This window comes from Marmota monax, unplaced genomic scaffold, assembly GCF_021218885.2.
Source record: "Marmota monax isolate L192 unplaced genomic scaffold, Marmota_monax_Labrador192_F-V1.1 WCK01_AAM20220418_F8-fsc00149, whole genome shotgun sequence".
NCBI classification, from domain to species: domain Eukaryota; kingdom Metazoa; phylum Chordata; class Mammalia; order Rodentia; family Sciuridae; genus Marmota; species Marmota monax.
The window spans coordinates 166,260-288,155 of NW_026693170.1; the positions used below are offsets into that span (position 1 = coordinate 166,260).

The 121,896-nt window shown below is 53.5% G+C and overlaps 5 protein-coding genes and 1 non-coding gene across 8 annotated transcripts; 1 reads left to right on the top strand and 5 right to left on the bottom strand.

Moving 5' to 3' along the window:
- Positions 1-18,320: 18,320 nt before the first annotated feature.
- Positions 18,321-21,412, top strand: LOC124100324 (cone-rod homeobox protein). The gene is made up of 3 exons (XM_046455837.1): positions 18,321-18,420; positions 19,548-19,699; positions 20,765-21,412. The coding sequence occupies exons 1-3, from the start codon at positions 18,321-18,323 to the stop codon at positions 21,410-21,412; spliced, it is 900 nt and encodes a 299-aa protein (XP_046311793.1).
- A 23,362-nt stretch (positions 21,413-44,774) lies between these two features.
- LOC124100134 (bile salt sulfotransferase 2) lies at positions 44,775-53,982 on the bottom strand. The gene is made up of 3 exons (XM_058583014.1): positions 53,659-53,982; positions 50,427-50,811; positions 44,775-45,483 (listed from the first exon to the last, which is right to left on the bottom strand). Exons 1-3 carry the CDS (start codon positions 53,965-53,967, stop codon positions 45,350-45,352), a joined length of 828 nt encoding a protein of 275 aa, XP_058438997.1. The 5' UTR covers positions 53,968-53,982; the 3' UTR covers positions 44,775-45,349.
- Positions 53,983-71,097: 17,115 nt separating this feature from the next.
- On the bottom strand, positions 71,098-76,021 carry Selenow (selenoprotein W). Its single transcript, XM_046455475.2, has 6 exons — positions 75,879-76,021; positions 74,574-74,598; positions 74,429-74,482; positions 74,183-74,257; positions 73,984-74,082; positions 71,098-71,462 (listed from the first exon to the last, which is right to left on the bottom strand). The coding sequence occupies exons 1-5, from the start codon at positions 75,905-75,907 to the stop codon at positions 74,002-74,004; spliced, it is 264 nt and encodes an 87-aa protein (XP_046311431.1). The 5' UTR covers positions 75,908-76,021; the 3' UTR covers positions 71,098-71,462; positions 73,984-74,001.
- Positions 76,022-92,668: 16,647 nt separating this feature from the next.
- Nop53 (NOP53 ribosome biogenesis factor) lies at positions 92,669-101,616 on the bottom strand. Of its 3 annotated transcripts, none has more exons than XM_046455477.2 (13): positions 101,365-101,616; positions 100,934-100,998; positions 98,855-98,963; positions 98,190-98,389; positions 97,770-97,840; positions 95,969-96,064; positions 94,990-95,094; positions 94,730-94,912; positions 94,216-94,391; positions 93,972-94,038; positions 93,343-93,419; positions 93,192-93,248; positions 92,669-92,925 (listed from the first exon to the last, which is right to left on the bottom strand). In XM_046455477.2, the coding sequence occupies exons 1-13, from the start codon at positions 101,586-101,588 to the stop codon at positions 92,877-92,879; spliced, it is 1,479 nt and encodes a 492-aa protein (XP_046311433.1). In that variant the 5' UTR covers positions 101,589-101,616; the 3' UTR covers positions 92,669-92,876. The 3 variants fall into 3 exon arrangements, with proteins under 3 accessions (XP_046311433.1, XP_046311434.1, XP_046311435.1); XM_046455478.2 differs by having other exon boundaries at positions 92,669-92,945; XM_046455479.2 differs by lacking the exon at positions 92,669-92,925 and having other exon boundaries at positions 93,188-93,248.
- On the bottom strand, positions 93,826-93,934 carry LOC124100348 (small nucleolar RNA SNORD23). Its single transcript, XR_006854229.1, has one exon. It is a non-coding gene; the product is annotated as a small nucleolar RNA SNORD23 (small nucleolar RNA).
- Positions 101,617-104,414: 2,798 nt separating the features above from the next.
- Ehd2 (EH domain containing 2) lies at positions 104,415-121,036 on the bottom strand. Its single transcript, XM_046455476.2, has 6 exons — positions 120,912-121,036; positions 118,978-119,459; positions 118,413-118,510; positions 113,942-114,354; positions 109,538-109,702; positions 104,415-106,015 (listed from the first exon to the last, which is right to left on the bottom strand). The coding sequence occupies exons 2-6, from the start codon at positions 119,379-119,381 to the stop codon at positions 105,464-105,466; spliced, it is 1,632 nt and encodes a 543-aa protein (XP_046311432.1). The 5' UTR covers positions 119,382-119,459; positions 120,912-121,036; the 3' UTR covers positions 104,415-105,463.
- Between the last annotated feature and the right edge of the window lie 860 nt (positions 121,037-121,896).

Below are 121,896 nucleotides of genomic sequence, written 5' to 3' on the forward strand. Positions count from 1 at the left end.
TGGAATGGAGCCTTTGAGTCACCTCTTTAAAAGCCCCCTGTTCCTGCGGATGGGCAGAATCCCAGCCTCTGGGCCAGGAGTGTCCCCTGTGTTTCTTTGCTCCCAAAGCAATAAACCTTCTTTTCCCTTTTTCTCCAAACTGTCCTCGTTATTGGATTGACATGGGACAAGGACTGGCCCTCAGCAACACAGAGAGTCAGAGACCATTTGGAATAAGTGGTGGGGGAGGCATTCCTTCAAATCCTTCCTCCTGGCATGATTTCCAGATGCCAGTGGATGGAGGGAGGTCCTCTGTGTTAGGAAAAGTATAAACGGCAGCCGCACCCCAGAGAAAAACCGAAACATGGAGCCTAAGGACCTCTTCTTCCTACCTTCCTCTTTTCTGCAGTGGTGCGAAGAAAAGTTCCCGCCACTGTGAACTAATTTCAAACCTAGCTGATGGGGAACTAATTCCTGGGCTCCAGATCTGATATCTGGAAGAACTTGCCTGCCGCAGCCTGTCTGGCTGCAGCAAAATAACCAGGGGTGACGAACAACTTGTGTACATTGATACAGCAGGAGTGGGAGCCATTTATTGCAGGACAGGAGCAGTATTTATACATTCCACACAGCTTATCTAATTAGCATAAACTAGATACATCAGTCAACCAATAAGGAATCTCCACACTTAATGGCTCGCTGGTGTTACTTCACAAACCACTCCCTCTGGCATTTTGCCAGGCACCATCCAGACTTGTTTACAGACTCTAATACTTGCCAATAAACGGGTGGCCTGCCATTTATCTAAGCCCTACCATCTCCCCCTTAGTTCTATATAAGCACGCAGCCTTTTGCAATAAAATTGGAATTCTCCTGGCGAAGTGTCTTTGCGTGGGGAAGTCTTTCACTCTGGCTGGAATGTGCCCTGAACCCAGGGGTGCTTTACCACTGAGCCACATCCTCAGCCCTTCCTGTTTTTTACTTTCAGACAGGGTCTCTCTAAATTGCTTAGGGCCTTGCTAAATTGCTGAGCTTGGCCTGCACTTGAACCCCAGAGCCCCCTGCATTGCTGGATTACAGTGTGTGTCAAACAGCTTTGGTCACTGAGTTTTGAGCCCAAGGAGACAGGGATTTGGGATACCCAGAGAGCTGATGCATCTTAAAGGAAACACCCCAAAGACACTGAAATGCAGGAAGCACCCAGGAGCCATTATAGCTCCTGAGTTACCAGGCCTCCCCACCCCCCAACCTGAGGGCAGGTGAAACTCAGGGAAACCAGTATAAAATTGTGCAGCGCCACCCCGCCTCCACCTGGGTCCAGCCCCTCACACTGGCCTCTGCAAATATGAACACCCACACCACAGGCTGCCCTCTCTCCCTGGAGGTGGCCATTCTCCCCTGAGAGCCCATTCCTGTCTTCTCCAAAGGCGACCCTCTTGAGAATGCCCCCATCCTCCTTTGAATGAACCTGAACTTCCCAGATAAACCTCCCTCTCTGCCTTTGCCTGGTGTGTGCTGAGATTCTGTTCTACCTTCCCTGCCAAGAACCCCTCTGGGCCTAGCTCTCTGCAGGATCCCCAGGACCCTTTGGAGACAGTCTTGGGTGACTGGGGGGTGGGGGTGGGGGGATGCTGGGTTCTCTTTCAGAGCCAAGGGCAAGATCCGCACTGATTGATCAGTGAAAGGTGTTTGTTTCTTGGCTAAGAAGAGAGTGGGAGATGAACATGTCATCAGCCCTCACCCTGGGAAGGGGGGAAGGATGTAGCCAAAGGGGGAGGGAAAGCAATAAAGGGGAGGAATATCTGCATTTTATTTTAATGAGGTTGGAGGTCACCTGGGGTCACTGGCCAGGCACAGATAGGACTGGTTTCAGTCTGCACACCTGAACAGGGACTCCTGGCCCAGGTAGCCTGACCTCAAAGACAAGCCAGGTGCAGGTGGGGTAAAAATGCCGCTGGGCCATCCAGGCAGCTTCTGTGTTTCCCAGACTGGGATCCCAATTAGCCCTCAGTGAATGCAATTTCCATTCTTTTAGACTTCTCTGATTTTATTCTTGGTTGACATCACCAAAGTTCTGTGTGCACAAGTGATGCCTGTGCCTTCTCCCCAGCAGTTCAGGTGACTTCTTTTTTTTCTCTCTCTTTGGTACTGGGGATTGAACCCAGGGGCACTCGCCCACTGAGCCCACCCCCAGCCCTGGTTTGTGTTTTATTTAGAGATGGGGTCTCACTGAGTTGCTTAGTGCCTTGCTTTTGCTGAGGCTGCCTTTGAACTCCAAAATCCTCCTGCCTCAGCCTCCAGAGCTGCTGGGGTTACAGGCCTGAGCCACTGGGCAGGGCAGCCCAGGTCAAGTCTATTCCACACCCTCCCCCAGAACTTTTTTGTTGGCACTGGGGATGGAGCTCAGGGCCCTGGACCTGCCAGGAAAGTGCTCTACCACTGAGCCACTCCAGAACCCCCATTCATCTCTGGATGAACACCGGGGTTTCCCTACCCTTTGGTCTTATGCATAATGCTGCTATGAACCCAGTGTGGTTGCACACACCTGAAATCCCAGAGGTTTGGGAGGCTGGAGCAGGAGGATCGCAGGTTTGAAACCAGCCTCAGCAACTTAGTGAGGTCCTAAGCAACTCCATAAGACCCTGTCTCTAAATCAAATTTTAAAAAAGGAGGGGGCTCTGGGGACGTGTCCTGTTATTAAGTGCCCCTGGGTTCAATCCCAATAGAAGAAAAGATGCTTTTGTGAGCATAGGAGTAATGTGATTGCTTTTGAGATAAGTGGGAAAAACAGGTAGACAGGAAGGACAAGAAAATGTCATTTTAATCTGAGGTGCTGCCTGCCTTAGGCCTGTCACGGGCCAATTTCTGGGAACTCTGTAAACCTTCGAGTTACTGTAAAATCACCCACTTATAAAAATTACCCTGGGCGATGTCCTCGAGCCCAAAAATAAATAGATCAAGTAAAGAGACATAAGCCATTTAGAGTGACCTACCATTTAAGGGACTTCCCAGGATCTCTGCTGGGTTAGACAGTGGAGACCATATCAGCCCAAGGATCCTGAGGAACCAGACCTTTTTCTTTTGAGACAGGATCTTGCTAAATTGCAGAGGTGGCCTCGAACTTGTGATCCTCTTGCCTCAGCCTCCCAAGCTGCTAGAATTACAGGCGTGTGCCACTGTACCTGGCTCGCTCTCTCTCTCTCTCTCTCTCTCTCTCTCTCTCTCTCTCTATGGCCCACATTCTCCCCTGAACGTGTGTTCCTTGCTTTCCTAAGTAGATGTCTGCCTCTGCTGAGGAGGACCCAACTCACTCCCTGTTGTTGAAAAACCAGCTTCGGGGCTGGGGATGTGGCTCAAGGGGTAGCGCGCTCACCTGGCATGCTTGCGGCCCGGGTTCGATCCTCAGCACCACATACAAACAAAGATGTTGTGTCCGCCGAAAACTGAAAAATAAATATTAAAAAAATCTCTCTCTCACTCTCTCTTTAAAAAAAAAACAAACCAGCCTCCACCTCAGAGCAAAGCCTGACCAAGGAAGGAGCATGACTTTGTCCTTGGAAAGACCCACAGAGCACTCCTAGGCACATACCCACCCTGCTGAGTTGTTCATCTACAAATAACAGGAGAGATCTGTGGCACCAGGTGTCCCTGACTCAGTCAGGCTAGGTGGGGATCCATAGCCACCCCCTAGCAGCCACCAATCAGCATGAGACAGGGAAATACCTGGGATGCCAGATGAGCCTCCCAGTAGTTTATGGTGGTTGATACCATGTTGGGAAACCCCATAGTTCAGCACTACCCACCTTGTGGTTTAAACCAATCAGTTCAAATCACCAGTTGCTGTGTGTGCATGAAGGACTGAGCCAGCTCGCAATAAACACCTCTTTGCTGCTTACAACGATCTCAGTCTCTGGTGGTCTTTTGGGGGTCCTGAATTCCACTTAACAGTGGCGCCTACTGTTTGCAAGTGTGAAACCGTGAGGTGCTGGGAGCTGGGAGTCTGGGTCCTTCCTTCCTGGCTCTGTGCTACTGCTGCTGGCTGTGAGTGCCAAGGACAGAACCCATGGATGTAGGACAGAGGGCTCTTTACCCAGGAACTTAGAGACCCAGGCAATGTGTTGATTTACTTTTGGTTTTTTTTTTTTTTGGTACAGGGACTTGAACCCAGGGACACCCTACCATGGTGCTATATTCCCAGTCACTTTTAATTCTGAGGCAAGGCCTGGTTAAATGGCTGAGGCTGGCTTCCAGTTTGCCATCCTCCTGCCTCAGCCTCCCCAGCTGCTAGGATCACAGGCTCACTCTGTTGATGATTGACCATGCATTTCCCCAGGAGCAGAGGCTCAGTGAGGTCCAACCAGATAGTAAACAGCAGCGCCTTCCTCATAGAGCTTAAGGTCAAGGAGGAAGGTGAGCAGTGCTCAAACAATCACACAGGGCTGGGGATGTGGCTCAAGCGGTAGCATGCTCGCCTGGTATACTTGCGGCCCCGGGTTCGATCCTCAGCACCACATGCAAAACAAAGATGTTGTGTCCGCCGAAAACTAAAAAATAAATATTAAAAAATTCTCTCTCTCTCTCTCTCTTAAAAAAAAAAGATTAAAAAAAGAATCACACAATCACTGCACAAGAGGGTAAAATCATCTGTCCTGCCAGCTGCTGTGGCTGGGCTGCACAAAATTTTTAGCCTCTGATCTAATCTGGGCGCCCCTGGGGCTCAGAGGTGACCTACAAGGTCTGCTCAGAACAGAAGTCCCACCCAGTGATGGTTCTCTGAACAGCTTTCCCCCTTTAAGTCTGAGCCACATCCCCAGCCCTATTTTCAATATTTTATTTGGAGACAGGGTCTCACTAAGTTGCTTAGGATCCTCCTAAATTGTTGAGGCTGGCTCTGAATTTGCGATCCTCCTGCCTCAGCCTCCCAAGCCGCTGGGATTATGGGTGTGCTCCATGGCTCCCAGTTTTCCTGCCTATGTGAGTATTTGGAGCAACTGATGAAGCCTGTTCTCTCGCCCTGAGGCGCCTTAACCATAAGTTCTGGGAAGCTTGAGGTTCCCGGAATCTGGGAGGTCCCAGGGCTTCCAGTGCATCCAGTCTTGAGGGAGAGGCCCAGAGCTGAGCCTGGGGGTGGGGAGCAGGGGACAAGGTCAACCTGGAGGAGGGAGCCAGTTTGTGCAAACTTCTCAGACCCAGGAGGGTCTCTCTGCCCCCCCAGCCCCCACCCCCATCCCTTGTCTGCTCCCTTGTCCCATCCCTTCTGAGTCAGAGGCTCCCATGCTTTCTACCCCTTGGGGGCCTTGGGGTGTGAGTTGTTCTGTGCACACCCCCTTCAGGGTCAGTGACCAGCAGGAAGATTCCCAGCACCAGGGAGCCGCCCCTCCCATCTGCAGCTGGTCAGGACTCTTCCCCTCCCCCTCCCCTCCCCCTCCCCCTCCCCCCCACCTCCCTGCAAATCTGATGGCCTTTTGCCCTGCCAGGGCTGGCCTGGCCTAAGATGATTGGAGCATTTGCTAAATGGGACCATGACAGGGTCAGAGAATAGGCTCTGGGGAGAACTGCAGCCACTTGGGGATGCAGAGGAAGGGAGCCTGCTGGAGGCAGTGGGGATGGGGAAGCAGCAGGGAAGCAACACTGTCCCCAGGGCTTGGGAGGATTTAAAGGCGAGGAAGGTGCCAGCACATCAATTATTTTTTGGAACTGGGGAAAAGGTTATTGGGAGGGTGTCTGACCTGAGCCCTTGGAGGAGATGATCCGGGCGTTCCCCAGAACTTTCTGGAAGGGGTTTACTACCAGGAATCTATGCAGAACCCTGGCATCTGCCTGTGGCAGGAAGGATCTTGCAGCTTTGGGCTGTCCAAAGTAACACAAAATTCATGGCGGGCAGGGGGCGGTGGCACACACTTGTAATCCCAGCAGCTCAAGAGGCTGAGGCAGGAGGATCACAAGTTCAGAGCCAGTCTCAGCAATTTAGTGAGACCGACTCCAAATAAAATATACAAAGGGCTGAGGATGTGGTCCAGAAGGTAAGTGCACCTGGGTTCAATCCTTGGTACCCTTCCCCACCCACCAAAACAATTAGGGGCTGGTATAGTGCCACCTGCCTATAATCCCAGTGACTCAGGATGAAAAACCAGCCTCTATCTCAGAGCAAAGCCTGTCCAAGGAAGGGACATGACCTTTGTCCTTGGAAAGACCCACAGAGCACTCCTAGGAACATTCCCACCCTGCTAAGTTGTTTATCTACAAATAACAGGAGAGATCTGCTGTGCCACATGTCCCTGACTCAGTCAGGCTAGGTGGGGATCCATAGCAACCACCTAGCAGCCACCAATCAGCATGAGACAGGGAAATACCTGGGATGCCAGATGACCCTCCCAGTAGTTTATGGTGTTGAGAAACCATGTAGTTCAGCATGAACACCCCCTTGGCTTAAACCAATCAGTTCAAATGAATACCCCTTTTGTACTGACCAATCACCCTTACCCAACTTGTTCCCGCCAGTGAATGTGCTAATCATGTTTTAGAGTTGTTATTTGATTTTCCCGTGGTGTGTGATGATTTGCTAAGAGATGCTATGATGTATGTGAAGTCCCTGCCTTCTCCAAAAAATGTATAAAACTGCTGCAAACCCTGGGCTCGGGGCCTCTCAGCGTCACCAGTTGTTGTGCGTGCATGCAGAGGACCAAGCTAGCTTGCAATAAACACCTCTTTGCTGCTAACATCGATCTTAGTCTCTGGTGGTCTTTTTAACAAGGAGGCTGTGGCAGGAGGATTGCAAATTCAAGGTCAACCTCAACAATTTAGCGAAGCCCTAAGCAATTTAGCGAGACCCTGTTTCAAAATATTTCAAAATAAAAAATGAAAAGGGCTGGGGATGTGTCTCAACCCCTCCGTCTCGAAAGTTAACACAGAACTAAAACCACATTTTAAGTACATTTTTAAATATTTATTTATTTTTAGTTATACGTGGACACAATCTCTTTATTTTGCCTATTTATTTATTTACTTTTATGTGGTGCTGAGGAGCGAACCCAGGGTCTCACAGGTGCGAGCTGAGTGCTCTACAGCAGAGCCACAACCCCAGCCCTTAAAATATTTTTAAAAACTTAGTTCCTCAGTTTTAATTTCTTTCTCTTTCTGGGCTGGGGGTTGAACACAGGGTGGACACATGCTGGGCAACCACTAACCATCCAGCTGCACCCCTGCCCCTGGATGTGGGTGTTGGAGACTGAATCCAGGGGCTCCTGCCACAGCCCTGGTTCTTTTTATTTTGTTTGATTTTTTAATTTATTTTTGAGATGGGGTCTTGCTCCGTTGCTGAGGCTGGCTTTGAACTTGCGATCCCTCAGCGTCCTGAGTAGCTGGGATCACAGGTAAACAGCGGTAGATATAACTGATGTCCACTAAGGCTCTTTAGTTTCTCATTGGCTTCATTTTAGGACCTGGGGAGGAGGGGCGGTCCTGGTGGCCAGCCTAGATCTCAGTGGCTCTGGGAGGCTGAATGGGAGGGTTGGCAGCCAGGCTCAGCAAGTTAGAAAGGCCCTAAGCAGTTCAGAGAGACCGGCTTATCTCACAATAAAAAAGGCTGGGGATGTGGCTTGGTGGTTAAGCAACCCTGGGTTCCATCTCCAGTGCAAAAAAGGACAAAAAAATAACAATAATGCTAAAAGAATATACTTCCCTTTGGCTTCATTCCATCCCAAGTCACAGTGGAATTTTCCAGAGGCTGTGAGAGAGGACCTCAACAGAGCCAGCACCACATGGAAGGGGTGGGCAAGACTATGAGCAATGCCAGGCCCCTCACCAACCCACTTCATCTGGAAAACACATGTTTAATTTCATTAAAAAATATGCCATGGGGCTGAGGTTGTGGCTCAGAGGTAGAGCACTCGCCCAGCATGCGTGAGGCACTGGGTTCGATCCTCAGCACCACATAAAGTAAAATAAAGACATTGTGTCCACCTATAATGGAAAAATAAAATAGTAAACAAAAACACGCCATGTAGGTAGGCATGGTGGCTCCCGTCTGTAATCCCAGCCACCTGAGAGGCTGAGGCAGGAGGATTGTGAGTTCAAGGTTAGCCTCAGCAATTTAGTGAGACACTGCCTCAAAATAAAAAGGGTGGGAATGAAATTCAATGATAGAATGAATGCCACAGGGTTCAATCCCAAGGAAAAGAACATTATTGTTCTCATCTTTTCTAAAAAAAGAAATATATATATATATATATATTAGATGTGGTGCTGAGGATCAAACCTAGGGCCTTGCATGTACTAGGCAAGCACTCTACTGCTGAGCCCTAGCCCCAGCCCCTGTTCTCATCTTTGTGGTTGGGTGTGTGTTTCTGTGAGTGTGTCCTGAGGAATGGAAGCAATGGGTGGTGCAGTAGGCATCCAGCCTTTGAAAATACTGGTAACCCAGTTTCTGTGGAATCTAGAGTGAAGGAATCGAGTCCTGTGCACTACCCGGCAGTGTGAGAGTTCTGTTGCCCACGTCCCTGTCAACACATGGTATTGTCAGTCTTTCTTTTAGCCATCCAGGGAGAACATGAACACATTGTGAGCTTTCTTGAATTTTTACTTTTGGGTGCTGAGGATCAAGCTTGCTAAAAACGTGACCTACCTTGGAGCTACACCTCCAGCACCTCAAGGTGACATTTTAGTTTTCCTGGTGAGGAAAACAGTTGATAGACTGCTTGCAATTGTCACTTTGGCTATTTTTTTGGCTCTGTGGACTGAACCCCAAGGAGCTTAACCTCTGAGCCCCATCCCCAGCCCTTTGTTATATTTTAGTTAGAGACAGGTTCTCACTGAGTTGCTTAGGGCCTCGCTAAGTAGCTGAGGCTGTCTTTGAATCTGTGATCTCCTGCCTCAGCCTCCAGAGCTGCTGGGTTGACAGGTGTGCACCGCCGCAGCCAGCTATAATCACTTTTGAAATGCCTTCTTAGGTTTTCTGCAACCTGGTTGAAAGTCAAGGCAACGATGTTTCACGTTTCCCAAGGGTGGAGCAAGGGGCATCTGAGTCCCTGCCCAGGACACCGACCTGTGAGGTCTGGGGCTGGTTCCCTGAGCTCCTGGTGCTCCCTGCTCCCCGGCCTCAGTTCCCACTTGGGCAGCTGCTCTCCTGCCCTCCTTCTCTGCTCTTCCACCTGGGGATGGAGGGAGCTGTGTCTGAAGATGAACCCATTCTTTTTTTTTAATTTTTAAAATTAATCAATTAATTAGTTCTAATTTGTTATACCTGACAGGAGAATGCAGTTCAGTTCATAGTACACACATAGATCACAATTCTCACTTCTCTGGTTGTACACAATGTAGAGCCACACCATTCGTGTCTTCATAAGTGTACTTGGGGTCAGGATGTCCATCTCATTCCACCATCTTTCCTACCCCCTTCCCGTGGCTCTCTCCCTCCCCTTTGCTCTATCCAAAGTGCCTCCATTCCTCCCATGCTCCCCCCACCCCTATTACAGATCAGCATCCATGTATCAGAGAGAACATTTGGCCTTTGGTTTTTTGGGATTGGCTTACTTTACTTGGTATGGTATTCTCCAATTCCATCCATTTACCTGCAGATGCCATGATTTTATTCTCTTTTAATGATGAGTAATATTCCATTGTGTATAAGTGCCACAGCGTCTTTATCTATTCATCTAGTGAAGGGCATCTAGGTTGCTTCCACAGTTTAGCTATTGTGAATTGTGCTGCTGTAAACATTGATGTGGCTGTGTCCTGTAGTATGCTGTTTTTAAGTCCTTTGGATATGAACCCAGGAGTGGGATAGCTGGGTCAAATGGTGGTTCCATTCCAGGTTTTTATTTATTTATGTGTTTATTTATTTATTTATTAAAGAAAGGTACTTGAGAGAGAGAGAGAGAGAGACTTTCTTAATATTTTATTTATTTTTTAGTTTTAGGCAGACACAACATCTTTGTTTGTATGTGGTGCTGAGGATCGAACTCGGGCAGAACGCATGCCAGGCGAGCGTGCTACTGCTTGAGCCACATCCCCAGCCCCATTCCACGTTTTTTAAGGAATCTCCACACCACTCTCCAGATTGGCTGCACCAATTTGCAGTCCCCCCAGCAATATATGAGTGTGCCTTTTCCCCACATCCTCGCCAAAATTTAGTGTTGTCTGGATTCTTGATAACTGTCATTCTGACTGGAGTGAGATGAAATCTTAGAGTAGTTTTGATTTGCATTTCTCTATTGCTAGAGATGTTGAGCACTTTTTCATGTACTTGTTGATTGATTGTATATCTTCTTCTAAGAAGTGTCTGATCAGCTCCTTAGCCCATTTATTGATTGGGCTACTTTTTTTGTTTGTTTTTTATTTTTCTAGTTGTAGATGGTCAGAATGCCTTTATTTTATTTGTTAATTTTTATGTGATGCTGAGGATCGAACCTAGTGCAAAGTAGGCAAGGTAGGCAAGCGCTCTGCCACTGAGCTACAGCCAGAGCCCAGGTTATTTAATATTTTGGTGTTTAGTTTTTTGAGTTCATTACATATATATCCTAGAGATGAGTGCTCTGTCTGATGTGCATGTGGTAAAAATTTTCTCCCATTCCGTAGGCTCTCTGTTCACCTCATTGATTGTTTCTTTTGCTGAGAAGAAGCTTTTCAATTTGAGTCTATCCCATTTATTGAGTCTCAATTTCATTTCTTGTGCTTTAGGGGTCTTGTTAAGGAAGTTGGGGCCTGTTCCAGTATGATGTAGATTAGGGCCTACTTTTTCTTCTGTGAGTTGCAGGGTCTCTGGTTTAATTCCTAGGTCCTTGATCCACTTTGAGTAGAGTTTTGTGTGAGGCGAGAGATGGGGGTTTAGTTTCATTTTGCTGCATATGGATTTCCAGCTCTCCCAGCACCAATTGTTGAAGAGCCTATCTTTTCTCCAATAGATGTTTTTGGTGCCTTTGCTGGGTAAGGGGTAGGAGATAACTGTATTTAACTGTATTTATGTGGTTTTGAAGATGATGTCATTTTTAAAAAATTTTTTCATTCTGAGACAATGTCTTGCAAAGTTTCTCAGGGCCTCTCTAATTTGCTGAGGCTGACTTTGAATTTGTGTTCCTCCTGCCTCAGGCTCCAGAGTTGCTAGATGACAGGTGTGCATCAGGGCACCTGGTTTGCTGAGACTTTGACTAAGAATTGGCATCTTAACAACAGTGAGTCTCCCAATCCATGAACATGGTATATTTCACCAGTGATTTAGATCTTCTTTAATTCCTTCCAGCAAAGTGTCAAACTTTTCAGGGCTGGGGATTTAGCTCAGTTGGTAGAGGGCTTGCCTCACATGCACAAGGCCCTGGGTTCAATCCCCAGCACCCCCCACACAAACACACACAAAATAAATTAATAAAATAAAATATTTTGTAGCATAATTATCTGAAGAAGCATGACAGGACTTATGGATGGCTTAGACATGGCTGGGGGAGGGGAGAATGAGGAAAAAGTGGGTGGGAGTAAGGCTGAATGTCCAGAATTCTGCTTGAACCCCAGGGTGTAGGTGAGAAAGAAAGCCCCTTGTCCCAGGAGATCTAACTTAAAAGAGGAAGTACCTGGGTTTGTATTCAGCTTAACTGACCGTGAGCCATGACCAGGAGCATCAGGTGCAATGGTGCACACCTGTGATCACAGTGACTGGGGAGGCTGAGGCAGGAGGATGGCATGTTCCAGGCCAGCCTCAGCAACTTAATGAGATCCTAAGAACTTAGTGGCCACCTCCCACACTCCCCATCTCAGGCAGAGGTGGACCCCAAAGCCAACAGTACCAGCAATCCCAGGAGAGGTGACTGAGAGCAGCTGAGACCTGTCTCCTCCCCGCTCCCCTGAACAGCCAAACTTCCTCCCCTTCCTACTCCAGAGGTTCCCGAGGATCCGCTCTGGGGCTGCATTCTCCCATCTGGAGGACCCCCCTCTGGCTGTCACTGGGGTCAGGAGCCCCTCCTCTGTTGCTGTCAGCTGGGGCTCTTCAAGCTAATGAGACCTGCCTGATCCTCCTGGCAGGCAGCAGCTTTAATCTCCCCAGCAGAGCTTGGGGCAGGGCCAGGGGAAGAAAGGGCCCTTATGGTGAGACACAGTGACCCAGCCCCAAGGAGGGGTTACGGGTGCGGGGTGCCTGCTGGGGTGTGCAGGGACAGGGTGTGCAGAGACGGGAGCAGACCGAGTGAGCACTGGGAGAAATGACATCCAGAAATGGAGAGGGCAGAGAGGAGGAATCCTAGAGGGAGACGGACAGGAGGATGGGGGTGTGTGTGGAGTGAGAGGCAGAGAGGAGGGGCAGACGGGGTGGAGTGAGGCTCAGTGCATGGAGGAGGACAGGGCCCTGGAACCAGGCTAGAGTCACGGCTTAGGGGGACAAACCAAATGACCAAGTGGGGGACTGACAGAGACGGGAGGAGGAGGGGAGAGACAGAGAGAGACACTGAGGTCAGAGAGGAAAAGGGAAACCGAGGCAGGAGAAGAACAATGAGGCAGCAAAGAGATGCTGGCAGACAGACTGCTGGGGAGACAAGAGGGACCCAGGAGAAGAATCCAGAAAGCCCTGTTTTTTCCCCTGTTTTTCAAACAACCTCTCAGGAACACCCACCATTTCTCTCTTTTTTGATAAATCTCTCTTGTGACAACATCCAAAGCTGGCTGGATACCAGTTAGACCTAATCAAGGACTTCCCTGAGTGGTGGGGTCTCCTGGTCACAGACAAGAGCTGGGGCCTCCTTTCTCTGTCAGCCCTAATGGCCAAGATGTCACGGGGGGGGGGGGGAGGAGGGGATTAAGCACACTGGTGGCCCTCCTCCTCCCAGCCAATGTCACCTCCTGGTGCCCAGTCAGTCCCCCACCTTGGCCAGGATTACCCTCGAGATCCAGGCCACTGCAGATGACATCACTCCCGGCCCAGGCTTAAAATCTCCCCATGTGAGGGGACCTGTTTCCTTTAGCCTCTGATGTCTGGTGACTCTTTCCAGGACCTGGGCCACCCCACCAAGAGAGCCCTGTCCCTGCTTCCTGAAGGTGAGTGTCCCCAGGAGAGACTGAAGGGACAGAGGAAGGGAGTGGGAGGGGGAAGAGGCAGGAGCGGGGAGCCGGCCCAGCTGTTCCCAGGGCCGGTTGGGTCTGCTCTGGAGGTCCCAGGCTGTGGGGTTAGCTCAATAATCTACCTGGGACAGAGGTTCTGTCCCCTGTGTGGGGACCCGGGCCAGGCTGTGCCCCGCAGGAGGCAGTGAGGGGCCTAGGGGTGCTGAAGGACCGGCGGCCTCTGGGGGTTGATCCCACTGTTTTCTTGTCTTTGCCGGGAATTTCTCCTTATCTGTGGGTTATCTGCGCACCCACCTCCCTCCCGCACCCCAGTTTCTTCCTGGCGTCTGGCTCGGGTTGGGATTTGTCTAAATACTACTTGAAGAGGTGGATGAGGGACAGACATGGAAAGGAAGATGGGAACGCGGGGGAGGTGGGCGCAGGGACCCAGGTGGCCAGGAATGGCTGACGTGGGGATCCCTAAGGGTGACCTGATTAGGCGGGGACCTTGGTGCATGGGGCTTTGACTTTCCCACATCCCATCTCAATTGGTGGCCACACGGCCGGCTCCTGTCTCTCCAACAGAGGAAGCTGCACAGCAGCAGGTGCAGAGAGAGGCTCCACAGGGTCCCTGTCACACACTGGGTGGGACCCAGGGTCTTGCTCATGCTAGGAAATGCCACGGCCCTTTTTATTTTTTTTTTTTTTATTTTTCAGTTTTGAGATAGGGTCTCACTAAGTTGCCCAGGCTGGCCTCAAACCTGCCATCCTCCTGCCTCAGCCTCCCACGACACTCTGATTATAGGAGTGTGTCCCCATGCTCTGCTCCAAGAGGGGTTTCATTCTTTTTTTTTTTTTTTTGGTACCATGATTGAACCCAGGGGTGCTTAAGCACTGAGCCACGTCCCCAGCCCTTTTTACTTTTTATTTTTTGAGACAGGGCCCCGCTAGGTTGCTTAGGGCCCCGCTAGTTTGCTGAGGCTGGCTTTGAACTCGCCATCCTCCTGCCTCAGCCTGGAGTCCCACGGCTCGAGGGTCCTGAATCCGAGTGGGCGGGGAAGCCTTGCCCAGGGCTGACGAGGAGCCACCCAGTCTGGGTTCCAACCCTGCCCTTCTCTCTGTGTGACCTTGGTCCTTCCTGTGGCCTCTCCGGGCCTCCATTTCTCCATTTGTAAAGTGAGGACAGTGGCGAGCCCCAGGACTGTTGGGTCAGGTGAGTCTGGGAAGCCCAGGGCACGGGCCTGGCAGATTTCAGGTGAGGGGCCGGGATCCAGGTCTCAGAAGACTGGGCTCTGTGCCTGGTTGAGGTCACTCACGAGACCTCAGGGTTGACAGGGCCTCTCTTGGTCTGGTCTCCTCCTCTGAGGAGTGCACCTCTGGGCTCCAGGGAGAGCATCCTCTGGCCTTGTGGCTCAGTGGTCAGGAGGGCACAGCCTGGGCCTGACTTTGTCCTAACAGGGGCCCAGGATCTATCCTCTCTGAGCGTCAGTTTCCTCCTCTGGAGGGCGATACAGAAGCTCCTCAGGGACGTTCCCCTGGATTCTTGTTCCCTGGCTCCGAGACCCTTGGTGCAGAGTCTGAGCGGCTGGGAGTCCCTGGCAGCTCCTGCCGTCCTCAGCTGCCTAAGTCTCCCTCCGTGGCAGGTCTGGCCTTGCACCTGTAGAACGGGGTCACCTGCGTGCCTGTCCCCAAGGTGGGTGTGCGCCTGCAGCCCACCTGTGAGGAGGACTGCTAGGTGGGGACCTGGCACCCAGTGGACGCTGAACAGCAGGGGCCCCGAGGACCAGCCTCCGGCTTCACAGGTTGCTGGCCAGGGCAGGGACCCGGAAGTCCCTTACTCAGGGGCCTCCAGAAGATTGTGAATCATCCCTGTTTAAAATTCAATGGGGCTGGTGCATTGGCGCACACCTGTGATCCCAGCACCTCAGAGGCTGAGGCAGGAGGATTGACCGATTGAGGCCACCCTGGGCAATTTAGTGAGACCCCATCTAGGAGAAAAAAGAAAAAGAAAAATTAAAATAATGGAGCAGTGCAGGAATTGCTGCTGGGCACAGTGTCAGCTCCCGAGGAATGGTGGGAATTATTGAATGTGCGTCCCTAGAGATTTTGCACAGAAGGCTGCGGATGGATGTCTGCAAATGATCTCTGGAAGTCCTTAGGTCAGAAACTGCCGAACCCAGAGAAAGGGCTCAGGAGAGGATCTGCGTCACTTTTTTTGTTTTTTGGTGGGGGTTCTGGGAATCCCTAGCACTTAAATTTTTTTTTTTAACTGGGGATTGAACCCAGGGGCATTTACCCACTGAGCCACCTCCCCAGTCCTTTTTATTTTGAGTCAAGGTCTCCCTAAGCTTCGGAGGCTGGCCTTGAACTTCCAATCCTCCTGCCTCTGCCTCCCGAGTCATGGGCCAAGGCACGGGCTCACATTGTTTTTATCATTACTGTTTCTTGCTGTTGTCTGGTCTGTGAGGCTCACTGGGTGCCTGACGGGGGGGATGAGCCTTGAGCTCCTGGTGGCCATGCTCATCAGCAGCCCTTGACCTTGGGCAAGTACTGTCCCCCCTTGGCCTTTAGATTCTCCACCTGCAGGATGGACGGTCCCAGGTGAGAACCCCAGGTTTTCCGGAGTGTCGGCTGCTCAGCCTGGTGACCCAGTGCAGATTCAGTGGTGGAGACGGGAAGTCTAGGCCCTGCCAATGGTCCCCATCGGGGAAAGTGCACGGTTCCCCCTGGTCCCACCCATTATTGCTCCTTGGGGAAGTGGGAGAGGACAGAGGGAGCCTGGGACGGGGGCTGAGAGGAAGGGTTGGAAACCTGGGCCTGGAGGAATTCTCCTCTCTAAACTGGGAGCCTCCCAGTAACCCAGTCTCAGTCTGTGCCTCCCAAGGTCGTGCTGGGGACTTAATGACATGCTGGAGAATTAGCCATCTAGTGCTATGTAAAAAATTTCCCCCAATCAGCAGCAAGTCAGCAGCTTGGAACCATAAACAATGACCTTATGTAGTTTCTGGGGGCCAAGAATCCAGGAGCAGTTTATTGGGTGTCTCATGACATTGGAGTCAGATAGGGACCAGGACTGAAGTCACTTGACCGCTTGTCCCGGGGCTGAGGAAACAGTATTTTTTTTTTTCTTTTAAGTATTTTTTTAGTTGTGGATGAAAACACAGTATATTTATTTTTACGTGGTGCTGAGGATGGAACCCAGTTCTTCAGATGCGAGGCAGATGCTCCACCACTGAGCCCCAGCCCCAGCCCCAGGGGAAACAGTTTTGCTGGTAGCTCATTCAGGAGGCTGTGGGCAGGAGGCCAACAGGCCCCACAGATGTCCTGCAGGACTGTGTAAGTGTCCTGAGGACACTGGCAACTGGTTTTCCTCAGGGCGAGAGGTAGCCTTGTGATGGGATTGAGACCAGGTCTTTGAGCAGCTAAGCCTGTGCTCTGGCGCTATGCTACCCCGGGTCTTCTGCAATATTTTCTGGGTTACACAGTCAGCCCTGCTCACTGTAGAAACCACGCAAGGATGTGAATGTCAAGGGGTCAGGATTATTGCGCCTCCTTGCAGGAAATTTGATGCTTAGGATCTAACACGATTGTTTTGGGCTGGGTACAGTGGTGCACACCTGTAATCTCGGCAACTGTGGAGGCTGAGGCAGGAGGATTGCAAGTTGGAGGACACCCTGGGCAATTTAGCAAAAACCCTTAGGAACTAAGTCTCAAAAGTTTAAAAAAGGGACTGGGAATGGAGCTCTGTAGTATAGCTCCCCTGGGTTCAAAAAAAAAAAAATCTGGGCTGGGGATATAGCTCAGCTGGTAGAATGCTTGCCTCGCATGCATAAGGCCCTGTGTTCCATTCCCAGCACCACAAAAAAGAAAAAAAAAAAAAGGAAAAAAATTCTGTTTTTGTGTTATTGCTGGTCTCTCTGAGCGGAACGCAGAACTTCAGCCTCACGAGGACAGAGCTGCTTGGTTGCTGGCTTCTTCCCTGTGCTCGGGAGGGAACTCAGGGCCACAAGCATGTCAGGCCAGCGCTGTACCTCAGAGCTGTGTCCCCAGCCTCTAGTGTCCTATTTCCTGCCACATCCCTAGTTCTTAGAGCAGGCTTAGAAAACATTTATTGAGCTGGTCGCAGTGGCACAGGACTATAATTCCAGCCGCTCAGGAGCTGAGGCAGGAGGATCCCAAGTTCAAAGCCAGCCTCTGCAATTCAGTGAGGCTCTAAGCAATTTAAGAAGATGCTGTCTCAAAATATAAAATAAAAGGAACTGCGGAGGTAGCTCAGGGGTAGAGTGCCCCTGGGTTCAATACGCAGTCCTGAAGGGAGTGTGCGGAGTTGTCTTTGGAGTTTTTAGATGGTTGTGTTAGACAAGGCTCCAGAATGATGTGGGTGGGACACTGTCTTCTTAATTAAGCCTAGCACAATTTTTCTCATATGCTAGTGATCTTCTAGATTTGTTCACATGGGCTGGGGAGGTAACCAAAAAAAGAAAAAAAATTCACAGAGAGTAGTTTATTTATTTATTTATTTTTTCCTTTTGGTACTCAGGATTGAAGCCAGGGGTGCTTACCACTGAACCATCCCCAGTCCTTGTATTTTGTATTTTGAGACAGAATCTTACTAAGTTGCTTAGGGCCTTGCTACATTGCTGAGGCTGGCCTCGAACTTGCAATCCTCCTGCCTCAGCCTCCTGAGTTGCTGGGATTACAGGCTTGAGCCACTGTGCCTGGTTGGCAATGTAAATGTGTCCATACTGAAGGCATATTGCTGGGACAAAGGAAAGATGGCATTTTATTTATCTATTTACTTATTTTTATGCTGGGGAATCAAACTTAGGGCCTTGCGCATGCTGGGTATTTTATTCGGATCAATGTTCCTAGTTTGTTCCACTCTGTGATGGAACCCAGGGCCTCCCGCATGCTGCAACCCTAGCATCACTGCCATTTTAGTGTGACAAAGTGACAGCCAACCCTGTTTGTCTGGGACTCTTCCCGTTTTTGAACTGAAAGTTCTAGATCCCAAGAAACCCTCCACCCTGGAGATGCTGGGACAATTGGTCACCTGCTCTCCCTGGTCGGGCACAGAGAGCAAAGATGTGGGGAGCAGAGTGTGCTGAGATCAGGCCTCGGGGACGGAGGGGGACGGGAGTTTCCATTGAGGAGCCCCCTGGCTCCCGTGGTCTGCTCTGCCGCCCGCTCAACTCGGCCGGCCTCATGCAGAGGGCCACTGTACAGTGGAGCAGACTGAGGCCCAGGATGAACGGCCCAAGGTCACATCTCAATGTCCCCTTCTCTTGCAGGTCCCTGACCTGGGCCTTACACCCCCGAAGATCATGATGGCATATATGAACCCGGGGCCCCACTACTCCGTCAACGCCTTGGCCCTGAGTGGCTCCAGTGTGGACTTGATGCACCAGGCTGTGCCCTACCCCAGTGAGTGGGCCTCCCTCCTGTCCTCCCTGGCTGCCCCACTCTGGGGGAGGTCCTCCGGGATCCCTTGCCCTGGGAGGAAGGTGCTTATCAGGGTGACTCAGAGGCCATACCCCAGGTCCATGTGCAAAACACTGTGACACTGACAAGTCACTTAGGGACAAGAGCATAGGGCATTTCTAGAAAGTTAAGGTGGAGTTTCCCTCAGGGAATAGGGAGTGGAAGGTGATCTGGAAAGGGAACCCAGAAGACGTTCCATCTGATCGCAAAGTTGGCGAGCTGCCTTTCTTCTTAGATACTGAGGATTGCACCCAGGGCCGCTTGAGCACTGAGCTATATCCCTGGCCCTTTGGGCTTTTTATTTTGAGGCTGGGTCCGGCTAAGTTGCTCAGACTAGCCTCCAACTTGCAATCCTCCTGCCTCAGCCTCCAGGATTGTTGGGATTACAGGTGTGCACCACCACGCCCAGGCAAAGCTTTATTTCTAAGAGAAATGGGCATTCAATGTTTCACGGCATTGTTCTTTATAGACATTTTTTTTTTCTTTTGCAGTTGAACTATACCCATTTGCCACTTTTATAGGCTAGGAATGGTTGAAGTTCAGCCATAAGGAGTCAGCTATCTCTTAGAGAAGGAGTTCAGCGTTAGCCCTGGCAATGCAGTGAGGTTCCACTGCTGAGGCTGAGGCCAGAGTTCAAGGCCAGCCTCAGCAAGTTAGCGAGACCCTGACTCAAAATGAAAATTAACAAGGGCTGGGAATGTGGCCAGTGCCCCTGGGTTCAATCCTCACACCAAAAAACAAACAAAAAAGAAAGTTCAGAAAGTGGGAAAAACCTCGTCTACACCTCCTGTTTAATAATAGTAATAATAATGAGGATGACTAATCACCACCCAGGGCTTCATTTTTGGGTGCTCAGGGCCCCAGGCGCTGGGCGAGTGGCAGCCCCGCCCTCACGCCTCCCCCAGGGAGCCCCGCTGCAGGGGACAGAACAAGGTCAAAAAGGAGAGAAGAGACTCCACCTTCCCGTAGGCACCTGGACACCCACGAGGGACTTCCTGGGGTCCCGCCCGTCCTCAGGGCGCCCCACCGACACCCCTAGAAACCCGAGGTCCCTGGTTGCACCCCATCAGGTGCCCCGAGGAAGCAGCGGCGGGAGCGGACCACCTTCACCCGCAGCCAGCTGGAGGAGCTGGAGGCGCTGTTCGCCAAGACGCAGTACCCGGACGTGTACGCCCGCGAGGAGGTGGCGCTCAAGATCAACCTGCCCGAGTCCAGGGTCCAGGTGGGGGTTCTGGTCCCTCCCACCCTGTGGTCTTCCTGGGCCCCTCCTCAGACCCCAAGTGAAAGGAGGAGGGAGGCGCCACAGAGGGACAGCCAAAGTTACAAAGTGGCCCAAGCCTCCCTGACTCCCGTTCTGTCACTGTCACCGCCCCTCCCATTGCTCTCACCCCACTGTCTACCAAGCGCACTCCCATCTCAGGACCTTTGCACTCGCTGTGTCCTGCACCTGCAGTGTTCGGTCCTCAGATAACCAAAGGGCGTGTCCAATCACTGCACCAGCCTTTGCTTATCAATCAGTCCATCAGAAGTCCTCTGTCCGTCAAGGAGACTCTACTCACCAGAGCATTTTAAATCGCAGTCTTTCCCGCTCCCTCAGCTCTACAGCTCCCCTTTATCCAGCTCAATTATTTCTCCCAAGTATTTATCATCTCCCCAAATACGATGATTGACTTGTGCGCAGTTGGACGGGGGAAGAATGAATGAACATGTGCATGTGTGATGTGTGTATATGTATGCCTGCATGTATAATTGGACAAATGTATTTTTGTACCTGTATATATGTATGTGTATATATGTGTACATGCACGTATTTGTATATGCACGCATGTACGTGTATGTATGTGCACGTAAGTATAAATGCATGCAAAGATTTGCATGTATGCTCACGTGCGTGCCCGTATGTGTGCGTGTGCACATACACAGCATGTATGTGCATTTATGTGTATATACACACATGTGAGTGTATGTCGGAGGATGGAGGAACATATGCACGCATGATAGGGTGGGTAAACGTGCATTTGTATGTGGGAGGCTGTGGGTGGGTATGCATGATTTCTGTGTGCACGATTGTGTGTTCACATGCGTGGTCAGTGAGTGGGTGTATGCAGGAGTGCCCTGTGTGCGCATGCTCGGTGGCAGGATGGCCGGCATCAGGGAGGAACAGATGCCACGTAACTGGACGCCGAGTGACTTTGGCACCTGTCGCCTGTGAGCCTGCTCACTCCTGGCCCCTGGAGGGCTCTGGATCCCCCTCCACTCACTGAGCCCAGCCCCCTCCTCCCCCCAGGTCTGGTTCAAGAACCGCAGGGCCAAGTGCAGGCAGCAGCGGCAGCAGCAGAAGCAGCAGCAGCAGCCTCCTGGGGGACAGGCCAAGGCCCGTCCTGCCAAGAGGAAGGCGGGCACCTCCCCAAGGCCCTCCCCGGATGTGTGTCCCGACCCGTTGGGCGTCTCCGACTCCTACAGCCCTCCTCTGCCGGGCCCCTCTGGCTCCCCGACCACGGCAGTGGCCACTGTGTCCATCTGGAGTCCAGCATCAGAGTCCCCTCTGCCTGAAGCCCAGCGGGCTGGGCTGGTGGCCTCGGGGCCCTCTCTGACCTCAGCCCCGTACGCCATGACCTACGCCCCAGCCTCGGCCTTCTGCTCCTCGCCGTCAGCCTACGGCTCTCCCAGCTCCTACTTCAGTGGGCTGGACCCCTACCTGTCCCCCATGGTGCCCCAGCTGGGAGGCCCAGCGCTCAGCCCCCTCTCGGGCCCTTCCATGGGGCCCTCCCTGGCCCAGTCCCCCACCTCCCTGTCCGGCCAGAGCTACGGTGCCTACAGCCCCGTGGACAGCTTGGAATTTAAGGACCCCACCGGCACCTGGAAGTTCACCTACAACCCCATGGACCCTCTAGACTACAAGGATCAGAGTGCCTGGAAGTTTCAGATCTTGTAGAAGATGCTCCCTCAGCCTCACCTGGCCTCCGGTCCCCTCTGAATCTGCCTCCTGGCAGCTTAGGTTTCAGGGACGGCAAAGCAACCAGAACTGAGGACAGCCAGGCTTCCTCAGGCACCATCTTGAGACTCAGAAGCAGCTGGCCCCAGGCAGCCCCCCCACTCCAGCCGCCCCACAGCCGGGGACTGGCACTCAGAGCCTCGGCCACAGACTTCAGAGACCTGTGCTGGGACCTGTCCAAGGAGAAAGCAAACCCACCGTGCAGTTGACGGGGGTCACCATCGGGTCAGAATCACTGCACCCTTGAACAACAGGGGAGCCTCTGTCCCTTACCTGTCCATGAGGACACTTCCTCAGCACATGGGTAGGATCCCCAGAGATTCCAAGGGCGGATTCTAAGAGGCTCCACCGGGAACCTTAGGTTAATTACACAGCTATGTGAAAAAATTCGCTCGGAGACTTTACAGACTTCACAAATGTCAGGCTTACATGGTAGATTTAAGAGGCCCTTTCCTATAAATGCATGACTATGAGATCCGTGGATGTGTGATGTTTATGGGTAAACAAATGTCTGATATGTCTGTGGGTATGTTTTTTCTTTTTTTTTTTCTGCACTGGGGATTAACGATTGAACCCGGGAGGGCTGTACCTTGGGCTACATCTCCAGCCCTCTTTATTTCTTGAAATACAGTTTTACCCACCGACAAGCACTGTGAGAACTTGAGGGATCCAGGTATTTTGATGCTCTGCGAGTTGGGTGCTGGGCTGGAGAGTGGCTCTGGGGTGGAGCTCTGGCCTGGCAGGCAGGAGGCCCTGGGTTCCATCCCCAGCACTGAAAAAAAAAAGAGAGAGAGAGAGAAAAGCTTGAAAGTGTGGTGCTCTGGCCCACCTCCTGGCTGTGGTTTGGGGTGGGGGAGGCGGAGCCAAGAGCCTTTAAAGAGTGGCTTTTGCAGGCCGAATGGGAAGGGAGGACAGGCAGGGGTGGTGTGTTGGTGGTGGCTCCGCAGGCTCTCCCCACAGAGCCCTGGCTTGGAGCGTCTGCCAGTTACTATGCTATAAATGCTCCCTGGGTAGCTGCTCCCAAGTTGTCCATCTGAGGTCACCAGGCTTGGAGTTTGGCATGGATGTGCCCAATCTCTGTCCTCTGGGGTCAGAAGGAGAAAGCCTGGTGGGAATGGAGGCTGGGAGGGGTCAGATGGCTTTTCCAGCTTTACACCAGGAGAGGGACACACCTCGGCACGACCTGGGGGCAGGCTCGCTCCCTGGGGCCCTGGAACAGCCCGGCCACTTCTGCAGCCTGAGTCATCCTGGGCTTTGGGACCTGAACCTCAGGAGTGGCCCAGGGTCCAGTGTGGCAAGTACAACAGATGACCCATGTTGGGGTGCAGACTAAGAACCTGGTCGGAATCCACAGGGAAAGGATGGGAACGAGATGGCCTTGGGCTGGGTCTGTGCAAAGAGTTCAGGACTGGACTCTGCCCACTCACTGGGAGGTCTGTGTCTTGTGCAGATAATTCAGAGGGTGCTTGTGTGAAGATATGGGGAGGGGAGGGAACACAACACAACACAATGTCCCAGAGGCCCAGGGTCAACAGGGTGAGCTTCAAGAGACCCTGGTGCTGGGGAACCTTCCAGAACTTTCTGAGCTGCACAGAGCAAGGACTTGAACCTCAGGAGGCCCGTGTCCCTCTTCCGGGGCTCATTTCCCCATCTGTGCACCACGGATGTCAAATGTCCTGCTTCCTAAGACACAGAAGCTGACAGGGCAAGTGGGGACAGAAGAACTAGGCAGGTCCCTCCCTGGTTCCACCTCTGTCCTCCCTTTCCCCACTCTCGGGCACTCCAGGTCCCCTCCTGGCCAGCCAGAGTAAGAATAAATGAATGCTGAATCCGGTTAAGTCTGGGTGATTTTGTGATTGTTCACCTTTTTCCTGGAAGGGCAGAATCCCTGGGGCAGAGACACCCTCTGTCCTTCCAGGACACGGTCCCAGCCACTCAAGGGAGAACATGGGCAGGGAGGTTGGGGTGGCATAGCCCCTAGTCCCAGCAACTCGGGAGGCTGCAGGCAGATCACAGTGCGACTTAGTGAGACCCTGTCTCAAGGGAAAAAGAAAAAAGAAAAAACACAGGCGGAGGTCTGGAATCCTCTGCAATTTGGGGGGTACTAGGAATTGAACCCAGGAGTGCTTAGCCACTGAGCCACGTCCTTTTTTTTCTCCCTTTTAGTTTTTATTCTGGCATAGGGTCTCCCTAAGGTGTCCAGGGCCTTGCTTTGTTACTGTGGCTAGCCTCCATCTTGCAGGCCTGCCTCAGCCTCCACCTGTGCCACGGCTTCTGGCTCTCTTTAAATTTTACAACAACCCCTCAAACAGATTATTGTTATTATCCCTGTTTCAGAGATGGGGAGACTGAGGCAGAGTGGGGTTGGGCATTGCCCAAGGTCCCTCATGTGGGAAGGAGTAGAACTGGGCTTTGAGGTTGTCTTGTTGAGATGATGCCCTCCCTGTCCCAGTCCTGCCTTTCACTCTTGCTCGCTCTGCTGCTTCCTTTCTGGGTCTTTCTGAATGTGAACAATTCTCTCCTTTCTCTCTTTCCATCCCTCCCATCTGTCTCTGTCCCTCCAGACCCTCCCCCTGTCCCTGGATGTTGCCTGTGTCCCTGGACAGGACTAATTTAGCAAATGCTCCAATCCTCTTAGGAGAAGGGTCCAGCCTCAGCAGAATGGCCGGGGAATTAGGGAGGATTAGGTTGGGACTCATGACGTGGGGGAGGGGACCCGGGGAAACCACGGCGTCTTAATGAAAAGACGCCCCTCCCCCAGCTCCCGCCCGGGAACCCGACGGCGCCGCACGCAGCGCAGCCCTCTGCACCGGGCGGTGGGCTCGCCATGCGGGTGCCCCGCGCTCAGCGAACCTTCGCCGCGATCTCTCGTCTTAAGGGTCAGGGGAGCCGAGGGACTTTCCCAAGGCCAGTAGGACCCCAGGCCACCTAGCCTGGGAGCAGGAACTGAAGGGCCACGCGGCCAGCGAGCGCAGTCCCTGTCGGCGGGGGACTTCAGAGAGGATGGATTCAGCCCCCACGGAGCGGGAGGGGAGGGGAGGAAGGGAGAGACCGAGAGAGATCCAGAGGGTGGAGATGAGAGAAGGCATTTCAGAGAAGGGGGAATGGAAAACCGAGCTAGGGCACGCGATTAGGAAGGGGGAGAAAAGGCTGCGGGATGGGACCAATGGCCACAAATCAACATGTGAACCGCGAATTCCAAAGGCTCTGGAGGCCGAGGCAGGAGGATTGCAAATTCGAGCCCAGCCTCTGCAACTTAAATTCTCAGCAACTTAGCGAGGCTTTATCTCAAAACAAAAAAAGAAAAAGGGCTGGGGATGTGGCTCCATGGTGAAGCACCCTTGAGTTCAATATCTGGTATCAAATGGAAAAAAACCCAAGAACAACAACAAAAAATTATATACACGCATATTTACCGTGTGCAATGAGGCGATTTGGTATATTTCTACATTATGAGTGATCATCACAATTGATGAACTTGATTAATCAACACCCACCACCTCACCTGGGCATGTGGGATGAGAGCGCTGAAGAGCTACTCTCAGCAATTTTCAAATACACCATTTAACTCTGGTCACCGTGCTGGGCCTCAGATCTTGTTTATTTATTCACAGAAGGGGTTTTTTTGGCACTGCATACCAAACCTGCCCCCCCCCCATCCTAGCAAACCCTCTATCTTGGAGCCCTATCCCTAGTCCATCCCACATGGACTTGACCTGGACCAGGTCTCTTCATTTCCCTCCCTTGACCAGCGTCTCTTCATTTCCATCCCTGAGGATGGAACCCAGGGTCTCGCTTGTGCAAGGCGAGCCTGCCTAGTTTTACTCTCTGCTTTGGGAGCTGACTCCAGCATCCACAAAGTTGGGTATCCTCCAACGCCCTAGAGCAATGGCGGCTATATAGAGAAGGTGAAGGGACCACTGTTCCTGGGTGGAGGGGTGGGCAGATTATTTTAAAAACCATATTGAAATTTGGCAGCTGGATAACCTGGGGACAGGAGGGCACAGAGGTAGAGTATTCCCTGGACAGTAGTGATGGGGCTGCAGGAATCATGGGTGACAACTGTGTCCTGCTAGCTGGGTTCCTGGGTACAGACTCAGGGATGCAGCCACCTGGGGTCCAGTTAATAATCAAAAAGCACTCGCAGCCGGGCCTGGTGGCTCACACCTGTAATTCTCAGCGGCTCTGGAGGCTGAGACAGGAGGATATCGAGTTCAAAATCTAGCCTCAGCAAAATCGAGACCCTAAGCAACGCAGTGAGTCCCTGTCTCTAAATAAAATACCAAATAGGGCTGAGGATGTGGCTGAGTGAGTTTGAAAATCAGCACCTGCCCACCCAGGGGTGATCTTCCCATTAGTCTCACCCTGAAAGAGTCCCTGACTACGGAAACCGCAGGAGCAGACGGCTTATTATTTCTTATAATATTTATTTTTTAGTTGTAGATGGACACAAGACCTTTATTTTATTCATATATTTTTATGTGGTGCTGAGGATGGAACCCAGGGTCTCGCTTGTGCAAGGCGAGCCTCTACCACGGAGCCCCGAGCCCGCCCAGACGGGTTATTTTTTAACTACTCCATGTGCGTGAGGACAAGAGTTTTCCCCAGCAGCTGCGATCCCGGAGCCTCTCTGCGACACCTACACTCACCAGTTCAATCCGGGTACCCTCCCCACCCTCCCCGCAACCGAAGCCCTGTGGGCGCCTCCCGGTGCCTCGTCCTGCGCCCGGGCAGGTATCTTGAGCCGCGCTTTCTCCCCGGTGCCTCGGTGTTTCCTCCCTCGGGTTCCTGGAAATGGCCTCCGGCCCCGGGTCAAGCCTCCGTGGTCTCTAAGGGTGGGGGCGGGGGGGTCTGAGCTTTGTCCTGAGGCCGCTGGACCTGGAGAGGCGCGAGGTGGCGGGAGGTTAATCCCGGTGAGCTCTAGCTCTGTAGGGTGGAGCCCGGGCAGGGCCAAACCCCTGAGCAGATGTCACTCTGAGAGACGCCGGAATGCTCCAGGACACCTTTAGGGACAGTCCTTGAGCTAGTCCTACCCCAAAGGTGGGAAACAGCCCTGGGGAAGGGGAGGAAGACCTCTGCTGCCCCTGGCAGCTGCGGAGGAAGAGGCCTTGGGGTCCCAGCTGACCTCAGCGCAGGACCCTGGAGGTCAGGGCAGTTTACTCAGCTCCGGAGAGAAGCAGCCACCAATAGCAAGTTGCACAGAAACAATTTCACAAAACACACTGTCCAAGGGACGGGAGAGAGCAGTGCCCCCTTACCCTGCTCACATCCGTGGCTCTGCTTCTACACAAAGGCCCAGCCTGTCACCTTCCAGATGGGCTGATCAGAGGGGCCCGCTGCCTGACAGCCTCGGGCTCAGAGTAAAGCCGCCTTTTATTTTTAATATTCTTTTCCGTTGTCAATGGAGCTGGATTTTATTTATTGACATGCGGTGCTGAAGTCGAACCCAGTGCCTCCCACATGCCAGGCGATCGCTCTACCTCGGAGCCCCAGCCCAGTCCTGCTTTTTGTTTTTTTCTTCTACTGGGATTTGAACCCAGGGGCGCTCTGCCACTGAGCTACATCAGTCCTTTTACATTTTTTATCTTGAGATGGGAGGATTGCAAGTTGGAGGCCAGCCTCAACAACTCAGAGAGACCCTGTCTCAAAATAAAAAAGGACTTGGGCTGGGGATGGGGCTGGATGGTTAAGTGCTCCTGGGTTCAATCTCTGGTACTGAAGAAAAAGAAAAAGAAAAAGTATTGCTAAACCTCGCCTGCAATCGTCTGAGGTGCCAGTGAGTTCATAATCTCCATCTTTTCGTTTGTGAAGGGTCTGGCCTTGATGTGGAGGCTGCCTACTGATCAGGCGGGTTGTTGCTGGAGGCTGGGGCGGTTGTGGCAATTTCTTTCATTTTGTTGTTTTCTTTTTTGTTACTGGCGATTGAGCCGTATCCCCAGCTGTTTTTTATATTTAATTTAGAAACTGGGGCTTGCTGAGTTGCTAAATGCCTTGGTAAATTGCTGAGGCTGGTTTTGAACTCATGATCCCCCTGCCTCAGCCTCCCTAGCTGCTGGGATTAGAGGTGTGCGCCACTGCACCTGGCTTCCCTTTTTAGTTTTCATCTTGACAGGGTTTCACTAAATTACTGAGGCTGGCCTCTAACTTATGATCCTCCTGTCTCAGCCTCCCCAAATTGCTGGGATTACAGGCATGTGCCATTGTGTCTGTGCCCAGTTGAGTGTTTTCCAATTAATTTTTTTAAATTGGAGCAGTTCATGATGCCCTAACACAACTGCACAAGTAACATTCCACACCGTTAGAGACAGATAATTGGGGCTGGGATTGTGGCTCAGTGGTAGAGCACTCACCTAGCACGTGTGAGGCCCTGGGTTCCATCGATCCTCAGCACCACATAAAAAATAAATAGAATAAAGGTATTGTGATCAACTACAATTAAAAAAATAATAAATATTAAAAAAGAGAGATAGGATAATGACAATTTGAACTCTCAAGAGTGACCGAAATGTGAAAGGGACATGAATGACAACAAGCCGCCGGGCTGGAAAGATGGGACCCATCAACTTTCTCCATATACAGCTGCCACAGGCCTTCCGTTTGCAAAAAGCCAAACCCTTACAGCCTCTGCAAAGTGCTGGCAGTGACTACACAGAGCACATCTGTCCCCTGTGGAGTTATCCCCCACTGGCCCATGGGCCTGGCCTTTGGCCTGTTGTGCAGAGGCTGCGGGGAACACTTGGCATACAGCAGTCACAGTTGCTATTTCCATTCCTTTTGGAATTTTGAGACCCTAGATTCGATTATTTTGGATCAAAGTCACTCTGAGGGCTGGGGATGTAGCTCAGCGGTAAAGCACTTGCCTACTACACATAAGGCCCTGGGGTTAAACCCCGACACCACAAAGAACAACAACAGCAGCAGCAGTAGTTTCAGAGTAAGGTAAACTCAGTCAAGAGATCTAGCTGGGTGTGCTGGCGCATGATGTCATCCTGGTGACTCAGGAGGCTGGACAGGAGGATTGAGAGTTGAGGCCAGCCTCAGCAATTTAGGGAGACCCTAAGAAATTTAGTGAGACCCCACCTCAAAATAAAACATGAAAAGGGCCGTAGCACAGTGATTAAGGGCTCCTGAGTTCAATTCCTGGTACAAAAAAAAAAAAAAAAATTCTTAACTATTTTCTGGGGACTGAACTTAGAAAATCTGATTCTCCCCTGACCCAAGAGTCAGTCCTCAAGGGTCCCAGGTACAAACAAGAGTTCAGTCTAATGTTTACATGCAGATTAGGCAGGTCAGAGAGGCTGAACTCAATGAGCCAAATCCAGGGGTCCGTGTATAAAGCAGAAGTCAGTGTGTTCCCTCACCAGGAGAAATCAGCCCCCAGACCTCCACCCAGAGGCAGATGAGACCTTTGTCACACTAATGTGTACCAAGCAGTCTCTCCCCTTCTCCAGGCATCTGGGGGGCAACTTTGAGAGTGGACCACAGGAGGGACCAGGGGGACAGTTTCCTTGGGGAGCGGGGAGGACCTACGGGCTCATCCAGGCTGCTGGCTGGAGTGGGGGGGCCAATTCCCTGGTATCAGAGAGGAGGGGCTCCCAGCCCTGGAGGATCCATTTCGGTAGACACAACACCTATTTTTGTATGTGGTGCTGAGGATCGAACCCGGGCCGCACGCCTGCCAGGCGGGCGAGCGCGCTACCGCTTGAGCCACATCCCCAGCCCCAAGCTCCTTACTTTTGAGACAGGATCTCAGTAAATTGCTGAAGGCCTTCCTTGTTAATTTGCTGAGGCTGGCCTCCAATTTGCAATCTTCCTGGCTCTGCTTCCCAAATCGCTGGGATTATAGGCTTGCACCACCATGCCCAGCTGGAGGTGCATTTCTTGAGCTGGGTACCCCACATGGAAAGCCATCTGCCCCTAGGCTGGAGCCCTGTGAGGGAGGGACCAAGGATGTGAGGGCCTTTGAGGTCTCCCAGGTCCCAGCAAGCAGTAGTTGCTCAGTAATGACAGGAAAAAATAGACATGGCAGGTAGGGTGAGGCCGGCAGGGTGGGGTAGGAAGGGGAGGGAGGGGCTGGGTGGGCACAGTTTACAGGTGGTATTTAAGCCCCGGGTCTTGTTGGAGAATCACCTGTGTGGGAACAGAACCAGATCCAGGATGCAAGAGCCTGGTGATCTACTGGGTGAGTTGGGGCGGGGGCCAAGAGGGTCAGCAGGGCCTGTGCTGACGGGGGTGCAGGGCAGGGGCTGGGGCTGGGGCTGCGGAGGCCTATCTGGTTGTCCAGAGAAGGTCTGAGCTCGTCTGGGATGGTTCTGCAAAATCAGGAGGACTTGGTAGAATTTGGAAATGAAATGAGGGTCTTTTGTGGTCCTGAGTGCAGGACAAGGCACAAGGTCCTTCTTCAAGAATCAGTGCAGAGGCTGGGGAGGGCAGAGCAGGCTGGAGGCCAGGGCTCAGTGCTCTGGGGTGAGGGCCCTTCCTGGCCTGGCCCCCTGGGCCGAGGGTCCCGAGAGCACAGCAGCCGTTTCCAGGCCCATGTCAAAGCTGGCTAGGGGCAGGGCTGGGCTGGAAGGCGGAAGCCAGGTCTGACCCTGGGGCTGGTCCAGGTGTCACTTCCTGTCCACTGTGCTGCCGCCCACCTTGCCAGCTGAGTCCCTGTGGCCCAGTGTCATTGTGGTGTGGCGGGGGATGGTCTGTGGGGCTTCTCTAACTTATTTAATTCTCTTGATCTCTCCACTTCCCTCAGGCCCCACACTTCCCCCAGACTCTCCGTGTCCTCCAGGGGCCTCTGGCATATCAGTGTCCCAAGACCTCCAAGTGTACCCAGCTCCCCCACTGCCCTCAGGCTCCCCACCACCCCCATGTTCTCCAGTATCCCTGCATTCCCCAGGCCTCCCAGGACCTAAAGTGTCCCCAGGTTCTCCGGGCTTCCCAGTATCTCCAGGTCTCTCGGAGCCTGAGGTGCCTCCGGGTACTCCACTGCCCCCAGGTTCCCCAGGCCTCTCAGAGCCTGCAGCGCCCCCAGATACCCCAAGTCCTCCAGGTCCCTCTGGGCTTCTAGTGTCCCCAGGGACCCCAGTGGTATCGTACCCTGTACGGCAGCGGCAGGAGCGCACCTTCTACAATTCCGATCAAGTGGGCCTACTGGAGAAGGTGTTCCAGAGGACCAAGTACCCCAGCTACCAGGAACGCGTGGCCCTGGCGGAAAAGATCAACGTGCAGGACCACCAAGTCCAGGTCTGGACCCCCTCGCCTTCCCTCCCCCATCCAAGAACTACTGGCCACTGTTGGTGCTCACTGACCAGGCCCTGGCCCCACGTCCCCCGCCTGCTCTCGCAAGGTAGAGGCTCCAGGTGCACGGGGCCCAGGCCTCCCGTGACACCACTAGCTTTCAAGGTGCTTGGCAGGCGCTTACCCAGGGCCAACCCCAGGGACCCAGACTACCGCCCCAGGGGGTATTCTCTGCATCCAGGGACTCCTTCCAGCAGACCCCGTGGGGGGGTGGAGTTTGGGTGCCAGGTCCTGGCCCTCTCCCCCTCCTGTCCCTCTTGCCCTCTGGTCCTCCAGAGCCCCCAGGGACCTTTCTAATTGGATCTGTGGGTGGACATCTCCTCTCTGTCCCTTGTCCCTCCAGGTCTGGTTCAAGAACCGCCGAGCCAAATTGTCTCGACAGAAACTTCAGCAATCAGCGCAGCCCTTGCCCAGGCCGCAGGGCTACCGGGCCCTCGCTGCGCCCAGCCGCCGGGTGCCCCCTGGCCGGGTGCGCGGCCCAGTGCACGGCCTGGCTTGCAGCCCCGGGTTCCTTGCTCTGCCCAGCCGGGCGGGTGTCTTCTTAGCAAACCGCCACCTCTCCAGCTATAGCCAGGCCTTGGCAGACCCGGTGTGGGACACCCAGGAGTGCACAATGGCAGGCAGCGCCGCAGGCTGGCCTCAGGTCCCCGACGCCCCGGACATCAAATCGGAACCCGAGTTGTTGCCTTGCTTCAATGAGGTCCTCGCACCCCGGGACCCCTTCAGGGAACCCTTGGGCCCTGCCAAGACACCCGAGTACCCTTCCTGGGATGACTTTGAAGACAAGGACAAACTATGGCCACGACATTACTGAATGTGCGTGGGTTCTGTGACTGCCAGTCCTTCAGGTATCCGTCCCTGCGCTGCCCACCCCAACCTGCTGAGCTCCAGGTCTCTGCAGCCGGCTGGCCGAGGTGGGCATCTGCTCGGAAGGTCCCCAGCTGGGCATTCAGGCTGTAGGTTTCCAGTCCAGGCTTGCTGCCCCTGAGTCCTTGAGCCAGGTGACCCTAGCTGTTCTGAGTCTTTGAAAGAATCCATATCTGAGGGGTGAGCCCTAGCTACAGGTCTAGTCTCCCTTTCCTGATGTTTGAGAGGCTAGACATTAGCGATTCTTTATTGCCCCTAAAATGTAGATTTTATAGAGCTTTTATTTATTATGACATTATTTTGGCAATTAATCTACTATAAGTATTTCCTATCTTATTGTGCTTTTACTGAATAAAATTTTGTGGGCAAATTTTGATGTCTATTTTACTGCTTTATCCTGCATAACATTAAAAATATTCACTGGTGGACTGAACTGAAACCCAAAAAAACTACCCATGACTTTCCCAGTGCACTTTTAAAAAAAAATTATATATAATATTAGCTACACGTGGACCCAATATCTATTTTGTTGATACATTTTTATGTGGTGCTGAGGCAAGGGCTCTGCTGCTGAGCCACAACCCCAGTCTCTCCCAGTGCACTTTTAAAAACTAGATTTAAACTGGGCCTGATGGCATAGCAGGTTATCCCAGAGACTCAGCAAGCTGGGGCAGGAGGATCACAAGTTCAAAGCCAGCCTCAGCAACTTAGAGAGGCTCTAGAAGGTTAGGAAGATCCTGTTTCAAGTAAAAGGGTGAGGGATGTGGTCTCTGTGGGTAACCGTCCCATGGGTTCAGTTCCCCAGGACCAAAAAACTAAAGCAAAACTAGATTTAAATTAACTTTTTTTTTTTTATTTTTTTTTTTTGTGTGTGTGGTACTGGAGACTGAACCAAGGGTGCCCTACCATTGAGCTTCATCCCCAGTCCTTTTTGTTTTTAAAAATGTTTAGTGGGCTAGGGTTGAGGCTCAGAGGTTTTTACCTGGTGCTGAGGATAGAACCCCGTATCTCTCTTGCTAGGCAAGTGCTCTACCACTGAGCTACAAACCCAGCCCCCTCACCTCCAGGCATTTTGATTTTATTTTTTAATTTTGAGACAGGCTCTGGCCTTGTCCAGGTTGGCCTTGAACTTGCAACCCTCCTGCCTTGGCCTCCTGAGTTGCTGGAATGAAAGGAACTGACTACTAAGCCCAGCTTCATGAAAATTGCTTAATGTTGCAGTCTGGTGATAAAAAGTGCACATTGGAATAATTCCAAAAAACATAATGGTCTATATTTTCTCTTATTTACTAGTGGTTTTGTTGTTGTGTGTGTGTGTATGTGTGGGGGATACCAGGAATTGAGCTTGAACTCAGGGGCACTTGACTACTGAGCTACATCCCCAGCCCTATTTGTATTTTATTTGGAGACAGCATCTCACTGAGTTGTTTAGTGCCTCATTTTTTTTTTCTTTTTTGGTACCAGGGATTGGACCCAGGGGCACTGAGCCACATCCCAGCCCAAGGGCCTCACTTTTGCTGAGGCTGGCTTTGAACCTGCTCTTCTGCTTCAGCCTCCTGAGCCACTGGGATTACAGGCGGGCGCCATCATGCCCAGCACCTTCCTATAAAGTTCTAAATGAGTTTTCAAGTCTCCCTTGGGATTTTCATTGGAATTACATTTAATTGTGAAATGTTTGGGGGAGGAATAGACGTCTCTGGCATACTGAGCCTTCCTGGTACTTTCAGGATTTATCAATGTCCATTCCCATGGTCTCTGAAGTCTCCCCAGGAAGGTTGTTACTTCACCACGAGGTCTCACCCGCATCTTTCTGCAAAGGGGACTCATCCTCAATTCTTTTTACATTCTAATAACGAATCTGCACATTATGGCTCGTGGGAACCTCACCGTGGTCCGCCTCCTCTCCGGTTCTGCACCCCGCGCCCCGTGCCCCTCCATGGGGCAGGAGCAGGGGTCTCTGTCTCCAGGCTTTTTTTTTCTGCTGTCCCCTTGTGGCCATCCTGGTCCCCACATCTCCCCACAGCAGGTTCCCTGACCCTGCCCTGGTCCCATTTAGCAAATGCTGCAATCCTCTTAGGCCAGGCCAGCCTCAGCAGAACAGAGAGAATCAGATCAGATGTGAGGGGAAGAGGGGCCATGTGACAGGCCGTGTTGGGTGTGGGAGGACGGACTCCATCCCAGGATGGACGGAAAGCTCTCCCTTCTCACCTAACAGACCCTGGTGGGGGGACACACCCTGAACTCCACAGTCAGAACTTGACATTGCAGGAAGGGCAGGGTGGAGTCCTCCTTGGTCTGTTCTGGGACAGCGGCCCAGGCCAGGCCCTGTGGCATCCTGGGAGAGCCAACTGCAGAGTCTGAATCCACCCTGGGGCTGGGAGAGGAGGGTGGTGCTCGGGTGCCCTCCAGGTACACCAGTCAGTAGAAAATGGGTCCTTTGTGAACGCGTGGAGAAAGTTTGCCTGTGCTTTGACTAGCTGGCTGGAAAGAGAATGCATGAATTCAATTTTATTTAAATTCCATTTCACTTTTTGAAACCAAGCAGCCCCAGACCCCACAGCGCTTTCCGAATCTGGGAATTTTAGCATCTCCTAAAAAGCTCTCCCACTTCTGGGAACCCCAGGCTGTGTTTGGAACATTCTCAATTCTCAACCTGGGAAGGAAGGAGGAAGTGACTTCAAAGGCTGGTCTTGGAACTTCCCATATCTCTGTCCCCCTGGGTGTGTGACAGCAAGAATTTCTCTTTTTCCTGGCTGTAGGAAAAAAAATGGCATTGAATTGCTGCACTTGGATCGGATTCCTGTTGTTTCCACTGAGACTCATGGCCCACCTGGGCTGGTGTCCATGGTGATCCACGGTGTCCATGACCCCAAGGTTAGAGACATGAATCTCCAGTGCATTCTACTTCGGATAAGGTGAAGCCTTTGTTATTTATTTATTTACGTATTTATTTATGGTACTGGGGTGGAACCTAGGTGTGCCTGACCACTAAGCCCCAGCCTCAGCCCCAGTCCTTTCTATTTATTATTCTGAGACAGTCTCTTACTAATCTGTCCAGGCTGACCTTGAATTTGCCACCCTTTAGTCTTGGCCTGCAGAGGTTGCTGGGATTATAGGTGTGCCCCACTCCACCTGGCTCCTTCCTTTTCTTTACTTTTCCTTCTTTGCACTGCTGGGTCCTGAACCCAGCCCCTTGCATATGCCAAGCCAGCTCTCTACCCCCAGCCCCAGACAAAGTGTTTAGATTTAGCCACAGGATAACTGGGAAGAAGATTCAGTATGTTTGTATGCAAAATGCGTTCACTGTGCATTCAGCAAATGGGTCAAGTTCAAGCTTAGTTCTGTTCTGGATGCTCAGGGTAGAGAGGGAGGCAGGAAGGGTACAAACATCTACCTGGATGGAGAGAAGTGGGGTGGGGGATGGAAAAGAAATCCAGAGAGCCTGGGATCCAGGGGTCATTCGCCAGAAGAAACAACGTCTTTCAATCAACAGGTAAAGGGAAAACCCATTTTAAGATAGTCAGAGGCTGGGCAGGGGGGCGCACACCTGTAATCCCAGTGACTGGGGAGGCTGAGGCAGGAAGAATCCAACTTTGAGGCTAGCCTCAGCAATTTAGTGAAGCCCTAAGCAACTTAGGGAGACCCTGTCTCAAAATAAAATAGAAAGGGCTGGGGATGTGACTTAGTGTTTAAGTGCCCCTGGGTTCCATTCCTGTAAAAAAAAAAAAAAAAGACATCCAGGAAACAGTGAGATATATCATAGGGTGTCCCATCGTGTCCCACTATGCAGGTGACATTGTCAAAGCAAAGATGCACACACTCCTGTCCAGGAGCCCCAGGGGGAAGTTTCTGCTTTTGTCTATGGAACTCCACTTCTAGGATGACAAGAGGGAAAGCAGAGAAAACAGAAGACGTGAGTGTTTCCCAGCAAGGAGAAGCCGGGCTCCAGGACACTGCGGAGGGAGCAGTGTTGGATCACAAGATCCTCGCCTGAGCCAGGGGCGCTGCTCCTCGATTGGCTGGAGGGAAGGTGGGCGTGGGGTAGCCGGCTCACAGGGGCTCTTCCTGCACCAGCTCCCGGCTCCAGGCCTGCCCGGCCCTCACCCCAGGGAGGCCTCTGGGTTTAACGCCCTGTTTCTTCTTAGATCCTTGGATCTCAATTAATGCTCTGCCCACCGGGGTGGGCCTGGGATTTTTCTTATTCTTTTTTTTTTGCATTTCTAGAAAGTTCCCAAGTGATGTTGACACTGCTGTTTGGAGACCACAGTTTGAGATCACTGCGCCAAACTGAGGCTTTCAAACTTGCCAAGTGTTAGAGCTACTCAGGGTGTCTTAACATTCCCACGCCAGGCCTGTGTCAGATGGGCAGATGGGCACAGGGTGGGACCTGGTGGTGACATGTTTTAAGGTTCCCAGGGGACTCCGATGTGCAAGCTCAATGACCCTATTCTCAGTCAGGTCCTGCCAAACCCTAGAGACTTGATATACTATTATCATTCTTGTATTAAGCAGAAACTAAATTCAAAGTTGCTTTATCCACTTGTCCCTCTTACAGAAACTTATTGTTATGGTTTGGATATGAGGTGTCCCCCAAAACTCAGGTGGAAGATGGTGCAAGATGATTCAGAGGAGAAATAATTGGGTTGTGAGAGTCTTAACCCAATCAGTGATTTAATCCGATGACTGAGTGGTGCATTCAGTAAATGGGTCAAGTGCCTTTGGGTATATATTTGTATCTGGTGAGTGGACTCTCTCTCTGCTTCCTGATCATCTTGTGGGCTGGTTCCCTCTGCCACACTCTTCCACCATGATGTTCAGCCTTACCTCAAACCCTGAGAAGTGGATCTGGCCTTCTATGGACTAAGATCTCTGAAACCGTGAGCCCTCAAATAAACTTTTCCTCCTCTACAATTGTGCTGGTCGAGTCTTTTAGACACAGTGGCGAAAAAGCTGACTAAAACACTTATCTGAATAAAATGTAGACATTTAGCTCAATAAATTGAGTAATCTAGGCATGTTGGCACATGCCTATAATCCCAATGACTTGGGAGGTTGAGGCAGGTGGACTTCAAGTTTGAGGCCAACCTCTGCAACTTAGCCAGTTCTCAGTACCTTACTGAGACGTTGTTTCCAAACAAACAAAGGAATAACAAGAAGGGGCCAGGGATTTAGATCAGTGGTGGAGTGTTTGCCTATACAAGGCCCTGGTTTCAATCTACCCTTTCCCCCAGAAAAATTAAGTTCCATAAAAATGTTTTTACAGTTCATCATTATTTTATAAGAATCATTTGCATGTACATATGTATTTTTATTTTTTAGCAGTTTAAAAAAGAATCACAAATGGTGCATACCTATAACTGCAGCTACTCAGGAGGCTGAGGCAGGAGGATTGCAAGTTTGAGGACAGCCTGAACAATTTAGTCAGACCCTGTCTCAAAATGAGAAACAAGCCAGGTGTGGAGGCACAGGCCTGTTGTCCCAGCAACGTGGGACGCCGAGGCAGGAGGATGGCAAGTTCCAGGCCAGCCTCAGCAACCTGGCCACATCCTTTCTCAAAATAAAATTAATAATTTATAATTAATTTTTGTTTTATCAGTGTTGGGGAATGGACCCAGGGCTTCATGCATGCTAGGCAAGCACTGTACCACTGAGCTACAGCCTCAGCCCTTCAAGATAAAAATAAAAAAGGTCTGGGAGCATACTTGGCAGGGAGAAGATGTTTAAGTTATCAGCTGGGATTTTCTGAAGAACATAATTGTTGGCAACAGGTCCACCTTGGCCCCTGGAGCCCTACCTCCACTAGTTTGTTCTGCATGCCAGTGTGGCCAGCTCACAAGGCCATGGCGAACTTGCGGTTTTTCTGTTCCTGCTTATCCGTCTGAGACATATGTATCCCACAGGAATGCCTTGACCTTTTCTGGTCTGATGGACTTATTGTTAAGGGAGGTTTCGGTACCTGACAATAATAGATGTTGAAACTAAATTTCTCCCCCCTCCCTCCTGCTTTTGGGTAGTTTTCCACTTCTGCTGCTTGGGGTATAAAAAAAGGTGTGTTAGCAATAAAGATTATTATTGACTCCTGGATGAAGAACCTTGGTGTCCTGTGTGTCTTTTAACCTCGCCGTCCCTCACCGGACTCGGCTCCCTTGGCCGGACGCGGCACATAATAAGGTAAGTATATATATTTTTAAAAGAAGGGGGAGCTGGGGATGTAACTCAGTAGGTTCAAGCCTCAGAACCCTTCACACTTAAAATGAAAAATGGGATAATTTGTGCAAAATTGTACAAAATGTCAATCAGAAAAAAAAATAAGGGCTGGGGGTGGGGCTCAGTGGTAAAGCACTTGCTTAGCCTGTGCAAATTCCTGGGTTCAGTTCCCAGGAACACACAGACACACAGACACACACACACACACACACACACTCACACAAACATTGCCACCCACAGTCCACAACTCCCATACCTTAAATAAACCATATCAACAATGAGGCGTATACCTTTGTCGCTATTCTTATACTGAATGATACAGTAGCCAACAAGGTTTACTAAAACCCATTTTAACTATGACTCTTTCCCTGAAATTCCTCTACAGAAAATGCCTGATGGAAAAGAACGCAATAGGGAAGGTTTTTTTTTTTTTTTTAAAGAGAGAGAGAGAGAGAGAGAGAGAGAGAGAATTTTAATATTTATTTTTCAGTTTTGGGCGGACACAACATCTTTGTTTGTATGTGGTGCTGAGGATCGAACCCGGGCCGCAAGCATACCAGGCGAGCGCGCTACCGCTTGAGCCACATCCCCAGCCCAATAGGGAAGGTTTTTATTGTTACTTTCACATGGCAAGATCTGTAGAGTTAACCCCAGGGCGGTGGTGCCCGCCTGTCATCCCAGCAGCTCAGGAGGTTGAGGCAGGAGGATCACGAGTTCAAAGCCAGCTTCAGCAAAAAGAGAGACACTGAGCAACTCAGTGAGACCCTGTCTCAAATAAAATACAAAATAGGGCTGGGGAAGTGCTCAGTGGTCCAGCGCTCCTGAGTTCAATCCCCAGTACCAAAACAAAACAAAACAAAAAAACCACAAGGTCATTAATGTCAGATCAAAGAGATCAAAGAGGAAGCCCTTTCAGTGGCTCAGGCAGAAGGGACGGGGCCACGTGCCTGTCGTGATGCCCTGTGGCCACCAGAGGACAACAACACACTACTGTCCACCCTGGGAGCGGCCAGCGAGGGCTTGGTCCAGACTGCTCCCAGGGACCAGCGAGGCTTGCTGTGGACCTCAGGAAACAGACGTTTCTCAAATGCAGAAGGACAAATGGCCGGCAGAGGCACATCAGGACCACACTGAGGTCCCATCTCATGGCAGCCGGAATGGCAATCGTTAAGTACACAAATAATGAATACTGGTGAGGATGTGGGGAAAGGGACCCTTGAGACTGTGGATGAGATTGTGAAGGAGTTTGCCTCCGTCGAGAGACCCACGGAGGCTCCCCCAGTGACTAGGCATGGAGCTGTGGAGGTGCCCTCCTGGCATCCAGCGGCTCCGAGCCAAGGCAGCATGGAAATGTTGAGGTCCTATTTATCAATACAAATAAATAAGTAGGTGTGGGCATATAGCTCAGTGTAAAGTGCCCCTGGGTCCAACCCCAAGTTTAAAAACAAAACAAAAGAGAAAACCTAACCCAAACCAAAACAGAAGCCCCCCAGAGTCAAAACAAAACAACCTGTCCCCCCAGAGACAGGGTCACCCTAGGACCCAGCTATGCCACTCCTTGACATTTATCCCAGAGGATCAGCGTCAGCTTACTGCAGTGACGTCTGGTTATAGTAATGTGATTCCCAGCGGCCAGGTTGGGAACCAGCCAAGGGGTGGGTGGGTCAAGGGACAAACATGGCCATTGGAGCTTGGTTCAGCCATAAAGAACAATGAAATCATGTCATTTTTCAGGAAAATAGATGGAATTGGAGGATGTCACGTTAAACAAAATAAGCTAGACTTAGAAAGTCGAGATCATGTGTTCTCTCTCAGATGTGGAAGGTAGAGAGACAAATAAACAAGGGATAATGTCCTGCAAAGAGAAGGAAGGCCCTTGGACTAGAGGGAGGGGACCAACTGAGGGCGGAAGAGAGGGAAGGGCTGGGACTGGGGATGACACGGCCCATCGTGTTCTTGCTTTCTAGTGGACGCCATCTGTGTTTTATACCGTGGTGGACTCCACTCTGGGCCTCCACTCTGGGCCTCTCTTCCTGACAAGGTTGGAAAAGTGGGGGAGGGAGGGGCAGAGGAAGTCGAGGTGAGAAAAACACAGACATGCCCCGTGGTGTGGGCTCTGTATCGGCTTCTCGAATCTAATTGACTTGGTCTTGCTGCCCCTCTCTGAGGTGAGCGCAGTGACCATGGCCATCTTTATTTTATTTTTTATTGGTACAGTGTGGTTGTACATACATGGGTTCAGTGACAGAATCACATCTCAATGTAGTTTTTTTTTTTTTTTTTAGAGAGGGTGAGAGAGAGAGAATTTTTTAATATTTATTTTTATTTATTTTTTATTTCTCGGCGGACACAACATCTTTGTTTGTATGTGGTGCTGAGGATCGAACCTGGGCTGCACGCATGCCAGGCGAGCACGCTATCGCTTGAGCCACATCCCCAGCCCTCGATGTAGTTTTGATGTGCCTGTCCTGATTGCCAGAGAGGTGGAATCCTTTTTTTCCTGTTTGTTGGCTGTTGGTATTTCTTTTACATATATATATATATATATATATTTTTTTTTTTTTTTTTTTTTTTTTTTGCTGTCAACGATCCTTTATTTTTTTTTATCTACATGTGGTGATGAGAACCGAACCCAGTGCCTCACCCATGCTAGGTAAGTGCTCTGCCACTGAGCTACAGCCCCAGCCCTTCATATTTCTTATTTTGAGAAATATCTGTTTAGTTCTTTTGCTCTGTTATTGATTGGGTTATTTGTGTGTGTACGTGTTAAGTTTTTTGAGTTTTTTACATCTTATGGATATTAATCCCCTGTTGGAGAAGTATTTGACAAAGATCTTCTCCCATTCCTTAGATTCTCTCTTCACACTCTAAATCATTTCCTTTGCTGTGCACAGAGTTTTTAATTTGATGCCTTCCCACTTATTGATTCTTGGTTTTATTTCTTGAGCTTTAGGGGTCTTGTTCAAACATTCAATGTCTGTACCAATATGATGGAGTGTTGAGCTACGTGTTTTCTTCTAGCAGTTGCAGAGTTTCTGGTCTAATTCTTAAGTCTTTGATTCGAACTTTTGTGCCAGGCGAGAGGTAGGGATCTGGTTTTGTTCTTCTACATATTTGTGCCAATCTTTATAACCACTATAACCAGAAATGAATTGGTCATGAATGCTTTCCTATAATATGTCCATTTTGTAGATGAGACAGTAGCTCTGAGAGGTGAAGTAAAGGGGGAGGCATAATTAGGGAGAGATAAACATCTGTTTTCTGAGAATCCATCCTTAGTACCGGGAGCTGGATCACTATTGCACTGTGATGGCAACGGGGACCCCATCTCTGGTGGCAGGTGAGAACAGACACCCCCTGCCAGGTGTTGTTCTGTTAAAATTCTCTGCTCAGTCACTGCGAGATGCTGTGTGTGAAGTACATGGCATGGCGTCCAGTGCAAACTGAGCACCCACTGAAACCCTCTGTATTTACAGAGATCACTTCTTTTAGTGCACTTTGCTTTATTGGGGGTTTGTGGGGCCCTGGGTTGAGCAAGTCTGTGAGTGCCGGGTTCCCAATAGCCCAGGTGAATGTTAACATTTCTTTTCATCAAGAAGACACATTGTAATTAAGATTTGTACATTTTAGACACAATTCTATTGCACACTTAAGAGATCACAGTATAGTAGACTACTTAACTTTTCTTTTTTTTTCTTTTTTGGTACTGGAGACTGAACTCAGGGGCACTAAACCACTGAGCCATGTCCCCAGCCCTATTTTGTATTTTATTTAGAGACGTGGTCTCACTGAGTTGCTTAGCGCCTCTTGTTGCTGAGGCTGGCTTTGAGCTCGTGATCCTCCTGCCTCAGCCTCCTGAGCTGTGCGGATGACAGGCGTGTGCCACTGTGTGCCACTGCACCTGGCGACTTAACGTTTTTATGTACTGGGAACCAATAAGTTCTCCGACACCCTTTACTGCTGTGCTCGCTCTGTGGCAGGGTTTGGCATCCACCTGCAGAACGGCCATCCCTGTGCGCTGACCTTGCTTTTCGTTTGATCGCTGACCTCCTTTAGTCATCTGCCTGAGGTCAGGATGGGGCATCCAAGCCAGGCTCCTGCCAACTAGGGCCGAGGTCCAGACCCAACCTGCCCCGTGTGCTGGGAGGGAATGTTTTCCCCTGTCCCAGGCCTCCTGCTGAGGTGCACCACATATTGGCACAATAGCTTGGTCTTCATTTCCTAGATATAGAAATGGAGACTTAGGGAACAAAATCGTGTGTCTGGGTTCAGATGTCCTCATGACCCCAGGGACCGTTCCCGGGCAGAGGGTGGACCCATAATGTGCGGCCACTAGGCTCCTTCTGCTCCTGGTGCCACTGTGCATGACAGTCATTTTAAGCTAAAGTGAAGGGGTCTTCTTTTTAATTTTTTTTTTTTTTACTTTTATTTTTGGTGCTGGGATTGAACTCATAGGTGCTCCCAGAGCCACGTCTACAACTAATTTTTTTTTTTTTTTAATTTTGAGACAAGGTCTCACTAAGTTGCTGAGGCTGGCCTTGAACTTGAGGTCCTCCTGCCTTGGCCTCCCGAGCTGCTGGGATTATAGGCATGGGCCACTGCACCCGGCAAGGGTGCTCATATTTCACACGACCAAAACCCTTCCTCATCCCCTGCCAATGCTTTACATGTCTTGATGGCACCAATTCTCTCCTCAAACATTACCCTTTCACCCCTAGGTGTACCTCCTCCTCCTCCAACTGACCAAATGAGGGTGAGGGCGGAACAGCACCACCCTCTTTATCACGGCCACAATGTGATGATGTGTTCCGAGAAAGAGAAGAGAAGGGGCATCTGCAGATGTGGAGAGCCGCCCAGAGAGGTGCCCAGTACGCCCAGATGTGGAACCACCACAGGACAAAAGCCTCGGGAAGGCTCCCCAGAGCTCATGGCACACCGTGCGCGACACCACAACGACCCCTCAGCGTGTCGTGCAAGCCCAGCCAAAACAAGGTCCCTCCACAAGTTCCCCAACTCTCCTGGCCCACGTGAATGCCCTGATGACTGACAGGGAGAGCCAGGGGTTGACCCCAGGGCTTCCAGGTCCCCATTCCACACATGCGCTCTGAAGTATTGAAAACGAGGTGCACACCAGAGTCCACACCTTTCTCAGCCCTTCTTCCTCTGGACTCACCCTCAACAGCCTCTTGGCCTCACTAGCGTGCAGGCCACACATGCAGACACGATGGCCTACAGAGGACATGCACCTGGGCGAGCCTCACCTCCGAGTTTATACTCTGCCTTTCTGCTCCTCCTCCTCTGGTCACTCTCACCCCTACCCTGCCACATTTTCTTCCTTGTCCTGAATCTCAGGGTGCTTAAAAATCAGGAACCACCCACGTTAGGCTATTCTAGAGCTGCATCCTGAAAGCTGATCCCTGGAGCAGCACTGTCACCCTGGGTGGGGAGGGATGTTAACAATGCAGAGCCTCAGCCCCTCCTTGCACCTGCTGAACCTGGTGGAGCAGCCTGGGTTCAGCAAGCCCTCCAAGGGTCTGCTGTTGGCTTAAGTTGGAAACCACTGTTTTAGAGGGTGCTACTACGTCCACATTCCTTCCTTTCATTTTCTCCCTTGATGATTCCTACTTTTTAAAAATGAGAGCCTACACCTGTAATCCCAGCAGCTCAGGAGGCTGAGGCAGGAGGATCAGGAGTTCAAAGCCAGCCTCAGCAACTCAGTGAGACCTGCCTCCAAAGAAAATACAAAATAGGGCTGGGGGGCTGGGGATGTGGCTCAAGCGGTAACGCACTTGCCTGGCATGCGTGCGGCCCGGGTTCGATCCTCAGCACCACATACAAAGATGTTGTGTCCACCAAAAACTAAAAAAATAAATAAATAAATATTTAAAAAAAAACAAAAACAAAATAGGGCTGGGGATGTGCCTCAGTGGTCGAGTGCCTCTGAGTTCAGTCCCCAGTACCCACCCCCCAAATGTTGTGTTGGGTGTTATAATTGTACACAGCAGGGGGTCCAACCTAACGTGTTTGGACCTGTATACACGGGATCCAGCACCCTCCTTCCTTTCCCTTCCCCTCCCCCCGGGATCCCTCCTGAATCCCACTCCTTTGCTCTACTCCTTTCCCTTCCATTCCCACGATATTCCTTTTTTAAAAATTCCTGTTTGTTCTCTTTAGCTTTTGCATATGAAGGACAATCCCCACCCGTGACTCCTGGCCTGGCTGTTTCTCTGGGTGCTGTCCTTCTGTTCACCAGCACATGCCATCCTTTCTCTCTTCTTAAGGCTGGGTAAAACTCCACTGTTCTGGTGTAGATAGGAGGTGACCCCCAGAGGCTGGTGTGTGAGGCAGTGCGAGAGTGTCCAGCCTTTGCCTGACCGGGCATCCATCCTGTGATGGGATTTCCTCTTTCCTCTTCCTTGCCCTCTGCCATGATGTCTGCCTCCCCTCTGGCCCAGAGGAACAGAATCAGCCATCTATGGACCGAGACTTCTGAAACTGCAAACCTCAATACACTCCCCCCCATAATTTTGTCAGGATCAAGTTTTCTTTCCCACTCATCTGCTGACAGACTCCCGGGCTGTTCCCAACTTGGCTGTTGGGCGTGGAACACTGTAGCGCGTGGGACAAACGCCAAGGAGTGGGCTCCCTGGGTGGTTCGGTTCTCAGTGCTTTGAGGAATCTCCTTAGCACCAGGTACTCTGCGGGGTGCTAGCCCTCATTTCTCAACATTGGGATCCTGGATGTAGTCAATGTTCAGCCTTAACTCCTGACAGACCCCTAGATGAGACGACTTGCTCACACCCTCACAACACACCTACGAGACAAGCATGACCCCTCAGACCCCAAGCCTTCAGTGTGGACACCTAAGACACGAGGATGACCTTGTAAGGGAAAAGCCATCGCTATTTAACAGCAGAAAACAAATTTGACAGCACTGTAAGATTTCTAGTTTTCTGTAGCCTTCTGGACATTTGTAATATCACAAAGAGTTTTTAAAAACCCGAGTGTGCCAGGAGGTGAATAGGGAACCTGGTACCTTTGAACAAGCAGGTGTTTAAAGAAGCAAAGATCTGTGAAAGCAAAACGAAAGAGAATACACAAAGAAAAAGAAATGGAGGTGACCTTGGCGGCCAGGGACATTTTCAAGGGGAAGCGCGGCAGCCACAACGAGGCTGTGGGTCTATAGGGTTTTAGCAGAGTCAGGTCTTTGGGAGGAGGTAGCTACTCTTGATGGGCTTTGGGTGGGCAGGGGGATGTGGGCTGAGTCATAGCAGGAGATTTTTTAGCTGCAGCAGGAGGGAGTCCTTGAGCAACCAGAGGAAGGATGATAGATAAGGGACAATGTGAGGGTTCAGAGTCCCCAGTTTCCTTTTTCCCTGGAGGGCTGTGAGTTTCCACCTCTTTAATTTGATAACTCGAGCCATAGGATTTATGCCACGAACCCCCATGAGGTACAGGTGCAGGGACAGGAGATGAAGCAGGGAACCAGGTGAGATCCGGAAGTTTCAGACATTATTCCCAGGGGAACAGCCCCCCAGGAAAACCTTTCATCTTCTCCTGGTACAGCTTATCAAAGGCTTCGGCTTGGGCCACCGTGAAGTGATTCTTCCAGTCCCCACAGGTGCCTGGTAAACACAAAGCAGAGACTCAGATGAGAGCTACCCACAGGTCTGACCCCAGCACATCTCCCTGATGTGTCTTGCCATCACCTGGGAAGGACACTGGGGTAACAGCAGAGCGTCCAGGGCTCACCGGGGAGCCGCCTGACCATCACACCCTTTCATACTTTACCCACCTGGAAATGATTTCCTGCCTTCCCTCTCGTCTCTCCTGGCCCAGCCCACACACTATGCGCCCTTAATGATGGCGGCCACATCTTCTGAAACATCTGGAACCTCTCTGCTTCTCACTTCTGCCATTTCCACCACCTTTGGTCAAGCCCACGGCATTTCCGACCTGGATGACCGCAGTAGATTGTGAGAGGTCCCTGGGCTCTGACTGCTCACCTTTGCGAGTTCTCCCCAGCACGGCAGCCACTGTGATCTCTCCCCAGGTCCAGGGATCCAGCCCCTTCCTGCTCCATCTCTCCCAACCTGGGTGTGACTCTAGGTGACGGGTCCCTTGTGGTTTCCCTCGCCGTCCCTTGTGACTCTCCACTTGCCTGTCACCTGGTTCTCTGGCTCAGCCTCACACGTGACAGGCTTCCCTCTCCTCAGCCGCATGTCTCCACCCTCCTCCTCGGGGCTCTCCTAGCAGAGACTCACGTCTCGTCATCCCATCCGTTGGCCTCATTCAAGTCTCGACTCCAAGGCAACCTTCCAAGTGAGGTCTCTCATCACCAGTTTAGAGTCGTTGGTCTCCATCCTTATTTACTCACAGCAGTGATCAAGATGGACCTGCTCTGCCTGCGGCTCGTGTGTGCATATGGTATGGATTTCTAACATCTCAGGAAATCAACATTCTTAAAAAAATGCCCAAGACTTCGTGTTTCAAAGAGTGACAGACATATTGTATATACTCAATAAATAATGACTGAAGGGATTTATGGAAAAACAAGGAGTGTATTAACAATGTGGCCATTTTACAAGTGAGAAAACAAAGTCCTGGGTGGGCAGCCCAGCAAGAAAGCGATGGACGCAGAAACTACGTCCCCCATGTTGATGTGATCCTCCTGCCTTGGCCTCCCAAGTCACTGGGATCACAGGTGTGCACAACGACACCCAGCTTGAGGAAAGGGATTTTTATAACAAGAAATGATGTGCTTGGGATGGACGACCTTCTTCTCAGGACTACCGTGCTTTTATTATCATTTTTGCTCCATGGGCCCCAGTTACCATCTAACAAGAAGGTGCGTGGCTGTGGCAGTGACTCACAAGTTCTCTCTGAGTTGGGGGAGAAGTGCAGGGGGGCGGGGGCTTGCTCTGGAGCTGGGGCAGAGGCTTCCTGGCCCAGGAGGGCCCTGCAGCAGGCCCTGTGGCAGGCGGGGTGCCTCAGGGGAGGGGAACACCTGTGTCTCTGCCTCCCTCTTTTGTCTGTTTCCACTAAAGGTCAAGTTCTTTTCCAATGGTCCAGTCGCTATTAGGGTTGTATTTTTTCATACTTTCTTTAAAAATTCCAAAAAATCAGAAAATTTTGAAATTTCTAATTCACATTAATCTCATTCATAATTAATTGACTCCCACAGAGCAACTGCACGTATCTACGATGTCCCTACAACGTGCCACGACCAGAACCAGGGCCCCGGCATGTCTACGCCTCAGACTAGGTCACCAGTCCGTGTGGGCGCCTTCAACTTACTATTAGCTGTTTGGAAAGGCCTATGTACTTACAGCGTCCAGGGTTTCCTCTCTTACCAAGGTCACTACTCCCTCTACGTCTACCTTCCTCAGTGGCTCTGACAAAGATTAGCCTCAGGGAGGTCTCTACCAGTGGGATTAGCTCTTGGGTCTCCACTGCCCTACACACACACACACACACATGCATGCACACACACGCAAGAACATACATGCAAGCACACACAGGCACACATGCATACACACGCACAAACACACATGCATGCAACACTCACATGCACACTTGCATAGGCACACACGCACATGCACACACACATGAACACACATGCATGCACACATGCACATGCACACACGCACATGCACACACATGGCTGCACACACACACGCATGCACACAGTGAAATGTTGGGATCCAGATGATTGGCCTAGTCTTCACCTTGCACGCCCATGGTTGGTCATCGCTGGTGGCTAGGCAGCCTCGTGGCTTGTGCCACGGGAAGGACCATGCACAAGAGGGGAAGCCACCTCTCCTCCAGGACCAGAGGGAGCTTGGAGGGCGGCTCTCTCCAGGAGCATCCCGATTCCTCCTGAGGGCAGGGCCTCTCCCACTGTCACCTCTGACAGGTTCCTGCCCCTCCCAATGTTGTCACCCTGGTGCTAAGCTCATGACACGTGGCCACGGGGGGACATTTCAGCCATATCCAAACCACAGCGTTCTGCCCTGGCCCTCAAGGCTTGCCTGTCCTCCCCACAGGCCTGAAGTCCCAACGGTCCAGCACACTCAAGAGTTCAAGTTCAAGGCTTCATCTAAGACTCAGGCCAACGTCTTTCAGGTGTGAACTCCATTTCCCTGCTTCTGGCGTCCCTGGCTTGCTTCCTGTGGCTCCTGTGGTGACAGAGGTCACAGAATGACAGGAGCAGACCCCTGGGGCCTCTCTCAGCAGTGGAGGTGGGGTCTGGAATTTGGTGGCCTCAGAAAAGAAGATTTTTCATGGCCACAGAACATCTCTCCCTTCTGCTGGTGGCACCCAGGAGGAAGGAACAGTGTCAGCCTGCCCCAGAGGCCACCAAATTGGGAATCGAGTGGGTAAATCCGCATAAATATGGGGTAGACGCCTCAGTGGTTTTACTATATTTTTTTGAGCTCCCGGTTGGTGCTATGTTCTGAATGTGGATTGATGCCCCAAACTCAGACAGGAGTCTAATCCTGGAAGTTAAACTCAGGGTATTAAGAGGGACAAGTGCAGCTGGCCGTGTACAAAGGCGTGACCTTGGGAAGTGATCTGTTTAGGTCACTAGAGTCATGGGTCCTGATGGATCCCTGTGGCTTTTCAACCCCCCCTTCTTCATTTTTATGGCACTGGGGATTGAACCGTGGGTCACTCTACCACTGAGCTTCACCCCAGTCCTTTTTATTGAGACAGGGTCTGGCTAAGTTGCTGAGGCTGGCCTCTAACTGGGGATCCTCCTGCCTCGTCCTCCCAGGTAGCTGGGATTACAGACATGCACCACAGTGCCCGGCCTCTTATGGCTTTGTAAGGAGGGGAAGAGAGAGCACACAGAGATACAGGAGCACTCTCCTCAGGATGAGTGGCAGCCCAGGGGCCCCTCACCAGTGCCCATGCCATGCTCTTGGCTTATTGTACTTCTGGAACTGTGAGCCCACATAAACCCTTTTCATTTTAAAGTAGTCTGCCTTGGGGATTTTGATACAGTAATGAAAAGCTGACTAATACAACTGGATAAGCAAGAAAGAGGCCTGTGCAGGAGTTCAAGGGAGATGGGGGCAAGGGTGGGGTTGCAGGTGATGGCATCATCACCCACCACCACTGATTCCATTTTGTAAGATTCCTGGGGACCTCTGAAGCACAATCCAGACTTTTCTAGACACCAATGGCAGGATCAAATACACCACTAGTGGGGGGGGGGGCGCTCCCTGCTCAGCCCTGGTGTCCAAAATGTGGCTTCACTGCCCCCTTCTTCTGAAGGGGAGGCTGGGCGAGGCAGAAAGGAGGCCTGAAGCCTTCAGCTGGGGGCCGCGCTGCTCAGACAGCACTTTATGCTGAGGACGGGGATGGAGGTGTAAGGAGAAGGTCAAGTGTGCAGTGTGTGGCAGGTGACTGCAGTGTGGCATGCAGGGGAAGCCCAGCGGGGAGGCCACCAGGATCCAGGTGAGGAGCAGCAGTGTGGCTGTGGAAGGGATGGCTAGTGGATACTGTTATTTAACAAGGGCGACGAGACACCTGCCATGGGACAAGAGCCATCCCAATACCTGGGGACCAACCATGAGCTCTGGAGGTGCTGGGGTTGTAGTGTGAGGCTCAGGGATAAGGAACTAAATAGGCGCCTGTTGGTGAAAGGACCAAGGAAGGGAGCAAATAGATATGAGTGGAGCTGGGGGTGGATGTTGCCTTGATAGGAAGGAAAGATCCCCGACTGGTGACAACACAGGGCTCCATGGAGGTTCTGGGACTTGGTTTCGAGTTAGATAAGGGAAGGTGGCCAGGGGCATGAGGCAGGGGTGGCCAAGAGAGGACACTGTGTGGTCAGGGTGGAGCTGGGCTTCAGAGGAGGCTGGTTCTGCTGCTTGATCAGGAAGAATGGGAGGCGGCGAGTTCGGGGTGTGGGGAAGATGTGCTCAGGGGTGGACACAGGGCTTCGGTGCCTGTGGCGCCCCCTGGTGGACACATGGACTTAAGTGCCTGTGGCGCCCCCTAGTGGACACACGGCCTTAGGTGCCTGTGGTGCCCCCTGGTGGCCACATGGGCTTCGGTGCCTGTGGTGCTCCCTAGGGAGCTGTCTTGGGGCTGTGGAAGCTTCCGAGGCCCTCGCAGTGGGGATGTGGGCTTTTCACACAGCGTGAAGAGACACTGCAAAACTGAAAGCACCAAACCTCTGCTCCCAGAGAGCACAGAGCTCCCAAAGCCGCTCAGACTTTTGTTCTTGGTACCAAGGATTGAACCTGGGGCGCCTAATCACTGGGCCACACCCCCAGCCCCGTTTTAATATTTTAAAATTCTGAGACAGTTCTCACCAAGTTAGCCTCACCGAGTTGCTTAGGGCCTGAGTTGGTGAGGCTGGCCTTGAACTTGCAATCCTCCTGCCTCAGCCTCCTGAGCCACTGCGATCACAGGTGTGTGCTACTTCTCCCGGATTACTCAGCAAATTGTGAAGCAGAAAGGAAAAGAGGACAAAGGGAGCTTTGAAAAGAAACGGCTTTTCCAAAGAATGCTGGAAGGTCAGGATTTCATTTTTCAGGAAGACAAGGACAAGCTGACTTTCAGAAAGTCCCAAATCAGGGAGAGCTGAGAGAAGAGCGTGAGAAGAGGGTCAGTGCCAGGAACTCAGGGGAGGACAGCCAGGCGGTTCCCCACGGGCAGCGGGAGGGCTGGGCTGTGCTGGTGGGCAGCAGAGCAGGAACCTGGGCAGGTCTGGTTTCGGGGGTGATGGGCGGTGCATCCACAGGAGGCGAGATACAGGGCCGCGGGTTGGGGCCAAGAGAGGTCTGAATGGGGACCCTGTGCACCCCAGCTTCTGTGCATGGAGGACACTCACCATTTCCTTGGATGAACTGTTCAAAGAACTGTTCCAGTGAGTCTGGGATCTTAGCAAAGTTTGTCCTGCTCCAGAAAAAATAGCCAGACACAAGAGCATCTCTGGGATTTCTGATGATATAAATCACCTTAAATGGAAACAGGAGAGAATGAACAGTTGATACTGTCATTTCCACCTTTTTTGATCTTTACCTTTATTTATTTATTTGGGTACCAGGGATTGAACTCAGGGGTGCTTAACCACGGAGCCACATCCCCAGCACCCCCCTGTTTGGTTTTTATTTCGAGACAGGGTCTCACTGAGTTGCTTAGTGTCTCACTAAGTTGCTGAGGAGGGCTTTGAACTGGCGATCCTCCTACCTCAGCCTCCTGAGCTGCTGGGGTTACAGGTGTGCACTAACACGCCCAGATTTTACCTTTAATCTTGAGCTTTAATTTGCATTAAATGTCTCCTAAATATGAATGAAATATTTTCGTGTGTGTCTGGAAATTTAACACAGCGGTGTGCTGAGTGAAGCTACCTGCCATTTTTATCTTTATTTTGAGACAGGGTCTCCCTAGATTGCAGAGGCCGCCTTAAACCTGCAGTCTTCCTGCCTCTGTCCTGGGTTGCTGGGCTCACCAGTGTGTGCTCCCGTGCCTGGCTGATTGGATGATCTCAGTGACCACAGTCATTAAAGGGACATGCAGGTTAAGGTTCCTAGGAAATATCATGGTGGCCGGATGGACAAAGGCAAGAGGAACCCCTGGTACATTCCTTCTCACCATGAGAAGTCTGTGTGCTTTAAGGATCACCAACGGGGTGATGGATAAGTCATGGCATATTTATAGACACATACAATGTACAGTCGTTCCCCACCCACGACACACATTCCATTGGGCGAATGAATCCAGATACCTAGGTGCTCACAGCCTGAGTCCATGTGCGGGAATAAAGAACAACCAGAACTAGTCCACACCTGGGCGCCGTGTGCACTCCTGCAGTCCCTGTGGCTTGGGGGCTTTAGGTAGGAAGATCTTAAGTTTGAAGCCAGTCCCACCAATGTAGCATGGCCTGAAGCAACTTAGCAAGACCCTGTCTCCAAATAAAAAATAAAAAGGGCTGTGGATGTGGCTCAGTGGTTAAGTGCCCTTGGGTTCAATCTCTGGCAGAAAAACACAGCAAAACAAAACTAATTTACAGCTGTAACTAAGCATGGTATTTGCCTTTGTGGGTGGGCACTGACTGAGTGGGCATGAGGGAACTTTCTGGAATGGTAGAACTTTCTGGAACAATGCTCATCTGGAAGATGGTTACTTGCTGCAACAGTAGACTTTCTGGAACAGTAGAAGTGTTCTCATCCTATCAGGAAGATAGTAACCCAGTTGTGTACGTATCATCCAGACAATTATTTTTGTAGATGGACATGGTGCCTTTATTTTTATGTGGTGCTGAGGATGGAACCCAGTGCCTCACATGTTAGGCAAGTGCTCTACCACTGAGCCCCAGCCCCAGACCTGAGATAGTGTTTGAGATTCACTCACACACACACAAACACACACACACACCCCACACACACACTCGGGCAGGATCACTTGGAGTTTGAATATCAGAATTTTGCTTTCCGTTTTGCACCAACTCTCCTGTGCATTATTCAGGGCCTCCGTTTCCCAGCCAGTGATTTATTTGCCAGACTCACATAGACACCTGCAGTTAGTTGTAAGGGGACAAATTCATTGTTGCTGCATCCACATGACATTTCCAAGAGAGGAGATGACGATGAGGATGATTTTCATGCTGGGGATTTCCCTCAAGAGCACTGACCCACATCCCCTTCCTTTTAATTTATTTATTTATTTATTTAAATTTTTTAATATTTATTTTTCAAGTATCGGCGGACACAACACTTTTGTTTGTATGTGGTGCATGAGGATCGAACCCAGGCCGCACGCATGCCAGGCAAGTGCACTACCACTTGAGCCACATCCCCAGCCCCTAATTTTTTTATTTTGAGATAAGTTCTCACTGAGTTGCTTAGGGCCTTGCTAGATCACTGAGACTGGCCTTGAATTTGTGATCCTCCTGCCTCGGCCTCCCAAGCCGCTGAGATTACAGCTGAGAGTCACTGTGCCCGGCCAACAGAGGAGATTCTGAGGTGATGTTTCCAGATGTAGTTTAAGTATAGAAATTAAAAAAAAAATCATACACAAATGAATACCTTCCAGCAAACTGTTTCCAAAAACAGCACGCAGTGGCTGGGACCCTGGCTCTCCCTGGTCCTTCTGATCAGCTCTAAGCCCCAGGGAGGCTCACGCGCTGGTGGACTCAGGCCCCTGCTCTGTGCAGCAGGTGGCCATCCTTAGAGAGAGTGGCCAGGCCTCCAGAGCCACCTGGGCTCCCGCAGCTGATATGACCAGCTGACTTCACTATGAGGCAGGAGACTTACTATTCCTCTGTTAGGGCAGCAAAAGTGGGGCAATCTAGTACATAATGCAGCTGTAAATGTAAGGTTGTACCTAAAATGTCATTTTCTAAGATTCGGTTTTTGTCCTTTTACACCAAGCTTTTTTTTTTTTTTTTGTACCAGGGATTGAACCCAGAGGGACTTAACCCTGAGCCACATCCCCAGCCCTTTTTTACATTTGATTTAGACACAGGGTCTGGCTGAGTTGCTTAGGCCCTCACTAAGTTGCTGAAGCTGGCTTTGAACTCTTGATCCTCCTGCCTCAGCCTCCTGAGCTCTGGGGTTACAGACGTGAGCCACTGCACCTGGCTCCACCTTAACTCAGGCTCCAATAACCTGTGGGCCCTCCAGTCCTTGTCCTCAAGCATGGTTCTAGGTGTGGCAACATGGGCCTCACCGGATGCCCGCGGGTCCCAGTCCCTCTCTTCCTGCCCAATGAGAAGGCACCCCCAGCAGGATCTCTGGGGCTTTGGGGGCAGGTTAAAGTCTAAGAGGCATTTGTCAAGCATTTCTACAGCATCAGGCACTGACCTTGCCCTTGGAAGTGAAGAAGGACTTGGGGAAGAGGTGGAAAGGAAGGTGGGAGGTGAAGAAGCGCGGGCCCTCCCAGTCTCTGTCTAACTGCTCGGTGTCCCTTCTCTCTATCCAGGGTGAGCGCTTCCAGAAGGGCACTGATTGAACCCACTTGGGGTCCCCGCGTGAGTGAATCAGGCAGAGAATTTCCATCAACCATAGGGTTCCTGGAAAAGAGGGAAAAGTGACGTTCACTCCTTTCAGTGTGACCTTTGAAGTAAAAATTATGGTAAAATAGATGAGCTTTCTGTGATAACCATTTAACATTTTTATGTATTGACTTATTTTTTGCAGTATTAGGAATTTCACCCAGAGACGCTATACCGCGGAGCCCCATTCCCAGCCGTCTTTATTTTTTCACTTTGAGACAGGTCCTTGTTGGGTTGGTGGTGCAGCCTGTAATCCCAGCAGCTCAGGAGGCTGAGGCAGAAGGATGGCAAGTTTGAGGCCAGCCTTAGCAAATCAGAGAATCCCTAAGCAACTTAGTAAGAGCCTATCTCAAAATATCCTGGGCATGTAGCTCAGTGGTCAAGTTCCCCTGGTTACAATCCCCAGTATCTAAAAACAAAACTACAAACAAACAACCCCCCCCCAATCAAAGAATAAAAAATAAAAAAGCAAACAAAACAAGACAAAGACCCTCCCCTCATTCCCTCAAAAAAAAAACCAAAACCCTGGAGATAGATTCTCACTAAGTTGCCTGGGACTTGTGATCCTCCTGCCTCAGCCTCCTGAGTGGCTGGGATTCCAGGCATGTGCCGCTGCGCCTGGCTCATGACCACTTGAAAGCATGCGCTCCATAGTGTTGTCCATTCCCAAAGTTGCTCAGCCAAGGTCCTGAGCGTTCTCATCTTGGAAAATGGAAACTCTGCTCATGAAGCAGCAGCTCCCCCACCTCTTCTCTTGCCCCTGTACCACCATCCTGTTCTCTGTTGTCATGGACTTGACCACACTAGGGCCTTGCTAGATCACTGAGTTTGCATTTTATGGCACTCGTCCTTCTGTGCTGAACTTATTTCATTTAGCTCGATGCCCTCAAGACTCATCTCCTGGGACACACGACAGAATTTTCTTCCTTTCCAAGGCTGACAACTAAAATCGTCCATGTTTCACTCAACCACATTTTGTTTGGGCTCTTTTCTGAGATCCTTTTAATATGTTCCCACTGCCCTTGACTTTCCAACCCGTACCCCTTCCAAGGCCATTGGCCTCAAAGCTCGCCCAGTTTGCAATTCTCCTGCCCCCAGTCCCCTCCCGTAGATGTGTAATGCGCGTCCTGCTGTCATCCCAGCAGCTCAGGAGGCTGAGGCAAGAGGAATGCAGCTTGAGGCCAGGCTCAGCAACTTTGAGACCCCGTATGGAAACAAAATATAAAACAATATTTTATCTTTAAAAATACAAAAGCCAGGCACAGTGGTGCATGCCTATCATCCCAGTGAATCAGGAGGCCCAGGCAGGAGTATCACAAGTTCAAAGCCAGCCTCAGCAATTTAGCAAGGCCCTAAGAAACTCAGTGAGACCCTGTCTCTAAATAAAAAATAAAAATGTTTGGGGATGTGGTTCAGTGCTCAAGCACCCCTGCATTCAATCCCTGGTACCAAAAATAAAATAAAACAAAAATCGAAGAGGTTGGCCTTGTTTTTCTTGATTTGTTGGGTTTGGTTGACACTAGGTTTGGGATTCTGCATGTGCGCCAAGTGTGTGTGTGTGTGTGTGTGTGTGTGTGTGTGTGTGTGTTTGGGTGCCTTGCTGGGGACAGAATCCAGGATTTCCCAGATGGTAACAAGTGCTCATGAGCTACTTCCCCAGTCCATATTGTTTTATTTCATTTTTATTAGGAGACAGTTTTGCTAAATTGCCCCTGGTGACCTTGAACTCCTGACCCTCCTGCCTCTGACTCAAAAAGCTGGTGCTTTGCACCACTGCACAGGCCAGAGGAGCCATCTATTTTTGGGAGGGGTGTACTGAGTATTGAACCCCGGGGTGCTCAACCTCTGGGCCACATCCCCAGCCCTTTTGAGTATCTTATTTGGAGACCAGGTTTCCCTGAGTTGCAAAGGGTCTTGCAGAGCTGCTGAGGCTGGCTTTGAGCTCACAGTCCTCCAGCCTCAGCCTCCTGAGTTCAGAGATTACAGGCATGCCACTGCACCTGGCCACAGTGTCCATCTTTGAGGGCCAGGACTTTGTTTTCATGGTCACCACTTTGTTCCCAGCAGGTCCATGAAGTGTGGAAAGGGGTGAGGCAAGGAGCAGTGGCAGTTTCTGTGCTGGGACTGAAGTGGGGACTCCAGCAGCTAGGCAGACACTCTACGTGGGTGGTGTCTCCAGCCTTGGGTGGGGCGTATCCCAGGCAGGACACTGAGCAGCAGTATTAGGTAAGGAGACAGACCTGTCCTAAGAATCTGTAAACGTTTCATGTCATTTTGAACTTGGCTGAGTTATTTTGAGGTCCCTGGTCTGTGACCCGCCTCATCAGTCCCCCTTCATCCGAGGCCAGGAGGGATGAGGTCTGCCGGCATGGTGATGAACCCAGCCTAATTCCCTCCTAGATTGGGAGTCACCTCTTCACAAAAGTTAATTTCTCTTTTAGTGTTGTAAGGGTCCAGCAAAGCGTCAGAGAAAGAGACCACCAAGAGACCACTCATGCAATTGGCAGAAGGGGATTTATTGATCCAGCATGCTGGGGCTCCGTGCCCACTCAAGAAGGGAGAACAGCCCAGAGCCCAGAGCAGGGGTTGTGCAATGCTTAAGTACACTTTTTGGGGAGGGCGGGACTTTACATATATCACAGTCTCCTTTAACAAATCATCATACACCGCAGGAAAATCAAACAACAACTCTGAGACATGATTAGTACATTCATTGGCGGGAACAGGTCAGGCTGGAGTGATAGGTCATTCCTAAGGAGGGGGTTACATTCAAACTGATTGGTCCAGGCCCTGCGATGCCTACATGCAAGATCGCACAGGGCCCTAGTATATTAATCAACTAAATGGCCAGTAGGGCTTTGTCTTAACTGCCTCAGGAATTTCAGGTTTTGCATGTAGCATAGGAACTTAACAATACCTAGTCCTTCACTTTTTAACTCAGGCCTTGCAGCTTAGAAACTTTACAATGCCCGGTCTTTTATGCTTTAACTTTTACACTTTAACTTCAATTTCTTTTACCCTTACATTCCCCACTCCTTTTTCTGACTACTTTTAATCTTAAAAGTAATGAATCACAATTATTAAAGGGTTTCACATTTCATGAGTTGTTTTGTGTTCCCTGGAATCATTTTCTGCAGGGCCTCCATTTTAGATTTCACTCGGTATTAGACCCCGATTTATCTAACTACACTGACTAGCTAACTTTAAATCTGTCTTCATTCCCCCGCCTCTAATTTGAGAACTCCTTACTGCTGTAAGGAAGGGGGGTGAAGAGGATCTTTCTGGCTTCTTCAGGCTGAAAAGGGATGGTGTGGGGCAAGCAGTTTGGAGTCCCCCTTTGAAATCGGGTCTATCGAGTGGTCCATGATAAAAGTCCAATTGAGAAGTAATAGGCTGGAGGGCCATTTGAGTGATGGGTGGTCTATAAGAGAAACAAGAATTCATTAGTTCTGGAACCAGATTGATGCAGCAATAAATGCCATAGCACAGGAATATGCTAATGAGTATAATGGCCAAGGCAAAGACTAACAATCTTTTCTGCCAGGAAGTACCAAGAACCAGGAGCTAAGATATTGTTTCATGACAAAGTTGCTGAGTACATGGCTTCTATCTGAGCATGTAAATCTTTAAGGATATTTGTCACATTGCCAGAAATGTCAGGGATGTAAACACAACAATTAACATTTAGGTTTACAGATGTCCTTTCCCTTAAGATATAGTCTAATAATTTAATGTCATCTGATCTTGTAAAATCCTTTTTACTATTATGACCTCTGTGTCTAATAGAGAAACCTTTAATTCTGTTACTAGGGCTGGATAACCATTCTAGCAAACATTAAGCCTACCTGCATAGGTTAGGAATAAAGGCCTTAAACTAAAAACTACTCTGGCAGTTCCTTTTAATAGTTATCAGGCATTCCTGTCTGAGAATCTCTTTTGCAGCCTCCAGTTTACTTATTCTTGGAAATTACATTTAAATAACTATTATTATCATTTAAAATGCCCAGGAACAGCTGTGTTTTGGCTTTGACTGTCTTTGCTAAGTGTTTAAGATGAAGCAAGTCAAATTGACTTTTGTTTCCATCTATTGTTAACAGTCAGCTGAGTTTCCCTGGGAGTCCTCGGGGAACTTAAAGCAGCTTCTCAGTTCTGCTAGTGCCATTTACGTTAGGATGGGTCCAGGCCTTGCTTGACCATGTGGCTTCCCTCGGAAGCATCGGGGATGTCTCCCCTTTCTGATGACCCTCCTCTTCACAGCAAATGCACCGATTGGCTTTCTGTCCTCCACTGGTCTCATTAATCTCCCTGCTCAGGAGGTTATGTGGCCTAGAGTTGCAGAGCCCTTTGGAGAAGTCCCCTATTCCCTGATTCAGACTGACTCAGAGGGCAAGAGCCAAATTTTTAATTTTAAAACTTAATCTTAAACATCCAGCAAATAAGTTACAGCCTTATATTAAGAGCACTGGGCTTTAATGTCTCTCTCTCTATCCTGTAGGTGATAACTCCTTATCTTAAGTTGACCCCAGGTTGTGAGTTCTTAAAGCAGTACCTCTACAAAACATTAACAAGCTCTGGATACAAGATGTGCCTAAGCGCCTCCCTCCCAGCCAGGGAGGTAACTCAAATCACGTGCCAGGATGGCCTCCCACAAGTAAAGAAGGAAGAATGGGGCCAGTCTCAAGCGGGAGAGGTCCTTTGGGGGTTCCCAGCTCTTTTTACAGGAAACTTGGTAGCAGGGTTTGGAGACAGGGGCCTATAATCCCAGCAACTGAGGAGGCTGAGGCAAGAGGATTGGAAGGTTGAGGACAGCCTCAGCAATTTAGCAAGGCCCTAAGCAACTTAGGGGAGACCCCCTCTCAAATGGTTAAAAGGGCTGGGGATGTGTCTCAGGCTCCAAAGCTGGCCTGGGTTCCATCCCCAGTAGTTAAGGAAAAACGAAAGGAAAGTTGGGGAGAGGTGGGTGCAGAGACCTAGGACTGGTGTCCGTCCTCTGCTCTCAATTGGCTGGTGCTTCTGCTGGGGCTGGCTTCCTCACCTATGAATAGACAGCGACACAAAGTCCCCTAAATTATAGCGTCCTCAGATCTCATGTCTGTCTTGGCTGGATCTACTTATGGGAGGGAGGAATAATGGGTGGATCTGGAGGGGTCCAGGAATCTGGGAGCGAGGCGTGTGTAAGTGAAAATGTCCCCCAGCCCTTCCTGTCTCTCCTTTGGCTTTGTCCCTTCTGTCCTCCTTCAGCGAGGGGGAGGTGGGCTCTGTGGCTGGGCTGTGGAGTGTCCATCCAGAGAAGAGCACAGCTTGTCCAGGGGGCTTCTGCCCTGCAGAGCGGGGAGGCCTGAGCCCCACCTGGGAGCTTGGGCTTGGTGATGGCAGAAGCCGTGGGTGGCCAGGGGACCCGCGGGCAAGACTTTAACCTGGGCTCCAGAGAAGGGGAGCCTGAGCTGACCCCAGAGGCAGGACGGCTCCCCAGCTCAGAGTATGCTGTTTGGGAGGGCAGGGGCTGAGCGGGGATGGCCGTGTTCAGGTGCGGTTTAAAGATGTGTCCTCCTTGAGGTGGCCAGAGGGGAACACTGAGGAGGGTCCTCTGAGTCCTGGCAAGAGCCTCCTGATTTCTGAGGCTGAGGGCAGTTCACCAAGCTCTGTGACCTGGCTGGGGAGGTGCCGTCTGTGGGCTTGAGTGCTGTCAGGCCAAGAGTTAAAGCCCAGAGTGCATTTCCCTTTGGTCTCAGTGTCTCAGACCACTTTTTGCTGAGGCTGGCTTTGAACTCGATCCTCTTCCCTCAACCTCCCAAGCCCCTCGGATTACAGGGCCCCACACCCAGCTCAGATGTGGACTCTGAGGTGAAGATGTGCATTGGTGCCTGAGCAGAGCTTGGGGCCCTGTGGCCCCTGAAAGTGCCTTCAGCCCTGGGATGGGGAGTGCAGAGGCTGGGGAGGGCAGAGCAGGCTGGAGGCCAGGGCTCAGTGCTCTGGGGTGAGGGCCCTTCCTGGCCTGCCCCCCTGGGCCGAGGGTCCCGAGAGCACAGCAGCCCTTTCCAGGCCCATCTCAAAGCTGGCGAGGGGCAGGGCTGGGCTGGAAGGCGGAAGCCAGGTCTGACCCTGGGGCTGGTCCAGGTGTCACTTCCTGTCCACTGTGCTGCCGCCCACCTTGCCAGCTGAGTCCCTGTGGCCCAGGGGAGGGCAGTGTCAATGGGGGGTGTCTGGGGATGGTCTGTGGGGCTTCTCTGATTTTCTCCTTTCTCCCAGAGCCATTCGCCAAGAAGTGGAGTATTTTGTTCTTCACAAAGGAGCAGACCAAGATGCTGGAGGAGCACTTCCAGAAGGACCCCTTTCCATCCCACTTGACCTGCTGACCCTGGCCTTCCGCCTCGGCCTAAAAGAGAGAGACCTGCGACACGTGCAGGTGGGACTCAGGCTCCACACCCCTACCTTGCCCTGGCAGGGGAGGGCCTGCCCTGCTGGCTGGGCCACGTCCCACGCTCCCTCTGCAGAAGCCTGGGGCACACACGGGCCCAAGCTACCCTGGGTCCTCCTGGGCTCTGGCTGGACCCCAAGCTCAGCTTCTGCCTTCTGTGCTGCACAACTTTGATCAGCCCAGACTGTTGCCCGGTGCCCTTCCAGGACCCAGAACCCAGCACCCTCTAAACCCGAGGAGACCCTGGCAGATTCCTCCCATCCCTGGGCTCTGGGTCCTCTCCCTCTGGGTTTCTCCCCCTTGCCTTCGGCCTCCAGAGCCCAAGGGACCTCTCTGTTTTGGTTCTCATTTTGCAGAGCTGGGGACAGAACCCATGGCCTTGGCTCCCAGTGTCAGACCAGCTCCCCACCACCAAGCTAGCACCCTGCCCTTTATTGGATGACCCAGGGTGGCCTTGAGCCCACCATCCTGTTTGAGCCACCCAAATGTCAGGATTAGAGGCACATGCCCAGGGCCCAGCGCCCCCACCCACATGCACCTTCCCACCTGGGGACCAGGCAGGTGTGAGAAATCCCTCTACATCTTTCCATGTCTCCTTGTCTCCCCAGGATTGGTTTCTGATTAAGCAGTGGTTTAGAAGCCAGCCCCCCGAGTTCTCAGGCGACTGCTTTGTATACTCAAAATTGGACAGCGACCTCCCCACCTAGTCTGGCTTGTTCTGTGCATGTCCATCTGCCAAAGGTGACCAGCGGAGTGTCCCGGAAGAAGCCCTTCCCAAGCGCCCCTGGACCCTGGTGGTACATGGCAATCAAGAAGCCACTTGAAGAGCCTTGCACACGACCTTCCAGACGTCCTTGAAGAGGAAGACAAATGAGATCCAAGAGATTTCTGAGTGGGTGGGGGTTCTGCACCTGCCCCATCCCACAGGTCCTCACTCTGGCCACTCTCCATCTCTTGTTACCCCCACCTGTCCTTTGAGTCACCAGGAGTGTGTCTGGGTCTCTAGGAGTGGAATGGGTGTTCCTGGGTGCACCTCCTTCCCTTCATGCTTCCCCGCACCTGCAGGAGCTGAGGCTGTGACCACCTGCTGGCTTGTGTCCTAACCACGTTGTCCCTCATGAATAAAGTCCCATAATAAAGGTTTTTCCCATTCGTGTTTGTTTTCATTTGTAGGATCTGGCTTTTGCAGTTACCTGTTGGAACCCTCTTGAGTGCTTTCTACCAGTGAGTACTCTAGGGATTTACTGGAAATCTCTAGAGGCTGACAGGACTGAGAAGCCTGGTTTTCAAGTGGCCGTGGACAATGTCCGCAGGCTGTTGCCGAGACCACGTGGACGCTCACAGTAGCAGTCAGCAGTGGGGCTTTGGGAGATGCTCGGCTTCCTCCTTTGGAAGTGCCCCTGTGTTTCTTTTGGGGTGGGGATTGAAGCCAGGGGTGTTCTGTCACTAAGCTGCCTCCCCAGCCCTTATGTTTTTGACACAGAGTGTCCCCAAGTTAAATAGGACGTCACCAAGTTGTTGAGGCTGGCCTCAAAAGGTGTTCCTGCCTCAGCCTCCAGAATCTCTGCCTGGCTGCTGTAGGGATTTTTCCTCCTGATGCAATGGTTTATGGAGAAGCTTATTCACGATAAGTCAAAGGCCCACTCACGCGTGGGTCAGTGTCTAGTTATTGGGCCCATGGTCTCTCTCATTGCATCAATGTGCTCCCTTTCTGTCTTCACCTCTCCCTTCCCCTTCTGTCCCCATGTGGCCACCTTGGTCCTCAAGTGTCCCCACAGCTGGTTCAATGACCCAGTTCTGGTCCCATTTAGCAAATGCTCCAATCCTCTTAGCTAGGCCAGCCTCAGCACAGCACAGGAGAATTAGTGGGGATCTAGAGGGATGTGACAGGCTGGGGCTGGAAGTGGGGGCGGGGACACGGTGCCAGGACCCTAAGGGGAATGCACAAAATACCCAGACCCCACGAGGAGCCTTGAGGGCATGAGGGACAGAGGGGAGAACAGGTTCTCAAAACCCGGGTGGGCTTTCCCCTCCAGCATGTCACCTCCCATGTGACAGTGGGTGTCCCATGGGCTGTGATATCTGTGAAAGGGTCCTTTGAGGTCCACAGCCTTTAGTCCCTTTGCCTGTGGGGGTTACAGCGAGCCTTAGCGTGAGCGCCCTCCCCTGTGGACAGGTGGCCCAGCTGGAGAGCTAGCCCACAGCCCTGCCAGCCAGAGTCCTGCAGAGCCCACCTGCTTCCTGGACCCTTTGGAGAAGGACATGTGCTCAGCCGGACAGCCACGAGATTTGGGTAACAACTGCACCTTCTCCATGCCTGTGGGGAGCCTGCTACACAGGGTCCTAGGGTCGCAGTGACAGGTGTAGAGCCCAGGACCTCTGGAGCCCCTGCCAGCCCTGGCTCCTCCTTCCCTGGTCTCTTTCCCCCGGGGTCCCTGGCCTCTCCTCCTCCACCTGGGCTCCTCCCTAGCAGGTTTCCATGGCCTTGACCTAGTCCAGCTCACCACCTGTCCCAATCCTCTTAGAAGCAGGCCAGGCAAGCATCTGCAGAATCTCAGCCAGGGCCAGGACACAGGGGCTGCAGCAGGTGCTGTCAGGTCTCTGGTCTTTCCTATCTCAACCCCAGGGAGGTGGCCTCAGAAAGATCAAGAGCTGCAGGGCCTCCTCTCCCTGATTTATCCTCAAATTGGGTAGCGGGTGAAGCTCCTAAGCTGCCTTTGTGTGTTCAAATGAAAACACACTGTGTGTGTGTATGTGTGTGTGTGTGTGTGTGTGTGTGGTGCTGGGGATTGATCCCAGGGCCTTGTGCATGTGAGGGGAGCGCTCTACCAACTCACCATGTCCCCAGCCCCTCACCTCTCTCTAAAGTGCACTCAGCCCTCCAGGTGTATATCCTGAGGACAGGGTGGAAATGAGGACTTATTTATTTGCTTTTGTATATGAGAATTTCTCACCATAGAAGTGCTCTTATTTGTTTGTTTGTTTAATTATTTATTTTCATTTAACAGGGCTGGGTATTGAAGCCAGGGAGCTCCACCACCAAGCTACATTCCAGCCCTTTTTATTTTTTATTTGAAGACAGGATCTCCCTAAGATACCGAGGCTGGTGTGGAACTTGGCAGTCCCCTGCCTCGGCCTCTCGACCGCTAAGAGGACAGCTGTGCGCCACTCCACCCTGGGAAGTACTCTGATCTTTAAAAGGGTTTTATTTTTTTCTGGCTGGGCTGGTGGGGGCGTCTATAATCCCAGCAAGGTCAACATCAGCAACAACTGACAACCCCCCACCCCCGCGGAAAAAAATTCAAAATATTACAAAGGCCTGAGGGAATGTGGTCAGTGGTCAAGAACCCCTGGATTCAATCCTCAGTATCAGAAAATGAAAGGTCTGTTGGGCTGGGGTGTGGCTCTTTTGTGGAGAAGAACTTGCCAGGAGCACATGCAAGTCCTGGGGTCAGTCCCTTGGTTGGCTGCTCTCTCCCTCTCTCTGGCTGGTCACAGCCCTTCCCTGGCCTCCATCTGGGTCTCACTTCCTAGGGTCCCTTGTCAGCCTCCTCCCTCCCCTGCTGCACCTCCAGCTCCCACCTCTTGCTGTCTCTGCAGCCCTCTCTGCACCACTGGGGGAGCCAAGCCCCTGGCCTGTGCCCTGCGGCCAGCCACTGCCCCCATGAGCTCCCCAATCCCAGCGGGAACAGGGGTTAGAGCAGGGGAAGGCTGTGGGCAGTGACTCCTTCCAAGAGGACAGTGTGGAGAGGGGAGGAGCAGCCTCACAGTAGAGGACCCTCCAGGGCTGCAACACGTGTCCTCCCCCTCCCCCTTTCTTTCTTTAGTTTCTTACTTGCTTTTTGGCATCCAGGATGAAACCCAGGGTGTTCAACCACTGAGCCACACCCCCAGGCCTTTTTATATTTTATTGAGAGACAGGGTCTCACTGAGTTGCTAAGCATCCTGCTAAGTTGACACTGGCCTTGAACTTGAGATCCTCTGGCCTTCAGCCTCTGGAACCTCTGGGATTCTAGGTGTGGGCCACCATGCCTGGCTCTGGTTATTATACAGGCATTATTACTACTATTTTTAAGTTGTATATGGACTCAATGCCTGTATTTGTTTTCATGTGCTGCTGAGGATCCAACCCAGTGCCTCACCCCTGCAAGGCGAGCTCTACCACTGAGCCCCAGTCCCAGCCCCTAAACAGGGGCTCTTGCTGTGACAGTATCAAAGGTGCCCTTGACCTCTGTGGCCTACATCCCCCAAAATCATAGCCATGATCTAATCATGAGCAACCCTCCAGATGAAGTCCAGTGGAGGGAAATCCTACAAAACACTTTGACCAGCACTCAAAACCGATGGAGGCCATCAGAAACAAGGAAGTCAGAGAAACCGCCCCAGCCAAGGGCAGCATCGGGAGAATGACCACTCAGTGGAATAAAAGGTCCTGGATGGCAGCCAAGGCCATAAGGAAAAAATGATATTCAATAAAATTAAATCTGAATACAGTTTGGACTTTTTCAATACAGTGTATTAATATTAGTTCATTAATTGCAACAAATGTCCCACACTAAGCTAAAATGCTAATATGGAACTATTGGGAGGTTTATAGGAATTATTGGTACAACCTCTTGATTTTTCAAGTCCATTTTTAAAAATTAAGATCTTAAACAGGCTGGGCATGGTGGTGCATGCCTGCAACCACAGAGGCTCAGAAGGCTGAGGCAGGAAGATCGCCAGTTCAAAGCCAGCGTCAGCAACTTAATGAGGCCCTAAGCAACTCAGCAAGACCCTATCTCTACATAAAATATATTTTTAAAAAGGGTAGTTATGCCCTTCTGGGTTCAATCCCCAGTACAAAAAAAAACCAAAAAACTTAAACAAGTTTAATAAGTTAAGTGGGATAATTATCTCTTTTTCTTTCATGCTTCTAGTACCCGTGTTTTAGCTCTAAATCTTCTACATGTAAAATGAAAACATGCAGTAGCACATTTCAAGAAATAAAGTTTGGAGCAGGGAACACAGTTATAATCCCAGCAACTCAGGAGGCTGAGGCAGGAGGATCCCATATTGAGGCCAGCCTCAACAACTTAGTGAAACCCTCGCTCAAAAAAAAAAAAAATATTCTGGGGATATGGCTCAGTGGTTAGAGCACTCCTATTCACTTTCCAGGACTGAAGGGGAAAAAAAATTAAAAGATTTTATTTTCCTTCAAGAATGTGTGTAACAGGTTTGTGAGGTGTAGGTGAATTTGTACACAAAGATGAGCACATTCTGCTAACTCCAGACAACTTCCCCCTATCAGTTCCCCCATCCCCGCTTCTCCCCTGATAACTCTTTCCCCCTGGTGCTGTGGTTGGAACCTAGAGCCTTCCACACGGCTAGACAAACGCTCTCCCACTGATCTACTACCACAACCACAACCTTATTTTGGGGGGGAGGGGGGCGTGTTGCTAGGGATTGATCCCAGGGCACTTTACCACAGCTGCATCCCCAGCCCTTCTCTGTTTAGAGTTGTTTGGAAACAGAGTCTCACTAAGTTGCTTAGGGCCTCAGTAATCCTCCTGGGTCAGCCTCCTGGCCAGCCACCTCGCTGGGTAGTGCACATATGCTTTAAAAACAAAAGTTGGGGCTGGAGTCTAGCATGCTAGACAAGTGGGATCCTCAGCACCACACGTGAGTAACTAAGTTCCATAAAGGCCCATTAACAACTCAATAAATAAGTCGCCTGAGCGGTGGTGCGCACCTGTGCCCCCAGCAGCCCTGGAGACAGGGGCAGGTAGATTGCAAGTTCCAGCCTGTCTCCAAAAAATAATAAAATAAAATTATTTGAAGGCTTGGGGATGTGACTCAGTGGTAGAGTATTCGCCTGGCATACATAAAGCCCTGGGTTGTATCCCAGTTTTGCAAAATAAGAAAAACTTCTTTCTTCCCTCCCTCCCTCCTTTCTTTCTTCTCTCTCTCTCCTCTCTCTCTCTCTCTCTCTCTCTCTCTCTCTCTCTCTCTCTCTCTCTCTCTCTCTCTATCTCTCTTTCTCTTTCTTTCCTTTCTTGCAGAGATTATAGAAGTTTTTAAAGAGTGTGCGGGAGGAAGGCCCCTGCTGCCCCCTTGTGGCCATTCTTGTCTCTTGCAGCATATACTCTGGCAGCAGAGACAATGAGATCTGAAAAGGGTGTTGTGGGGAGGGAAGAAGACAGCTTGGGGAAAACCAAGTGCCCGTGGTCTCGGAGACAGCAGGGAAAGGCCCAGAATCACCCCGGGGAGGCCCAGGAGTAGGAAGTGGGGGCGCCAGGGGCAGAGGCAGAGTGTTCCCTGCCTGTTTTGTTTTATGTGGTTTTGGGGGCCCTGGGGGTCGAACCCAGAGCCTGGAGCTTCTGCGCCTCCAAGGTCCAGTGAGCCACCCCCAGCTCGCAGAGAGTTGTCCAGGTTGGTTTCAGGTTCTGAAGAGGAACCATCTGGGGCTGGGGAAGTGGCTCAGTGGTAGAGTGCTCGCCTAGCAGGTGCGAGGCACTGGGTTGGATCCTCAGCACCACGTAAATGTAAAAGAAAGATATTGTGCCCACCTCAAACAAAAAATAAATATTAAAAAAAAAAAAAGAACCATCTGGCAGGGTGCGGTGTCCCACAACTGTAATCCCACTGGCTGGGGAGGCTGAGGCAGGAAGATCGCGAGTTCACAGCCAGCCTCAGCAAAACGAGGCACTAAGCAACTCAGTGAGACCCTGTCTCTAAAGAAAATTCAAAATAGGGCTGGGGTGTGGTCAGTGCTGGAGTGCCCCTGAGTTCAATCCCAAAAAATAAAAACAAAAAAAACCCAAAATCAAAGAACCCGCTGCAGGATATGGACACCAGGCCCCAGAGGGAACTTCCCTTCCTGTTCCCCCACCTGCCCCCTGCCCCGCCCCCAAAACTCCTCCCAAGACCTGGCTCTGCTGAAGCCCTGGGAAACCCAGGAGGCCCTGGAGGCCCCCATGGCTGGTCCACTGAGGTCGGCCTCCATTTTCCTTTTCTTTTCTCTTTCATGTGGAGAGGAAGCCAGTCTGCACCACTGAGAGCGCCCACTCCTGCCACCAGACCACCAGGCGCTCTGGTGTGAAAGCTGCAATTCAGGGTAAACAAAGGAGGGTTGGTGGTTATAGGAGAGGTGCAAGCAATAAGGAAGGAAGATGTGTAGAGTTCTGGAAATCTCTTTTCCCAATGTCCTAAGCAAAGAGGGGGAATTTTTTCTTTTCTTTTTTTTTTTTTTTTTGTATCAAGATCTTTGAATCCAGAGGCACTTTGCTCCGAGCTCCAACCCCAGCCCTTTTTATTTTCTATTTATTTATTTATTTAGATACTGATGATTGAACCCAGCGCCAGAGCTCCACTCCCCGCTCTTCTTATTTTTTATTTGGAGACAAGGTCGTGCTAAGTTACTAAGGCTCTCACTAAGCTGCTGAGGCTGGCCTTGAACTTCCATCCTCCCGCCTCAACCTCCAGTCACTGGGATTACAAGTGTGCTCCACAGCACCGAATATGTCTGTCTTGTTGCAGATACAATGTCTACACCCGCTCCCTAACAGTGCTCCCTTGAAACAAATATTTACTTTAAAAAGAAAAATCATGCTAATCAAGGATATCACTTCAATAACATATTTAATATCTCTGAAAAATTATTCTGTGTTAATGCAACCCACATTAATAACCAAGCTTAGTGGGGGATCACGTTAAAATATTACAAACCCAACCTGACATCGAACCTCCCCACATAGTGAAGAGTTGTAAAATCTTGTATAAGTGTAAATCAAAATCATCAAAAACATCTATTGAATGTTAATTTGACTTTTCTCATTTTAAAATGATGTCATCAGAGGGAAAGAGCTTGGTGTGACACTGTTTAGTGTAGCAGGAGCTGGTTTGGGCATTCTAAGCTCAATCGAGCTGGACAGCCTGGCCCACAGACTGCACACTCCTAAGGAAGAAGCAGCTCAAACTTTGACAACACTTAGACATGGGAGGCTGAGGCAGGAGGATCACAAGTTTGAGGCCAGCCTCAGCAACTGAGTGTGACTCTGCCTCAAAATAAAAAGGAAGCCAAACTGAGTGGAGCACGCCTGGAATCCCTGCAGCTTGGGAAGCTGAGGCAAGAGGATCGGGAGTTCAAAGCCAGTCTCAGCAATGGTGAGGTGCTAACAACTCAGTGAGACCCTGTCTCTTTTAAATAAAAAATAAAAAGGTCTGTAGATGTGGCTCAGTGGCTGAATGCCCCTGAGTTCAATCCTGGGTACTTAAATGAATGAATAAATAAAAAGGAAAAGAACTTTTAAAAATACTGTAAATAAAGTCAAAAGGGCTGGAGATGTGGCTCAGTGGTTAAGCACCCCTGGGTTCAGTCCCTAGTGCCAAAAATAAAATGATGAACTCCAGATTGCTGTCCACCATGATCCCGCTTCACCCAGTTCCTCACCTTGCCGCAGTCTGGCTGGGCACAATTCAGGAGCCACTTGTCAAAAGAAACGAACTTTATTTTTAGAAAACACACACACACACACACACACACACACACACACGCCAAACCACACAGCTCTTCAGGAAAACCTTCAGAGCCCAACTGCCAGCACCAGCTTCCCACAAGCCTCTCAACCTCCGCCCCCTCCTCCTGCTCTTGAGGCCAATTGGCTGGGTCGCATGGGCGGAGCCAAAAAACGTCCCCCAATGAGCAGCTCCGTGATCTGAAAGGGCGGGGAAACAACCCAATGAGCATCACCGCAGAGGAGCCAATCACGTGGCAGCTAGATGTTTGCTGGGGCCGCTGTGAGCCAATCATCAGCTGGCAGCTGGAAGTTTGCTGGGGCCCCTTTGGCTGTGGCTCTCAACATCACCTTGTTCAATAAATGGGCCCTGGTTAATCAGAATATAGATACTAATGTTGGTGCTGCTTAGCTGGACCGTCTGCTGTCTGGAAAATGAGCACTTTAATACCCAAAGGAGGTGTGCAGCCATTATTACCACTTTCTTTTTCTCTTTGGGGGTGGGGTATTGGGATTGGCTATCTGTGTCCTGCTGAGCTGCTTTTGGCCTGGTGTGTTGACCACCTGCAGGTTCTCTAGTGGCTGGGGGATGCTCCTCACCTTCTGCCTGACCAAACAAGGCCCTGCACTTCAAACCGGGGTGTCAGTGTGTCACATCTCAGTAAAGCTGTGTATTTATTTTTTATTTACAAAATCCCATTCTGCTGCCTAGGCTGGTCTTGAACCTGTGGGCTCCAGTGATCCTCCTACCTCAGCCTCCCAAGTGCCCCAGCACACGCCAAAATGCCCCCTCTGTGAGGGATACTGGGGACTTCACCCAGGGGTGCCTTACCACAAGCTACATCCACATCCTTTTCTTTCTTTTTTAAACAGGGTCTCAAGGAATTGCCCAGGCTGACCTCAAACTTACAATCCTCCTGCCCCAGCCTCTGGAGTGGCTGGGAGGAGAGTACAGATGCGTGCCACCATGGTGGTGGCCTGATCTAGGACGTTCCTGGCCAGGTTGAACTGTTCACATGCTCACGGGCTGGGGGGCAGCTCTGCTCCGCTCTGGCACCCTCGTCTGGGACCAGCAGCCAAGTGCCAGAGAGACCCCCTCAGGGCAGCAGGTGTACAGGAGACCTCTGAGGACTGGGATCAGGCTCAGGGCTCTTTCCTCCTGGTTCCCTTGGGCAAACCTAGTAACAAGGTCAAATGCAAGGTCGAGAGGCAAGGAGGCACAACAGGCCCCCAGCCTGGTGTCCCAGGTGACAAGGGGAAAGAGCACAAAGAGGAGGCCTGGGGAACACGGGGCCCACAGCGCCACCTCCACAGTCAGCCTGGCTGGCACCTCCTGCCACCTGGGGAGCAGCCTGGTCAGGGCTGTGCATGGCTTGACAGGTGGTCTCATGCCTGCCACTGGTCACCAACAGAGCTGCAGGTCCCTGGAGGAACTGACCAGAGGGCCCTTCCCGACCTTCAACCCAGAAGTCTCTGCACCAGCTCTGCCACCTGCAGCTGGAGGACGAACCACGACCCACTGGTCTCAGGGGAGAGGCGCTCGCAGTGGGCCCCACTGGGCCCCTGAATATGGCCTCTGCTGAAGCCCAGCACCTCAGCATGGAGATTTTCTTGGGAGAGTTTCTTCATTCATTTATTTCTGGTAACAGGGATTGAGCCCAGGGGTGCTCAACCACTGAGCCACATCCCAGCCCTTTATTTCAAGACAGGGTCTCCCCAAGTTGCTTAGGGCCTTGCTAAATTGCTGAGGCAATCCTCCTGCCTCAGCCTCCTGAAGCCGAGGTGCCCGGCTGGAAAGTCTTAGAGGTCATAAGGTTTTCAAGGTGGGGATAAAGGGGCCCCCATCACGACAGGTTTCCTTACAAGTGGACAGACGCCAACAGTGAGCAGAGGAAAGGTCATGTGAGGACACAGCCCGGTGGCCTCTGCCAACCCAGCAGAGGCCTGCAGCCTCCTCCAAGTGAGACAAGGCATTTCTGCTACTTTAGTCCCCGTCGGTGGTATTGTGACAGCAGCCCCAGCAAGCCACACACAGAAGACACAGGAGGCCGAGGCAGCCTCAGCACCTTAGAAGGCCCTAAGCATCTCAGGGACACCCTTGTCTCAATTTCCGTAGTCAAGTGCCCACTGGTTCAAGGTCTGCTACCAAAAAAGAAGAATTCGGAGCCAGACAGATTCCTATGGAACAAAGGATCCTGGAGCAGGAGTGTGCTTTCCGTTAGCATCATGTTGACCTGTCCTCTCCTAAAGTGCCTACCTGTCATCAGCAATGCGACAGGAGACTGGAGGGGCTCCAGGGGAAAGACAGGACGCGAGGACAGATGAGGCTCTGCTGTTGGATTCACCCACTGTTTATTGGCCTGGGAACGGCTGCACCCACCCGGCCCCCCAGCTTCCCTTGAGGAAGGCGAGGGACAGGCCTCCTCCAGGAACAGAGGGGAGGTGCGGGGTGCAGGGCAATGCGGGGGCAGGGAAGTGTGGGCTCTCTTGGTGACCCCATGACAGGCTTGAGACCACCTGTGTGGGCGTGGCTTCTGGAGGAAACACCTCACCCCACGCAGAGGCAAAGACCAGGGGCGTCGACTCAGCCCCGACCCAGAGGCTGCAAGGACATCGAGAAAAGACCAGGCGTCCCGGAGACATTTCAGTCCTTCCTGTCATGGAGCATCTGCTGAGCGGGCCTGGGCCAAGGTCCCTGGACTGTGGAGAGAAGAGGGGGAGGGGGGAGCAGGTTGGGCCCAGGTCAGTGTGACAAGGGTACACAGAGCTGCAGGCCCAGGGAAACAGGGTGCACAGGGAGGGACCCGCTGAGGGCCAGCTCTCACTGAGCCTGCAGAGAGGTGATGGGCAGCCACCTGCTAGCCTACAGAAAGCCTGGTGGCCCAGAGCCAAACCCCGTCTCCAGAGCCCACCGCAACTCACACGTGGGGTTGTTTCTTGATACTGGGAAATGGACCCAGGAGTGCTTTACCACTGAGCCACATCCCCAGCCCCTTTTAGTCTTTGAGACAGGGGTCTTGCCACATTGCTGAGGCTGGCCTCGAACTTGTGGTTCTCCTGCCTCAGCCTCCTGAATTGCTGGGATTGCGGGTGTGCACCACCTGGTTAACACACAGATTCAGGGGGAGTTTTGCTTTGGTCCTGGGGATTGTACCCAGGGGCACTCTACCACTGAGCCAACTCCTATCCCCGCACCCCCTGCCCTTCTTTTTCTCATTTTTTATTTTCAAACAAGATCTTGCCAAGTTGCTGAGGCGGGCCTCGAACATGCAACCCTCTTGCCTCAGTCTCGCTGGGATCACAGGCCAGTGCCACCCTGACAGACTTTACTGCTCTTCACCAGCTGACGGCCACACCACGTGCAGCAGGAACCACCTTGCCCCAAGAGCCTGGCTCCTGGGAGGAAGTACCGAAGTCCTCGGGATGGCCTGCCTGGCACCCTGGTTCACTCTGCCTCAACCACAGCCACCTGTGCTAACACTGCTGCTGTCGCGGGCTCTGGGAGTGTGGCCTCAGCTTAAATTCTGGAGGGCCTGGAGACAAGGCCAGCCCTGTGTATGCCCAGTCCCCAGTAAAAAGCTGGGACGCGATGGTGCCAGCGAGCCCCTCCAGCGCAAGAACTGGGGAGTGTTTTCACCCCTCTCGTCAACATGGCAGCTGGCACAATCAGCCTGCATCTGTCTGGGGGACAGGGCACAAGCTCCTGCCTGGTGACCCCTACCCTCTGCCCCTCCCTAGGTAACCTGGAACCATGCAGAACAGCTGCTGGAGTTCTTCTGAATCCTTCCAAGGGTCCTGAAAACTAGAGCCACAGCACTACCAAACAGGGGCAGGCAGTGGCCCTGGGGCAGGGCATGTGCTCAGCAGGTGGCAGGCCCTGGGTTCCACCCCCAAGCACCAAAACAAACAAAAACAGTCACTCTTCACAGACTTGTCTCCCCCCCATTTCTTCCTTATGCAAACCCACTTTCCTTTATGGGAGATGACGTCATCTATTGACTCACCCCCTGGAATCCAAGGGAGCCTCTGCCAGTACTGACTGGAGGGGGGTTTAGACAGAGCTGCTCACTCCACAGAGTTCAAGTCAAATCCCACTGCGTGGCACCACCCACCGTCCCTCAGCCACTGTGGAACCAAGAAATTCGTTTCCAATTTGGGGGTGGGGGTGCTTCATGTCAGACCCACACAGGAGGGAGGATGCCACTGTCCTTCTGTAGTCACTACTTTAGATCTGCATGTCCAAATTCAGAGTGGCCTCACTGCTCTGGAGCAGGAAGGTGGTGCACACCCGCAATCCCTGTGACTTGGGGGAAGGATCGCAGGTTCAAGGCCAGGCTTGGCAACTTGGCCAGACCCTGTCTTGAAATCAAAGGCTGAGGCTGAAGCTCTGTGGTAAAGCAGCCCTGAGCTCAATCTCTAGTATAGGCGGGTCAAGGAAGGACTGTCCCCAAAACCAGAACTTAGCCCTGGTCTGCGCGGGTGAGTAGTGCCCAGTCCTAGATGAGAAGGGGTTTGGAACTCATCTGGAATGTACTTGAGGAAACTGAAACCAAACTCAAGAGGGCTCTGGAAAGCAGTCCATGTTCCAGAGGGTTATGGAAATGGCTATGTGTTCTAGAACGCGCTGGGCTGGAAGGAACTACCTGGCTCAGAGGACATAGGGAACTAGATATCAGTTCTGCAGTTTGGGAGCTGGTCTGCACAGTTCCGTGCAGGTGTGGGAAGGGGTGCCTGGGTTCAGGGTATGCTGACAGCTGGTTCTGAATTTGATTCTACATTGCTCTGGGGAAGAAGGGAGTCCCTTCTGGGGCAGGTGATCAGTTCTAGAGTTAGTGTCAGTTTCTTGAACATTCTTTGTCAGTTAGTTTCTTAAAGTGTTTGTGGGCCCACTCTGGAAAAGTCTCAAGTTCAGTGTCTGATAACTGGTGATCAGGTTGAAAATACTGAGCACAGGAGCTGTGTTTCCAAATGTGCCTGTAACCTGGGCTGACAGTCACAGATAGTCACTGTTTCCTGGCAAAGGGACAAAATCCAGAGTGTCTCTTTAGTACCTTCTATTCCAAAGCCAGGAGAGCTGCTGAGGGCAGCCCTCAGCTTACTGCCAGCTCAGGAGTCATCCTGCACCACCCAGACCTTGTTTCCACTCCTCCTGCCCCGGGGACACCTGGATGCCCCCATCTCCCAGACTGGTCCCAGGTCAGCGCCTGCCTGGGCCCCTCACCTCTGCCTTCAGGGCACTCTAGCCCTGAGCCAAGGCGGCTTTGATGGCAGCCACCAGCTTCAGAAACTTGCTCTCCGTGTCCACATAGCCATCACCTCTCTGGGGAGGGGAAAGAGAGAAAGGGTCGAGCTGGGACCCACACACCAGCCTCCGCCCCAGTCCTACTTGACCCCCAAACAAGACACACACAGAGATATACCTTCTTGGAGTGAACCAGCTTCCCGGCTACCATCACTTCAAAGAACCCGGTGACCTGGGGAGTCCCCTCGCCGCACTAAGCAGGGAGGACAGATTGGCGCTGGGATGCCCTCTTGGAAACGCTTCCCCTTCCCAGGAAGTGTGGGGTGAGGGTAAAGGCTGTGGGGCTAAGCCACCTCCACCACCACCAGACCCTCAGACAGACGAGGGGCCCGACTGGCTCCACGTCCACATCCCCGAGACTCACAATGTCCAGGCATCCGGGGAACTCATCTTCTAGCTTCTTCTTGAGCTGGAGATACTGAAAAGGGGGAGGAGATCAGAGCAGTGCCCAGCCAGCCCCCCAGATGCACTCCCCCGACTCAGGGTGCTCCTGAGGGCACCCGGCTTACCTTAGGCTTGTAGCCTCAAGCGCCACTGGTAGGTGAGTCCAAGTGAGGAGTTCCAGGACAGGCAGACAGGTGGGGACACAGGGAAAGCCAGGCAGTAATGGCAGGACAAAGGGGACCAGGAAGAGAAGAGAATAAGATGGGCAGAAATGACCAAGCAGAAGAGGCAGAGAAGGGAAGAAAGACACACGGACACCAGAGTGTAATAGAAACAGCAGAGAAAAGAGCCAAGCCGGGCAAAGGGGGAGAGGGAGGCCGCCTCGGGGTGACCAGATCACAATTATGTGGCCACATGAGGCGGGGAAGGCAACAGGGAAGAAAACGGAGGGCACTGGGTTAGAACAAGAGCCGCATAAACAACATGCAATCTCGGCTGGGCCCACGCCTAGAACACTGAAGGAAGCCCTGTAGCTCCTGGAACCTGAACACCTTCAACACCCAAGATGCCATTTCCCGCTGGAATCTGGTGCACAGGCCTCCTGGGAGCTCAAAATGTCAAGCGAGCTGTGCTTCTAACAGGCCATGGCATTCCCAAAATTGAGACCCACTGGATCCCGGGTGCGTGTCCCAGACAATTGGGCCAGCCACCCAGGTTGGAGTGGCCCCCTTCTGACCCAGGACCTCGACCTACTGCATTCCCCTCTCCCTGCCCCGTAAAATGAAGCTAGAATTCCCCTCCCTCAAAAGGCTCAGGGGACAGTAAATTCATTGAACTGGTATTTATTAAGCACCTACTGCATGCTAGCATAGAATGAGGTGCCAGGGAGATCCTCTGAGCAGAGGAAATATGTTCAAAGGCAGTCGGGGCTGGCGTGCAGCGCTCCCTGGGCAGGAGCTACTAAGTTCGCCCTCTTCTCACTACCGAGGGGGGAACTGTGGCCCGAGAAGAGTGGGGTTGGCATCACGGGCACCCACGGGCACCGGGCGAAGGTTGTCATTTGCGTCTTTTCTAAACCCAGGAAGGTTCAGGAGGCCGTCCTGACCCAGGGGCTGTTCGCGGGCGGGGGGGGGGGGCAATGGGAGCATAGCCGAGGGGTCGGTCCCAGGAGTGCACAGATCCACCCGACCCGCGGCCAAGCCCCTCGGCGTCTGCAGCGGCCACACACATGTCTCCGCTGGACCCTTCACAACCCGAGACGTCCCGCTCGTCCCAAACGGGGGTTCAACTCCCCGCGGCCCTCACCCCTCCTGGCCCCACCCAGCCGCTTTTCTCCTCCCGGGTGCCTGAGATCCAGCCCCCGACGCCCCATCCCGGCTCCGAGCGCACGGAAATCGCGGTAGGGAGAGGCCCCTGGCCTCCGCGCTTACCAGTAAACGACTCGGACTTTGAGAGCCATGATCGCGACGCAGCAGCCGCCGCACAGCGGACCCTCCGACCCAACCGTGCTCCGCGGACTCGCTACCGCTGTGTCTCGGGCACCGCGCACACGGCTGGTTCTTCGCGCTCCGCGGCGCGAACCAATGCAGGGAGCGGGGGGATGCGGGGTCACCGCGGCGCCGAAGCGGCCACAGAGCCCCGCGGCCCGCGACCCGACACCCCCGCGGCAGCCTTCTTACTGTCCCCTTGTCGGGCTAGTCGGTGTCTGGATGGAGGGAGTGCCTGGGACAAGCCCTGCACGCATTCCCTTCCTTCTCCCCCCCCCCCGCCATTCCAGCCAGCACGGTACAGCCCGGCGGGGCGGTGGCAGGGAATTGGCTGCGTTGACGGTCACGCTACCGCGTGGCTGGAAGGGGGCGGGGGAGCCGAAGCGCGGGGAGGGGTTGGGACCTCTCCTACCCCAAGAGGCAACGGAGCCCCGAAAGGTTCGGGTAGGCAGTGGGACGGCGAAGGGGAGGCTGCGGGGTCCGGCGAGCGTTCCAAACCCAGCCGCCGGCCCTGAGGCGCCTCATAACCTTGTAGCCCTCCTCTCTGCGCCTTCATCCCGGCTCCCCGCGAAGGGATCCACGGCAGGTCATGGAAGCAGGCTGCAGAGTTGAGGGCTTAAGACCCCTTCCTCTCTCTAAGCCTCGGTGCCCCCCTCTGCGAGGTGGGCGTGATCGTCTGCGGGCGATGGTCTCTCGTTTCACCGCCTCGCTGGGTGCCCCCTGCTGCTCTGGCTCCCGACTACACGTGGATGAGGAGGTACCAGCTTCACCTTCTACCTCCCGGGTCCTCGCTTGACCTCTCCTGGCAAAGTTCACGTCCCCCTCCATCTTCCTCGCTGGCTGTGTTATTTTGGAAGGATTTGAGACAGGTACCTCCACAGGCACTCAAAAGAAAAGAAAGAAAAAAAGCCAGGTATGGTGGCGCACGCCTGTAATCACCGGCTCCAGAGGCTGAGGATGAAGAACCCAAGTTCAAAGGCAGCCTCAGCAACTTAAGGAGACCCTGTCTCTAAAGTAAACATAAAGCCAGGCGTGGTGGCGCACGACTGTAATCCCAGTGACTTGGGAGGCCTAGGCAGGAGTTCAAAGCCCACCTCAGCAATTTAGGAGGCAGTTAGCAACTCAGCGAGACCCTGTCTCTAACAGAAAAAAGGCTGAGGGTGTGGCTCCGTGGTTGAGCGCCCCCATGGGTACTAAAAAAAATAAAAGGAGTGGAGGATGTGGCTCAGTGGTAGAGCACTTGCCTAGCAAGTGGCAGGCACAGGCCTCTGTTTCAAACACACACATACCCCTGTACAAAACCCAACCAAACCAGATGCCTCGTTTAGCCAAGATATCTTTGCCTTACCATTTTCAAAGATAAACTAGATAAGAGAAGGAAATTGTTGGGGGATCAGGGCAAAGGACTCAAGACAAACCCAACCCCCTACCCCTGAGCTACTTCCTCAGCCCTTTTTATTTTGAGACAGGGTCTGGCTATGTTACCAGGCTGGCCTTGAACTGGTGATCCTTCAGCCTCAGACCCCCCCAGTCGCTGAGATTACAGGTGTGCAAAGCCATACCCATGTATTCTCTTAACAGCTGCAGTGACCTTATTGCGGGGCAAACAGGATTAAAAGGGATACAGCATCAACAGGACAGATGTAAAGTTGGGCTTTAAACTGACACTGACCATCTCTCAAAGTGCTCACACAGGAAAAAAAAAATTTTTTTAAAGATCTAAACTCCATTAAAATTTCTAAACACACTGGGCACCGTGGCCTGTAATCCCAGCATCTAGGACAGCCAAGGTAGGAGGATGGAGAATTTAAAGCGAGACTCAGCAACTTAGAGAGACCCTGTCTCTAAGTAAAAAATGTTTTTAAATGGCTGGGGATGTGGCTCAGTGATTAAGTGGCCCTGGGTTTAATTTCCAGAATAAAAAACATCCCAATCCCTAACCCACCTCCTATAACCTTACACATAAGTAAAAAATAGCTTCTTGCTTTGTTTGGGGACCTAGCCTAATTCTGTCACTGCTGTGTCCCCTCTCCTTGAGGCTAAACCACCCAATTAAAGCTTTACCTGTGTGCTCCTGCTCTCTGGCCCAATTTCATTTCGGTGCTCACTGGGTCAGAAGTTCCCATCTCTGGCATCAGATTTAAGGAGCAAGCGTAGGAGCAGCAATTAGCAAGGGTCAGCGTGAAGTGTGAGTGCCTCATAAATAGAGCCAGTGCCCTCAGAACAACGACCCAAACCATAGCATGACCTACTTCTCCCTGGTCCCAGGGTGCCTCTCTGGCCCCTCCAATACTGCCCAAACCCAGCTCTACTGAGGTTTCATCAAGGACCTCACCCACAGCCCTGCCTCTGGGCCTTTGCACATTCTGTTCCTGCCCTCTGCCTCCTGCTCATCCTCCAACATGTAGAGAAAGTCCTGTGCCTTCTGGGCGGTTCTCACCAAGGACAAACCAACTGGCTGTAATTGTCTTACGTTTCCGGAAGCCAGAAGTCTGAGATCAAGATCAGGACTGGTTCCTTCCAAGGACCCTGAGGGAGAATCTGGCCTGGTTTCTGGTGGGTCGCTGGATCTCTGGCGGACTCCGTGGTTGCAGAGACCCCACCCGGTCTCACCTCGTGTTCACAGGCCATGTCTGCGGGTGTCGGTGTCCATGTGCCCTGGTTTATAACAACCATGTTGGAGCAGGGACCCGCTGTATTCCAATGTGACCTCACCTTAACTAATGACATCCCTAATGACCCTGTTTTCAAATAAGGTCACGTTCAGAGGTTACGGGGTTAGGATTGTCACATAGGAATTTTGCGCAGGACGCGGTTCAACCCATAACAGCACTGTTCAGAGGGCCCCAGGTGATCTCTCTGGGGCTCTATAGTGCATACCAGTGATGGCGGGGCCAAGCAGTCCCTGGGCACGGCTCAGTGGCAGAGCACTGCCGGGACTTCACGAGAGGAGGGACATTCCTCTTCTGTCATTGAGAACAAAGGGGTCCTTGTTGCCCCGCTGGAGAGGCCAGAGAAATCAGTGGCGGCAGGCTGGCACTCATCCGTGCCCCTGTGTGTCTCACACACACAGCCCCCAGGGGGACACCAGCACCCCTTCCCCCGACTGCACAACTGCACATTCGCCCAAACCCAGCCCAACTGAGACACAGTCACATCAGCACCCGTCTTTATTCAGCCACAGGTCACCACGACAGCCAGTCAGTGTCCAGCCACGTCACGACACATCCACAGGCGCAGCCACCGCCAGCCTGCTGCAGGGTGGGATGGGTGACAGTACCCAGCGCCCAACACACGATACACATGTTCCACCCAGGAACACAAAGGCCACCCAGACAGCCAGCCCCTGGGACCCACAGTCAGGTACCAAGCACCATGCTGCACAGACTCCATCGCTAACGCCCATGACACACAGCAACTCAAAATGCCACCAGCCTGCAGAGACACAGCTGCTCAGTAACATGATAGGGTGTGCTGTCATTCATCCAGGGACAAGACACACATTGCTGCACTTGGAGGCGCGGGCGCACACACACACACACACACACACACACACACACACTCACCCAGCCGCACTCCCAGGCTTTCACATGGATCTCAAACACCACAGCACAACACAGACCCACAAACACCACACGGACATGCTCAATAGAGACGCTGTCACTCAATGACACCATGCACTCGGTCCCCCACTTAGAGATGCATGGTAGCCTGTGGTTCCTACCTCCTAGGTCTCTAAGTTTATCGAAAATAAATTTTATAAGTAAGTGGCCCATCCTCTGTAATCCCAGTGACTCCAGAGGCTGAGGCAGGAGAATCTCAAGTTGAAGGCCAGCCTGGGAAATGTAGGGAGACCCTCAGCAATTTAGCAAGAGCCTGCCTCAAAATAAAAATTAAAAAGGGCTAGGGATGGAGCTCAGCGGTAAAATACCCCTGGGTTCAGAACCAAAAGGAGTTCCATGGGCCAGGGCAGGGCTTTGTGCCTAAGGTCCCAGCAATATGGGAGGCTGAGGCAGGAGGCTGACTTGAATTCAGGAGCTGGAGACCAAACTGGGCAAGATCCCGTCTCAAAATAAATGAACAAATAACTGAAATTTTTGTTTGTTTTGTGGTGCTGCAGATTGAGCCCACAGCCTGGAGCATCCGGGCAAGTGCTCCACCACTGAGCTGCACCCCAAGGCCCTGGCTGTTCTTTTAGATCTTGATTTCCTCTCCAGATCTGATTTCTCTACCTCGTCTACAGCAATCATTGCCACATAATCCCTTGCGATGAAGATTCATCTGCACGTGGGATAGGGCGAGGGGGCGGGGAGTGCAAGAAGGAGTTCACATAGAAGTCTGGGGCTGCCGTCCTTATACAGCTCTGCTTGCAAGATCCACTCTGATCTGCTTGCCTCTGGGAAATTCTCTGGTACATGCATCCCTCCATGTCCTAATGATTAGAGTGGCTTGGGCTGGGGACATAGCTTAGTTGCAGAGTGCTTTCCTGGCATGTGGGAGATCCTGGGTTCAATCCCCAGAACTGCAAAAAAAGGTGAGATGAGGGTAGGTCAGTGTACCTGGACTGCTCAGAACTGCACACACCTGCTCTCCTCTGGAACATCCAGACACAGGTGCATGGTGACTCCGCCAATGAAAACCTGGGGTACTGAGCCTCCGGTGGGCTTCCCTGGGCAGAAATGCAACACACAAATTGCTGTCTTTTCACTGGGGCAGCTAAGCTGCTCTGAGCCACCCATTAGGTCATTTTCTCCTTTAGATCTGGTGCATGCCTTTTTCTGACACCAAGTAAATCAACTACATACTGGCTCCCATAAGTCCTTCTAGAAAATTTCCTAACTTGGAAATGGTTTTGGGGACAACTGGTCACCCTGGTCAGAGAGGGAAGAATAGGAAGAAAAAGTTAATAAAACACAGCTGTTGCATGCACCTGTATTCCAAGAGCTCAGAAGGCTGAGGAAGGAGGATTGAGAGTTCAAGGCCAGCCTCAGCAACTTAGTGAGGTCCTAAACAACTTAGTGAGACCCTGTCTCAAAATTTAAAAAAAAAAAAATTTAAAAGGACTGGGCATGTGGCTCATTGGTTAATTCCCGCTGGATTCAATAACCTGTACAAAATAAAATAAAATAAATAAAACACAAATCACCCACATTGTTCCTTAAGGATAGAAATACTCATTTTATAAAATAAAACTTGTATTTCCATTAGGGAAAGAAAAAGGGACAGTTTTCACAGGTTTGGAATGTAAGGCAAATTCCCATTTTAAAACTTTAGAATTCCAAATTCCTACAGCCTGCTCCCCCTTGGGAGCCGTTCCCACTCAGCCTCTCCAGCTCCACGGCTGAGCTCGCTTAGGAAAGCCCGGTGCCCGCTGCTCACCCGGAGATCTGCAGGACTCTGCAGCATCTCTGGGATCCACCTATCCCCCTCCCTGTGCTCAGCCGCAGTGGGCTCCGTGCTCCTGTGGGGGACATAGCAAACACATTCCCTCAGATTTTTTTCCCCTCATTTACAATATTGAATTAAGCTGGGGATTTAGCTCAGTTGGTAGAGTGCTTGTTTTGCATGCACAAGGCCCTGGGTTCTGATCCCCAGCACTATAAAAAAAATTGAGTTAAGAATCATTTGGCGGGGCTGGGGATGTGGCTCAAGCAGTAGCGCGCTCGCCTGGCATGTGTGCGGCCCGGGTTCGATCCTCAGCACCACATACAAACAAAGATGTTGTGTCCGCCGAGAACTAAAATAAATAAATATTAAAAAAAAAAAAGAATCATTTGGCATAAAATCAGTACTTTTAGTGGCAACGCAGTACAAGACATGCACAGAGCTTCTCGGTTTTTGCTTTCAGTGACCCTAAGTCTTTTTTTTTTTTTTTAAACTGGGGATTTAATCCAGGGGCACTTCACCACTGAGCCACACCCCCAGCTTTTTTCTGTGTTTTATTTTGAGACAGGGTCTCGCTAAATTGCTTAGGACCTCCCTAAATTGCAGAGGCTGGCTTTGAACTTGCGATCCTCCTGCCTCAGCCTCCCGAGTTGCTGAGATTACTGATGTGTGCCACCACTCCCAGCAGTTTCTGAGGGTACCCACAGAAGAGGCACTGGAAGGCGATCCTAAGGAATTCCTGGATCATTTCCGTGGAGGGAACTCAACTCAGGACAAGTGGGGTCTTGGACTTTCGTGACAGAAAAGAATTTCCGCAGCATCAGTAGAGGCTCAGGACTGTATTTAGGAGAGCAAGGAGCACGCTGGAGGGACCATCTCAGAGTGAGAGATGCGTTTGGAGGTCCCTGGCTCCACTTTTTCTTTGGACCCTGAGTCCAATCCCGGGTACCCCCTCCAAAGACTGAGCCACATCCTCACCCCCATTTTGTATTTTATTTAGAGACAGGGCTCACTGAGTTGCTTAGTGGTCGCTGTTGCTGAGGCTGGCTTTGAACTCTTGTTCCTCCCGTCTCAGCCTCCTGAGCTGCTGGGCTTACAGGCTTGCACCACTGCACCCGCCCCCTGGCTCCACTTTTAAAGGAAACTTGGTGGGTGTGGACATGGGACGGTAGCAGGATGACCTCAGTCTGGTTTTCCTCGGGACCCCTGGGGTGACCCATCTCCATTATCTGATGAATAGGCAATGCTGGAAAGTTCCTTAGATTTTAAATTAAAAAAAAATATATTCTGTGTATCTCTTTGCTTAATCTACTTATTAGTGGGCTAATTAACAGTGTGCAAGGTAATTTTCACAAGTGGATGCATCTATGGTAACTCTTGAGATTTCCAGATTTACAGCTGGGCATGGGGCCATCCACCTGTAATGCAGCAACTCAGGAGGCTGAGGCAGGAGGACAGCAAGTTTGAGATCAGCCTCAGCAACTTAGCAGGACCCTGTCTCGAAAAAGAAAAAGGGATGTGGATGTAGCTCAGTGGTAAAGAGCCCAGGACTGAAAAAAAAAAAAAACCCTACAGATTTCCCAAAAGGACAAGCCAGGGGAGACAGGCAAAACTTCAGATTAAAAGCACATTTCCTTGCCCCTCGTCTCCTGTCTTCTGTGTCTTTGATTTCTTCTGTCCTCCCTCCTTCGCATCCACACTGAGATGCACGTCTCTGAGTTTTTGCATTTACTGGTCCTTGGCTGGGACCCTTCCTTCAGGTAACTCAGGGTTCCCTCCGCCTTCCTTCAGGTCTTTGCTCCAACGTCGCTTCTCCGTGGGCCCCTCTCCTCTGACCTTCTCCTCCCTCACTTTCCGTGATTGTCTGTGTCATTATCCACACACACACACACACACACACACACACACACATGCACACAGGCACCCACACAGCCCACACAGCTAGTGTTGAGATGCTTCTCTATGGCTGCAGTTGAGGGCTGCGCTGGGGCGGCAGAGCGCTTGCCTGGCACGTGGGAGGCCCTGGGTTCGATCCTCAACACAACATAAAGATAAATACATAAAATAAAGGTATTTTGTTCATCTACAACTAATTTTTTTTTAAAAGGCTGCCTTTGAGACCCATTTTCACAAAACCCAGAACTTATAAAACAACAACCATTCCTCCGCATGTGCACACACGTTTGGAACAACCGCGTCAGGCAGAAGCTCCTGTGAACCAGGAAAGAGACTAAGTCACTTGTTACCACCAAGAGAATTCTCATCTTCCTGCCCCTGGGTGGATGGGTGGAGGATGGGTGGGAGGGCAGGTAGGCTGATGGATTGGGTGGGTAGGAGGATAGGTGGGAGGATGCGTGGATGGGTGGGTAGGTGGATGGGGGATGCATGGGTGGATGGGTGAGTGGATGGATGGGTGGGTGGATAGGTAGGAGGGTGGGTGGGTGGATGGGTGAGTGGACAGGTGGATGGTTGGATGAGTGGATGGGTGAGTGGGAGGGTGGGTGGATGGATGGGTGGATGGATGGGTGGGTGGGTTGCTGGGTGTGTGCATGGGTAGATGGGTGGATGTATGTATGGTTGGATGGATGGATGGGTGGGTAGATGGATGGGTGGATGAGTAGGTGGGTGGGTGGATGGATAGGGGGATTGATAGGTGGGTGGGTGGATGCATGGGTGGATGGATGGATGGGCAGGTGGGTGGGTAGTTGGATGGATGGTTGGGCAGGTGGGTGGGTGGGTGGATGGATGGTTGGGCAGGTGGGTGGGTGGGTGGATGGATGGTTGGGTGGGTGAATGGGTGGATGGGTCAGTAGGTGGTTGGGTGGGTGGGTGAATGGATGGGTAGGTAGGTGGCTGGATGGGTAGATGGTTGGGTGGTTGGGTGGGTGGATGGGGGATGGATGGGTAGATGGGTGGGTGCATGAGGGGATGGATGGGTAGATGGGTGGGTGGGTGGGTGGATGGGTTGGTTGGTAGTTGGGTGGGTGGGTGAATGCATGGGTAGGTAGGTGGCTAGATGGGTGGATGGGTGGGTGCATGGGTGGAAGAGTGGGTGAGAGGTGGATGGGTGGGTGGGTGGATGTATAGGTTGGTGGGTGGGTGGAAGGGTGGATGGATGGGTGGAGGATGGGTGGGTGGGTGTGTGGAAGGGTAGATGGGTGAGTGGATGGATGGGTGGATGGATGGGTGGTTGGTGAGTGGATGGATAGGTAGGTGGGTGGGTGGATGAATGGGTGGTTGGATGGGTGGGTGGGGGATGGATGGGTGGACAGGTGGGTGGGTGGCTGGGTGGATGGGGGATAGATGGGTAGATGGGTGGGTGTTTTGGTAGATGGATGGGTAGGATGATGGGTGGGTGGGTGGATGGGTGGGTGGAAGGGTGGGTGGAAGGGTGGATTGGTGGGTGGGTGGATGAGTGGAGGATGGGTTGATGGATGGGTGGGTAGGTGGAGAGGTAGACGGGTGGATGGATGGATGGTGGATAGTGAGTGGATGGATGGGTGGATGGGTAGGTGGGTGTGTGGGTGGATGAGTGAGTGGATGGATGGGTGGATGTGTGGGTGGATGGGTGGATTGGTGGGAGGGTGAGTGGATGAATGGGTGTGTGGTTGGATGGGTGGATGGGTGGACGGGGTGGGTGAATGGATGGGGGGTGGATGCGTGGGTCTGTGGGTGGGTGGATGTGTGGGTGGTTTTGTGGGTGGGTGGGTGGGCGGGTGGATAGGTGGGTGGATCAATAGATGGGTGGGCGGATGTGTGGGTGGATGGATGGGTAAATGGGTGATGGATGGTTGGGTGGGTGGTGGGTGGATGGATGGGTGGGTGGATGGATGGATAGGTGGGTTTTTGGGCGAGTAGATGGGTAGGCGGGTGAGTGGGTGGGGGAAGGATGGGTGGATGAGTGGATGGGTGGGTGCATGGGTGGTGGATGGATGTGTGGGTGAATAGGTGGATGGGTCGGTGGGTGGATGGATGGATGGGTGGGTCAGTGGGTTGGTGGGTGGGTGGATGGATGGGTGGGTCAGTGGATTGGTGGGTGGGTGGATGGTTGTGTGGATGGGTGGGTGCATGGGTGGATGGATGGGTGGATGGTTGGATGGATGGGTGTGTGGGTGGAAGGATGGTTGGGTGGATGGGTGGATGTATGGGTGAAATGGTGGATGAATGGATGGTTGGATGGATGGATGGATGTATAGATGGATGGGTGGTTGGGTGGGTCGGTGGATTGGTGGATGGGTAGATGAATGATCGGATGGATGGAAGGATGAATGGATTGATGGGTGGGTAGATGGATGCATGGGTGGATTTAGGGGTTAATGGGTGTGTAGATGAGGAGGCCACAGCTTAACTAGTTGAGGCTCTCCTCAGATGGAAGATCTTGGAGATGGCACCCTGTCCCGTGAATCGACCTCCTCTCCCTCTCTTTCACCCTCCCGAGCCCCTCCTGCTGTTCAGCTCTCAGTGCACACCAGTGGCCACTGCTACCTGGTGGCTGCATCTGTCTGGAGCTCCGGATGATGGACTGAGGCTCAGCACTCTCCTGGCAGCCCCTCTGCCGTTCTCTGCCACCTGGAACAGGCACCTGAGCCAGAGGTCGCCAGAAGCTCCAGTGACCTGCTGCAAGGCACTGGCAGTCCCAAGGACAGACCCACTGCTTCATGACTGGCAGGGACCCAGAGCACTCTGTCCACCTGAGGCTGGGGCTGGCCTGGATTCTGGTCACCGCAGTGCCCTCCAGCCCCCCTCAAGATCTGGATCCTCCCCCTCCTCTGTCTGTGGGGCTGGAAATGGGACCCAGGCCAGGGCAGCGAGCCTGCTAAGTTGCCCAGACCAGCCTCAAACTTGTGACCCTCCTGCCTCAGCCTTCCAGGTCACTGTCACGACAGACATGCCCACTGCATCCAGCATGGAATGTTTTGTTTTGCTTTGTAAGGACCTCAGCCCATCCCCGTGGCGCACACCTGTAGCCCCAGATCCTCTGGACACTGAGGCAGGAGGATCACGAGTTCACAGCCAGCCTCAGCAACGGCGAGGTGCTCAGCAACTCAGTGAGCCTCTGTCTATACAAAATACAAAACAGAGCTGGGGCTGGGGCTCAGTGGCTGAGTGCCCCTGAGTTCAGTCCCCAGCACCCGCTCCCAAAAAGGAGAGAACTTCCTCTAATCGGCTATTTCATTTTCTCCATATAGAAAAGGCAGGAAGGTGTTTTTGTTTTTTTTTTTCCCAAGTGACATTGGAGCCGACCTGTACCTGTTACAGTATGTGGCCATCCCAGATTCCATTCCTCTCATCACCTTGGAAACCAGGTAAGTTGGCCCAGAGATGATGCTGGTCTTTCCTGGATGTCCTCCCCGCCCCCCACTTCTTAACCTCTTTGATATTAAACACTCACACAACACTTCCGTGTTGCAAACATTTACATGCATTACTTCATTTAATGCTAGAAACTTAGTATCTCTCAAGGCACAGAGAAGTTGAGTGACTTACCCAAAGCCACACAGCTGTCGAAGAGTCCAGGATTAAATCCCAGGACCTCTGCAGGGGCCTCCCGGCTGGTCACTGCCCCTGTAGCACCTTTGACACACCTTCTCCATGCAAGATGCACATTTTACCCCTTTAGCAGAGGAGAATTAGACAGAGCAGACCTGAAACCAGGCCCCTGCCTCAAAAGCTAGGAGTCAAGAATAGCTTCAGATTCTACCTCGTGGTGGTGGGTGGGTAGAAGGCTCAGTCCAGGCTGACTTCCTGGAGGAGTAGGTCTAGATGTGGTCCCACTGGGACAGACAGCACAGAGACTAGGGAAGGCAGAGGAGAGGAGGGGGGGGCATCCAGGCGAATCTTAGACAAGCCTCCTGTTGTGTCGGGAACCGAGTTGTAATTGGCTTAAGCAGTGGCTTCCCATGTCTGAAAAGTCCAAGGGAGGGCTTCAGGCACAGTGGGGTCCAGAAGCTCAGGTGGTTTTGCTTGTTGAGAATCAAGTCCCACCGTCTCCTGGCTGTTTCCTCCAGGTCCCAATAGCTTCTCTAGACTCACAGGGCTGGAAGGCGGGAACCTGTGGGGAACCCCAGACCATCTTGGCTTTGGAACATGTGATACCCTGAGATTTCTTCCCTAGAGTTCACTGATGCCTGCCAGCCCCCAGGGGTTCTGGGTGAGGTCTCAGTCTGGCAATGGGGAAAGGGACAGGATGGGATGCTGTTGGGGCTGAGGCCTGAAAAATGACAAGGACTTGTACACACAGATTGTCCCACCAACTTCTGGCCCCACCCCACCCGTCCCTTCCCAGCTCCAGACCCTGCCCACCCCCACTCCTCCACTCCCGGGGCTGAGTCCTGGTGGGGGCCAGAGGGGAGGGGGTTCCTTACCAGATGGAAACAGGAGCGAGGTCTCACCCCCACCAGGAACCCAGAGACCCCCTGAAGGGACCTGTTCTCTCGTGGGAACCCCAGGGCCTTCAGGTTCCTGACGCGGGCGTCCCCTGGCGGCCACTTCCTCCAACAACTCGACCCTCCTTAACTTGGGAGACCCTGCGCTGGGTGGTCCCCGCTCCTGCCCTTCGGGGTGGGGCTCGCTAGCGCTAATGCTCTCGCAGGACCGCAGGTGGCGCCACCAGCCCGCTCTCAGCAGGTCACTGGGGGCGTCTCCACCGTGGACCCTGGGCACTTCTTAAGGATGAGCCCCCTCCTGCCCGGTGCTCCTCTCTGCGGGGACTGCCCTACCCTCTCCACCGCCTCAAAAGCCACCCAACCCACAACCTGACCGTCTCCCTGCCGGGTCCCCTGAGTTCATTTACATCACTGACAAGCCCAGTGGTGGCTTGGGCTTAATCTGGACAACAGGCAACACAAATTTCTCCGCCCCAAACCCAAGTAGCTGAGTTGTCCCCCCTCGGTTAACCTGTCGTGCGGTTTTGTTGGTGGGTGGTTTTTGCCGTGCAAGGGATGAGCCCAGGGCCTTGTGCATGCTAGGCAAGCTCTGCCCCCAACTTCATCGCCAGGCTCCGGGCTCCTATTTAAAAGGAAAAAAAAAAAAATGTTTGCTCCTCCCTGGTCTGGTGGCGCGCCTGTAATCTCGGCGAGGAGGCTGAAGCAGGAGGATCGCCAGCCTCAAAAAGGGCTGGGGTGTGGCTCAGTGGTTAGGCGCCCCTGGGTTCAGTCCCCAGTAACGTTTGTTAAGAGGCAGGGGCGGGGATGTTCATTATAGAAAAAAAAGGAAACTCTGGAAAAAATAAGGAGTGGAACCCTGGGACACCCCGCCCACAGGACTTGGCAGGGGCTTGTTGGATGAAGGCCAGTGTGGACGGTGGAAGGCTCCGCCCACTGGTTCCCACAAAGCCGACTGCAGGGCTTCCGGCCCCTGGACCGCTGGGCGCAGGGGCCTCCCCGAGTGGTGGCGCCTGCGCAGGCCGGGGCTCCATTTCCTTCCATTCTCCGCACCCCGCTTTGCCTTAGGCCTTCCCGAGTTCCTGGCGTTTCCTTACAACACTTCCCAGGGGTGAAATCAGCCTGTCAAAGGTCACAGCATTTGCGAGGCGTCTCGGGCACAGATGGCAAGTTTCCACGACTTTATGCTTTCCCTAACCGTGGTTATTACAGCCAACACTCAGGGCTTAAGTGAGTGCGCCCAGCCCCGTCCTAAGTGTTCCCACGCACAGCCTGACTGCACCTTTGTCATAACGCAGCAAAATAGGCACTGCCATTACCTGCATGCTGCAGGTGGAGGCACAGAGAGGTTGAGTAACCTGCACATGCCTCACAGCTGGGATTCAAAGTCAGGACCCAGGTCTCAAGTGCAAAGTCCTCCTATCTGATGCGGCCATCAGGTGGGCTCCATCCTAACAGCCAAGTGAGGCCCATTGCGCAGTGCGGTGTATGATTTCTTCAGCCATTACCCTGGAGCCCTTCCAATATATATATAAATTTTTAGTTGTAGATGAACACAATGCTTTTATTTTATTTATTTTTATGTGGTGCTGAGGACCGAACCCAGGGCCTCACACGTGCTAGGCAAGTGCTCTGCCACTGAGCCACAACCCCAGCCCCCTTCCAACATTTTAATATGATGGTCAGGCATATCCAGATTTGACAGTGCCTGAAGTTTTCCAAGACCCAAGACGGTTCTATTTAGGAGAGATCATACCGTGTTACAGATTCAAAAGGAGCAGGACCTTGGATGGGACTGGGAAGTGAGTGCCCAGAGGCCTTAGCTGCATCACAGCCTTACAGAAGATCCCAAGATCCCCCCCCCCATGACTCCTGGGGATTTTAAGTTTGGGTGGTAATGGGGATTATCCCCATGACGCTCTACCGCTGGGCCACACCCTCTGCCCTTTTTATTTTTTGAGAGTCTAAGTGGCCACGACTGGCCTTGAACTTGTGATATTTCAGACTGTGTCATAAGTAGCTGGGATTCTAGGGATGCATCCAAGGAAAATTTTTCAAATAGCAGAGTTGAGAGAATTCCCTGAGAACACCCTGTGTCCAGCAACTGGGTTCCTGATTCCCTTGTTAATACTTGCTCCCTGTCCTGTCTGCAGCTGTCCAGCCCGGCCACCCGTTCGTCCACCTCATTGTCTGATGCGTGTCAAAGGAAGCTGCAGACCCAGGGGCATTACAGTCCCAAGGTCATCAACAGCGGCCTGTCCTCCCAGCTCTTGGGTTGATGCAGAATCCAGACGGGTGAAGTGCACGTACGTGCGCCTCTGCCACAGACGCATTTCCCCCGGCAGTTATACAGCAAGGCTTCCTGAGGACACTGCGTGTCCAGGCCGCAGAACTCGTCCTTGAGTGTCTGTGGCCACCCCCACCACACCACCTCTGGCCAGAGGCTCCCTCCCCTTCCCGGAGGCTCATTCCCATGTGCACTTCCAGGTGAGAGGCCGCAATCCACCCTCAGCAGGGCCTGGAGGCTCTCCCTTCCTTCTGTGTGCTGCTGGGCGAGGGCTTGACCAAGTACCCTTGGCTTTCATTGTCACTTCCACCCACTACCCCTGCCACCTGTCCCATCCCACTCAAATACAGAGAGCTGTTTTCTTATCTGTAAAACAATTTTTATACTTTTTTTTAAGGTATAGATGGACACAATATCTTTATTTATTTATTTATCTCTGGTGCTGAGGATGGAACCCGGTGCCTCACACGTGCTAGGCAAACGCTCTGCCACTGAGCCACAGCCCTGGCCTCATAGAACATTCCTCTTTATTTAAAATGGGAGAGGGGGAGGAACAGCAGAAATAGCCCCTTAAAGTCACGATACTCTGTGGCATGTGGTAGAGGAAGAGGGAAGCCCTGCCTTCTTTCACCTCATCCATTTCTTTTATAAATTGCTTGTTCTTTCTTATAAATATCTTGTCCTGGAGAAACCTTCTCAAAGACCGTAATAGAACAGGGAAAGACTAACAGAAAACACTGAACACTTCTGCTTTACAAAAGACACTATATACAAAGGAGGAAAAGCAGCCTGGGAGGAATGTTTATAATATGTATGATACTGTTCAGATCCACCACAAATAAAGAGTTACTTCAAATAAACAAATGCAAACATCCCTGGAGGGAAATGGTCAAAAGGTCTGAACCAGCACAGAGGAGGAAATACAGATGGCCAGTGATCGTGAAGAAACACTCAACTTCATTGATAACAGGCACAGCAAAGTCACACCGTAGGAAAACTGCCAGGACACAGATGGGCTCTGTGCTGTTGGAGAGGAGGACTCCGGCCCAGCCTATCTGGAGAGCACTTGAGCCAAACTGAACGACCTGTGGCCGACACACAGCAGCCCAGAGGTCCACTTCCAGGTGGTCATCCTACGGCACAGAGAAAAGGCAGGACACCAAGGCTCACCCCAGCATCACAAGGAGCAGTGACACGGCCCAGCACAGGTGAGTCATGTGCACATCCCACAGGAGGGGATTCCAGGCAGTTGTGAGAAAGGACAAGGACACCCTGCCATGTCCAGACACCGAGAGGCCCCCACATGCACAGTGAGCTCGGGACACTTCCTGGAAACTGAAAGGTCACGTGCAGGTGACTAAATCAAACTCCAGCGAGCAGAATCTCCAGGCAGTGCAGCAGCAGGCACTCGAAGGACAGTGGCAGGCAGAGGCCAGGTGACAGCCGCATTGTGACCGTGACTTAGAAAACAGAGTAGTTTGTCCTGCAGAATGCAGGGTTTAAACATCTCTCACAAAAATAGGAGCAGGGGTTGCACGGTGCCACATGCCTGTGAGCCAGTGACTCCAGACTCGGAGGCAGGACACTTTTGTGGAACTATTTTTAGGATTTTTCTTGGGGGGCTGCACAGGGATCAAACCCAGGGTGCCTGACCACTGAGCACGCCTTTCCTGAGCACCATGGTGTCTGGCTGGCTCTGTAGGGAGAGCAGCAGTTGCACCCAAGAGCTGGGTCACCTGGACCCGGCCACACCCGGCTGGACGTGATCACACCTGCCCTGCTGCCCACCGCCCTGGTCTCCCTCCTCCACCCCGCATGCCTTTCATCAGTGCCTCACACACAGGATGTGTCCTCCACCCTGCCTCCCTCCCCACTCCACCTCACTGACCACCCGTTTGCTTTGCCTCCACGTGAGAAGACATCTGGCCCTTGACTTGGCACTGTCCTGGCAAATGCCAGTTTCATTCTTCATGGCTGAGCAATACTCTACTGTGTACACGCACCACATCCCCTTGATCCACTCATCTACCGATAGCTACCTGGGTTGGCTCCATAATTTAGCTGCTGTGATGTGTCCATCTCTTCACCTATGAAATGGAAATGCTTGTAGCCCCTTAACCAGCAGCAGTGACGCTTCACTACATTAATCTACCTGCTCAAGAACAGCGCAGGGCCCAGCAGCTCAGGAGGCTGAGACAGGAGGATCGAGAGTTCAAAGCCAGCCTCAGCAAGAGCAAGACGCTAAGCAACTAACTGAGACCATAAATACAAAAATTGGGTTGGGGATGTGGCTCAGTGGTCAAGTGCCCGAGTTCAATCCCTGGTACCACCTTCCCCCCGAGAACACAGGGGCTCAGCCTCCCCTTCCCCAACAGCAGCTGAGCACCTCAGAGCACAGGCCCTAGCTCAGCACAGCAGGAGTGGCCACCCGCAGTGCCAGCCAGACCTGCAGCTTGGCCTGCCCCTCACCTCCCACCTCCAGTTTTCTCTGGTTTGGGGCTTGTGTCTGCCACCAGCCACATGTGGCTGTCTGTCTGAGGCTCCGCATCTTCTCCAATGGCTGATGGCCTGACAGAGCCTGGGTCTGCACCAGGCTTTGGTGGAAAATAACATTATGGTCCCAACCCCCTGTGCGCGGAGGGGGATGTGCAGAGACTGCAGGGAGGGAGCTCAGTGGCTGAAGAAAGCCCCGCAGCCCTGGGGCGGTGGAAGAGGCTTTATTTTTTTCACGACTAGGGCCTGAACCTGCTTTCCCACTGAGCAGCATCCCCAGCTCTTTATTTTTTGAGACAGTCTTGCTAAGTTGCTGAGGCTGGCTTAGAACTTGAGATCCTCCTGCTCAGCCTCCTGAGCCACTGGGATCACAGACAGGTGGGCATATGTGGCTCAGAGGTGCTTCACTGAGGAGCAGGGCGCTGGCATCAGCCGCTGTAACCTGCAGACAGAAGAGAGAGGCTGAGGGAAGATGGGGGGGGTCCCACATCCTTGCCCACTCAATGCACCTTTGGCAACCCACACGCCCACACTCAGAGTTCAGATACTGGGCTGATCCTCTTTCAGGCCTGGCCAAGGGAGTCTGGGTTTGGCAAGGGCCCTGGGACTGGCAAATGCCCCAGGAAGAAAGGCCCCTTTGGGTTCAAGTAAATGAAATCCCAGCCAGAGCCCAGCCTGCCCCCTCCTTCGGGAAAGGGAGCTGCTCACTGGATCTCGCGGAACGCCCGCTTCTCCACCAGCTTCACTTTGTACTTGCGTTTGAACCTGGAGAAAGGATGGGGACGTTAGGGAAGATGAGGGACCAGCAACCTCACCACGCTCGGGGTCCCACCCCCCACCCCAGCAGCTGAGCCCGTACTTGGCCCGCTCCCGAGGCTCGATCATGTTCCTCCTCTGGAAGCTCTTGAAGCGGTCACGCAGGATGTGGCCCTCAGGCTGCAGGAAGAGAGGGAGCCTCAGCAGGATGGCAGACCTCCACTGCTCGAAGGCAGGGCCAGCGGCCAGGCGCTGCACCTGGCCCCATGGTGGGTCTGGATCAGCAGGAAGGGGCTGGAGGGGAAGCGGAAGAGGAAACACCAGTCCCAGGAAACAATGGGGCAAAGGCCCGGCCAGAGAGAAGGTGTCGCTAAGGCAGCCCCAAGGCCAGGCCAGGCCTCCTAGGGCTCCTGGTTTGGGGAGGGGCCAGGCAGGTTCGGAGCAGGGGAGGGATAGGGTCTGTCTTGAGCTTCAGGAAGACCTCACAGGACTGAAGAGGGTGAGGGCATCCAACAAGAACCAGGCTGGACCAAAAGACTCTGAGAGTCACTGGCCCTCGCCGTCACCTGCCCCCCTCAGAACCTCGTGCCCTCAGCCCCCAGGCAACGGCCCAGCCGGCCCAGCCCAAGGGCAGCCAAGGTGTCGCCCATAGCCCCTGGGGGCACGGGGAGCAAGGATGGTGTCATCATTGGGCACGGGCTCCAGAGCACCACGCTGGCCGTGGGCAGGTACCTTCAGGGTCCTGAGCGAGCCGGACAGTTCATCGCTGAGCTGCACATCAATGTCAGGAGCCTGGTACCTGGGAACATGGGAATGCAGGGCACGGAGGGGTTATACTCCAGCACACCCAGAAACCCCAGTCCAAAGCCTCCTGGGGAGATCGGGCCTCAGGGGACACAGTGTGGAGGGATGGCAGTCTCCCAGGTGTTCCTGTGCCAGGGCGTCCCAACCTCCCAAAGCCAAGCCCGGGCCTCACTTGAGCCGCCCCAGCCTGCGGGGCTTGTCTGCCTCGGCCAGCCGCCGAATCCGCCGCTGCTCCCGTCGCCTTGCCAGCTCTGCCAGCCGCTGGGCCACCTGTGCCTTGATCCCGCGCAGCCTGAAGAGCTCCTGGTGCCTGAGCCGGGCAGCCCGCAGCGCCACCTGCTGCACCCTCTGAGGGCAGGGGGGAGGGGTCAGACTCACCATGTGCCCCACCAGGCCCTCCAAGCCCACGGCCCAGCCTCTCCTGTCGCCTCCATGCCCGTCAGTGTCCCTCACTAGTTGTGCTCCGGAATCACCTCCAATATTGTCTCTGGCCCTCAGTCCCCGCCATGAGCCCAGGCAGGGGCTGCACCCTGCTCACTGCCCTGCTGCCCCTCCCCAGGGTGGCTGGACGGTCCCAGCTGAGACAGTGGGTGAGGCCCCAGACAGCAGAACCTGCAGGCCCAGGGCAGAGGGGAGGCCAGGGCGGGAAAGCAGAGGAGTCCAGGAGGGGCCGGGGCAGGGCTCACCAGCCTCCGCGCGGCCTTCTCCCGCCGCCGCTGCTGCTCTGTTTTCTTCTCCACGGAGGGCAGGCGGCCAGGTGCCTGCGAGGTCTCGGCACCTCCGGCCTCCGGCTCCTCACCCGTGTCCTGCTCGGCCTCCCCGTCAGACTCCTCCAGCAGCCCCTCGCACAGCTCCCGGAAGGTGGACGCCTGGGGAGGGGGCCAGGTCAGGAGCTGCGTAGGGGGCAGGGGCGGGGCGGGGCGGGGCCGGCGTGGGCTGCGCTCACCTGGGTGGCCGCCTGCTCTGTGGCGGGCAGGGCCAGCCTGCGCTCCAGCTTTCCAGCCTCTTTCTCACGCTGCAGCTCCACTTCATGGGCCGCCAAGAGCAGGGCCTAGAGACAGACGCGAGGACAAGGGCTCCTGCAAGTCCCAAGCCCTGCTCCAGCCCCGCCCCATGCTCAGGCCCCTACCACTCCCGAGGGGCTCTAACCGACCCTCACACCTGCCCTGTCCCTTCTGCGGCTGCTACACACTAGAATTTCACCAAAATAAAATGTCCACAATAAACAGGCTCCTAGGCCAGGAAGAGTGGGGATGCCTGAGTCTAGAGGAGGCGGGGACACGGTGGCAACAGCAAATGGGCGGTCAGCTTCTTGCAGGGGTGATGGATGCATGCCCCCCCCACCCCCCGTCACATGCATTTTCTCGGGGACGTCCTCTCCTCGTGGTTGGCGGAGAGGCCGCCTGACAACTGGACACCTCCCAGCACTGGATCTGCACCTGGGGCAGTGACCCTGAACTCTCTAGCACCCTGTCCCTGAGACGTGCACGAAGGGGCTTTGTCACCTTGGCTCACAATATCTGTGCTCCAACAAATGACTGGGAAGTGAACCTGAACTCAGATCTCCCCACTGCCACGCTGCCCATCTTTGGATCTGAGGTCTTGGCATCTACGTCAAGGACTTCCCTCCTGAAAGGTGCTGGGTCCCCACCTCGGGCCTTTGCACACATTGTTCCTTCCGCCTGGAAAGCCTACTCCCCTCCTCAGCCTTCTTAGCGCAGACACCCCCCTTCCAGGCCGCCCCGGCTGGGCAAGGGCCACACTCCCAGCCCCAGCCACCCTGGGTCACTGCTGTCTAGGAACAGACCTCAGAGGGCTCTCGGTCTCATCCGAGTCCCCAGTGCCACCCAGCACAGGGCTGGCACGGCAAAGTGACCGAGCAGCAGAGCTGGACCCAGAAGGGCCGGGCTGGGGCCTGCACCCACCTGGTGGTCCTCGAAGGTCGGGTTGTAGGAGGCTCCTGCAGGTGTCACCTCCACAGCAGGTGCCGGGGAGGGCTTGATGTGGAGACGAGGTGGCCGCTGAAGGAAGGTAAGGCCAAGGCAGGCTGAGGCCCAGGCTGAGGCCTGAAGGTGTCCCTTAAAACTCACACTGAAGCCTAACTGCCCATGTGATGACATGAGGCGGCAGGGCCTCCAGGAGGTGAGCGAGTCCCAGAGTGACTCCTCCTGGAGGGGCTTCACCAGCGTCCCCCCTTCACCTTCCGGGGCGAAGACTAGGCTTCAAGATTCCCCCAGGAGGCAGAGACCAGCCCCCACCAGACACCAGACCTGCTGCCGCCTCCGTCCTGGGCTCTCAGCCTCTACACTGCAAGCAATAAACCTCTATCCCTTGTTCATCTCCCAGCCTCCAGGGTTCTGTCACAGCAGCACCAACGGACCAGACAGCCCGGGAGGCCTGGCACTTGCAACCTCACGACCCAAAGTGCTGGGCCCCAGGCCCAGGAGGGCAGGGCTGCAGCTGCCTGGCTACGCGGCCTGTGGGACCCAGCATCTCCAGTGGCAGACAGATGTTCTGGGGGCAGGGGAGCTGCCCGCAGGCAAGATTGTCAGCTCTCCAGGTGACAGGCCACATGGTGTCGTCCCCTGGAGTGGGAGTGCTTAGTGGCATCACTACACCTCCAGCTGTGCCACAGAGGCTTGAGCGCCCCCCTCCGGCAGAGCAAGGCACAATGGAAAAATGCTTTCTAGAGTCTTGTTGGTCAGTGTGGCCAGAGAACCCCAGGGGAGCCCGGAGCTCGTAGGGAATGTGAGCCACCAGGACCTGCGTTTTCACAAGGCCACATGTGATTCAAGTGCCCCCTGCACTCTCCAGGAGTGCTTGCTCCTCCTCTCCATTAGGTCTGTGTCCCAGCAAAGGTCACCGCTCACAAGAAAAGGGGTCACGTGGATGCCATGCGAGCTCTCTACACCCAGCCCCTGTGAACCTGCTGCTTCTGTCCTGGAACTCTGTCCTGGTCCCCACCAGCCCACACTGGCTCAGGAACCACCAAATAACTTTGGCTCCCGGTGAACCTGGCCCCTCACGCTCGCCCAGTGCCTACACTGCTCTGCGTCCTGCGGGAAACCCTCTGGTGGCCTCCCCAACCCCAGTCACAACAACCCCGCCACCTGGCCTGCAGCCCCCCGCTGCACTGGCCTCCTCCAGGCTCCTGCACAGTGCCTGTCCTACCTGGCGGCCTGTGCACCTGCTGGCCAGCAGTCTCTGCCGGCGCCGCCCCCCTCCACGTCCCTAAGCTGCTGGCACTGTTCCAGCAAGGCTTCCCGACTCCAACCCGTCCCCAGACCTCCCACCCCTCCCAGGTCTTGGTGCCATGGTGCTGCACCCTCAGCCTCCTGTGCCTGCGCTGCTGCGCCCAGCAGGATGCCGACACCTGTCCCTGAATGAAGCTGTACCCCAAGATTTAGTTCCTAGCTCCTAATACTCAGCATCTCCTTCTCCAGTACAGACGGCCACAAAATAATAATGCCCAGTGTGCTGGCCACAGTGGCTCCACGTCACCTCTAAATTCCCCAACTGCCCCGTGAACTAAGCCCCTCTGCTGTCTGCAGGTGAGAAAGGACGCGGCACACCAGCCAGGCTGGAGCTGGGACAGCAGGCAGGAGCCTGGTCACCTGGATGGCAGGCACTGAGGCAGAGACAGAGACTGCCGCCAGGATGCAGAGGGCTCCTGCCGCTCCCGCCCCCGCCCCCCGCCCCTGCCCCCAGCCGCCTTCCCCTCCTCACCCTCACTCCCTTCTTCTTGGTCTGCTCCAGGAAGAAGGCATCCTGGCCCTCCAGCGGCTTGTCCAGAGGGTCTGCAGAGACAGCGAGCAGCTCTGGGGCTTCTGGCATTGGGACACCCAGGGCCTCCCTCCAACCCCTCCTCATTTCCAAAAAATGGCTCTGACGCTCAGGTGAGGAAAAGAGATTCACAAACACCAAGCCAGCCCACGGCCAGACTGGGTTCAGGCAATGACCCTAACCCCAGGCTGAGGCGTGAGATCCCACAACTGCAGAAAGGGGAGCACGGGGGAGAGGGCACCACTTCAGGGTGCTCAACTCTGCTGGGGCAGCCCTTGGACGCAGTCTTCCCATGCAGCACGCAAACCACACAACTGTCCATGTCAGTCCCAGCCATTAGCAGGTGACACCAAGAACACTCACTGTCCGGGGCCCAGAGGTCATAGAAGGGCCGCTGGATGGTGTCCTCGGGCCCAGGCTTGGTCTTGGCCATAGGAGGGTTGAGAAGCCGGGCCTGGGCCCTGCGCACGTCCCGGGGCAGCTCGCCCTGCTTCGCCAGCTTCTCCCATAGCTGCTCCTTCCGCCGGAGTTTCTTGGCATTGGGGACCTGGTGAGCGAGGATGCTGCGGGGGGCAGGAAGCAGCAGAGGGCAGCAGGTTGGAGAGGCTCCTGCCACCGAGGCAGCCCCTGCCCAGCCCTCCCCAGAGACACTGCACCTCTCGCCCTTCAGAGGCCTCTTCCCAGCCATGCTCCTGAGCTCGACCCAACAACGCAAGGACCCTGCCCTGGACGTCCCCTGGCACCTCACACCTGCCAGGTTAAAACTCACCTCGGCATCACCTGTCCCCTCTGCAGTGCTGCCTGACCCGCCCCTAGCCAAGCTCCCAGACTCCCCCCCAGCCCTGTCCCCTAGCCAGGTCCAGACTGCTCCCCACGGCATGGGCCCAGCAACCTAGCCAGCCTCGTTCTCCAGTCCCCTAAAACTCAAGTCTGACCCTAACCAACTTCCCCAACACTCCACCCCCAGGAAGTCCCTCAAAGCCAGTCTCTGGCAGAAGGATGAAACTAAGTGTTGGTAGAACACTCACTCTTTGGGGGCAGGGATCTTGGATGTGTTCTCAAGGACAAGGTCCACCCGCAGGGGTTTCTGGAGGAGCAGCGATTTCTTCTGGACCCGAGTCTTCTTCCTTTTCCACTCTGGAGTGGAAGAAGAAGGGATGGAGGCCTCAGACTCCCCCACTGCCCAAGACCAGCCTCCCCAACCCCATTTCAGCTCCATAGGAGCCACAGGCCTGCAACCCACACTATCCCAGGGCACACCCAGAGGACCCCAGACTCCCAGGCAAGGGAAGAGCCCCCAAAGGTAGGGCCCAGAGTGGCCAAGTCCTGACCCTCACTATACCCACATCCTGGGCCAGCACAGGCAGGTTGGGGACACGGGAGGAGTTACATCCACAGCCCCACATTGAGAGGCTCCAGCTGCAGCCAGAAAAGGGCCACAGAACGAAAGAGAGCAGTCAAGTGACACTGAGATGTAGGGAGCACCCAAAAGCATACTCAGGACCCAGTACGGCCCTGCAGTGTCCTCTGCTGTTTCCTTCAAAGGCCAACCAGCAAAAGTAAGACTAAAGCAAAACATAGCAGGCACTGCACCTTTCACAACCCCTGAGGCTACAGAGAGGGGCTCCTCCCCTGGGCTTCCTCAGTGAGGACCCCACTGTGCACCATAGCAACGTGCTCATTACAGAAGCACAACAGGGATCCCTGGGTGCTCACGGCACTACCATCTTCTCTGTCTTTTTTGTGGTTCTGGGGATGAAGCCCAGGGCCTCACACGTGCCAGGCAAGTGCTCTGCCTGAGCTCCAGCTCCAGCCTCCATGTGCGTCTTCTGTGCTTCCTAAAGGTTTCCTGCTCACCACAACAGGCCCTTGGGCCCCTGATGACCATCCCATCCTCGGACTGATGTCCCCACCTCTGTAAAAGTGACTCTGTAAACAACCACCTTCACCTGCTCATTCAAAGCCCCTGTGCTTCAAAGCAGCTCCTTTCATTATTTTTTGCTCACTGGAAAGGGTCCTGTTTCCATTGAATAGACCCTTGACCTCTCACAAGTTCACTGGGGACATCATGCTGTTGGAGTAGCTTTCTCCCTTGCTCAGGAAAACTAACTGCCCTCCTAAAGAAGACCCCTCATTAAAGCAGGTCACGTATTTTTTTTATTTCCCTTTTTTAAAAAACTTATTTACTTGTTCTAACTTTTTATACATAGCAGCAGAATGCATTTCAATTCATTGTACACACAGAGCACAATTTTTCATTTCTCCAGTTGTACACAACATGTACTTAGGATAGTGATGTCCATTTCATTCCACCATCTTTCCTACCAGGCCACATATAAAAGTTTGTTTTTCTACATAACTGATGTAATCCCTATTACTCATCAAAGCAATCCCCAATCCACTCTCAGTCCACTTGTTAGAGCAGGTCCCAACCACGATGCTTGCTGGCAAATTAAAGTAAGCATGTTACCTAGTGTTTAAAATACATCTTTTTGTTCTTACAAAACCTCATCTTACTAACTAAAACAGATCTCTTTTTCTTTTTCTTTTTTTGGTACCAGGAAACTGAACCCAGGGGTGCTTAACCACTGAGTCACACCTAGCCCCCCCCCTTTAATTAAAAAAAAAAAATTCAAGACAGTGTCTCAAGTTGCTTAAGGCTTTGTTAAATTGCTGAGTTTGGCTGTGAATTTGTGATTCTCCTGCCTCAGCCTCCCAAGTTGCTGGGATTACAGGCATGTGTCACTGGATCCGGCTCAGATCTGATTTAAAGTAGGCAACATGACTGACTTTTCTGCAGCTACCAGAAGACAACTTATCAAAGCAAACTCTACCTGGCTTACCTGTGCATAGCAAAGAAAGAAAGGAAAGGAAAGAAAGAAAGAAAAGAAAAAGCTTTTTACAACGCTGGGATGGAACCATCAGGATAGTGCTGGAACACTGGGCTACATCCTCAGCCTCCCCCACATTGTCTTCTTTTCACCCATCCAAAATGCTCTCGTTCAAGATGAAATCTGAGCAGGTGTTTGCCTTCACACAGATCTTCTCAGAAGCTCGAGGCCACATAACAGTCAACGGTAGTCCTGCTGCACAAAAGCCCACCTCACCTTTCTCCTTGGAGCCAGTGTCCACGAAGAACAGTTTTTCATCAGGGGCCTCTGACACTAAGCCGCTGGGGGACAGAAATGCAGACCATCAGTTAAAGTTGTGAGGAAGAGAACAGTTTTAAAATCTCGGGGTTCAGCATCCTCATTCAAGCCCCCTCTTCCCGCCGTGGGGCTCTTTGGGCCTCGCCCCTCCGTTTCCAGAGCCTGATATTTAAAATGCACCAAGCTAGGGTGGGTACATGGGACCTACTTCTACTAAAAAGTTAATTACTGCTCACTAAATTCGAATTTAATTGGGGGTCCTGTATTCTTACTTACGAAATTTGGTAACTCGCGCGCTACCTGGGGCAGGTTCCCCAGCCCCCCGGAAGCCGCCCAAGCACCCTCGGCCTCGCACTGGGCCCAGCTCCCTGAAGTTCCGCCCCACGTACCCGGTCGTGCGCTCCTGTAGCCGCACGTCCTCCAGGAACTGATCAACTTCCAGCCCCAGCGGCTCCTGAGCGAGTCGCCGCCAGCCCCGCTTCTTATTTCTTGGGCCCCGCCGTCGCCGCCTCAGCGCCGGGTCCACCGACGTGGGTCGCAGGCCCAGGAAGCCAGAATCAGCATTGCTTTTCGAGCAGCGTCTGGCACGATCGCCATTGCTTCCTGCCGCCATCTTGTTAAAGGAAGTACTCAGTCGCGGATGCCCAGAAATCCGGTTCGGATCTTGCGCGCGCAGCTCTCCCGGCCTCTCCTATTACGCACTTCCTGTGACAGCCATATTGGTAAAGCGGTAGGGGAGAGAAAGGGGCGTGGAGCCTGCCATCTTGGTACAGGATAAATGGCTCTTTTCTCCTCCAGTGTTTGCAACCAAATCTGCCGATTCCTAGTTGCGGGAAGGGGGTTATAGGTTCTTGGCTCTTGTCCTAAGCAAAACATCTTTCCCGACCGCCCAAGGTCTGATGATGATTGTTATTTTTTGGGTAATAGAGATGGAACCCGGGGAACTTAACAACTGAGCTACATCACCAGCTCTTTTTATTTTTTTAAATTTTGAGACAGCGTCTCACTGAGTTTCTAAGGCTGGTTTTGAACTTGTGCAATCTTCCTGCCTCAGCCTCCAGAGCTGCTGGGAAGTGAGGATGGGCCTTAGGCCTGAGCCTAAGCAACTCCATTTTAAAACCTGCAGTCTCATCAGGCCTGCCTAATGGAGCCCTCCAGTATGGCCCTCAGGCACAAACAAGTCACTTTGCCTCACCCTGATAAACTCAAGAGTCTAGTCTCTGGCTGGCTCTCCTCTGCTGATAAGAGGGAAAGGCGAAAAGATCAGGGTGGAGACCACCAGACTAGATGTTTTAACCCCAGGGTAAATGATGTCACTGAGAGACCCGGTGCCAACTGATAAGGATTGAAAGGGCTGTCCAAAACCCCCAAATTTGATATAAATATTGGAGCAAATGAGCAGACATTCAGCCAGCTGACAATGATGCCCTCACGCTGAGAGCTTGATGAGGACCTGGATTGACATCCCAACACGTTTTCATTGCCTGATCCTCAACCAGCCATCAGCTTCACCGAAGAGAAGCCTGCTTTGGTTTCTGATCTGATCACCACAATCTGAGTGAGTGTGCATCTGCTGGACTTAGAGCCTAAGGCTTGAGACTTTAATTTAGCATGCAAAAGGAATGTCTTGAGCCTGTCCTGATTCAGTGTGTTTGTGGTGCTTAGAATTAATCTAGAATTGCTTGCTGTGAATTGATTATTTCTTGCAGTGGCTAGCATTAAGGATGGTCATTTTCTTGATTAAGAACCTATAGAGTGAAATTATATTGAGTGACTTGAGTGAATAAAGCATTGACTAGGGCAGAAGCACATGGACATTATTTCTCCCCTTGGACTGCATAAGTCGCACCTTTTGCCCCTTGAGACAGCAGATTATAGGTGTGTGCCACCACGTCTGGCTGATTTCAGAACTGACAGTAGCAGATTTAGCACAAGACACACTGCAATCTCAGGTTTTGGCCTCTCAGTGTTCCAATCCTAGAATCTTGAAAATCAAATATTTTTAGGATTGTCAAGGCTGGAAACACAGAACATTCAAGGAGTGTTCAAAATATACACTATCCGGATCCCTAGTTAACACGTGTAAGGCCCTAGGTTCAATCCCAAGCCTTGCAAAAGAGGGATGGGGCGAGATCCCTAGAAGCACAGATTCAGGATCATTCATCATCCATAAAATGGGAACGATTATGATAGATTATTCTAAAGATTAAAAACATAAAGCAAGGGCTGGGGATATAGCTCAGTTGGTAGAGTGCTTGCCTTGCATGCATAAGGCCCTGGTTCAATCCCCAGCATCATACACACAAAAGTAAAGCATTGAAGACTGTGCCTGATATCTGCGTTAGCTATCGCCCCTGAGACTTAATCTAATAATCAACTCATATTTGCTATTTACAAATAATAAAACAAGCTCAGAGGCCTTTGGGTCCTTGCAACCATCCAAAGGGATCTACAGCTTCATAAAAGCCAGTCTTGCAGGGCGCTGTGGCACACGCTTGTAATCCTATTGGCTCTGGAGGCTGAGGCAGGAAGACCGCGAATTCAAAGCCAGCATCAGCAATTTAGGGAGGCGCTAAGCAACTTAGTGAGACCCTGTCTCTTAAAAAAAAAACACAAAACTGGGCTGGGGATGTGGCTCAGTGATTAAGTGCCTCTGAGTTCAATCGCGGTACCAAAAAAAAAAAAAAAAGCCATTCTTGAGTCATAAATGAAAAAGACCTAGAGAGGTAAAGCGCGACTGGGTGGGGGGTGTCACACAGTAGAACGCAACCAGATCCTTGCGCAGAGTGTTTGGAAGGTGACAGGTCCTGAATGGTGGCCCCCAAACCTGAGCACGCACCGGCCGCCTCGGAAATCAAACTGCCCTGCTCCCGAGGCTCCTCCAGAGGGCGCCGAGGGCCACAAAACTGAGCGCGCGTGGGCGGGCGGAGCGCGGGGACAGCATGTCCTGGGAGCGGCGGGTGTGGCCTGCGTGTGCGTCCGAGGACAGCACAGGGTGCGATGCCTGGCGCGGGCCGATCCCCAGGGCGTGAGCGCGCGCAGGGTGGTCCTTGGCAGCCTGCTCTCCGCAGGACCCCGCCCCTCCCTGGCGTTCCCTGTCGCAAGCTGGGTATCCGAGTGGTGCCAGCCCAACTCGGCGGCCCGGGCAGGCGAGGGTCACGTTGTGCCCGAGCGCGCACTCACACAAGCCCAGGCCCCGCGGCGGGAGGCGGAGAGAGGGATGTCCGGGGGGGGGGGGCCGGGCCCCAAAGTAACTTCTCTTCGGAAAATATGCAGGGCTGGCCCCCAGCCCGGGCCTGAGTCACCGGGCTTCGCTGCGCTGACTCACGGACCCTCCCGACCCCGCGAGCTACGAGGGCCTCCCTACCCCGAGTCCACCCAGGGCGCCGCTGCCCTGGAGGGGCGCGGGCCACCCCGCCCCGAGACAGCGCGACTCCGGCAGGGGAAGAAGCCTTGCCTTTATTCGCTCTACGGGGGACACTGTCTGGCTCTCGGCCCTCCCAGCGCGGGTGGAGCCGCGATGCGCGCATCGTGGCCAGCCACCTGGAGGAGCGCCCTCTCCAGCTGTTTGGTTCTCCCGCGTCCTTTCCGCGGGGCTTCCCACCAAGGCCGAGCCCTGATGCGGGGGAGGCACGAGAGGGCGTGGGGGGCCCCTTGGGGAGGGAGAGGAGGACGGCTGTAGCACCAAGAAATCGCTCCCCACGATCCCTGAAAAGGGGCTGCAGGAAAGCCCCCAGGCCTTTGCATCGTGGGGGCTACATTGAAGTAGGAGCGTACAGTCTGGGGGGAGCCGGACAGACCGACTGAAAGAGCTTTTCCACGTGCTGCAGGATCCTTATTAAAGAAATTTGGGGAATCAGAATTTCCGGGCTTTCCTGGGGACGGGAAGGGGCTGAAGAGGGGTCCATCTGAGGAAGCAGGGGTCGTGTCTCCTCTCTGAGCCCCCAGTGGTCCCAACATCTGAGGACACGATGTGGGGGAGGGTTCTTGCCTGGCTGGGCAGGAGGAATAGGGGCAGAAGGGAAAGTTTATCTGTCACTTCAACCAAGTGGTCTCTCACCAAGGGAGAGGGACAAAGGGTCCTACCTGGAATCAATTATGTGTTTGTGTGGCTATGTATCTGCCCTCTCCTGAGGCTGTCAGCTCCATGAGGGCTGGGCAAGTAGTAGGTGCTCAATAAATATCTGAATGAACGTTGGGTAGATGGGTGCCTGCGTGCTTTCGTGTGAGGTGCCCAGGTGCATGTGAGGGTCGAGGTGGGAAGGGTGCAGAGAAGCCTTGCCACTCCCTTTGGACCCCCACTAAATGCTTAGAGTGTCTGGCGGTGGGCGGAGGAAGCCCCCACTCCAGTCCTTGCAGCTGCGTAGGGTGGGCAGGTAGGATGCGTGCGGACAGGGCGGGGCCAGAGGGTTATGTGCGCGCAGCCGACTGGAGCTGGGGAGCCACAGCAGGGCAAGTGGGAGGGAGGGCCTGCGGGTGGTGGTGGGCTCACTCTGCAGAGCCCTTATGGCGCCGCTTGGAGGGTGGCACTAGACGACGAGGCAGGTTGGTGGGCAGCCCGTGGCCCTCGAGCTTGGCCTCGATGAGGTGGCTGGCCAGGGCGAACTCCTCGTCATCAAGCATGCCGTCGCGGTCAACGTCGCTCAGCTTCCAGATGCGCCCCAGCACCGAGTTGGGCAGCTTGGTGCCCACCATCCAGGTCTTGGCCTTGGAGCCGCTCAGCTTGCCGTCGGCGGGTGCCAAGTTGTAGAAGATCTCGTCGTATTTGGACTTGTCCTTGGTCACCACCCATTCGGCCTCGTCGTCCGAGCCTTCCTCGCCGTCCTCCAGCGCCTCGTCAGGCCCCCGCTCTACGAATGGGCCCATGTGGGTGCCCTCGAAGGCGCCGCCCTGCACCCCGGCCTCCGTGCTCTCCAGCTCCTCCTGCCGCAGCAGCGGCATGAGCTTGGCGATGTCGTGCGTCAGCATTTCGTCCAGCGCCTCCAGCAGCTTCGGCTTGAGCGAGTGGAACTTGGTGAAGTCATGTGCCATCAGCAGCTCCTGCAGTGGAGAGCGGGAACACTGAGAGGTCGGGGAGCCCTCTCTAGGCCCTTGGGGTGCAGCCTGAGGACGCTTGGGAGCACTGAATACCAGCTCTTCACCAATAGCCGCAGAAGCTTTTGAATATCCAAACAGCGCTTTCTGCTTGGGCACTCCCACCCCCTCTTCCCTTCCCAAGTCTAGCGGGCTGAAATGCAGACAAGGGCTGGAGGTTGTGCAGCTATTTCATATCATGAGGTTTCTTGGACCTGGCAGCCAAGCATGGAAGAAAAGACAGAAAGGGACAAGGTTCTCAGCTCTAAGAAGCACCAAACCAGCCCCGAACCAGAAGACACTTGAGCAAGAGAGTCCCCAGGGCCCTCTGATGAGTCAGAGCAGTGGCCCTTCACCAGATGGTGGAAGAGGAGTTCAATATTTTAGCGCACCTGCCAGCCCTGCCCACCCTCCACTCCACCCCGAGGAGTCTGGCCAGCACCCCACCATTTTGCAAGTTAAGAAAACTCAATTCCATCAGTCCTGTGCAACACAGCAAGACCTCCATCTCAGAGAGAGAGAGAGAGAGAGAGAGAAGGAAAAAGAAAACTCAGCGGGATAGTGGAGCAGCGGTCATCCCAGTGACTCAGGAGGCTGAGGCAGGAGGATCCCAAGTTCAGGATCAGGCTGGGCAACTTAGCCAGACCCTGATTCATAATAAAAAATAAAAGGGGGCTGGGGTTTGTGGCTCAGTGGTAGAGCACTTGCCTGGCATGTGTGAGGCACTGGGTTCGATTCTCAGCTTTGCATATAAATAAATGAATAAAATAAAGGTCCATCAACATCTTAAAAAAACACTTAAAAAGTAAATAAATAAATAGAAAGGGCTGGGGGTGGATCTCAGTGCTAGATCCCCCCGGCTTTACCCAGTACCAGAAAAAAGCATTTTCTTTTCCAATTCTTGCCACCATGTCACTGTACCACAGGGGCGCAGCTGAGTAACTGGTGCCCAACCTGGGCGGTAGGGTTAGGATCCTGGGACACCCGCGCTCTGCCCAGGCCATTCTGCTCTGGAGCAGCTGTGGGGTGGGTTTGTGGTCACTGGATGGCACACTGGAACCCTAAGTCACTGCGCCAGGAGAGTCTCGGCCAAGTTCCACTCACTGCATGCACCATGCTGGTTTCCAGAGCCCAGGAGAGTGGCTCCCGGTGTGACTGCAAAGGGGGAGGGCTGTGACAGGGTGGGGGGAGTGCCGTCTGAGGACACCCAGCTCCACCTCCTAGAAGCTGGGTGGCCTCGGGTAGTGGCTTCACCTTGGTTTCCATGGTTTTGTTTTGTTCACTTTGATACCCAGGATTGGACCCAGGGGCTCTTTTCCACAAAGCCACATCCCAGCCCTTTTAATGTTTTATTTTGAGACAGGGTCTCACTAAGTTGCTGAGGGTCTCCCTCAATGCCAGGGCTGGCCTCGAACTTCTGATCCTCCTGCCTCAGCCTCCCAAGTTGCAGCCACCATGCCCTGCTTGGTTTCCATGTTTGTAAAACAGGGGTGATGACATGAGCATGGTGGTATAGTTGGGCTCTTGAATGTCCCCAAAGGATCATGTGTTGAAGCTTGGTCCCCAGGTTAGCAGTGTCCAGAGGCGGACCTTTGGGAATGATGGATCCCCAGGGCTTTGACCTCATGGATGGATGAGTCCGTTGGCGGTTGGTGGCCGGGGCTGGGCGGGGGTGGGGGGTGGGAATATTGGGAGGCCTAGTTGAAGGGAGTGGCCCCTGGGGACTATATCTCATACTGCCCACTCCCAGTCTGTCTCTCACTGCTCCCTGGCCACTCGCCCCTCCGCCGTGCTCTGCCTCACCACGGGCCTACAAGCAACGGAGCCAGCTGCCCGTGGATGGAGACCTCGGAAACCCTGAGCCAAAGTAAATCTTTCCTCCTCTAGGTTGTTTGTCTCAGGTATTTTGGTCACAGTGAGGAAAACCTGACTAACACACGCAGGGAAGGCCAAACAAATTCCTCTGGATGAACTGCTCAGGAAACAAATTCCTCTGGATGAAGTGCTCGGCAGCCACTGTGCCTCTAGCCCAGTGGCTCTCAAGCAGGGGTGATGTTGTCCCCCCAGGGGACAGGTGGCAACATCTGGGACATTTCTCTCTTTCTTTTTAAATATTTATTATTTTTTGGTTCTGGGGATTGAACCCAGGGATGCGCTACCACTGAGACACATCCTCAGCCCTTTTTGCTTTGAGACAGGGTGGCACTAAGTTGCTGAGGCTGGCCTCAAACTTGCCTTGGCCTCCTGAGTGACTGGGATAATAGACACGTGCCACCTCACCTGGCATCTGGAGGCATTTCTGAGGGACAGAGCTGAGGAGGCGGTACTGGGCAGAGGCTGCTCCACTTCCTGCAGTGCACGCCCCCCTCCTCCAAGAATCATCCACCCCAATGTCTGTCGCAGGCATTGAGAAGCCCAGATGTAGCCCCAGCTTTGGGCCAGGGCAGGCAGACAGTTCAGCGTGACCAGGTTGATGCGGGCATGTGCCCATCTCCCAGGGGAAGAAATTCAGGCTCCCATGGGGCTCCACCTGGCCAGGGTCACTGAGCTGCTGGTGGCCAACGGGGACTCTGCCCAATCCTTTGGGGTCTAGGCTGCAACTGTCTCTCCCTCAGAAGTCACAGGCTTTCGACATCAGCCAAAGTCAGCCTCAGAACCGAGGCTGGGCAGAGGCTAGCCCCCAGCCTCCCTGAGCACAGCCTGTCTCCACATCCCGGGCTCCTGCCTGCCCACCCACCTCCCAGACTGCACCACATCCCTGCCAGCACTCCCCCAATGCTTGAGGAGCCCCCACGGATCCCCAACGTCCATTCTGCCCTTCTTTCTCGGTGCTGGGTCCCTTGACTGTACCTGATATCAGCCACCAAGAGGAAGAACCATGCTCTCAGCAGCCCCCAGCCATGTGACTGAGTCCAGCTAAGGGGATGTGAGCAAGGAGTTGCTCATGCAATTTCTAGGATTACCTTGTTCAATATGGTAGCCCATGACCCCGTGTGGGTATTTAAACCAGTTAAAATTAAATAAAATCCATGATTCAGTCTTAAGATTTTTTTTTTCAGTGCTAGGGATCAAACCCAGGGCCTCATGTTGGCTAGGCAAGGGCTCTGCAACTGAACTGTACCCCCAGCCCAGGAAGTGTCCTTAAAGAGAGTGATTGTACCCTTCTCTTCCTTTCCCTCCCTTCTTGCTGGATGGAATGCAGATACAATGTCTAGACTTTCTGCAGTTGTTTTGTACCATGAGGTTTCTCAGGACATAGAGGCCAGGCATGGAAGAGAAATAAGACAGAAGGGGGCTTTACACTGCACCAAAGCAGCCCTAGACCCTATTCTTGTGGGTTTTCTCCTGATCCATCAGACTAACTCACAAGCCATGCTCCCATGGACCCACGTGCAGGGGACTTTCCCACATCTGCCACTGTCCCTCCAGCTTTCCAGGCCCCTCTCTAGAGCTCACCCCCCACCACCCACCCCCTGGGCAGCCTCCCACCTGCATCTTCTGGCAGTCGGGAAAGTCGCCGGGGGAGATGTGGTGCTCCAGCTGAATCTTGGCAAAGATGACGGGCAGCTTGAGGATCAGCTGCTTCTTCTTGTTCTCCTTCCCAAACACAGAGGGCATCTCCTTCTTCAGGTAGCTGATGATGTACGCGTGAACCTGCGGAGCAGCATCCTCACCTGAGCCCGGGCAGCCACAGGGAGGTGACCAGCAGGGCGCAGCCTGGGGGTCTGCATTCCTAACCCATGGGGGGGGGTGCGGCTGCTGCAGGCCAGGCAGCCTCTCTGAACCCTGCTGCCTTATCAGCCGGGGCTCCCCTGGACTCCCCTCTCTTGTAAGCGATCCCCACCCCTCCCAGGCTCCAGCTCCCCTCCAGCCGTCCACTCCCACATGCCAGCCTGGACCTCTCCCTGAGCTCGAGCCTCAGCTAATGGCCTCCTTGACATTCCTCACCAGCTCCGCACCCTGACACCCCATGTGGAATCCAGGCCCAGCCCCAGACTGTCACTCTAAGCGGTTCCCCTGTTAGAGAAGAGGAGCCCTCGTGACCTGCCTGGTCTCCTGCCCCTGGGGCCTCTGCCCACCAGGCAGCACCAGGCCTGATCTGCTTCTCATCCACGTTCAGAACTCCTGCCCTAACTGACGAGGCCCTATGGGGCAATTCTCCAAGTGTCTCCAGGGAACTCTAGGGGCCCCAAGACCCTTTCAGAGGTTCCCATGGCCCAAACTATTTTAATGATAATACTAAATCGCCAGGTGCAGTGGTGCAGAGGGATCGCAACTTCAAGCCCAGCCTCAGCAATTTAGAAAGGCCTCAGTAACTAGAAGAGAGCCTGTCTCAAAAAGTCAAGAAAGACCTGGGGCCCGTGTGGTGGTGCACGCCTGTAATCCCAGCGGCTCAGAAGGCTGAGGTAGGAGGATCAGGAGTTCAAAGTCCAGCCTCAGCAATTTAGGGAGGCCCTAAGTAACTCAGCAAGACCCTGTCTCTAAGTAAAATCCAAAAAGGGTCTGGGGATGTGACTCAGTGGTAAAGCACCCCTGGGTTCAAATAAATAAATAAATAGCCATTTGTTCCTGAGACTTTTTGGTTTTTGCTCTAGTTTCTGTACCAGGGGTTGAACCCAGGGGTGCTCTACCACTGAGCTCCATCCCCTGCCCTTTTTACTTTTTGAGATAGGGTCTTGCTAAGTTGCTGTGGCCTCAACCTTTCCACCCTCCTGCCTCGGCCTCCTGAGTCACTGGGACTATAGATGTACAGCACCCTGCCCAGCGACAGTGAAGTTTCTAAAAAATTACAAGATGTCTAACATTGAGACTGATGGAATGTTCGAACAGAGCAGAATCAGGCTGTTTCCTTTGAAGCCAGATGTTAAAGTGATTTGCAAAAAATGAAAAACAAATATATAGCCTGGTATGGTGGCCACCCTGTAATCCCAGTGACTTGGGAGACTGAGGCAGGAGGATCGCAAGTTCAAAGCCAGCCTCAGCAACTTAGTGAGACTGTCTCAATAAAAAGGGCTGGGGGTATAGGTCAGTACATAAGTGCCCCTGGGTTTAATCCCTAGTTCCACAAAACAGAAACAACATTTAAAAAGTTTTTAAGAACATTATTAAAAATGTTTTTAAAAAATCATAGGTTTCAACTATTAAAACTTTCAGTGATGGCCTTCACCAGCTGGTTGAGTGATTTCTTCCCACCCTCCACCACCCAGTCTCCTCCAGCCACCTGGGATTTGCTACCTCAGGGCCTTTGTACTTGCTGTACTCTGGGCCTGGAATGCTCTCTCTGCAGATCGCCACTCAGCTCACCACATCCCCTCCTTCAGACCCCCCTACTACAGTCCCTCACCAGCCTCCCTCTCCTGGGTGTCACTTGTTCAGTGTCTGCTTCCCCACTAAGCTGTCATTCTTCCAGAAAAGGAATGTCGTTTGTTCTCTGCTGTATTCCAGGGCCTAGAAGAGTGTCCGAGCACAGTGTGGACGCTCAGCTTTGTCTAAGGTTTCCCTCCCGGCATCTCACCCTCTTCAGAATCTGGCCTCCTGAGATCCTGGCTTCAGGAATCACAGCACCTGGAATTCCCCCTCTAGCAGCTACCAGTTCAACCTAAGGGCGGGCCGGAGGACTCCCCCGGCTACCTGGCAAGGATGGGGAGCCCGAGCAAGTGGCTGGGTGGGGGACGGTTACCAAGAGCCCCTAAGGGACAGGGAGAGCTCCTGAAGGGAGGGAGACAGTGTGAGCTGTCGGTGGCCAGATATGGCAAAATCATTCTTGAGGAGGGGGTGTGGAGGGGGCGTGACACGGCTTGGGGTCATGGCACAGTGATGCCCAGTCACACTGGACCCTGAATTCCATGCCCCAAGGTGCTGAGCGCACCAGGGAGCCATGGATGAACCTGCTGAGAGGGGTGGGTGTGGCCTATGGACCAGAGAGACCAATCAGTGCAAGGGTGTGGCCAGACGTGTGGGTGGAGCCTACGAGAGCGGGCCAATGGGGCGAGGGGGCGGGGCCTGCAGCGGTTCCACTGGGATCCAGAGGGAGACCGCTGGCAGGAGGTCGCTGATGGCTTTTCCAGAGAGGAAGCGGGGGAAGGTGCCAGGAAGAGATAAGGTGCAGGGCGGGCTGGGCCGGGGCGCGGGTCGAACTCCGGGGTTTGTCCGCCTTTCCGGAGCCGCCTCCTGCCTGACGGGGGCACCAGGTGTCCGGCCCCGCCCCGCCCCTCGGTCCCCGCGCCTGGGTTCCAGCTCCCGCCTCTGCTTCCCCCAGGGACCTGAGGGAACGAGGACGAACCGGAGGCTGAGAAGGACGGGGGAGGCCGAAAAAGGGGGAGGATCCAGAGAGCAAAGGAGTCAGGGGGAGGAAGAAAGGATGAAAGAGAGAGAGAAAGAATTGGAGAGACAGACAGACTGACAGCCACCGAGAGCTGGTGGGAGAAGAGAGGGCTCCGCAGGCTCCGGGCTGCCTCGCCAGGCAGGATTCCTCGGGGGAGGGTCTGACTCGCCCCGCCCTGCTCCTCAAACCAACACCTCAGCTCCCCAGCACCTCAACCTTCCCGGCTGCCCTGCTGCCAGCTTCCTGCCCCGCCTCCACCCTGGCAGCCTCGCCTATGAGTGTTCCATTTGGCCTCCAAAATCACTCTTCCACCAGTTTCTGTGCTCTCCTCTCCCTCCCCAAGGCCTGACCAGGCTGGCTCCTCCAGCCTCCTCCCTGGTCTGCAGGCCCCAAGTCACACCCACCTTCAACCACCCTCCAGAAGGCAGCCTGAGTGGAACCCTGCCTCTCCCCAACTCTCACCTTCCATGGCTCCCCATGTCCTTGGGACCAAGCACAGACTCCTCAGCACAGCCCACCAGTTCCCAGGTGTTCTGGCTCCCAGCCACCTCCCCAAGCTCAAACCGAGTTACTCACACTTTCTACACTGGGTTCAACACAGACATTTTTCCTCAAATGCCCTCTCCTCCACGAAGCCCTCCTTGTCTGGCCCCACCCCTGATTATGCTGGCCTGTCATTGTCTGGGGATGGGTCTGTCTCTTCCCCAGAATCCCCGCAGGTCCTGGGACTGCCTTGGGGTTTGGGGGGAACCAGCAGGGCAGGGCTGGAACTGCCTTGGTCATTACTGTGTCCCCAGGACTGCCCAGCAGAGGGCCAGGCACAGAGGACACCTTGTTCAATTTGTGGGTCTGTCTAGTGTCCTCATTCGACAAATATTTCCTGAGCAATTCTGTTTTAGCACTGCGGCTACATGAGTGGAGGAAGTCAAAGATCCCTGATTCCCTGGAACTTAAACAGGAGGCAGGAGGCAGACAGTGAACACAGACTCCCCAGTGAGGCTGACCCGAGGGAGGCCGTAATGGTGGGAAGGCTAAAGCAGAACCTGCAGGGCCAGAGCTGTGTTCCTGAAAGGGAGGTGGCAGGGCCCTCCTGAAAAGGTGAAGTTTGAACAGAGACTTGAAAGGCAACCAGTGAGGACAGCCCAGTGGGAGGGAGGCAGGGAGGCCAGAGGTGAGGCTTCTAGGAGGACTTCACCCCAAGTACAAAGACCCTGAGGGAGGGTAGAGGCAGCCAGGAAGGGAACAAGGTGAGGACAGAGGGGAAGGGCGGGAGGAGATGACCTGTGGGCCACCTGAGGAGTCGGCTTTTGTTCCGAGACAGGGGACAGGAATTGGAAACAAGCAAGGCCAGCCACCAGACCACCGCATTGGCGGTGGGAGATGGAAGAAGGCACATCACGGAGGAGACCAGCCAGGAGCCTCAAAGTACAAACTCAAGGTAGAGAAGTGACCCTCTGCCCCTTTCCAGAATGATCCACCTCACTGCCCTGGTGCTAAGTCGGTGCCAAGCAGCCCGGGAAGGAGAGAAGGAGGGAGGGAGGCCAGGCCGTTGGCCTGCCACTGCTCACCCGCACCAGCCGGGCCCTCTTCACCAGGTCGTTGAGCTTGCGCAGGGCGGCGTGGCGGGGCAGCCCCTGGATGTCGCGGAAGAGGTCCTGCTCCTCCAGCTCAAACAGGCGCCGGTTGTCGGGCACCAGGAGCGGCTGGGACCAGAAGGAGCCGATGTAGACGCGCAGGACCTCGGGCGTGCCCACCACCTTGCCCAGCGCCCACATGAGCGCGCCGTAGACGCGCATCAGCTGCTGCGTCTCCACCATGTCGGCCTTGTTGAGAACCACGCGGATCTTGTCCTCGTGGCCCCGCAGGGCCCCGATGGCCTCGGAGAACTCGTCCGAGATCTCCAGCTTGTGTGCGTCGAAAAGCAGGATGATGAGGTCCACGCGCTCAGCGAACCAGCGCAGCACAGCTGGGAAGTCGTAGCCTGGGGAGTGGGGGGCGCCGGCGGAAGTCAGACCCCACCCTCGAGCCAGAATGTAGCACCCATTCTTTTGGACAGGATAGTGGACTGCACAGATGTCCAGCTGTTAGCTCTCCAAATCCTGGTCTATACGAAATGGCCAACAGCACCAGGTGCGTGGCTCCACTCTGGCTCCCCCCAGAATCACCCTCCACCCAGCCAACGCTGTGGCTCCAGCCCCTCAAGATACCTGGTTGCTGGAGAAGGCAGCCCTGCTTGCTTTTCATTCTTCATTCATTCATTAGGCTGTGGGGGGCCTTGGAATGGCTGCATTGCTCATTAAAATAAGAGACCCCTGTACTGTGGACACGCCCAGTCTCCCAAGCCTCCTAGCTTCCTGGTCCCTCCCCAGGGCCTGCCAGATCTCCCACAGTCCACTGACTATGGTTCTGCTGGTTGGTTCTTGCCGTGGCAAACATTACCTACTTCCGTTTTGTTGAGCCGTATTTACTGGGAGTCGTATCTGAGCCAAGGGGGGCTTGGCCACTGGGATGCCGCAGACAAGCTTCCCGCCCTCGGAGCGCACCCATCCCCACAGGCCCCTGTGTTCCTCCCACCACTCCATTCACTTCTTTATCCACCTCTTCTTACCATCGCTGTTGACTCTTTGTTCCCCATAAAGCAAAGCTTGGAGAGCAGAAAGAAATGGTTGAGACCCCCTGACCTGGCAGAAAGACTGCCCCGTCAGCTATGTGACCTTAGGCAAGTAACTTAACCTCTCTGGACTTGTGTTTCCTCTTCTATAAAATGGAAATCACAATAGAACCTACGTTATAGATCTATTGTGAAGATTAAAAGGATATGTATGAGCTAACATGGGGAAGATAGTGCCTGGCATCAGACTGTACACATAAAAATGGGTGAGCTTGGGGGCTGGGGCTGGGGCTCAGTGGTGGAGCGCTTGCCGAGCCTGGTGAGGCACTGGTTCGATTCTCAGCACCACATATAAATGAATTAGATAAAGGTCCATTGACAACTAAAAAAAAAAAAAAATTTAAATGGGTTAGCCTGCTGAGTGCACTCAGGAGACTGAGGCAGGAGGATCTCAAGTTCAAGGCCAGCCCGAGCAACTTAGGGAGACCCTGTCTAAAAAGTTTTTTAAAGGGCTGGGGTGGCTCAATGGCAGAGCACTTGCCTAGCATTTGTGAAGGCCCCAGCATCACACACACACACACAAAGTGTATGAACTTCTGGCTTCTGGCATGTAATTATACTTCAATAAAACTATTAAAGACAAAGCAGCGCTGGGAGCACAGGAAGTGCTCAGCAAGCTTTAGTCATGGGGCTCGTCAGACACTTGTGGGGGTCATTCTGGAACCATCCTCTGAGCTGCTGCTCTGTGGGGGAGGTGGAGGCAGCCCAGAACTGCCCTCACAGGCCCGCCATCCACTGAGGACGTGGACCTCCCCAAATGGTGAGGCTGGAACTGGGGGAATCCAGGGATCCCTGCAGCCTGGAGTGTGCCTGGCCTGGTCAGGGCAGTCAGGGAAGGCTTCCTGGAGGAGGGGACCTGCAGGGAGTGGCACTGGCTTTCCTGGCTTGAGCCTGCTCTCCCAGACAGAAGGAGCTCAGCGGTCCACAGCACGCAGGAGGCTAGCTCTCCTATGACCCCACGTTCCAGATGAGAAAACGGAGGCATGAGATGCTCTGGGACTTCACTGAGACACCCAGGCAGGAGGTCACAAAGATGCTGTGGGGACCCACCATATGACAGCAGACCCAGACATCAGTGTATGTGCACACACACCAGCACACCCAATGAATGCCCTCAGTGACAACAAGCCAGAGCCCCATGGGCCTCCATGCTCCACTGGGGAGCTGGTACTGGGGCCAGTCCTGCCCAGGAGGAGGCAGGCTGCTCACTGGACAGCTCGGGTGGGGTGGAGCCATGTTTTGAGGGAGGAAGGGCCGGCTGGAGGGACCGCAGCTGGGCCTCTCCCCTCCAACATCCACACACACTGGCCCGGATTTGGAAAGTGTGTCTCATGGGGCAGGCCGGGCGGGGTGTGGGGGCCGGGAGTGTGGGAATGAGACGTGGCAGAGAGGAACAGTCCTTCTTCTCCACTACAGGCTCCTACTGCGCGCCACACATTGAGTGCTTTGCCTGCGTGACCCGTTCAACCTTCTGACAACCTAGGAAGGGACATCATCGTGCCCTCACAGAGGAGAAACCGAGGCAAGAGATAAGGGGTGTCCTCAAGCTTCCGGGGTTTAAAGGCAGCAGAGCCCAGATCTGAGGCCCAAGGCCCCACTCAGCTGGCATTACACACCCGTGTGTTCACAGACATTACCCGCAGAGGTAGCCACACCCCCACCAATGCACACACATGAACACACACACCAGCACACACAGCCCCACACAATCAGAGCCACAAACTGCAAGTCATGCCCTCGCTCATGATCCGGAAACCGCACAGTTACTTATGTTCCCACAATCACAAAGACACTGTGGGACCCACATACAACAGCAGACGCAGACAACAGCATGTGTGCACACACACCAGCACACCCATTGCCCTCAGTGACAACAGATTCACACAACCCCACAGCCTCCCAGATGTAAAGACATCCACATGGCCACAACCACACACTGTTGCACAAGACACTCCTGCACACACACTCACATACCACACTTACACAACTGGATAGCAGACAGAAGGCACTCACTGCATCTACAGCGCATCAGGGGGCTAGCACCCTGTGACCCCACATCCCAAATGAGGAAATGCAAGAGCAATCCCTCTGCCCTACCAGGGTCCTACAGCCACAGTCACATGTAGTGCAGACACAGGGTGCCAGGGCCTCTCACACAGACAGGCACACACAGCCCACTCGGACCCACGATCTCACGCCTTCCAGATGCAGGCTGAAGGATCTACATGGGCCAGACGCCTTCTCAGACACACACGGGGACACGCGCATTCTCCAAGACAAGTGCCTGGAGGGAGGTACAAGGATCCGGGATCCCACGATTCTCCAGTCCTGCAGGATCCCTCAAAGTCACATCCAATCACACCTGCAGGCACACACGGATTCCCCGACACACACCCGCACATACACCAAACCACTCAAGTTCAGAGTCATGACCTGGGTTGTAACACGTTGTCCCCACACTCAGTCATGGGCAGCCACCCACGCCCAGCCACCCTGTCCCAGGACGCACACAGTTACACCCGGGCCCGGCACGCAGCCTCCCGTTCCTTCGCCCCACGGCCTCTGCGCGGAGACCCGCTCCCTCCCGCCGCCCGGCCCGGCCCGGCCCGGGTGGAGCCGCAGGAATCCTCCCCTGCGCGCCCTCAGGCTCCCCCGGGCCGCCCCTGGACGCCGGCCAGGGACACGGTACCGCTCGCGCCCGCCCCGCCCCGCCCTCCTGCAGGGCCTCCGGTCCCCTCTGCCCCACTCTGCGGCCTCCTTTGCCCCAGTTCCCGGCCCCCCCCCCCCCAGGCCAGGGGGAGCGGGGAACAGAGACGCTGCGGGGGCGGGGCGCAGATGCTGAGCAGGCCCGCTGGAATCCACCCCCCACCCCGCACAGCTGTTTATAAATTCCAGCCCCGGCCTTGGCCCCGGCCCAGAGTCCCCTCCCAGCCCCTTTCTCAGCCCCATCTGTGGCCCAGAGGTGCCGCCGGGATCGCAGGGCCCCAGAGCCTCCCTGCCCAGGCTCTCTCAGGTGGCTCAGAACCCCGCCGTCGGGCCCCTTCATCTCTCCCTCTCCCTCCTTCTGACCCGCCCAGACATGTGGCCCCTGCCTGCTCACACGTGTCCACCTCCCGCCTGCCCAACCTCCAGATCACCAACATGGAGGACTCCCAGCCTCTCCCAGCCAGCCCAAGAGGCCAGAGTCCTGGAGGCTGCCCAGCCCTCTCCTCCCTCAGACCCAGGGGTCCAGGCCCAGTCTCCTCCCTCAGACCCAGGGGTCCAGGCCCAGCCCTGCTCCCTCAGACCCAGGGGGCCAGGCCCAGCCTCCTCCCTCAGACCCAGGGTTCTGCAGGCGCCTCCCTCCTCCCAGGGCCTTGCTCACTCACCCCGGCTCACTCTCTGTTTGGCTCCGGACAGGATGCCAGGTGTGTCAATGATACTGATGCTCTCCAGGACCTGGTTGGGGAGCTGGGCACACATGAACCTGGGGGAGTGGAAGGCCAGGGGTCAACTCAGAGGAAGACAGAGAGAGAGGACAGGTAAGAGGGGAAGTCCAGACTGTGCAGAGGAGAAGCAGGCATGGGGGGGGGGCCTGGAAAGAGGGACAAGATGGAAGGAGAAGGGTATCTAAAACATCCCAAGCACAAGCTCAGGGTCTCTGGGTACTTGCCTTGAGTCCAGAGCTATTTCAAGCTCCCCCTGGGGGGTAAGAAACTATAGTCAAACCCATTTTCCAGATGTGCATGAGAGGCACAGAGAGGTTAAGTCTCTTGCCCAAGGCTGCCCAGCTAGCCAGTGGGGGAGCAAGGACTGGAACCAGGCAGGCTGGCTTAGCGGCTGCTGCCCTAGGAAGGAGCTGGAAGGGGGAGACCGCAGCAGAGAGAAGGGAGGGAAGCCCAGTTGCAGGTATGGAAGGTGCCCCCCCCCCCCGCTGGGCAGCGGCCATCGCACCTGTTGAGGAAGGTGTTCCCGAAGGGGTTGAGTTTTCGGAAGGGCTTGTCGGGGTCCACCACCAGGGCATTGCCGGGCACAGTGCCCTCGGTGTCGCCGTGCATGACGGCCACGAAGCAGTCGGTGGTGGGCTCGGGCCCCACCCGGGAGCCGGGCACCTCCTGCTCCAGCAGGTACTGGATGAAGCTGGTCTTGCCCGTGCTGTACTGACCGGCCACCAGCACCATGGGCTTCCCATCGAAGTCGGCGTCCTCCAGGGCCGGGGAGTGGAAGGCCCCGAAGCGGTAGTGCTCCTCCAGGGGCAGCAGCTTCTCACGGTAGAGCTCCTTAAGGGCCGAAGTCACCGTGCGGATGGCCTCGGGCTGCTGGCCCCGAGCCCCGCTCTTCTTTAGCCAGCTGAACATGGTGGCTTCTCGCTACCCACTGGGTTCACTGAGGGCGACTCGAAGGTGCAGGAGAACAGGGGGTTGATGGTGGACTGCCTGGAGGGAGAAGGCAAACCGAAGGTAGAAAGTATGGGTGGAGGAGGAGGCGCTGGGAGCACGGATGGCAGGGGTCAGGAGGAAGAAGAGGATCACAGAGCCAGCCCGGGAGGAGGGAGAGATTAATGGTGGTATGGTGGAAGAAGGGGAGTTGAGAGTGGAAGAACGAGGGGTGGAGAAAGGGGAGAAATGCCTTCCTGAGACCTTCCTTCTTCTCTTCCTCTCTTCTTCCTCTGATGCATTTCCACTGGAATTCCTCCACACTTCAGAAACTGTGGCCCAGAAATGAGCCAGAGACCAGCTGGCTCCCACCCAGAGCCCCAGTGAGGACCAACAGTTCAGGGTGCCCAGGAAATGCCAGGCCTCTGGGGAGGGCATGAGAATCACCGCTGGTCAGTAAAGATCAGGCAGGGCCGGCGTTCAAGCTGCTTTTACGAGGGACAGGCGGGATGAGGGTCTTAGGAAAGGGACAGCGTATTCAAAGGTCTGGGGGCCTTCAGAGCAGGTCTCCTATGATGGGTCTGAGGGTCTGAGTTAGGGGGAGAAGGTGTCCCCAAAGCCACAGCCACGACCATGCCCTGTGATCAGACTGTAGGGTCTGTGGTGATATCCTGTCTTTATTCCTGACAGGACACTGGTAACAGGTTTTGCTCTTTTTGTTTTTGATCTTGGGTCAGTCTGAGTAATGCTTACAATTTAACTAACTTTTCCAGAGCACCAGCTCTGCTCAGATCAGAGTCGCAAATACTGAAAAGGACCCGGGGTTCCTTGAGAGAGGACTGATCCCGGGGCTGGGGCAGGGGCTGGGGCAGGGAGAGTTCGCGGAGCCTGGATTCCATAGGAAGCACCCAGGGATGGGAGGGGCATGTCGCAGGGACACAGGGCCCAGCTTTAAGGGACTCCCACTAACCAAAGATGTAGTTAAGATGTAGTTAGTTGCAAATCAAATACAGCAAATTCATAAAGTGACACTTAAAAAGTAGGGGAGATAGCAGGGAGAGGACTTGCGGAAGGAGGGCTGGAGAGGCAAGGACGGGCGGGAGCAGCGACCGGGATAGGAGCCGAGGGAGGGGGCCCTGGGTGGTGTCCTGGGCTGGGAGGCCGCTGGGGGCCGTCCGAGGAGGATGCTTGGGCTGGCCGATGGGGCTTTGGGGTTGGCGAGGCAGGAGAGTCGCTCTTGGTGGCAGAGGGACCAAGTTGGACGGACATGGAAGAGGGCAGTGGGGGGCGGCTTGAAGGAGGGACTCTGGAGCTGAGCGGCTGGGGTGGCCGCGACGGGGAGGCTGCGACGGCCTGAGGAGGAGTGTGGGACCGGGAGGGTCGGACGGCTACAGCCTGGAGGGGCTGGGGACACGGAGAGCCCGTGGGGGGTGCAGGGCTGCCGTTTCAGCGAGCGGGGCAGCCGCGGGGCCGGGGCAGCCTGGGCTCGGCGCGGGGGTCGCGAGTGCTCACCGACGGGCGCTGGCGCTGGGTCCTGCGGGTCCGCGGGGATCGGAGGCGCCCGGAGCGGCCTGTGCTCGGGTCTGTCCTGCTGCCTGAGCCGGGTGGGGCCCGAGCGGCCGGGAGGAGGGGCGGGGGGCGGGACGAGCCCCCCCCAACCCGCGCCGGCCTCTGGCGCCCCCTGGCGGGGGATGGGGAGCGCGCTCTTGGCGCGGCGGCGGCCCCTCGGGCTGCCAGTCCCGGGTTAGAATTGCGCCTCTCCTCGGGCATCCGGCCGTCCACGATCTCTGGCTCCTTCTACCATGGCATAAGGATAGCACTGCCAACGAATAAAACTGCTATGCTTTAAACCTCGAGGTCGTGAAGCGGTTCACAACTCTCCCGATTCCCTCCGGCTCAAAGCCAAAGTCCCCCAGGCCCTCCCTGCGCACGCCTCCGGCTCCCTCTCCCTCTCCTCTCGCTGATCCTCAAGCAAGCGCACAGTGCTTCGAGCTCAGAGCCATTGCCGGTGCTGTGCTCTCTCTCTGGACGCCTCTGTCCCCAGGGATCTGCATGGCTTCCTCCCTCCCCTCCTTCAGGTCTCTGCTCAAAGGCCACCTCCTCCGAGAAGCCCTCCCTCATCTCCCCGTGTAGCGCCCACCATTTACTCCCCATCTCCTCTTTATTCTTCTCCACCGTCCTGACAACCACTAAGCTTGTTCTGGGTTTCTCTGCTTCTGTGGCTGTCCCCCTCGGGAGAACACAGCCCCCAGGGCAGGGCTTTCCCGCTGCGTGGTCCCCTGCCTTGTGCTCAGGGTCTGGCGCCCTGCCTGACTTTGGCAGAGGCTCCTTCCAGCCAGATGAGCACTTCCGTTGTGCAGGGCAGCTCTAAGCTCTCAAAGTGACCTCACGGACCCCTCAGCATGTCCCAGGGACCAGGTGTCCTTACCCTCCTTTTACAGAGGAGATAGTGGAGCCCAGAGAAGTGAATTTAGAAACTTGCTTGTTCAGGACTTAG

Bases quoted from the DNA above. Each gene is read 5' to 3' on its own strand.
- LOC124100324 (XM_046455837.1), top strand. From the start codon at position 18,321: ATGATGGCATATATGAACCCGGGGCCCCACTACTCCGTCAACGCCTTG. The intron at 18,421-19,547 runs GTGAGTGGGCCT...GCACCCCATCAG, and splicing joins CCAGGCTGTGCCCTACCCCA to GTGCCCCGAGGAAGCAGCGG. The intron at 19,700-20,764 runs GTGGGGGTTCTG...TCCTCCCCCCAG, and splicing joins TGCCCGAGTCCAGGGTCCAG to GTCTGGTTCAAGAACCGCAG.
- Ehd2 (XM_046455476.2), bottom strand. From the start codon at position 119,381: ATGTTCAGCTGGCTAAAGAAGAGCGGGGCTCGGGGCCAGCAGCCCGAG. The intron at 118,511-118,977 runs GTGCGATGGCCG...CCACTCCCCCAG, and splicing joins GGGAACACCTTCCTCAACAG to GTTCATGTGTGCCCAGCTCC. The intron at 109,703-113,941 runs GTGAGCAGTGGC...GCTGCTCCGCAG, and splicing joins AGAGGGCCCGGCTGGTGCGG to GTTCACGCGTACATCATCAG.
- Nop53 (XM_046455477.2), bottom strand. From the start codon at position 101,588: ATGGCGGCAGGAAGCAATGGCGATCGTGCCAGACGCTGCTCGAAAAGC. The intron at 97,841-98,189 runs GTGAGTGTTCTT...CTGTCTCTGCAG, and splicing joins TGACCTCTGGGCCCCGGACA to ACCCTCTGGACAAGCCGCTG. The intron at 93,420-93,971 runs GTACCTGCCCAC...CTCTTCCTGCAG, and splicing joins GCTCGCTCAGGACCCTGAAG to CCTGAGGGCCACATCCTGCG.
- LOC124100134 (XM_058583014.1), bottom strand. From the start codon at position 53,967: ATGTTAAATGGTTATCACAGAAAGCTCATCTATTTTACCATAATTTTT. The intron at 50,812-53,658 runs GTCAGTGCCTGA...TTTCCATTTAAG, and splicing joins TCTTCACTTCCAAGGGCAAG to GTGATTTATATCATCAGAAA. The intron at 45,484-50,426 runs GATTTGGGACTT...CTCTCATCTGAG, and splicing joins CTCTTCTCTCAGCTCTCCCT to TCTCTGCTTTGTGTTTACCA.